The sequence below is a fragment of the Danio rerio genome, chromosome 22 (genome assembly GCF_049306965.1).
Source record: "Danio rerio strain Tuebingen ecotype United States chromosome 22, GRCz12tu, whole genome shotgun sequence".
NCBI lineage: Eukaryota > Metazoa > Chordata > Actinopteri > Cypriniformes > Danionidae > Danio > Danio rerio.
Window position 1 is genome coordinate 19297592 of NC_133197.1, and position 139811 is coordinate 19437402.

Sequence of the window (139811 nt, forward strand, 5' to 3'; positions counted from 1 at the left end):
CCGGAAGGCAGCGCGTCCCGGACTGGCAGAACTCGTGCAGTCACATCCGGGGAAGGGAAAAAGTGCTCTTTTACTGATGTTTTGGTGGCACTGAAAAGTACCGTTGTTATCGGGGCCCCGCCCTCCAGCAGGGAAAGAGCAAGTTTCCTCTTCTCCGGATGGCCTGTCTCAGGGACGCTTCGCGGACCGTTTACCGGACTTAACGGCGCCCTGGGCAGGAGGGGCTGCCTGCTTTCGAGGTGTACGCCGCACCCGCTTGGCCGGAGGCGCAGGCGGGGCAGCACTCGTTGGCAAGCGCCCTCGGCGAGGAACAGCGGAGGTGGATGGCTCGGCGGGCGGAGCGGGCTTACGGCCACGCCGATAGATGACATTGCCCATCGCATCCGACTGCTCTTTCACCGCCTTGAATTCCTGGGTGAATTCACCGACGGTGTCGCCGAACAGGCCAGCCTGGGATATGGGCGAGTCAAGAAAGCGAACTTTGTCAACATCGCGCATATCGGCCAGGTTTAGCCAGAGGTGGCGTTCCTGAACCACAAGTGTGGACATCGTCCTCCCCAGCGCACACGCGGCAGACTTAGTAGTCCGAAGAGCATAGTCGGTCGCGGTGCGCAGCTCATGTAATAAGCTTGGGTTGGACCCGCCCTCGTGCAGCTCGGCCAGCGCCTGCGCTTGGTAGCGCTGGTAGGTGGCCATCGCGTGCAAAGCAGAAGCAGCCTGGCCCGCAGCCTTATAAGCTCTGGCTCCGAGGGAGGCAGACAACCTACAGGCTTTGGACGGGAGGCGGGGCAAACCCCGCCACGTAGAGGCGCCGCGCGGACAAAGATTGACCGCGATAGCGCGCTCCACTGACGGGATCGCCTCATACCCCCTGGCAGCTCTGCCGTCAAGGGCGGTGAGGGCGGAGGTACACGCAGCACGGGCAGAGAAAGGTGCCCTCCAAGACTGCGTGAGCCTACTGTGCACTTCCGGGAAGAAGGGGACGAGAGGCTTCGAAGGCTTCGCCTTCTGGTCCTCTACGTAGCACCCATCTAGTCGGTCCGGCCGCGGAGCTGGGGGATAAACCATCTCCAACCCCACGGCCGAAGCAGCCCGGGAAAGCACGGCTAACATGTCCGTTTCAGGATCCGATTTGACAGCGCTCACCTGCCCGGAGGGGGCGAGCGGGTCCGGATCTTCGTCGGACAGTGAAAGCCCACCCTCCGATGCCGCGGAGGACATCTGATCTCCGGTGTCAGCGAGTGTGAGAGCTACCATCTGGTTAGACAGATCACTCCCACTACTCGAAGCTTGGATGGAGCGCCGTGAGGAGCGAGAGGTCCGCGAGCCCGTGGGCGGCGGATTATTTCCCACTGAAACCCTCAGATCTGCCCGAGCGCCCGCTGCTTTTTTAGAACAGGAGGCAACTGGGGTGGCTCGCTCTCTTGCGAAAGTTAGCCGCGATCTTAGCTGTGCAACGGTCATGGCATCGCAATGACGACATGAACCGCCCGCGAGCACCGCATTTACATGCTGGACCCCCAAACATGCAATGCAGTGATCGTGTCCATCATCCGGAGCCAGGAAACCCCCGCATCCAGAAACGCACAGTCGGAGCGCCATCCTGAAAAGGACGTGCTGCACGACTGTGTTGCTCTTTTAGGAAAGTTTGCAACAATACGCACCTCTCTGGAGGACCGGACCCAAAGAACCGCAGGCAAGGGAGAAACCCAGCTCGACCGTCTGCCACCGCGAAGACCCACTCTGGACCGGGAGACACACTCGTTCGCTCTGAAGTGCTGAACAGCAAGAGGAACCCTCATCGACTCACTCAGAAAGGATCTGAAGCGAAAAGGAAGGCGTTTGCTGGCTTCAGGTGTGCTTATATGCTGAGATAATTGCAGATGCCGCACACCTGCGCAAGCTTACGCTGCCAATTAATTTCATTCATTGGCCCGTTCAATACTCTCCAGACAAGCGGCTTCTGATCCGAATCCTCCCATCGTGGATTTCATCCACTTATGGCACTGAAGTTCCCCAACCGAAGGGGAACCACCGTTATACAATAACTTGCCTAATTAACCAAACCTGCCTAATTAACCTAGTTGAGCCTTTAAATGGCACTTTAAGCTGTACAGTCTTGAAAAATATCTAGTAAAATATTATTTACTGTCATCATGACTAAGATAAAATAAATCAGTTATTAGAAATGAGTTATTAAAACTATTATGTTTAGAAATGTGTTGAAAAAAATCTTCTCTCCGTTAAACAGAAATTGGTAAAAAAAAAAAAAAAACCTGGGTGTGTGTTTGCATGGGCTAATAATTCAGGGGGGCTAATAATTCTGATACATAATAATACATAATTCTTATGTATACAATGTGTATTCTCTAATTATAATTGACAGAAACAAGAGATTGCTTTGTAAATATATTTTATAAAGGCCCAACACTTGAACATTTGCAGCTTCACATCTGACTGAAAAGAGGAAATATGCATATCTTGTGTTTCGTACATAATCTGTTTAATAAATAGTGCAAGGAATAACACAAATGATATCTTCATACTATCAGTGTTACTGACACTCCAAGCTGAGAAAAAAAAATATTACTCTCCATTTAATATGATAACTGACAGATGACTGATTAGGAGATCAGCTGCATTATTCATGTTACAATTAACATTTAGCTAATATTAATTAATGCTTTTTTTAAAGTTCATGTTAACTAATATTGTTTGCTAATATTAACAAACTGAATTATTATTTTGTAAAACTCACGTGTAAGGTGCCACTACATGACACAATCTTATCAAGGTCAGTTTTATTTGTTTAGCACCTTAAGACAAGTTAAATGTTGAAGTGCTTCACTGACAAAAATTACAAACAATTTGAGAAACAGGACAGTATAAATTACAATAAAAATTTAATATAAAAAGAATTGTGAGTTACAGTTATGAGTTCTAAAAAGTAAATAAAAAGAAAAATATACTGTTAAAATCTGAAAAATTAAAACCCCTTTTAAAAAAACATTCCCCAAGTTTCATAAACTAATTTCGAGAGGAGCACGTGATATGATTGTGCACCGCTGGCCACTCATCCGTAATCAGTAATAATCCAATCAGAATGATCCTAGCTTAATATAAATAGATCACTTTCTCCTCATCTTCGTTTTGGAAGAATGCTTCCCGCTACAAACGCTCCAGCATTTAAACTACGCTTCAGCATCATTCTACCTTTTGGCATGGAAGAACAAACAATCAACAACAACAACAACAACAACAATTCCTCCAACAAGAACCCCGCTCTCCTCAAAACTCTAGCAGCTGCCTCGCCAGCAATCGAGCCAGAATCCCCGCAAGAAGCCGGCATATCAACTCTTCCATCTTCTACTTCATCTGCCCCTCACTACACAAGCCACAACTTCGTCTAAACTTATGACGCCGGCGATTCAAGCCACCGCAATGAAGCCGAACTTACTGATCACCTAACGTTAGCGGTCCACTTTCGGTAACGTGCATGCTTTAAAGCAGGGGTGTCAAACTCAATTCCTGAAGGGCCGAAACCCTGCACAGTTTAGTTCCAACCCTGCTCCAACACACTCACCTGTAGGTTTCAAACAAGCCTGAAGGATTCGATTAGTTTGATCAAGTGTGTTTAATTGGGGTTGGAACTAAACTGTGCAGAGCTGCGGCCCTTTTGGAACTGAGTTTGACACCTGTGCTTTAAAGGGAAGTCTGGCGAGTACAGCGTGAATAGAATGCTTTAAATGAAGAGCTCACCTCTCAGCCTCCCGCTGGTCAGAAGATCCATAACATTCTGACAGCTGAAATAGTTTGAAGCCAAATGACCAGGCAATCTAATCCATAAACATTAGTCCACAACACCTTCATTCGTCGATATACATCTGTGGAAAGGTGCACTGATATCCAAACCAGCTGCTGGTGAGAGTGGAGCCATACTTTCACGCATAAACATTGGCTGTTTCTCAATTCCAAGAACGCAGAGAACGGACTTGTGTTTTTGTGGAGACCGGTCTTGCCAGGTGTCCTCGGAAGAACGAACTCAGGAGACCGCGAGGGCAGAGAACGCGTCCTTTGAGAAATGGGATGCTGCGTTCTTCCTGATGGTCATGTGACCTTCACGTGTTTTAAATGGTAAATTATTTAAACATTACAGCATTTATACAACGATTTATTGTTTTTCCCCTTTTCAAAATATATACTTTGCATAAAACATTATAAATATATGTTGCACAATATAAATAAAACAGATTTTAATACGAATTCCAGCAAACAAACAACCCTTAATGTGTTTATTTCTTTATTAAGATGTCCATGGTAATGTTTACTTTCACCGTTTCATTTAGGGAAACTCCTGAAGTAAATAATTCATATCTATGAACTTTATTAATAATAATAGATAAAATGCTGCGCTTCCCACCTCCAGTCGCAATGACTTCTGGGACTTCCAGAGCGAGTTTGGTGCTCAAGTCTGCATCGGTGTGTCCTCGATATCAAGAACACATCCGGGAAGTTTCATGCGTCCTCCGTACTTGCGGTCTTGAGTATTGGAACTGAACTTAGGCAGCTGATGATGACGTTTCACGAGAACACGAGGACCCAAGACCGCTGAAGAACACATATTGAGAAACAGCCATAGTAGAGATCTGATCTACAAAATGGCCACCAGCCTTTGCACTCCAAGGAGCCAATAGCTTAAAGGGGAAGTATCACCATCCTATGAGTTCTCCAAAACTGGAGATGGTCCCGCCTTCTCTCCCGACAAATTCATGAATGGACTGCGTGCAGAGACTTTGATTCCGGCCAAATAAGCTTAAGATTTCCAATCATGTTGAGATTACAGACATGTTACTTATCATGGATGGAGTAAAGCCATGATAAACATTACATTTACACAGTTCCTATTAAGTGGCTACATCGTTTTTCAAGTTTGATGTTGGCAGTTGATATATTTACATTTTAATAATAATTATATATACATACATTAAAAATAATAATAATAAATAAATAAATAAAATTATAAAATGAGTATTAACCAGCTAGTGATAGACAACCTACTCATCAAGCAGTAACTCTTTTGTATCACGCCAATTGTGACTCTCATATCAATACACCTGAACATCAGTCAGTTTATAATGGCAGTAAGAAAACAATTTCCTGCACGACTGCAACAAACAAGAGGAGGACAATTCTGGCCATTGAGTAGCCTTTCATACTTTGTGTTAAATACATTCGAGTTTATAAAACTTCTATATCAGTAAGGGGTTTAAACTCCACTCCATCATCATCTCACCAGCTCTCCAAGAGGTACTTCCAGGACTTCCAGCATAGAAACGCCCCATACGCTCAGTTCTCCTTCTAATTACCACCCTGCAGGAGGACAAATGCCCATTTCTACAACCCTTGCACATTGTGACATTAAGTATTAGAACATGCATTAACAAAGGCGCTTCTATTCACAATGATCCATACACTTATGAAGACTCCTACCACGAATATCAGCCAATACAATTAATCATGTCTGCTGTACATGTGCCATGTTGCAAAGATTTCATTTCTAATTCTCTCTTGTTTTCCATTTTAGAGTTCAAGACTGCCGGCTCCTGAAACTGCCCTCATTCAACCCATAACACTCTTCATCCATTCCTAATGCATTTACACTCTTCGCAAAGATACTTTCCGCCCATACAGCCCACACCCTTGATGCCATATTCACACTAGACTTTGGTTCAGAGATGTTCTAAGTTAACATTAAAGTTCATCTCACATCCCATCACAGCATAGCTGAATAGCTAATCTAATTTTGCAGGATGAAGAACTCTCTTTCTTTATTATGCAAACAGATCAATTACACAAGGACATTCTAGGACATTAGCCATTTTGAGCCAACCCCCCAACCCCAATTTACTCTTCATATTACTATTGACAATATTTATCACTCATTAACGCTCCATTGCTGACTATCATTTGTACTTCTGCTATAGCAGAGTCACTCCGCCGAGCCTCATTCTCCCTCTGCACCCCCCCCCCCTTCTTCCCATTTATAGATGACACAAACCGCCCTGTCACATGATTCTGATTTAGAGATGCTTATAGCAGTTCTTTGTTCCACAGGTTTCCCCCAGATCAACTCCCAGTCACTCTTACACAGGGTGTCTGTGGTGTATCAGAAGGTGTTGGGGGCTGATAAGTCAATATAGAGGAGTTTGAGGGCCTTTAAAGTATTAGAAAGTCTTAGATTCCTTTACAAGGTAATACATTTATTGTTGTACAAGGTATCATTGTATGCTAAAGTTTGCTTGTATTTAAGCCTTGAATATCAGGATACTAGGTAGTTATGTAATCAGTAAAATTCTACTAAGGTTTGACAGCTTGCCGCTTGTTTACTGCAACACTATCAGTCTGCAGCTATATAGGTGACAACCTGTCGAATCGGCTAGATTTTAATATACATGTTTTCTGTATTGAATGTTTAGTTGGATTCATTGATTACTTTTTAATATTTAGTAAATATTCCGTAAGATAAATCTCGCCAGCATTTTTGATTGAAAGTGGTGATAAGGTCTTTAAATGTGTGGAAAAGTATTAAAGGTGTTGAATTACTTCTCTTATTCCTGTATACTATGTTTCAGAATATGAGCAGCCATCACAGAAGTACAAAGGGCAGCAACAAATCCAGATCCTAGGAAGGTGGTCACCTGGTGGTCACCTTTTATATCGGCTAGAATAAAATCAGGTTTTAATTTTTTTTTTTTTATTATTAACCCCTTTAAGCTATATATATATATATATATATATATATATATATATATATATATATATATATATATATATACATATATATATATTTGATAGCCTACAGAACAAACCATCATTATACAATAACTTGCCCAATAAATTACCTAATTCTGCCTAGTCAACCTAGTTGAGCCTTTAAATTACTGTCATCATGAAAATGTGCTTAATGCAATATAAACTGTGTATAATTGGAAACTGTATAATTTGCAAATGTTTAAAACAATATTTGAGTTTTTTGAAGAATTTTAATGTGCATCTGTGGGTGGACATATACTGTAGCTAATTATGAGTGACCGTAACCCTTGTTTCCCGAAAAAGGAACGGAGACATGTGTCTAGAGATAAACACTATGGAAGTTTGATAGATGACCAGTCACTCTGAAGAGCTGCGGTCACACTGGACTTTTCTCCCTATAGACTTTCATTCATATGCACGCGAATGCATCAGACCAGAAACGCAGCCCCATGCAAAACATTTCGCAGTTCGCTGGGTTGCAAAGTCTAAGTTGGTGAACTCTGACCTGCGAAATCGCATCATTTGACTGCGTGAGACTAATCGAGGATCAAAACATGACCTCTCTGTACAGAAATTTAAAATATGGATCAATGGCTTGCTTTTTTCACAGTTTGATCAACGTATATACTTTTTTTCTCTTTTTTTTATTAGAGTATACAAAAGATACACAATTTGACATCATACAACGAAAATGAAACAACAACAAAAATAACAAAGACAACAACATTACAGTCAGATACTGGCAGGTGGGTGTGTTTGTGTGCATGTGTTTGTGTGCATGTGTGTGTGTGCACGCGCGCATGTGCATTTAAAGGTAACTAAGTAAAGAGGTCAGATAGGGCTGTGCAATTCATCAAAAATCCGGTTTCGATTTAGGCTTCTTACGTTTATGAAAAACCATTAATCGAGATAAACAATTATTGCATCATATAACGACCCCTTTCCAGTTGTACACATTTGTTGCTCTGCAAAGCTCAGCTTCACACGAAAATTACTAAAAGCTTGTACTGTAATGTAATGTTTGCAGCATGAGATGCACATCGGTCATTAATGTACATTCAAATGATTAATATTTTTAAAATCGCCAACGAGACCGCATGCTTGTGTGCACAAAGCATGCGGAAAGCATGCGGACAGCATACGGTCACATTCACACACTGAGACGAGCAAAGCACACACACATCTAAAGTCATCTTAATGTGAGCGCTTTAATAGTCAAATAGGTGTCAAAATGCAGTGTTTAGTAATTACTGATATTAACCCTCATTTGTGTAGGAAACAAACGAGTTAAGAATCAAAAGACATGTGAAAGAGAAACCATTAAAGTGACAGTGCGTAATATTCCTGCTGTGGCCTGTTTTCATCACTATTAATAAAAAAACAAAAGGAGAAAATCCCTCACTGCTCTTGACTGAAGGACTTTTGTAGCGTAAGTGTTTTTTTTTTTTAACAATTAAGATGCTTCAAGCACAGTTTGTTTCATATTTTTATTTTATTGTATTTATTTCTCTTTCCTGTACGGGGCGGAAAATAACTGAATATGCACTTAAGGTCAGAATTATTAGCCCTCCAAAATTATTAGCAGCCTTTTTCCCCACATTTTCTGTTCAATGGAGAAAAGATTTTTTTTCAACCCATTTCTGAACATAATAATAACTAATTTCTAAAAACCATGCAACGATGACAGTACATAATATTTGACTAGATATTTTTTCAAAATACAAGCATTCAGATTAGTGCAACTGAAAGGCTTAATTAGGGTAATTAGGCAAGTCATTGTATAACAGTAGTTTCTTCTGCAATCAAAATAGCTATTGCTTAAGGGGGCTAATAATATTGACTTTAAAATAGGTTTAAAAATATTTAAAACTGCTTTTATTCTAGCTAAAATAAAACAAATAAGACTTTCTCCGCAAGAAAATTTTTATAGGAAATACTGTTAAAATCCCTTGATTACCTTTTTTTTGATTACCCTTTATTTGATTACAATTATGACCAAAACAATCGTAATTATGATTTTTCCCAAAATCGAGCAGCCCTAAGGTCAGAGTACATACAAAAGGGACAATAACAGTCAATAAATGAAGCAAGTAACAGATTTAAAAATTAAGAAGAAAAAAAAATACAGAGAGAAAGAAAGAAACCAGTCAGTGGTAAGGAGTCGCAAAAATGCAAGTGATATAATGATAGTAATAATGACAGTAAAAAGAAAGAAAGGACGACAGTAACAAGGACTACTACTACTACAACACATCCATTACTTCTTATACCACTATATCCACGGCATCTACTACTACAGAAATTACTACATCAACCCCAACTACAACTGCTACTACTACTATGACGACGACTACTACTACTACTACTACTACTACAGCAATGTGAATAATGACAATGGTAGACATACTTGTAATAATGATAATGAGGAGATAACAGAAAGACAAGTCAGAATAGTTACAATAATAATAATGGTAACAGAAGTAGAAGTAATAATATTAATAGTGATAATAGTGAGGAGGTGAGGGGAGGTTGGGAAATCAGGAAGAAGACAAATAATAATAATAATAATAATAATAATAATAATAATAATAATAAGTAGTAGAAAAGGAAATAGAAGAGGAAAGAGAAGAAAAAGAAAAGGGAGGGGAATAAAGAGTAGAAGAAGAAAAGGAAAGGAAAAAAGTAAGTGGGAAAATAAAGTGCAGCAGACAAAATAATGAGAATATTAAGAAAAAAAACATTACTATAATAATGATAATATACGCATAATAAAAACACAAAGTAAAGAATAATATTGGAAAAAAGAATTTAAGTAAAAATATGATGAATTATTAATAATAATAATAATTATTATTATTATATCATTCATTGACCCGTTATCTTACTCTTCAGAGTTCCCATGAAGGGGAACCCGAGTTTGGTCAGAAAGCCCATTCTTACTCTTAATATTTATAGTTATAATAAATAAATAAAAATAGTACATTGTATTTTGTAACTTGACAAAAAAAAAGGTTGTGGTGTGAATCACATTTATTTTTCATACACTATTTTGCCCACTCCATTTTATGAAGGCCCAACCACTTGAACATTTCCAGCCTATCTGTTGACTGGAAAGAGAAAAAAAGCATACCTTACAGTATGTTTTGTAGATAACCTATTAATTAGATGGACAAGGAATAACACAAACAATGTCTTTATACTACATGTTACTGACAAAACAAGCTGTAAAAAAAAAAGTCACAAAAAGACTCGCTAGTGTCTCCTCCCATCTTTAGTGTATATTTATAAAGCGTTTTGTCATTGTAAGCTCACTGATAGTCTTCATCATGACCATCATCATCATCTCTCTGCTCCTGCTGGTTTCTCTGGTGCCAAACCTGACCTTCACTGGTGAGACTGACTATACAACACGATTTACAGATTTATAAATAAGAGCATTATAAAATTGACATGTGCTGAGTAATTTGACACAATTTCTTTCAGCTCATGTGGGCATAGTAGATGGCCAGGAGGCAAAACCTCACTCCAGACCTTACATGGTTTCTGTTCAACAGTTCGATCAAAATATTTGTGCCGGATTCCTCATTTCCGACCGGTTTGTCTTGACGGCTGCACAGTGCTGGCACCAGTAAGAGTTTTGTTTCTTGTGAACAGCAATGTTTATTGACAAAGCATTTTAACCAAAGACTTTTGAATGACTTAATACATATTTCCAATGCACTCTTTCATCAGGAATCAGGATTTGACTGTTGTGGTCGGTGCCCATGATTTGAGAAAACGTCAACATTCCAAGAACTTTATAGTGAAGAACCACATTACGCATCCAAACTTCAATTCTAAAACGTTTGAGAATGACATCATGCTTTTAAAGGTACCCTCCTGTATAACCTTTGTTCAAAATAATGAACTGATGAGGAAACGGTGGCACAAATTTCAAAATTCATGTTTTAACATCTGAAATTCTTTTAATTCACCCTGTCCTTCGGGGCTAAAACAGCACTAAAATCAGTTTAATCTCAATTTGTTCATTGCTAATAAATGTGTTTTTAAATTACAGCTAAAGGAAAAAGTCCCACTGAACAACAAGATAAGACCAATATCATTACCAAAGAATGGAGAAAGTTTTAAAGCAGATACTCTCTGTAGTGTTGCTGGTTGGGGAAGACTGTGGACTAAAGGCCCAGTGAGTGACCTTCTATTGGAGGCAAAGACAGCTATAGTGAATGATGCAGAGTGTAAACTCAGATGGGGATCTCATTATGTGCCCTCAATGATGATCTGTGCTTTTGGTCATGGTGGATCCTGCAATGTACGTATAAAAAAGTTAATAAAAATGTATCAAAATGTATGAACATGTTTTACTAGTGACATGTTTATCTGTGTTGCTTAACAGGGTGATGGAGGAGGTCCTTTGGTTTGTAATAACACTGCTGTTGGGGTCACAATTTTCAGAGACCATTATCTCTGTAATTCACGTTTGCTTCCTAATGTGTATACTAAGATTTCAGTATATCTTCCATGGATCCGCAGCATAATTGGAAATGTCTAGCGACTCCATGAAAATAAAAACGGATGAAATGTTTTTCTTGAATTCTTCTGTAAATTCTTTAATAAATGTATGGCAAGCATCCATCAGTTGAACTGTCCTCTTTGTCACAACCATTTATTATAACAATTTAGATTGGGGTGCATGTTTAAAGTCAGTCCACACCAGTTTACAGTACTTGATCATAATATCGACAACTTCTTAAAATTAGCATTATCTGAACATAGTCTACATAAAAGGGGGATCTTCAAAACTACTGCTTAAACATTTATCAGACTACTGAAAAAAATAATGAAATTGTGAAACTCTTAGATATGCACATTTCACCATAACTGGAGATTTTCCTAAAAATGTTCCAGTTTTTAAGCCTGCTCAAAACAACACAAAAAGCCCAGCTTAACTACAGTGTTGCTACTTAACATGTTATAGCTGCATTTTTTAACATTCAGGAAACTTTGTTACCTATCATTTCCAGAAAGCAAAATACTGTACTGAGATCTTCATAACACCTTCAATTTCATACAGCTAACATTTAAATGGACTGAAAGAAACAAGACATAGGCATGCTCACAACAAGTACAATAACTACAGCGATAACCATCAAAATATCATCATTCTAAATGCAGATTAGTAAGAGTGAGTCTACGCTCTACGGTATGGTATTTGGTAAAACAACTATGTTAAATCCATATCATTTACCAAAGGATAGCAAAAATGTTAACACAGAAACACAATTTTAGTTATACTTTTGTTTAACCCTCATATCTTGTTCACACCCCGCCCCTTACTTCAGTGTTCCCTGTCAAAATTGACTGGTCTGTTTTAACTGCTCTTAAATTAACACAAAAACAATTTTTTCATCCCTAAATTTTTATTCAACATTCTTTAGCTGTGAACAATGCCTTAAAGTAGTGTTTAAAATTAATTTATAGAATCCGACATAAAATAACTGCAGCAAAAAAAAACAGCCGTTGAAAATGTAATACAAAATGAACATTATATGAAAGAAATCAAAATACTTTGTTTTGTTAATAATAGACAGCTCGCTAAAATAACTATCACAGGGTCTGACCAAAGAACCTGACATTTTAATCCATCTGGGCTGCGTTTCCCGATAACGATTGATCTTAGCACTTAAGAGCGTTTTCTACGAGTCATTTTGCGAACGTTCGTTATTGTTTCACGTGCGTTTCCCAAAAATGCACTTAACACAATTGCACGTAGCCCAGCTTTAAGTGCAACTTAGGAGTCGCTATCCGTTTGTTAAGTGCTGAAATGTCACGCTATAGAATGGCTCGTTATTGTTGCACATGTTATAGCAATCCATATAATTCTTCTTCTACTTGTGTGAATGTATATTCAACTCGAATAACATAAAAAAAATATATTTTTGAGCCAGTTTAAAAACATAAATTAACTGGAAATGTCGTACTGTAAAAACACTGTCTTGCTCCAATCTCGCATAAAACTAATTCTAACAGTCCTTGCCGGAAACGACATCAGCATCATTTTCGATATTTATATGAAACCTTAATTAAGTAGAATTATTTATCAATTTCTTTATCAAAAATTGCTTATCTCACATCAAAATAAATAAATAAGTAAATAAATAAATAAATAAATAAGCTCTTACATTTATTTTTGAAAAGTTTAGCCTAATTATCCCCACCTGATGTGCATTTGCTAATAGGACAAAAATATAGCCTACTACCCTCGAAATGTCCATATACAACAGTGTAATTTTTTTTTTCATTCTAACATTTATTATGCTATTTTTTTTTTTCATTATTATTTGTATATTGAATTGTGTAATGTGTAGAAAATATAAATGAATAGAGATATACGTACAAATAAAATGAATAATGACTTTGAAGAGAAGTAAATTGTAGGTGCAATTTGCCGGTTGTCCAGCAGGTGCCCTCATAACCCTGTCTCCTTACGATGCACTTAAGGCTTTACGATTACTCCAGAGCACTCGTAGATCCACTAAGATTTTCAAGTGCTACTTAAGTTACGATGCTTTTGGGAAACAGACCGTAATATTAAGATCAGTCGTACGATCATTTCTACGAACTTCTTAGGCTTACAATGCTTTTGGGAAACGCAGCCCTGAATGATTGACCAACCAGCAAAGCACAGACAAAAGGGTATACTTTCCTGTGCATTGAGTGCTCAAATTTTTTTATTTAGTCCTTCAATTGGACTATATTAGTATAGGGAATAGTGACTGAGGGTATAGATGGTGAGCATGGGCAAAGAACTAGCACTGGTTATACTTTGGTCATTTTTGAGTGAGATGATAACGGTAAAGATGAAAATCGTGCAAATTAGCTACTTAACTGACAAAACGTAAAAATAGTTATTTCCTTGTGAGATCAGGCTGGAGGATTCGCACAAAAGCGCGGAAAAGAGATGTGTACCTGTAAAAGACATTGTTTAGTCTGAAATATGCGAGTGAGTGAGTTCTGGTGAACTCACAATTCAATAAAAGAGGTGATCATTACTAACATTGTTTCAGAGTAGGTCTGTCTAGTATATGGGCGTGCCAAGATAGTGCACTTTGTCAGCGTGGCACATATCTATCAGGGTAAGCCAAGGGTGACATTTCCGAAAAACTGTCTGGCCATTGTCTTCCCCAGGACATAGGCAGCCGACTTGAAGGTCATGAGAGCATCATCAACCACCGTACAGAGCTTACGATTAAGCCTGGTAAAAAAAAACAAACTGCCCTTGTGCAGCACAGCCCTGTGGTGTTGTTTTGTAGAACAGAAGCGGCATGTTCTGCAGCGGTGTGGGCTCTGGCCTTGAAGGGAGATCTCAGCTTACCCCTCCAGGTGGCGGCACCAACCACCAGAGGAAAGATTCGTACCCACTGGCCACCTCACCATCAAGGGAGGTGAAGGTCTGACAGCTTGCTCTCTGATGTCGCGATGGGCATCTGATCTCTGGTGTCATCAAGTGAAGGTGTGGTATCCCGGGAGATGAACCGACACAACCAATCGAAGCTTGGATAGGGCATGCTGTGGAACAGCGGAGGGTCTGCGGGCCTGGAGGCGATGAATAAACCTCCACTTTGTTCCTAAGATCTGCCCACATGCTAACATCTTTCACGGGGAGCAACGGAGATGGCTTGAAAGCCGCAATCTCAGCTGCACAATAGCCATGCTCTCAGAGTAAAAGCATGAGCTTTCCACAGGAACCGCATCAACATGCTGTACCCCCAGACCTGTGATGCAGTACCCGTGCTCATCATCCTGAGATAACAACCACTGCATCCAGATACACACAGTCGGAACAGCATCTTGAAAAAGACACATTTCTTAACCTTGTTGCTCTCTTAGGATCTGCTATTTTAGTGAAAATTGGTCTTTTAGCTACCAGGGAGACGTCCAGGGGATGAGAAAGGAGCCCAGTTCGACTGCCGCTGTACGCGTCGTTGAACGCACTGGCAGGAATTCAGTCTCTAGTGTGAGGCTCTGAATGCTCGCTTCACAAGCTCCAGCTGACATACTCTATTAATGATTAATCACTGGCACCTGCAGAGCCGAGCTCTGCCAATTAATTTAGCATTCATTGACCCATTTTCTTACTCTTCAGAGTTCTCATGAAGGGGAACCCGAGTTTGGTCACAAAGCCCATTCTTTCACTTAATATCTATAATTATAAGAAAATAAAAATAGTAAATTGTATTTTGTAAGTTAACAAAAAAAAAAAAAGGTTGTGGTGTAAATCCCATTTATTTTTCAGACACTATTTTGGCCACTCCATTTTATGAAGACCCAACAACTTTTCCAGTCCATCCGCTGACTGTGTGGAAAGAAAAAATAAACATATCTTACAGTATGTTTTGTACATAACCTGTTTAATAGATGGTGAAAGGAATAACACAAACAATATCTTAATACTATCAGTGTTACTGACACAACAAGCTGTGAAAAAAGTCAAACAGGAGTCACTCCGGTCAGATTTTATTGTCCCCTCCCAGCTTTAATGTATATTTAAACAGTGTTTTGTCATTGTAAGTTCACTGATAGTCGTCATCATGACCATTATCATCATTTCTCTGCTCCTGCTGGTTTCTCTGGTGCCACACCTGACCTTCACTGGTGAGACTGACTATACAACACGATTTACAGATTTAAAAATAAGAGCATTTTAAAATTGACAAGTGTTGAGTACTTTGACCAACAACACCATTTCTTTCAGCTCATGTGAGTATAGTAGATGGCCAGGAGGCAAAACCTCACTCCAGACCTTACATGGTTTCTGTTCAACTGTTCGGTCAAAATATCTGTGCCGGATTCCTCATTTCGGACCGGTTTGTCTTGACGGCTGCACAGTGCTGGCACCAGTAAGAGTTTTGTTTCTTGTACATTTTTGACGAAAGACTCTTGAATGACATATTACACATTTCCAATACACTTTTTCAACAGCAATCGAAAGGCTTTGACGGTTGTGGTCGGTGCCCATGATTTGAGAAAATGTCAACATTCCAAGCACTTTAAAGTGATGTGCCACATTACGCATCCAGAGTTTAATTCTAAAACTTTTGAGAATGACATCATGCTTTTAAAGGTACAAACCTGTATAACCTTTGTTCAAAATAATATCTGATGAGGAAACTGTGATACAAATTTTTAAATTTGTGTTTTAACTTCTGAGTTTTTTTTTATTCACCCTGGCCTTTGGGGCTAAAACAGCAGTATAATCAGTTTAATCTAATCTTTTTTATTGCTAATAAATGTGTTTTTAAATTACAGCTAAAGAGAAAAGTCCCACTGAACAACAAGATAAGACCAATATCATTACCAAAGAATGGAGAACGTTTTAAAGCAGATACTCTCTGTAGTGTTGCTGGTTGGGGAAGACTGTGGACTGATGGCCCAGTGAGTGACCTTCTATTGGAGGCAAAGACAGCTATAGTGAATGATGCAGAGTGTAAACTCAGATGGGGATATCATTATGTGCCCTCGATGATGATCTGTGCTTTTGGTCATGGTGGATCCTGCAATGTACGTATACAAAAAAAGTTTATGAAAATGTATCATAATGTATGAACATGTTTCACTAGTGACATGATGATCTGTGTTGCTTAACAGGGTGACGGAGGAGGTCCTTTGGTTTGTGGAAACACTGCTGTTGGAATCACAATTTTTAGAGACCGTTATCTCTGTAATTCACGTTTGCTTCCTAATGTGTATACCAAGATTTCTGCATATGTTCCATGGATCCGCAGCATAATTGGAAATGTCTAGCGAAAATAAAAACAAATGAAATGTTTTTCTTGAATTCTTCTATGAATTCTTCAATAAAAGTATCATATGGCAAGCATCAATCAGTTGAACTGTCCTCTTTGTCACAACCATTTATGATAACAATTTAGATTGGGGTGCATGTTTAAAGTCAGTTCACACCAGTTCACAGTACTTGATCGTAATATCGACAACTGCTTAAATTAGCATTATCTGAGCATAGTCTACATAAGGGGGGACAGGGGGGGGTCTTCAAAACTACTGCTTAAACATTTATCAGACTACTGAAAAAAATTATGAAAATTGTGAAACTCTTAGATATGCACATTTCACCATAGAGATGAACTACTAGAGATATCCCTAGAAATGTTCCAGTTTTTAAGCCTGCTCAAACAACACAAAAAGCCAGCTTAACTACAGTGTTGCTACTTTTTACCAGAGTAAACATGTTATAGCTGCATTTTTTAACGTTCAGGAAACTTTGTTACCTATCATTTCCAGAAAGCAAAATACTGTACTGAGATTGTGATAACACCTTTAATTTCATGCAGCTAACACTTAAATGGACTGAAAGAAACAAAACATAGGCATGCTCACAACAAGTATGATAACTACAGTGATAACAATCATGATATAGCATTTTAAATCATTCTAAATTCAGATTAGCAAGATTGAGTCTACACTCTACAGAATGGTATTTGGTAAAACATCTATGGTAAATCCATATCATTAACCAAAGTATAGCAAAAATGTTTACTAGACCTTTGTTTAACCCTCATGTCTTGTTCACATCCCGCCCCTTACTTCAGTGTTCCCGGTCAAAATTGACTGGTCTGTTTTAACTGCTCTTAAATTAACACAAAAACAATTTTTTCATCCCCAAATTTTTATTCAACATTCTTTAGCAGTGAACAATGCCTTAAAGTAGTGTTTAAAATTAATTTATAGAATCCGACATAAAATAATTGCAGCTAAAAAAAAAATAGGCATTGAAAATGTATTACAAAATGAACAATATATGAAAGAAATCAAAATACTTTGTTTTGTTACTAATAGACAGCTCGCTAAAATAACTATCACAGGGTCTGACCAAAGAACCTGACATTTTAATCCATTTGAATGATTGACCAACCAGCAAAGCACAAACAAAAGGGTATACTTTCCTGTGCATTGAGTGCTCAAATTTTTTTATTCAGTCCTTTAATTGGACTATATTAGTATAGTGATGTAGGGAATAGTGATTGAGGGTATAGATGGTGAGCATGGGCAAAGAACTAGCACTGGTTATACTTTGGTCATTTTTGAGTGAGATGATAACGGTAAAGATGAAAATCGTACAAATTAGCCACTTAACTGACAAAACGTAAAAATAGTTATTTCCTTGTGAGATCAGGCTGGAGGATTCGCACAAAAGCGCGGAAAAGAGATGTGTACCTGTAAAAGACATTGTTTAGTCTGAAATATGTGAGTGAGTGAGATCTGGTGAACTCACAATTCAATAAAAGAGGTGATCATTACTTTTAAATGTTCAAGTGCATAGTGGGGAGGATATCATAAGGCCTTGAGGCAAACAGATGTTAAACCCAATATGTATTAGTGTTTTAAGTTGTAAATGGGTCAGTTTTGACACGAACAAGAGAGGAAGGTTAAAGTAATCAAATAAATAAATATCGATCTACTCAGTTTCATAGGTGTGCACAAGTGCCCAGTTATTAATGAGTTGATGTATCCTCCTAAAAATACTTGTAGGTTACATCATGAACAAGATGATAGTTGTAAGGCTCTTAATCAGACAGTAACAAACAATCATGCAAAAATTTAAAGGTAAGACAACACCAGTAGCTTGGTCACTAGGCCTGTCATGTTATCTATTGTTTGTTGTACGATATAGTGCACCAAAATATATTGCAAGAAAAGATATTATAGTCATTTTGAGACCATTTTATTCCACTCATTCCACAATGCCAGAATGAGAATATATATATATATATATATATATATATATATATATATATATATATATATATATATATATATATATATATATATAACATACATAACAACAACACATAATATTTAATTCCTAAGAATATTTAATTCAATTATAGTCATTTTAACAATATAATAATTAAGTGTTGGCATCAGAATGGGAAAACGCATATCCTAAATAAATAAATAATAATACAAATGCAAAAATAATAACAAAAATGCAACGTAAAAAGTAACAGAGGCTGCAATATCTGCTACCAGATCTATTTTTAGTTGTCAGGCACCATCATGAAAATATACTATAGTAATTTATAGTAAATACTATAGTGTTTTTTTAACATACTGACACCTCCGATAGAGATGTTGCACAATCAGCTAAAATGTTGCTAGTACTGTTTTTTATGTATGGGCGATATACATTGCATCACCAAAAATGATTAAGGTCATGTCCGTGTGATGAGCAATAAGTTGATATATTGATTATTGTGACAGACCTATTGGTCACATACTTCAAATGGATTTACATACTTCAACTTCGGGTTTGCCTATATTGCATTATTGCATGTAAGAGTAATGCACAACGTCATCAGTGCTAGCAAAATATGATGTTGGAACACAAGGTTAATCAGAATTGTGCAAGAGAGAGATGGCATTTTGCATTGGCCTATTTTGAAGTGTACTAAATTGCATGGAGATATGTCCATGAAGAAGTAGAAGAACTGTCCTCTTTGACAACCATGACAGTATATCATCTACTGTACGTACATTTCTAAAGTCATCTTAATTCAGTTCATTTGTTAATCTTCAAGTCTCAAGGTATTACTCGTACTGTATAAAGAATCTAAAATTGGTACAATTCCCTAAACTATCCACCAGAGGGAAGTATTGTTTGTTCTTCACATATCACTGGTTAGTCAAATGAGTTGTGTGTTGTCAGTTTAGGCCTATCTGCATCGCCAGGCATAATTGACTGTAACAATAACTAAACTCTATAAGTAAAAAATAAATAAATAAATAAATAAATAAATGTTTAGATCGGTTACTTTTCACATCAAACTTACATTAACAGATTAAAACAAGAAAAATAGTTTCTAATTGAGACTAGATGCATAGATTGTATTATAATGTTTTATTAATAAAATATTGAAACAATCCTGAAATGTATACAAATAGAAATCCATGTGGTATTTAAAGACTAGACTTATACTTTAATGTATTTGTACTAACATAATTTTATTATTCAACCTAAACTTTATTCAGTTTTTCATACAACACATTAATATAAGCAAAAATAGTAAACATAATTTTAGGTTAATAATAATAAACTACACACGGTAAACTTAAAATTTGTGTAATTTTTAAATGCAATGTACAGTAGGTCTGTCACAAAAATCAATATATCGACATATCGCACAAAATGTGGACATGACCTCAATCAATTTGGTTGATGCGAATCTAAAATTGGTACAATTTCCTAAACTATCCACTAGAGGGAAGCATTGTTTGTTCTTCACATATTACTGGTTAGTCAATTGAGTTGTGTGTTTTTACAGTGTAGGCCTATCTGCATCACCAGGCTTGAGTGACTGTTACAAGAACTAAACTCTATAAGTAAAAATAAATAAATAAATAAATAAATGTTTAGATTGGTTTAGGCGATTATTGTATCCCCTGTACATAAAAAACAAATACATAAAAAGGAATATCTTTAAAATGTTAGCTGATTGTGCAACATCTCTATCTCTACTGGATGTGTCAGTGTCCGAATGGTTTAAAAAACATAGTCTACTCTTTACTCTGGATTACTTGGTATATTTTTAATGTGTGTGCCTGACAACTGAAAATAAATCTGGTAGCAGATTTTGCAGCCTCTGTTACTTTTTACCTTTTTGTTAACATTTATTAATATTTATTTAAGATTTTTAAGAAAATATTCTCAAGAATAAATTGTGTTGTTTGTAAGTTAGTTCTTGTATTGCGATGATATTATATTGTCATTCTGGCATTATGTAATGAGTGGCATGAAATGAATGTCTTAAAGTAATATTGTTTACCGCAATAAATTTTGGTGCAATGTATCGTACAACCAAAATATATATATATATATATATATATATATATATATATATATATATATATATATATATATATATATATATATATATATATCTAAGGTCTAATGCAATGTTACATTTATGTTTACTTATAATAAACATTTAGTCAACGCTGTGTGTTATTTCATATAGAATTACTTGGATGACAACAACATGCAACTCACAATCTCTTCATTTTCAAAATTAACCATTAAAAATAATAATACTCAAGTCCTACCTTTTTGAAGCTGCTTATTGTATCAAAAAACTTTCAAAACAGCCTCCAGATCTCAACATTCTATATCTTGATAAATATTAAGAGACGAAATGTGTGTTTTTTGCGGCTGACATAAATCTTCAAGCAATGTAAAAAGGAGCTATGATTTTGCCTCTGAAAATCGTATGTGATTTTACGTGAAGACGCAAGGATCGGCGCATTTCGCCTACTAGTGGGAGGTGTCAGGTTGCTTTTACATGGGTTGTGCGTCAACCTCCATCTCTCCCTCGTGAAGCAAATACGGAAGTAACTGAAATTGCAATTCCTCGAAATTCCGCTAGTCCTGGCTCTATAAGAAACAAATTTTCTTTTGAGCCCACTGTTAAAGAGCCCATATTATGGGTTTTTGAAAATTCCTCTCCATGTAGTGTGTAACACAGCTCTAAGTAAAGTGAAGTATCCATCTAAGGCTTAAATCTGTTAGTGTACAGTGTTTAAAACGGTTGATTCATCTATAAAAGAGTCGACTCATAGTGCTTCAAACGAGTCGCCTTGATACCGAGTCATTAGGTGTTTCGCCATGACATACGAACGAAACCAAGTTATTCACGTGCACGCGCAAACCCGGGAGATTTCAAACCTGAGGCCCCGCCCTCTGACGCAGAAACGCAGACACATACACACACACCCACAAACACATGCACACAAACATGCCGGTCGATTGATTGTCGGTCACACTGCAGATGGATATTATCGACTCTCTACCCAAAGATGAAACCTCAGCATAATAACCAAGCAGTTGGAAACTTCTGCAAACTACATGCTACAAAGAATACTTCATTGGCGTTTGTTAAAGGAAGGATCAGTAAAGAGTAACTTACTGATGGACGTCAGGATGGGTTTCTTCCGCCATTTCTCAAGTGTAAGTACGTGTGATTAAAGTTGTTGCCTCGTTTACTCTAGCTTGCAAATGTATGTAGTTGTGATTTGTTACTTGTAACCGCGTGTACTGTATCAGGATAACTGGCTATATTCTCTTATCGCGTGCAAAGCCACGTTAAAAACGCGACGCGTGCTGCTTTGTTTACGGAGCTCCGTGGTAGAGGTCTGCATTTCCGCCGCGGGACACGACCAGATTTCTGCGGCGCGGGAATAAATTTCCGAATAAATCGCGGGAGCGGTCGGTAACGGGTTTAATTTGGGATGGGAGCGGGCTGTCTAGCAATATCACGGATATTGCTATGCGAATGAGAGAGAGAGAGAGAGAGAGAGAGAGCTTTGCCTGTGTGTGTGCTTGGTACTTGTGTGTGTGCTTATACAGCAAGCTTGGCTGTCTGGACTGTTTAGCTGGGTGATTTTCGGTTATGTTCTCCCCCCGCTCTTTAGCGGGATCGGGCGCGGCGGGCAGAAAACGGGGCGGGTCGGGCACCGGGACAACAAATTCTTAATATAAGCGGGAGCGGTCGGGTTCAGGCTAAAAACTGGCAGGTGCGGGCGGAAGCGGGAGCGTTGTCGTCCGGAGGTGTGTGTGTGTGTTTGTGTGTGTGTGTGTGCGCGCGCAAGGACGAGGGCAATATGTGTGTTTGTGTGCATTTCACTCTCTGACTGAAGGCAGTCGACCAATCGCAACAGACTGTCATCGGTCCAATCAGCGCAGATTAGCTTCGCGCTAAGGAGGGGTTTGGGAACAAATGAATCACTGGACGATTCATATGGGAGTCACTGAAATAATTAGGTAAAAATGAATGCAGATTATAAGACCATAAAAGTGTTTTTTGACCTTGCATGCATATTACACTGTTGTTGGAGACCCTTGCAACCAAGATATGACCCTATTTCATGTATAATATGGGCTGTTTAAAATGGCCAACTTTACAGCAGAAATAAAGGTGTTTACAGCCTGGTACAAAGAACGATTTTGGCTAATAAAGCTAATATTACCCTTCATGACAACTGTGAAGGGTGTGATTTTTTTTATAACTCATCTGTTTCCTTTATATTAGGTTATATCCAGTTTGCATAATCAAGGGCGTGGCTTTACACAGTCAGTTGCCTTTTAGAATATTTTTTTACATTTATCAGATGATATGGCATGCTGTGTGCACTTAATTGTGCTCACGAACCATTCCTATGTCCTCCATTTTCCAGGTGAGGGAAATTAGATACTTAAATACCATCTCTATAAAAGTATTTGTTTTATTTAAGATCATTTATAATTTTCTTAAGACTTGTAATGCACTCCAGAATCAAACAGATTTATTAGCTGTAGGCTCTGGAACAGTCATCTGAAATGTTGTCATACAGTGTTATGCCTGGATTTTATCAATAGCCTTGCATTTACTAACACAGATAATATTTGAAGTGTTTGGAAGTAATTCGGGGTTTCCTCCTGTAGAAAAACATCATAAGAACTATAGCCGCGTTTCCACTATCGCGCCTAAAGCGAGCGAGCCAGTGCAAGCCAAGGCCAGTGGCGTTTCCACTGTCACTTCCGGGGCTTAATCGGGCCAAAGCGGGGCTTTCTTGGGGCCAGCGGCCGGCCTTTTTCGGCCCGCCAAATACCTTGGGCCATAGAGGGCCAGCTGGGGCTTCGGGGCGGAGTGAAAGGAGAGGCGGGCAGTTTTCTGATCGCACATGAGTACATGCGCCAAACAAATAAATAAATAAGGCAAAGAAAACATCTAGCCTTATAGTCTGTGGTCTTTTTGCGTATGATTACCCTTATGTTTCCCTTTTAAATGTAAGGCTGCTGCATAAAATAATAAAGTAGTTTTAATTTATAGTGACGTTCTTTGCTGCGTCCTCCTTTATGTTTCAATAGCGCATAATAATCATCACACCATATTAAAAACACAGCAGACAATAAGGTTTTCGAGAGTTTTTGTCAAGTTTAAAAGGTGTGTTTGTCCGCGTTTAAATGCCTGTATTTGTGTGTGAGACCGGGCAAGAGCGCTCCCTTCACAGCTCTGTTATGCCGCAAGTGGGCAGATATTGAGATAATACACAATATAAATACAACAGAAAGACATAAAACTTATCAAATTACGTGCCCACTTTCGTAGACTTTAAACAATATAGTGTCATTTCTTGATAAAAAAGCCTAAGCTATATTGAAATATAATTTAAAGAATTACAAATATCGGATATATATAAAATCACATTAAATATATAAACCAATATAAAATAAACTAAATCTAGCTATAACAATGTAGGTAGCCTATATAATGCATAAATCAAACTGTTTTAAAGCCACATATAGCCTAACTTTCATTTTACAAAGACCTATCTGAAAAAAAAGATTTTAGATATTTTCTAAAAACAATAAACACCGGAGAAGGTTTGACATATTATTTATAAAGTATTTGGATACGATGATATTAATCAAATCGCGCAAACAGAGCAATATTTGGGTGAGTGAATGCAGAATCTAGCCTATACCTTTTATTCTGTCACTCAGTCCTGCGCAGCACTCGCTGCTTTAAACGCGTTGGGGGAAAGCCCACACACAAAATGTGTTCTATATTCTCAAACAACTGTTTGTTTTTATATGATGTGGTTAAATGTATAAATTAAACTTTAATTGAAGAGCTTCAGTAAATAGCTGCTTGCGCAACAAATATGGCTATATTTTATTAGGCTACTCGCTCTTCTTGTGCCGGAAACACTTAATAAGACGTGCTATATCGAGTTATAAAGGAGAATTTCTGTGGCTTTATACTATGGACGGATGCGCTCTCTGTGATGGGTCCGTTAGTGGCGAGAGCAATGCACAATGCCAACAGTCGGTCGGCGAGTAAACAAATGTAATGAATGGAAATACACAGGTCTGTGCGTATAGACATTCCATGTACTGCTGTACAGTAACGTGTCATTTGTTTGTTTCGGTTGTCTTCATTTTAATGGTTTCGTTTCGTGATGATTCTGGTGTGCTTTATCTGCCTCATTCCCGCTGGAGTGGGCGGGTTGTGTGACGTTTAATTGGGGGACGTTCTGTGGGCGGTGTTTGCGTGACCCGCTGTGAGCATTTAGCCTGACAGTGGAAACGCGACATGATTTCCGCCTCATTTCTCAACCTCCCGGGCTATTGGCCCGCCCCGGCCCGATTAAAGCCCTGGCTCGCACTGGCCCGATAATGGAAATGCGGCTAATGTTTAGTGGCTCATTATGTATTACAACAGCGTTTTTAAAAGTCTAAGCACTTTATTTATATAGTATACAGCCAAGCACATGTGGTCAGAACACAAACTAGTCGCAGGTAATGAAGTATTAGGGTTTCTTCCATAGAAAATGCTAGCAGCTGTCTGTAGCTCTGCTCAGGCTCCGACTCTTTGCCCTTGTTTGGTATCCCCCTGTTGGGGGGGATATCGACGGTTGGCCACGACTGCTGGTAGCTTCTTTTGGGTTCTTCAGAAACCTATGGGTGACGTCACGGATACAACGATAATACAACGAATTATAATTACTTCTAAATGGCTTACAGTAAGATTATGTATTACATACATTTACAAATATGAAAACGAGGGAGGTTTTGCTATAATGTTAGTTAGTTTCAGTTAGTTTTGTATGTACACAATACAGTTTCAGTTAGTTCAAGTTTTTTTAAAAACTCGTTTTTATTTTTATTTTAGTTAACGACAATTATTTAAATGTTTAGTTTTTGTTTTTTCTTTTGTTTTCGTTAACTATAATAACCTTGGAATACAGATTTAATCAAAAATACAACATTTGCAAAAGGACTTCTATACTTACCGTATGTCTTTAGACTGTGGAGGAAACCCACACAAACAGGAGAAAATGCAAACTCCACACAAATCTCGAATCAGCATACTCTTGCTGTAAGGCAACAATGTTAACCACTGAGCCACCATACTTTAATAAACGTACAGTTGAAGTCAAGCTGCTTTCACACCTAGACTCTTGTTTCAGAACCTGTCTGGTTTACCCAGTTAGGCATATGTGAAACCACCAATCGCGCTTGGATCCACGCCAAAACAATTGCTCTGAGATCGCTTGAATGAGGTGGTCTTGGCTCGATTAAAATAAACTCTGGAGCGGATCGATTGTAGTGAGAAAGCGATACGATCTGAGCCCGGTTATATCACAGTGTTTTATATGGCTATATGAAGAGAGAATTATGAGTAGGGAGGGAGCTTATTTAACAGACATCGGAAGTCTCCCGGAAGTTTCAGGAGTCTCCCACGAATGCAGCAGACTCCAGAATGCCAGCAAACGAGTGATAATCTCCCGGAAATCACGCGTCTCCCTCCCGGTTCTCAAATACGTCGCGCACCATTCTCACCCCTCCCCACCGCATCCCTCCTCGCTCTTTAGACACATCGTGCGCACTTTGTCAAACCACCAACCCCCCTGACAGCTGAGCGGGACTCTGCAAAATAAACCGTGAAACAATGTGAGGACTGACTTGTTTTAGCTCTTTTGGTCCGTTTAGAAACTTTGCAGTGTGGAAGCCAACAGCACCAAGAGCAAAGAGCACAGTAAAATGTTCGTCTGATGTACACTAAATAATTCGGGCAGAAATAGTAGGCCATCCTAGTACTTCTACTTCAACTTTTTAGAATACTGTAAATTTGGACATACAACTCAGTACACATACTGTTTATATACTACTGTAAATTGTAAGGGAGAATTTAATATTCAGATGCAGCACACCAAGCTGTATTACGGAACATTCATAAGCCTTCAAATATTGAGTACTTATTGAAATCTTGAGCATTTTTTTGTTCACCAGCCTAACTGTAGTTCTAACAGGTTCACATGGTTTGACATGGATTGAAAACATCTGTTGTGAAGTTGTGAAACTTGTCTGCTTTTGCAACACAACAACAAATTTCTATAGCATATTTAACACATTTACTAAAATGCTTTACACGCCCAGTGCTAAGAATACACCCTTTTCAATAAACCAGGGCTGTACAAACTCGGTCCTGGAGGGCCGGTGTCCTGGAGAGATTGGCTGTTTCTCAATATGTGTTCTTCAGCATTCTTGCATCCTTGTGTTCTTGTGTAACGTCATCATAACTGTCAAAGTTCAATTACAAAACTCAAGAATGGAGGATGCGTGGATGCAGACTTGAGTGCAAAAATTTCCCAAGAAGTCTTAGATGTCATTGCATCTGAATAAAGGTGTTGAGAAGCGCTGCAAGTGCAGCTTTCTATACCTGCTTATTATTTAAGTTCAGATATATAAGTTATTCCTCTCAGGAGTTTCCCTAAATGAGACGGTCAAAGTAAACAAAAATATGAAGATCTTAATAAAGGCATAAACATATTAAGGGTGTTTATTTGCTGAGATTCATATTAAAATGTGTTTTATTTGTATTGTGGAAAGTATATTTGTAAGTATTTGTAAGTATATTTGTAAGGAAAACAGTAAATCGTTGTATGAATGCTGAAATGTTTAAATAATTTTCCATTAAAAATATGGGAAGGTCATGTGATCACCGGGAGGAACACAACATTTCATTTCTCATAGCGTTCTGTGTTCTCGCAGTCTCGCCAGTTCGTTTTTCTGAGGTACCCTGGCAAGACCGGTCTTCACAAGGACGCAAGTCCGTTCTCTGCATTCTTGGAATTGATAAACAGTCTTTAGCTAGAACCCTAATCAAACACATCTACACTAGATAATCAAGCACTTGCTTCATATACTAGAAACAGGTGTGTTGAAGCAAATTGGAGCTAAACTTAGGACACTGGATCCAGTTTGGACACCCCTGCCTTAAACAGATGTGATCTACAGACCAAGTCACACCCTAAAATGGGAAATTAAAGGAAACGGGCACACAGGTTCGCTACCATAATGAGCACGGAGACATAAAATATATACAATTTACAGAAAACTTTAACAAAATATCATTTATTAATTCACAGCATGTTCAGAGCACTTCATATAAAAGCACAATCAGCTCTGCTAGGCAGTTGGGTGCAGGCTAGCTCCAACAAGAGAAGCACATGCACAGACCTACACATATACACACTTCCTGTGAAATATGTGATGAGCACTGAGGAATCACACTTTATATCAAACACCTCCTCCAGCGAAACAGCTAGTCATCTGACCCAAGGGCCCTGCAGTCTGCAATAATACACAAGCCATGTAACATTCAGCCTCAATAGCAGGTTACAAAGTTCAAGTAGTTCAGATTTTAGTTGTGAGAGAGTTTGTAAGTGTTAAAAGAATGACACAAAAATAACTGTATTAGGAAATGTTATTCACATACATTCTCACAAAACAAAACAAAAAAACTCTGTTGCAAGCATACAGTTCAAAGTGCCATGCATTAAGAGTACAATAAAAAAGGTGTTCTTTAAAAGTTTTCCGATAGTCCACGATCACAATCCAAAACAATAATAATACACAAACTTGAATGCAGTCCACAATGCAGAGAAGTTAGGAAGCTGTTAGTAGACCTCTTGTGTTAATGAGTCATGCTACACATTGTATTGTTTCCTGCTTCCTGTCAGATGACAGGTCTTCATACTGTTATACTAAAACGTTAAGAGAAATAAAATAGACTGACATGAAAAACCGTGTGGACTTCATGGGATTAATATGGGCTGTTCACTAATGTGGGCTACTACATAAAACCCGTACTGAGCCCACACTGAATCTTTTAGATTTGGTGTGGGCTAGTCTTAGCTCACTGAGCCCACAAAAAAAGCCAGCATGGGCCCTGCAGTTTTGGTGGGGTGAAATGCCACATTATGATTTTGACAATATAATTTTAGGAGGAGCACATATTCTATTCAATTCAATTGAATTCAGCTTTATTTGTATAGCGCTTTTACAATGTAGATTGTGTCAAAGCAGCTTCACATAAATGGTCATAGTAACTGGAACAGTGTAGTTCAGTTTTTAGTGTTTAAGTTCAGCTCAGTTCAGTGTGATTTAAAATCATTACTGAGAGTTCAAACACTGAAGAGCAAATTCATCGATGCGTAGCTCAACCAATCCTGAACCATGCATGTTTATAAGGAAAACAAAACCAGGCCAAGACATTAACCCTGAGGAACCCCTAATAACTAATATGTAACTAACTAATATGTGTAAGCAAAAGTTCTGGTCACGCTTCATTTTGAGGTTCTGTTCGTTTAATTTCAGTTACATTGCATCTACATTCATTCATTCATTTTCTTTTCGACTTAGTCCCTTTTTTTTATCGGGGGTCGCCACAACGGAATGAACCACCAACTTATCCAGCACATTTTTTTACACAGCGGATGCCGTTCCTGTCACAACCCATCTCTGAAAAACATCCACACACACTCATTCACACACACATACTGTACACTACGGACAATTTAGCCCACCCAATTCAGCTGTACCGCATGTCTTTGGACTGTGGGGGAAACCGGAACCCCCGGAGGAAACCCACACGAATGCAGGGAGAACATGCGAACTACAAACAGAAATGCCAAGACTTGACCCAGCGACCTTCTTGCTGTGAGGCGACAGCACTACCTACTGCGCCACTGCGTCGCCGTATTGCATCTACATGCCAACTAATTCTCTTTAGATTATGTGGGATTCTGTACAAAGCAGATTTCACAACTCAACCTGCACTTAGAGGGATACAAAGTTAGCATTAGCTCTACTATAAAAGATCTGCGGGGTGTCATATTAGACAGCAATTTCACTTTTGAAAATCATATCTCCCATGTCACAAAATCTGCCTTCTTTCATCTGAGAAATATCGCCAAGTTTTGAAGTATGCAATCCATCTCAGATGCAGAAACACTAATTCATGCTTTTATGACTTCTAGGCTGGATTAATGTAATGCTGTGTTTGCTGGCTGCCCAACATTCTCTATTAACAAACTTCAGCTAGTACAAAATGCAGCTGCCAGAGTTCTTACCAGGTCTAGAAAATATGATCATATCACCCCAATTGTATCCTCCTTACACTGGCTGCCTGTTAAGTTTCGTATTGAATTTAAAATATTACTTCTCACCTATAAAGCTCTAAATAATCTAGCTCCTGTTTATCTAACCAACCTTCTGTCTCGCTACAATCCAACTCGCTCTTAAAGATCTCAAAATTCAGGGCTTCTGGTAGTACCTAGAATAGCAAAGTCAAGTTAAGGAGGTTGCACCTTCTCATTTATGGCTCCTACACTCTGGAATAGCCTTCCTGATAATGTCCGAGGCTCAGACACACTCTCTTAGTTCAAAACTAGATTAAAGATGTATCTTTTTAGTAAAGCATACACTCAATGCATCACATAGTATTATGATGCATGAATGTGCTCCATGCAGGTTTTTGCATCTCATTTATATACACTAAGAACAGCAGCAATGCTAATTCTTCTCTTTATTCTCTATTTTCACTTGGGAATACTCATCCCGAGGCCCCCAGAGATTATGCAGTGCCACTGAAGTGATCCAAGGCCTGTGAAGAGATGATACCAAGGTTTCCACATTCCCGGACCAGGCCGTATCCTGAACAGCTACTGTGAAATTTTCCTTCCTGTCTATATACTGTAATTGTATCTATTTTGTTTGAAAATTTCATTGATCTGTTGATTTGTTACTTGCTTTATTTTTCATAAACTACATTCTATCAACTCTTAATTGAAGGCTCAACCGCTTGACTATTTCTAGCCTGATTCTGACACTAACACAATAGTCTAATTCTCATGCATAGGTGTTTTGTACTGTGTGATTTGAGCTGTTTAATAAATGACGCATGGAATATATTTATACAATCAGTGTTTCTGACACCAAAAAAGTTGAGAAAAAACAACGTAAAGGAAGCTCAACTTCTCCACCCTTTTTGATATATATACAGTGTTGTCATTGAGAGCCCACTGATAGTCTTTATCATGGCCATCATCATCTCTCTGCTCCTGCTGGTTTCTCTGGTGCCACACCTGACCTTCAGTGGTGAGATTTTACTCATTGATTGTGTTTACATATACATCAGTAACTACTAACCTTAATTTGAATAAGACAATAATATGATTAAGTTATTTACATATGTTCCCATTTTATTTGATGTTATAGTACATAGTTCAAGTAACATCATTACATCAACATTAAACCCTAGTTGCCGTTTTAAACAGTTTGTGTTCCTCATGGTACCATATGTGATTTTGGGCATTTCATTTCTTAATTTTGCGACAAGTTCTAACTGCAGTTAATTTCTCTAATCATGCAAACAGGCAACGGTAGATTCAAATTCTCAAGCAACATCCACCATTTAATTCCTTAACTTTTCAATCAGGCTCCCCAAAACAAAACCGGAAGTTCTAGATGAGAGTAATCACCGCTTCCCCCTTGCACCAAAGTTGTGCTATCTTGCTTGAAGCCATTCTCAATTTTTTTGTCATTAACGTCTCCTGTGTGTTATCCTGCCCCAAAACGAAGTGAAAAGTACTACAAAACTGTAGCCAGTCACCAGGCTATCGGAAGTGTCTGAGTTTCATGTCATTTCAGATGTTAAATTTTAAATTTTTGACCTCAAATGCAGCTTTGCAGTTTCACTTTCATTCAGTAACATTTCATTTATGCCCCGTGATAAACTGCGGTATTGGATGTGAGTATGAAGTAAGCACTGGTGGAAGAGTGTTGTTTTAATGGAATTTGATACCACACGCTGAATAGAAAGAAAAAAAAAACTTCCACATTTCACAATGCAGGTGTCTGTGGTCCTTGCGGTAGATGCAGAGAATAGTGTCAAACAGCCAGGTGCGTATGGAATATCCTGTCGCCAAATGGGATTAAAAGTCCAACAAAACAGTACAAGAGATTAAGGTGTTTACATGTCTGTACTGCACGTCAATAGTACAACTAAAACAGGAATACTCCACGTCTTAATTCGATTTCTGTTTAGTTTGATTATGATTTAAGTTGAAGTACGGTAATCAAAAATTGCTGTTTACATGGTAGATTCTTAATCAGAGTATTGTCTTAATCATATTAAAATCGGAATGTTGATGTCCATGTAAACATGCTCAATATTTTATTTGTATGTGGTTACTAAGTTGACTGATAAAACTATTTTGTTCCTAGCTCATGTGGGCATAGTGAACGGCACAGAAGCAAAACCTCATTCCAGACCTTACATGGTTTCTCTTCAGAAGGGCTTTCAACATGTCTGTGGTGGATTCCTCATTTCTGAAAAGTTTGTCTTGACCGCTGCACATTGCCGAATGGGGTATGACTTTAATTTAGTCTGAACTGCAATGCATAACATCAAAAATCATCATGTCAAAGAATCATATATAAAATAGATGATGTATTGATTTTAACACTTATAAAAATATTTGTGTTTTAGAAATGAGATATTAACTGCTGTGGTTGGTGCACACAACTTAAGAAATAGGTCGGAAAAGTTGGTCCGTATGAAAGTCAAGTCTTACCACTTGCATCCAGACTTCACTGTTAAACCTTGGCGTAATGATGTTATGCTTTTAAAGGTAATCCACTCTTGTCAAACAATTCATTAATCTTTTTTTCTTGTCAAATTAAAGGTATAGTTTTCTCTAAAATGAAAAGTTACTCACCTTCTAGTGGTTCCTTCTGTTGGACACAAATAAAGATAGTTTGAAACTTCAGCTATCTTCAAAATAACCATTGACTTCCTGAGTAGGAAAAGCAAATACTATGGAAGTCAATGGTTAGTTTCCAGCATTTTTCTAAATATCATCTTTTGTGTTCTACAAAAGAAAGAGCTAGTAAATTAGTTTTTTGGTTGAACAATCGCTTTCAGTAAGAGTCAATCTGTATTTTAATGACAGGTTTATTTTTGTATTACAGCTAGTGAAAAAAGTCCAACTAAACAAGAACGTCAAGATCATTTCCATGTCGAAGCAAGAAAGAGACATCAAGCCAGATTCAGCTTGTGCAGTCGCTGGATGGGGAAAACTGAGCTTTAAAGGGAAAGTGAGCACACAGCTCATGGAAGCAGGTGTGAAGATCATGAACAACACAGAATGTGAAAATAAATGGAAGAAAATATACTTACCTTCACAGATGATCTGCGTCTATGGCCATGGAGGAAGCTGCGGTGTACGTAAAATTGATTTCTAATTTGAGACAACATAGAGAGAAGCAGTACTTAATTTATGTGTCGATTTGCTTCTTTACAGGGGGATTCAGGAGGTCCTTTGGTTTGTGAAGACACTGCAGTTGGTGTCACATCCTTTGGTGATGCAAGAGTCTGCAATAGTCGTAAACGACCTGAGGTTTATATGAAGATTTCAGAGTTTCTTCCATGGATCGATTCCATAATTGGAAACAAAGGGCGTAATTTGCTTTGAAAAAGTATAAGCTTTTGTTTTTGAGCTCTTAAATGTTGAATAAAGCAATCTTTTATCAAGCATCGATATGCCAGGTCTGCACTTTTTTCCAGCTCTACAAAATACTTGTATACAAAAAAAGAATCAAGTAACCAAAATGACTCCCTCCACAATAATACAAACGCCAAATCAATTCTTAATAACAACAACCACATGTTCATTAGCATGTAAACATTACAATTTATATTGTGTTTCCTTAAAAAAAAATGGTCCTAAAATATTTGACACTTTACTTGCTTCAATGTTTCTTCCTTCTGTTAAACACAAACAAAACATTTTATGAAATGCTGAAAACCAAACAACTGACTTCCTTAGGAGTTGAAAAGGTTTGTCAAAATCTAGACAAAAAATAAGTGTGCAAAATTCTGATCTTGTGCATTCGGAAAGTGTTTAAAGTGACAGCCCCTTATCGATTAAAAACTTAAGTCAGTGACGTTTATGATCAACAAAGATAGGTTTTAGTTTTTCTCAAATCTTGAATCTGTTTACAAAGTGTCTTATATATCTGAAGTGCAATGCAGTATATGCACACAGACTTTTAATTTCAGTCAGCCAGCCACAAGGCTTCTGGTCAATAATCCCATACAAAATCCCCACATAAAACCTGATTTCTTAAAAAATAAAAATAAAATACTGCCTGGCTGAGATATAATAGAAAGTGGGCATCAGACCAAAGAAGAAGCACTGCATTAATTTATATTTTTCTAAGTAATGTCTTTAAAATATGGAAATTAATTTTACCCCAGTATTTTCAATGGAATTTTGTATGCTAGCCTGCTGCTAATGGCTGCACCTGTGTTTAAACGATCTTTTGTCTATTTTTAAGTTATAACAACCAAACGAATGCTTATATATATATATATATATATATATATATATATATATATATATATATATATATATATATATATATATGATTATATTTGAATTACATTACAACATTGATGCTGTAGGAACCTGATTGAAATTGAAAATAATTACAAAAAGCTTTCACCGGACGTTCATCATTGGCAGAAAAACGCAAGCTGTGCATATAGTCCATTATAGTTCCTGGTTTCGTGATTACATATTATTTACATAAACATCATTCGGAAGTTTACCACCTCTGCAATTTTCTAAACCCACCACCAGAGGTCAACATCTTTCTAAACCAGGCTGCTTGATTCCATAAAATTCTATCTGAGTGGGTTTTGAAAACTATTGTTTAATGATACATGGATCAACTAAACAAACAAATTAACGTAAATATATATATATATATATATATATATATATATATATATATATATATATATATATATATATATATATATTTTTTTTTTTTTTTTTTTTTTTTTTTTTGTACAGAACAGCAATATAGGAATAACTTAATTTTGCCAGATGTCAGACAGAAGCTTATAATTTATACATGTAATATGAGAGGAATTACTGAATGATAAGCTGCTAAATTATAGAACAATAATGCATAATCAAGGTGGTGATGCGATCACAATACAAAGCAGAGCTAAGCAAACAAACAACAACAACTAAATTAATATTGAAACTTAGCAACAAACCAGGTAATTTCCAAGTTTTCACCCCATTTACATTTATGTTCCCATTTATAATATATATATATATTTTCATGTCTGTTTTACAACAAACATGCAGATACCTTTTACTATTTAGGATGCTCCATACAAAGACAATCATATATGGAGGTCTACAGCGTCTAAAAGATCGACAACGCTTGCTAAAAAAATTAACCATATGAAAATGGGACAGCAAGGATCGAGAATAAAAGTAACACCTTTACCACAAGAAGAACAAGAAAAAAATCACATTGTCTCCACCCACTTTTACAATATATTTCTACAGTTTTACAAGCAACAGCTCACTGAAAGTCTTCATCATGACCATCATCATCATATCTCTGCTCCTGCTGGTTTCTCTGGTGCCACACCTGACCTTCACTGGTGAGCTTGCCTATACAACAGATTATTTTCTAGACAATATGTCTTTAGCATGCACTGAAAAACAGCATTAACACTATCTCCCTGTCTCTTTTTCTTAGCACATGTGAGAATAGTGAACGGCAATAGAGCAAAACCTCACTCCAGACCTTACATGGTTTCTATTCAGAAAAACAGTAACCATATCTGTGGTGGGTTTCTCATTACTGAACAGTTTGTGTTGACTGCTGCACATTGCTGGGAAAAGTAAGGCTTTTGGTTCATTAATATTTATGTACTGTCTGGTTGGAGGTGTTTTTTTTTTTTTAATGAAATAACTACTTTATCATAGTACTAAAATTTTGTTTCATCAGAAATGAAAAGCTGACAGTTGTGGTTGGTGCACATGATCTGAAAAAGAATGAAACGGGTTCTGTCCGCATCAATGTGATGTCCTACCACACACCTAAGCAGTATAAAAATACAACTCTCAAGAATGACATCATGCTTTTGAAGGTAAATGTATTATACACAAAATATAGAAACACTCTCATTTTTATGAGCTACTTTAATGTATGCATATTCATTCATTCATTTTCGCTTTATTTATCCGGGGTTGCCACTGTATGCATATTTCTTTCAAATATTGTTCACACATTTGTCTGAAATGTGAGAGTGAGCACTTCTCCTTTGCAGAGATAATTAATCCACCAAACAGGTGTCACAGGCGTATAAAGATTAGACAGGATGATTATTGCACATATGACTTAGGCTGGCCACAATAAAAGGCCACTCTAAAATGAACATCTTTAATGTATTGGGGAGCTCAGATGAGAGTTCAAAAAACCAATATTTATCTGGTGTAACCACCATTTGCCTCACACAGCATAGAGTTGATCTGGGGTGTGTTTCTCAAACTACTACATAACTCGTGGCTGAACTATCATAGTACGATATATCATCTGAGAATAGAACGATGTGGTGAGGAGTATTTCCCAAAACCCATAGCTTCTCTTTCGCAGATCCATAGTTTGAATCATGTCAGTTATATTGTAAAACGCCCATAACTATGCTCTAAATGGGGTGGACTTCTTTAGAGAAAAACTCCACAATGTTTTGTGGAAATTATTGTTTTACATGCACTTGCAATAAAAAAGTCCAGTATTAGCTTTGATAAAACATGCACCTGTTTTCAATATTAATTGAAATATATGTAAACGACACATGTAGGCCCTATATATATGTTTTCTTTACGAATATTCCAAATAAAATCACTTAGCTAACACATATTATAATCTCATAAATAAATCATATAAATTGTTAATGGTTGTAGGCCTAATTTACAGTAGGCTACTTATTAAGAAATGAAAAAAAAACTACTTAATAATAATAATAATATTTTTATTATTATTCAGATATTGTTCATTTATTTATTATTTTTTAAGCCTACTTTTACAATTTGACACATTCAAAGTGTCAGAAATGTTCTAACCAAAGGGCCCATGTCATATACAGCAGTGTTCCTCAACCACCAGGGCCGTGGATAAATTAGTACAGAGCCGCACAAAAAATCATTCATTATTTTTCTTTTATTTATTATCTGATTCTGAACAAATTTTTTTAAAGTCTTTTATTTAGAAAAATGACCATATCCTCTGAAAAAAAATTTTTTAAGTCTTTTATTTAGAAAAATGACCATATCCTCTCCGTTACATGTCGGTCACCTGAGCATCCAAATTTAACCTACAAACAGCAAAATGAATAACAAACATCTTTGGAAAGTTTTTTTGCTAAGGGCAAAAGGCCCAGTGAAGGATTGCCAAGGAACGGATCCGCAACTCATTTGTCAACAATCAGGTGAATCCACCATGGTTGTGCAAGAAGACCAACTTAGATCGCAAATGACGGCGGCCTTTTATGGGTTGCGCATATCGCGTCTTTTCTAGAGTTTACGCAAATTCGTTGTTTCCAATGGAGCTTTGCAGCTTGCGCAGAATTCTCTGAAAATTTTCTGAGTTTGAAGATTTACATGCTTTAATAAAAGAAAATGTACTATTTGGTTTATTTTTGAAAGATGAAACACACGATTTAGCAATTAACTCAATTATTATTTTTGAGAAGGTCTTTTTACATAAGAATAGGTTCTTAATAATTTTCTCCGAATTGTATGTATTTTACAAGGAACTATGTATGTCTTTATCTATCGCTTAAGCAAATGAAGAAAAAGAATGATGTAATGCTCTGTGATTTAATAGAACACCTTGTGTTTTATGTATCTTTTTATTACAATTTGTTTATGATGCTTGTCTGTTGTCTGATTAAGGACATTACTTTGTTCAATGAAGTTAATAATTAAAAAAAAAAAAAACAATGAATTCCGCGAGCGATAAATATCTTGGACAAACACAGAACACCCTAACAATACTGTGCTTTGTCATTTTTTCAGGGAATAAAACTTTATTTATTTAAACATTCCAAGTTTAAATGTTAGAATGTTCTAAATGAAAATGGGAATAGGGGATATATCGGGGAATAGAACACAACCAGGAACTATGCTTCTAACTACAGCTCTAGAGGTGTAGTTGCAAGCGTACAAGTTTGAAACGTAGTTTGAGACTGTTTATTGGAATGATGGAATTGGGAAACGCCAAGTAAAACGACATATGTTTGTAACGAAGGAACTTGCGACTTTAGTTAGCTAACAATGGTTTTTTGGAAACACACCCCTGGCTGTTTATTGTGACCTTTTTGTTTTCAGTTTCTCTTTAGCCCTGAGTTTGCCTCTAGTTGTTCTGCTACATGCGTGTATTGGTGGACGGAGCTAAACTGTCAGTGATGTAGAATCAGATGTTGATCTGCAGAGTTTAGACACATTTTTGTTAAAAAAGCATATTCTACAACCTTTCATCTTGATCGGATTGTCTTCACTAAAGTTTTTTGACTAAAGTTTGGAGTTCTGAAACGTGCAGATAATACAATCCTATTTGTGAAATGATAAAAGTAATTTAGATTAGTCAGTTTGTGACCCCTTTAATTATAATTTTTTTTTATTTTTTATTACAGCTAGAGCAAAAAGTCAAACTAAGCAAAAATATTAGTTTGATATCAATACCACAGAAAAAAGACAAAAAAGTGATCAATGCAGGCACTAGCTGTAGTGTTGCTGGCTGGGGAACAAAGAAGACTGATGGTCCAACCAGTAATTATCTACTGGAGGCAAAAGTGGAAATAATGGAAAACAAAAAGTGCCAAAAACTATGGAACAAACATGGTCCAAATTCAGATGTACAATACTCAGTCTCAAAGATGATGTGTACACATGGTCTTGGTGGATCCTGCAAAGTACGTATAAAAAATATGACTCAGGGTTTATGTTAATGCATTTATTTATTTCACTACTGACATATTGATCTGTTTCTTAACAGGGGGATTCAGGAGGTCCTTTGGTATGTGGAAACACTGCTGTTGGTGTCACATCTTTTGGAAATCCTGATGCCTGTAATTCACCTTCGCTTCCTAATGTGTATACTAAGATTTCAGCATATCTTGACTGGATTAAGAAAATAATTCGAAAGTTTAAGTAGATTAAATTTAAAAAGACAGACACGTTTTTACTTTAATTCTCACCTAAACATACATTCCCAGCACACATTTTTTGTTTTTAAAAGATGTTGAATAGATGTCTAATCATAGTCATCTTGGCAAGAACAAGGATTAATTTGGACTGTCAGTGAACATCTAATAGATGTCTAAGAATAGGCCAAAACTAGACTGTACACTGCAAAAAATAATATACCAAAATTAAGTGAGTTTTTCCTAAATCAAGCAAAATAATCTGCCAATGGGGTAAACAATATTTTTCTGCTTACCCCATTGGCAGATTATTTTGCCAATTTAGATTGATTTAGGGAAAAACTCACTTCATTTTGGGATATTATTTCTTATGAAAAAAGACAATATGTTTTGCTTGTCAAAAAATTGCTTCTTGATTTAAGAATTTGTAGATATTTGGACTAGAAACAAGTAAAAAAATCTAAGTAAGAAAAGCATTTTTTTTGCAGTGTAGTCATCAGATAAACAGAAAAGAAAGACTACACATATAAAGTCTATTTGACAACTAGTCTTGAGCTATTCTTAGATGTCCATTATATTTTCACCGACCCAAGTTTAGCCATGTTTAAGCCAAGCTGTTTACATTTAGATGACTATTAGACACTTAACAGCAAAATTGTTTGCTGCAGTTGCATTCGACCAAAGTGATCAGTGCACGATGTCAAAGTACTGAAAACAATACTTAAGCTTTTTGATTAGTTTCTTTCACCTTTTTTCCTATGCTTTCCTTTGTTGTAGCCAATCGTTTATTTTCATTTGTTTCATTGATTATGTTTATCTGTGTCTTAAGTTCATCAGATGTCTTGCAAATGTTTAGTATTTTCTTTGTAAATGTAAAAAGTCTGTTTTGTGCTTTTGATTAAATCACAGCTTCTGCATTTATATTGATACATATTCTCTTTCTTGTCTCACCTCTTGTAACAAACAAATAGCAGGCATTAACATAATATTCCAATCAGTTATTCAGCTTGTGTCGTGGTTATGCCTCAAAACATTATTATTTTTTTTTTTTTGTATTTAATTGCTTGTGTATTGAAATCACGTTTTCTTAAATCTGTCACGCTTTGGACAAAACTGCTACATCTTAAAAAGCACTCTTTTAAGCAAAATTAATTCCTGTTGCTCCTGATAATGCATAAAAAAAAAAAAACGTACTAAATCAAAACTTGCTTTTAGAGGACTACTTTAAAAATATCCTTCAGATTTTTAATAATATCTGTTTTTTTTAATGATTAGGGCTGCAAAATATATCGTTTTATCATCAATATTGCAATGTGCATATTTGCAATAGAGACATCGCAAAGATATGCAATGTTGAGTCTAAATTACAGTTGAGCTAGAACATTGTATTTAATTACTGTATTTACATGGAATTTATGTCAAATATATAAATATATATATATAAAAGAGAAGAGAGTAGTGCTGTAGTGAGGAGAGTGGTGTTGTAACAAAGAGTGGTGTTGCAACTAGAGGAGTGGTGGTAACAGGAAGAGAAGTGAAGGAAGGCCTGACACACAAGGCTATCCGAATTCCTCAAAGACACAGTGGATTCACAGTGCTTTTTCCAAGGCTTCTGAAACCACAGGTTCAAGACTACCACCTCCAGAAATCTGCTTGTCTCAGATTTCCAGGAACTCTACGTTCAATGATAAAGACGATGGCGTGTCCCTGGCATCAGAACCACCACCTGCAGAAATCTCCAGTTCTGACTGTTCTAGAATCTACAGATTTCTTCTTCTCCAACCCAAGAGTACTAAATCTGCTCGTTTCAAGCTTCAAGGCCTGCAACAAGATCCAACTTCTTCCAACCACTGCATTAACGGCAAAAACAACCACCATCCCCAGAAATCTCCAGTTCTGCGTGTTCCAGAGTCTACAGATTTCTTCTTCTCAGAGCTCAAGAGAGCTAAATCTGCTCGTTCCATACTTCCAAACCTGCAAGAAGATCCAACTTCTTTCAACCACCGTATCAACGGCAGAAACAACAACCACCCCAGAAATCTCCAGTTCTGCGTGTTCCAGAGTCTACAGATTTCTTCTTCTCAGAGCTCAAGAGAGCTAAATCTGCTCGTTCCATACTTCCAAACCTGCAAGAAGATCCAACTTCTTTCAACCACCGTATCAACGGCAGAAACAACAACCACCCCAGAAATCTCCAGTTCTGCATGTTTCAGAGTCTACAGATTTCTTCTTCTCAAAGATCCAACTTCCTTCAACCACCGCATCGACAGCAGAAATGTAAATATACCACTTTAATCCTCTAACCCACAACCCTCTAAGTAAGACCTTGGCATAGTGTGTTTTAGTATCAAATATTCTAATTAATTAGATGTTTATAACTGATTTTCATTATTAACAAAAACCTCCTCAGTTCATTGTTATTTTAGAATAAGGCTTACCTTACCTTAGCCTATGCACTTCATTTGTTGTACATTTAGTAATTGTAGTTACCCTTGTTTACTCTTTTGTTAATAAATACACATGTATTACAATTGTGTTTTCCTTGTGTTGATAAAACAGTAAAAGGCTCTACAAGTCAGATTATCTCATCCTACAAATTTGGCCAGATAATAAAATCCTCATTTGTATATTTTAAGTAACAATATTTCATTAGTATTTTTCTTTTTTCTTTTTTTTTTCTTTTTTTTTGACAGCAGAAGCTGTCTGGTGCCCCGTTTAAAAGAAGTTATTTATCTGTTATTTCTACATTAACTGGTGCCCTCGTGCGAGGCTAAAATATCAATATTACTATTAATATCAAAATATTGATGTTAATATTTGAAAAATCCAATTATCTCTACATTAATTGGTGCCCTCGTGCAAGGCCAAAAATACCAATATACATACCAAAATATTAATGCTAACATATGTTATAAATCCAAAGATTTGGGTAGGCTCTGGGCCAGATCCAACTGACTAGACAGTTGAACCCCTCAGCTATCTTTCAATAGGATCTGGCCATGCTTCTAAGAAATGTTGCGTCATTTTTCAGTAGTGAAACCATTTTATTGAGAAAACAAGTGGGCAACACTGATTACAAGTTTCCGTACGCAAGTTTGTGGGTATGTGTGTGCGTGTTAGGGAGAGATCAAAGGGCAGGCTGTGGTTCGTTAAAAAATTAAATGACTTTAAAAATGAAGAGTAATTTAATCTAGTTTGTCATTGCTTGATCAATGACTTTGAGGTTTTGCTGCAGAAGCCCGCAAAGTAACAAGCTTTAGTTAAGTTTGGCCTTATTGGAATCACATTATGAATTAGTGGCTAATAATAAGCAGCTGTGTGGGAAATATTGAAGCCTGTGCAAACGTGCTACATTTTTATCATTTATCAGAATACAAAAGCGGAAGTATTAACAGGAACAGTATCTTTTCATCACTGCGTTACTCAAGCTGCAAGAAATGATATAAAGCTGAATGTCTCCACCTCCACCTGTGTCATTATATAGAGCGTTTTATCATTGCGAGCTCACTGATTGTCTTCAACATGACCCTCATCACCTTCTTTCTGCTCTTGCTGGTTTCTCTGCTGCCACACCTGACCTTCATGGGTGAGACTGACTATACAACACACGATTTTCACATTTGCGATTAATATTTAATGTGTTAATTCTCTCTTTCCCAGCTCATGTGGGTATAGTAAACGGCAGTGTAGCAAAACCTCACTCCAGACCTTACATGGTTTCTGTTCAGCTGGATGGTCAACATATCTGCGGTGGATTCCTCATTACTGAAGAGTTTGTCTTGACTGCTGCACATTGCTGGAATGGGTAAGAGTCTGTTTAGTTGGAACTTTGCTACATGAGTGGTATGGTATGATATAAATGAGCATAATGGCTTTCTATCACAACAGAGAAGAAAATCTGACGGTTGTGGTTGGTGCTCACGACTTAAGACAAAGTATGGCTTCAGATCGCATAGAAGTGGAGTCTTACATCCGCCATCCAAGCTATAACTCAAAATTTATTTGGAATGACATCATGGTTTTTAAGGTATCAACCTGTTATTGTACTTGTAGTATTATATATTTTTGACTTTATTAAAGTCCCTCCAGGATTTTGCGGAATTTTTTTAAATTTTGAATCTTTACATGACTGATTTTGCTACAGCTTTTTTTATTTATGGCAATATTAGCACCCTTATTTTGTGTTGATTTGCTGTAAAAATTATATATAATTTTATATAAAAATATTTTCACACACACACACACACATATATATATATATATATATATATATATATATATATATATATATATATGTGTGTAACATATATATGTAACACATATATAAGTTTTGTAGCTTTAATTTAAAGGATACTGTATGTTTAGAAAAGATCTTGTAGCAGTATAAAAACTGTGTGTGCAGAAAAGCTCAAAGATCAAAATCCACTGAATCATTGCACAGGTAGTCTCTCATAAATATGTGAGGCCTGGAAGGGACATGATGGTGGGGAAAAAAATAAGTGAAGAAAAAAAATGGAGTGAAAGGAAAACTTTTTTTTACGTTTTTGTGTTCCATCGCAAATATGTTTATGATATTTGTGTTACATATTAGTCAATTGATTAAAAAAAATTATTAATCTAATAACTAATTAATCGGATCTTTTTTTAAAAATTAATCGCTATTAATCGCGATTAATCGCATTTAAAATACTGAAACTTGTAATTTTGCCTGTTATTTAAATAAAATTTATGTAAACGCAAGAAAAAAATATTTAAATTCAAAATATTATTGTTTAATAGAATTTTTGTTTAACTTGTAACACAGATTTCTTCATGTAAACAACATACCCACAATAAACCATCAAGATCCTGGCTTGACAGCCATATTTTTTACAGAAATTAAAACACAGGCATGTTAATGACGTTTAAATTTCAAAACAACCAATGCCAATAAAGAAAACATTGATTTCCATGTTGGATTCTAAGTGGACTGCAAAAAAATGCCAAAATACAGGAATTGCAGATATGGAAAATGAAAAATTATAATAATAAACTATAGGATACAAACTGTTGCACTCATTGTAAAGTTTTATTGCTGTGAGTTGAGAACATTAATTATAGAGTAGAAACAATTTTGCTTAATCCTCCTTTACATTCATCCAGTTGCTAAGACTAGGAGTATCCCGCAAATGCACAGACTCCCAAATGCCCGCAAATGAATGATAATTTCTTGCAAACCAATCGTTAAATACATTGCACACCCCTCTCGCGCCTACTCAGATACGTCGCTCACTCCACCCCTGACACCCCTCAACGAGCCTGACACAGAAACACACACAGACAGACACACAACGCGCTGCATATGTTTTGGCCCCAACGGCCTTCCATACTGGAGCAACTCCCCTCGGATTCAACACGCATGATCACGTTCATCAAATTTGCTAAGCGTCCTAAACTAAGCGTCCTAAAGTATTACTGTATTTCACAAGGATTCTGACACAACGCGAAGCATATGCTTTCGTTGCGTTTAATGAGGAAACACGCTAAACTTAGAGGGCTCATGCTGAAAGGCAGAGTAATGCCCTGTCTTTGACAGCTCGCGACTTCACCAGACGTTCTGAGTACATTTACATAAGACACCAATACTCCGATTTTAATATGATTAAGATAATACTCATATTAAAATTCAACCGTGTAGCCTTAAAAGGAACCTTACCTTAAAGGAACACCGAGTCACGAAATGCGAAGGATTTTCTTTCTGTTCGCCATGCGGTATCAACTTACAACAGATGTCGAAAGTTAAAAATGAAACACCCGAAATTGCATGAAACTCTGGATAACTTGTGATGCAACTAATTGTTTTATACTGGAACTTGCCTTCATAAAATTCTTCCTTGGTCTTATCCACATTTATTGCATGTTTAAGACACGTACAGGAAGTAAAAAAAACCTGAACTGTGTTAATTGCGTTAATTTTTTTAACACGTTAATTATTTAAAATTAATCACATGCGTTAACGCGTTAATTTTGACAGCGCTAGTTATTTCGTAAAGATGTTTTGTGTTATCTTGCAAAGATGTTTTGCGTTATTTCGTAAAGATGTTTCGCGTTACCTTGTAAAGATGTTTTGTGTTATCTCGTAAAGATATTTTGCGTTATCTCGCAAAGATGTTTGCGTTATCTTGAAAAGATATTTTGTATTATCTCGCAAAGATGTTTTGCGATATCTCGTAATGATATTTTGCATTATCTCGCAAAGATGTTTTGCGTTATCTCGTTAAGATAATTTGCGTTATCTCGCAAAGATGTTTGCGTTATCTCAAAGATAATTTGCATTAACTCGCAAAGATGTTTGCGTTATCTTGTAAAGATATTTTGCATTATCTCGCAAATATGTTTTGCGTTATCTCGTAATGATATTTTGCGTTATCTCACAAAGATGGTTTACGTTATCTCGAAAAGATGTTTTGCGTTATCTTGTTAAAATGTTTTGCGTTATCTCATAAAGATGTTTTGTGTTATCTCGTAAAGATGTTTTGCGTTATCTCGTAAAGATGTTTTGCATTATTTCGTAAAGATGTTTTGCGTTATCTCATAAAGATGCTTAGCGTTATCTCGCAAAGATTTTTTACATTATCTCCCAACACTTTCTGTTCACTTCATACATGTCAACCCTCCCAATTTTTCCCCTCCCAGGATGGACATGTTTACATATTATTAAGTGTATTTGTTTGTTTAAACATACACCCAAATCCCATAGTGTCCTGCGATTTCGCTCATGTTTAAATGGTGTGTACAGAAGCTGATCTGGGATCAGTTTATCATACGGAGCGTGTCTCTCAGTCAGCGCTTTACATGCATTCGCTGATTCAGAGGTTGCATAGGAAGGGCGATGATCGACGCACAGCTTTAATGTAAAGATAGAGAATGCAGACATTTTAGATTAATTTCAGCATGCTTTCGATTAAAAATAAATCCGAATAATGGAAAATAATTAATCATAGAATGATAGTGGGATAAAATGGTAAAATACAGAGAATTTCAGCTAAAACAGGAAGATTAACATGAATGAAATGAACAGGAAATGTTTGTGGAAAAACAGTTTTGCAAAATAATGCAAAATATCTTTGGGACCACAAATTTTTTTTTTTTTTTTATGTTTTCCTATCACTCTGTTTTTTCTTTTCTCCCGCCTATTTTTTCCCCCCATCATTACATCCCTTCCGGGTCTCCGTACATGAAGTTTACATGATAAAAAAATAAAAAAATAAATAAAAAATACAATAAATAAATAAATAAATAAAAGTATTATTGTTGTTTTTACATTGAAGTTAAAATGATAATTTTTTCTTCTGGAGAAATTTAAAATTAAACTTACTTGTTTTATTTTGGCTAGAAACCACTGTAAATTCAATATTATTATCCCCTTAAGCAATATTTATTGTTTGATTATCTACAGAACAAACCATCATTAAACAATGACTTGTCTAATAATCCTAACTTGGCCAATTAACCTAGTTAAGCCTATAAATGTCACTTTAAGCTGCATACTACAGTAGTTTCTTAATAATGTCAAATATTATGTGATGTCAACATACTCCTATTTATCATGCGCTGTCTTCTTCTGGTTTTATGCTGAGTTACAGACCACTTTTTAGGGATATACCGCCACCTCATGAAGTGTAAAGTCACGACTTAGTAAGGGTTGTTTGCATCCACATGGCTTTGTTTTGGGTGAATTTGTGTTATGATTACATCATAGAAAGCATATATATAGATATATATATATATATATATATATATATATAGCATATAGAATTTGCAGGAAATCCGCAACATTTTAGAAAAAATGCAAGATCTGCAAAAATTTTGCAGCGCTTGCTAGATTTTGAGATAAATTCAGCGATCGCAAAATTGTGAAATACTGGAGGGACTAATATTAATAAATAAAGCATGTTTATGTACAGTGATTGTGTTCTTGACTTACAGCTAAAGGAAAGAGTCACACAAAACAGTTCCGTTGGATGGATCTCAATATCAAAGAAAAATGAACATGTCGATGCAAATACTCTCTGTAGTGTTGCTGGTTGGGGATTACTGACTAATGGCACACTGAGCGATTGTCTAATGGAGGCAAATGTGTATATAATAAGTAACACGGAATGTAAAAGTAAATGGGGACGGCACTTCTCAGTGTCGCAGATGATGTGCACACGTGGACATGGTGGATCCTGCAGAGTACGTACAAGAGATAATTGAATGTTTTCTTTGTTTATGAACTGATAGAGCACTTTAGTTACGTCTTGATCTTTGCTTCTTTACAGTATGATTCAGGAGGTCCTTTGGTTTGTGGAGATACTGCTGTTGGCATCACATCTTTTGGTGACCCTCATCTCTGTAATTCACCAAAACATCCTAATGTGTATACGAATATTTCAGCATACCGTCCATGGATTGACAGCGTAATTAAAAATGGGAAATTAGATAACATCTTTAATTATTACAGAGCTTTCTAGAATACTTCTGATTGATCAGCCATGACAGTCCAAGGTATGTTATTCCGAGATAACATCCATTGAATAACATAGGCTCATCTGGGTACTTTCAATCATCTTGACCATCAGTGAATACATTCATATCAATATTTATATGCTTGCCTGTCGTGCTGCTGACTGAATAAAAGTGTATGCTCCATTCAGCCATTTTTGTTTCTCTCAGTTTTGCCTTTAATCTGAGATTTAATAAAGTATTATGGTTCAGAACAAAGTTTTGTGTAACTTTTTTTTGTTTTGTGGCAAGTATCTGTGCAATAAATGGCATAGATTAGGCGGTTGAGGCAGTTGTTTTCGCAGAGTAAAACCTTCAACAGTGCTTCTTTGCTGATAAGCCAGTGGGCTTTATTCTGTTATAACAACCACCTGGATGTACTTTATCTCTTACATATTGTGTCATTAAAGTATCACATGCTAAACTCATATCCAAGTTTCTTTATTGTGATATACAGCAATGGTACAACAATTAAGAGGGAGGGATGTTGGGGGCGTTGGGGGTTGCAGTGGGTGTTCTGTGTTTGTCTAAGATAATCTACCGAACTGTGTATATTTCATACAAAGTACGAAGCTGATCTGTTAGTTCCTGTAACCTGACTCGTGGTGGACTCACAGGATTCATTCAACTGGGTGTGTCTGGAAGGCGTGAGCATGTCATGCCTGTTGAGCACAAGCCGCGAACCTCCTTTGGAAATAACGAACTTGCGCAAACTCTAGAAAAGCAATATGCGAACAGCCCCTTAAAAGCCACTGTCATTTGAGATTTCCAGCAGTTGATCTTCTTGCAGAGACATGCTGTATTCACCTGATTTGTTGACAAAGTGGTTGCGGATCTATTGCTTAGCAGTTTGCAGAACCTTCACTGGACCTTTTCCTCTTTGCAATAATAAAAAAAAAAACTTTCCAAAGACATCTGTTTCTTACTCATTATTGGATTCGTATTCATTTCTTACTCATTTTGCTGCTTGTGGGTTGAATTTTGGTGCTCAAGTGACTGAGATGTAACCAAGAGAATACGGTCATTTTTCAAAATATAAGATTTTTCAAAATTAAAAAGTTTGTTCAGACTCAGATTATAAATAAAACAGTAATGATTAATGATTTCTTGAACAGCCAGAAACCAATTGATCCGTAGACTGGTACTGGTTAACAGCCCAGTGGTTGAGTACCACTGATACACAGTTGAAGTCAAAATTATTAGCCCTCCTGAATTATTAGCCCTCCTTATATATTTCCCCCAATTTCTGTTTGACAGACTTTTGACTTTTGTTACTTGGTAGGCATGGTGTATGTTAGAAAGTAGCAATTAATGATCTAACATTAGTTCAATTTCAATTAAATTCAGCTTTATTTGTATAGCGCTTTTACAATGTAGATTGTGTCAAAGCAGCTTCACATAAATGGTCATAGTAACTGGATCAGGGTAGTTCAGTTTTTAGTGTTTAAGTTCAGTTTAGTTTAGCTCAGTTCAGTGGGGTTTGAAGTCATTATTGAGAGTTCAAACACTGAAGAGCAAATTCATCGATAAGTAGCTTTTCAGATCCTGAACCATGCAAGCCAATTAAGAGCAAAGCCGTATGGGCTTTTCACATACTGCATATTTTACACACTCAAGTTAATTATTTCAAATGTAGATTCCCAAATAAAACTGAGGAAGCGGCACTCTCATGCTTTCTAGACATGACATTTGATTGGCCCCGTAAACAGGGACTTAGAGCAGATCCTATTCTTGTTTTTTGGCATGTGTCACTATTTTTACAAATAAACAGCACATTTGAAATCAGAATAATTACATTATTGCCTAAAAAAGTCTCAAAATACATCATGCAGTCCAACAGCTGAAGTTTTTTGGCACTCTCTACAGGTGGTGGTACACACCAGTGAACAGGCTGGAACAGTGCTACTGGAATATCTCACAGCTATCAGCCAACCAGACTCCAGAACTCTTGTATAAATACACACATCACAAAATTGCTCCAGTCACATGCTTGATTCCATTTAGAAACCAATTAAATTAAAGTCTTTGTTGATGCATTGAATAAATACTGTGAGATGCTCAGGGGCGGACTGGGACAAAAATTCAGCCCTGGCACTGCAGCCACATCAGCCCACATTACCACACCGACACAGCCCCACCTACGGACACGCACATTCACTATTTATTTTGGTGTACAGATGGTGAAATAATATGACATTCTTGCCAGATTTTGATTACATCCGGGTAACCTCAGATTGGGTCAGCCCATCTTGAAATTAGGCAGTCGTCGCTGATTGGGCCAAATGCTTAACATTTATTATTATTATTATTTTATTTATTTATTTATTTGTTTTTATTATTTATGTTTTTTATTTATCATCATCATAATATCACATCTAGCAAGAGATAAAAGCTGCCTGCACATAAAAACAATTAAAATAAATAAATAAAAAAAACTGACCGGCCCACATTTAAAAATTGGTCCGGCCCTTCTGGCATTTGCCAGAATTGCCAGATGGCCAGTCCGCCCCTGGAGATGCTATAAATGTACAGCTGTTATTTTAGAACTATCTTTATTGGCAAAACAGAACAAAACCAGCTAGACACAATTGTTCAAAATGAAGCTCACTTTGTACTTATATCTTGTATCGTAGGCCAATGATAAGTCACTTAAGATCAAATGCAGAGGTAACCCAGTCAGAGTCTATAAAATGAAACAGGGTTGCGCTATGAATACATCCCTTACATATTATGTATTTGCTGCAGTTCAAGAAATCCAATTCCACAATTTTCTTTGTATTCTGTTTTACCACCCATGTTATTATAGTGGCTATTAGTCAGTCTTAGGTTGTAAAGCACTTTTTGTAGATCAGATACTTTTGTATTATTCATTATATACCAGTTTATGATACATAACTTTATGATGTGTAACAATGCCTTCCTGCGTGCTTCGTTTTTATCATTAAAGCCATCTGTGGCTTCACTGTGAAACCACTAAGATTTGCAAGATCAAAACTTTAACATCATTGTACTTCTCAAGTCAAGACTTACCGGCAGCTCAATGTCTCTGGCTCCTCCCATCTTTAGAGTATATTTATACAGAATTTTATAATTGGGAGCCCACTGATTGTCTTTATCATGACTATCATCATAATCTCTCTGCTCCTGCTGGTTTCTCTGGTGCCGCACCTGACCTTCACTGGTGAGACTGTCTATACAACAGATTATGCAGATATGCTGAAAATATTTGATTGGCATGTGCTAATTAAGTGGTAATTTAACTCTTTCTCAGCTCGTGTGGGTATAGTGAATGGCAAGGAGGCAAAACCTCACTCTAGACCTTACATGGTTTCTATTCAATTGAATGAAAAACATATCTGTGGTGGATTCCTCATTACTGAAGAGTTTGTCTTGACTGCTGCACATTGCTGGAAAAAGTAAGAGTTTTGTTTAATGTGAACTGAAATTCATAAAGCTTTTCAATGACAGAGCAACTGCAACCATACAGCGTGTTAAATGGTCTAAATACACAATTATAATATGATTTTTCAACAGAAAGGAAGTGCAGACAGTTGTGGTTGGTGCCCATGATTTAAGTAAAACCAGAACTTTAAAACGCTACGGAGTGAAGTCCTACATCCCGCATCCAGACTATAGAACTAATCGGAATAACATTATGATTTTGAAGGTACCAAACTGTAATACCTGTAATTTTGGTTGTTCAAAATGTATTCAACCAGGAACCATTGTACAAACCACTTCATGTTAAAATCTATTTCAAATGAGATCATTTCTGATTGGCCTTTGGTACTTCTGTAATGACCTCAAAATCACCAGTAGTCTTACTATAATTAGTTGTGTTTTTGAATTGCAGATAGAGAAAAAGGTCTAACTGAACAACAAGATTAAACCGATATCATTGCCAAGTGATGGTGAACATATTAAAGCAGGTGCTGACTGTAGTGTTGCCGGCTGGGGAGATTTGTGGATGAAAGGCCCACTGAGTGACCGTCTAATGGAAGCAAACGTGACTACAAAAAGTGACAAATACTGCCAAGATAAATGGGGATCTAAATATGTGGCCAAACATATGATCTGTGTTTATGGGCAAGGTGGATCCTGCAAAGTATGAACTCAAGATAATTCAGAATTGTTTATTTATTAACCAGTTTGTTTCACTGTTGACGTGTTTATCTGTGTTTGTTGACAGGGGGATTCAGGAGGTCCTTTGGTTTGTGGAAACACTGCAGTTGGTGTCACATCCTTTGGTAATGCAAGGGTTTGCAATAGTCCTGAACAACCTGAAGTTTATACAAGGATTTCAGCATATCGCGTATGGATCCAATCCATAATTGCAAAGATAAAATGATTTTGCTTTGAAAAGTGCTTAACAATTGTTTTTTTGAGTTTTGAAATGTTCAATAAACAAAAGCCAAATGCATGATCACTGGAATTCATCCAAGTATCCTAATGTGTATACTAGGATTTCAGAAGATCGCCAGTGGATTTAGTGTAATTAGAAATTTTAGGAAATTTTGTGAAAAATAAAATGGATAAATGCTTTGCTTCAATTCTTTAACAAACATTCTTGCAATAAAATTATCAAATGGCAAACAGCAATCAGTCAAAGTGTTTTTATTCTCCCAGCCAATTGCTTGTTTTAAATATATTGGCAGGTCACTCGTTGGCCCCATAAGTAATATAATAAACTTTCATTCTATGTGTGAGGAAAAATATAGGGCTAAAATATATTTTTTCTTAAATCTTTTGTTACTTTAAAAACAAAACAGCAGAGCAATACCTAGAGGTATATGTCACCAAGATACTCAATTAGGAATGATGTATTGGTAGCACCAAAGACATGTTATCCTTTTGAACACATCTGAATTTTTTTGAAGATGAGAAATTAGCCACTGACAATCATAGATCCCTGATACAAGGGCGTTGGTTTGCCTTTATATATATATATATATATATATATATATATATATATATATATATATATATATATATATATATATATATATATATATTATGCTTATATTTATTATCTTATTCAATTGATGCTCTCTTCACACAATTAATTAAGTTAGATAAATAGCCAGGTGTTTTTCTTGCTCCCGAATACAAATAATTTTTCAAGTATTTGCTCGAATCAAGTATTCGTAAAAACACTCTATTCGTGCCTTCCCAAAGACATCTGTTTCTTACTCATTATTGGATTCGTATTCATTTCTTACTCATTTTGCTGCTTGTGGGATGAATTTTGGTGCTCAAGTGACTGAGATGTAACCAAGAGAATACGGTCATTTTTCAAAATATAAGATTTTTCAAAATTAAAAAGTTTGTTCAGACTCAGATTATAAATAAAACAGTAATGATTAATGATTTCTTGAACAGCCAGAAACCAATTGATCCATAGACTGGTACTGGTTCACAGCCCAGTGGTTGAGTACCACTGATACACAGTTGAAGTCAAAATTATTAGCCCTCCTGAATTATTAGCCCTCCTTATATATTTCCCACAATTTCTGTTTGATAGAAATATTTTTTTTTTTTAAATTTCTAAACAATAGTTTTAATAACTGATTTATTTTATATTTGCCTTGATGACAGACAGTATATAATATTTTACTAGATCTTTTTCAAGACACTAGTATTTAGCTTAAAGTGCTTTTGAAGGCTTAAGTAGGGTAATTAGGTTAGGTGAGTTAGGGTAATTAGGTAAGACATTGTATAATGATGGTTTGTTCTGTAGACCATCAAAAATACATATTAGGGGCTAATAATTTTGACTTTAAAATGGTTTTCAAAATGAAAAAAAAAAATCTACCTAAAATAAAACAAATAAGACTTTCTCCAGAAGATAACATATTAAAGAAAATCATTTGGGAAATATTTGAAAAGGAAAAAAAAAAAAAAAAAAAAAACAGGAGGGCTAATAAATTTGACTTCAACTGTACATAATTACTGCCAGAGTTGGAAAAACAAATACTATGGGAGTAAATGGGTGGTAAAATTTGTCTGGTCACTGAACTCCTTACTGACATCGGTTCAGTATGGTACGGGTCACCTAGATTAGACTTTTGTTACTTGGTAGGCATGGTGTATGTTAGAAAGTAGCAATTAATGATCTAACATTAAATAAAGCTAATAAATTCAGCTTTATTTGTATAGCGCTTTTACAATGTAGATTGTGTCAAAGCAGCTTCACATAAATGGTCATAGTAACTGGATCAGGGTAGTTCAGTTTTTAGTGTTTAAGTTCAGTTTAGTTTAGCTCAGTTCAGTGGGGTTTGAAGTCATTATTGAGAGTTCAAACACTGAAGAGCAAATTCATCGATAAGTAGCTTTTCAGATCCTGAACCATGCAAGCCAATTAAGAGCAAAGCCGTATGAGCTTTTCACATACTGCATATTTTACACACTCAAGTTAATTATTTCAAATGTAGATTCCCAAATAAAACTGAGGAAGCGGCACTCTCATGCTTTCTAGACATGACATTTGATTGGCCCCGTAAACAGGGACTTAGAGCAGATCCTATTCTTGTTTTTTGGCATGTGTCACTATTTTTACAAATAAACAGCACATTTGAAATCAGAATAATTACATTATTGCCTAAAAAAGTCTCAAAATACATCATGCAGTCCAACAGCTGAAGTTTTTTTTTTTTATCAAACTGTGAGTTTAGACCTCTATTTGGTACTCTCTACAGGTGGTGGTACACACCAGTGAACAGGCTGGAACAGTGCTACTGGAATATCTCACAGCTATCAGCCAACCAGACTCCAGAACTCTTGTATAAATACACACATCACAAAATTGCTCCAGTCACATGCTTGATACCATTTAGAAAACAATTAAATGAAAGTTTTTGTTGATGCATTGAATAAATACTGTGAGATGCTATAAATGTACCGCTGTTATTTTAGAACTATCTTTATTGGCAAAACAGAACAAAACCAGCTAGACACAATTGTTCAAAATGAAGCTCACTTTGTACTTATATCTTGTATCGTAGGCCAATGATAAGTCACTTAAGATCAAATGCAGATGTAACCCAGTCAGAGTCTATAAAATGAAACAGGGTTGCGCTATGAATACATCCCTTACATATTATGTATTTGCTGCAGTTCAAGAAATCCAATTCCACAATTTTCTTTGTATTCTGTTTTACCACCCATGTTATTATAGTGGCTATTAGTCAGTTTTAGGTTGTAAAGCACTTTTTGTAGATCAGATACTTTTGTATTATTCATTATATACCAGTTTATGATACATAACTTTATGATGTGTAACAATGCCTTCCTGCGTGCTTCGTTTTTATCATTAAAGCCATCTGTGGCTTCACTGTGAAACCACTAAGATTTGCAAGATCAAAACTTTAACATCATTGTACTTCTCAAGTCAAGACTTACCGGCAGCTCAATGTCTCTGGCTCCTCCCATCTTTAGAGTATATTTATACAGAATTTTATAATTGGGAGCCCACTGATTGCCTTTATCATGACTATCATCATAATCTCTCTGCTCCTGCTTGTTTCTCTGGTGCCGCACCTGACCTTCACTGGTGAGACTGTCTATACAACAGATTATGCAGATATGCTGAAAATATTTGATTGGCATGTGCTAATTAAGTAGTAATTTAACTTTTTCTCAGCTCGTGTGGGTATAGTGAATGGCAAGGAGGCAAAACCTCACTCTAGACCTTACATGGTTTCTATTCAATTGAATGAAAAACATATCTGTGGTGGATTCCTCATTACTGAAGAATTTGTCTTGACTGCTGCACATTGCAGGAAAAAGTAAGAGTTTTGTTTAATGTGAACTGAAATTCATAAAGCTTTTCAATGACAGAGCCAGAGGTGGGACCAAGTCATTGTTTGGCAAGTCACAAGTAAGTCTCAATTCATTGCCCTCAAGTCCCGAGTCAAGTCCCGAGTCAAGACAGGCAAGTCCCGAGTCAAGTCCCAAGTCAAAGGCAACAAGTCTCAAGTCAAGTCCAAAGTCCTATAGTTTGATTTTCGAGTCTTTTCGAGTCTTTTTAACAGAAAAATAAAATTTAAACAGATTATGTACGGCTGTAAGATCTGTATTTATTAAACAAACCTTTTTTTTAATGAAAGAACATTGCTTAGATATATAAAGATACAAATGTAATTTTCTGAAAAATTGCTAAACAGTGCTGCGTCTCGTCTACACAGCCTATTGCACAAGAATGAGTTCCACCAAAAAAAAAGGGTCCATTTTGCTTCACATCACACAGAAATTGCAGGTCTACTGCTGTCTAGTTCATTAAGTTTAGTTGTGCTATGTTATGTCTTCAGTGATCAACTTGTGATTAACTAAAACTACATAAACAACCTCAATGAGGCAGCAGTGCCAACAACTCCTGTATGCTGCAAAGTAAAATTGAGTAAACTTGGTATTTTGTCAATTGAATCTCGTGTGTGCTAAAGAGATGGAGATGCAAATCTGTCTTGCAGCAATGTAAAATGGTAGCACATATTCTAAATGAAGTAGGCTACTTCATACAAACAATAACGTTGTTTTCTTCACATATCGTTGAAGAGCTTTGCTCTCTACCTTGTGTGATGCTCGTGCACCGATTTCCTCTGTGGACAAAACTGCTTGCGAGTTCTCAAATATACGCTGCTCACGCGCAAATTTTCTCGCTCTCAAATATGCACTGCTCACGCACACATTTTCCTGCGCGCTCTCAGAAATTATATATAGAATTTGTGTCTTGTGTTTCCTCTTCCTTTTGTGCTTTTTGATATGATTTATATTGAGGCACTATTTATTAACAATAACCAAAATACTAAAATAGACTTACATATTCAATTTTTTATCTAATAAACCACAACATTTTGGCTGTATGTTTTATGATGAGATATTTCCAGTTTCAAACACTTAAAGACACAGAGAATAGAGGTTGGATGTAAAGAATGCATTTTGTTTTATAAACATTTATTAAACATCCAAAAGGTTCACCATACTAATCAAATAAAAAACATTTAAACAAAAATATAACTAACGCAAGCAGAAATGTAACTGTGATAAAAATAAGGAAAAACTTGATTTGGCATTATAGCCTACTGTACTATTCACTCTTTCAATAAATCTCACTATCAATCCCATTTTTCATGGCAACTAAAATAAAGTGAACACGTCTCTGCTGTCTTCCACATTATGGATGAGATTGTGGAGGACATTTTCCATGTCATCCTCTTCATTTTGAGGAAAAGCTGTTCCACAGGGCCCCTGAACACATCTATTGGCATGGACAGGGTTTTGAACAGTACTATAGTAAAGTACTTTAATTAATCTGTTGGGGTAATATTATAGTTGCTATGGTAACACAAGTGTAATATAAACAAATGACCCAGTGCTGTAGTTTTTTTACAGTATGGGGTATATTATACTACAATTCACCACACTTTACTGTAGTAAAACTACACTCTGTATTTCATTTTATTAGTTCACTATTCTTAAGACTACAGTATGCTGAAGCATTCATTAACAACTTGTAAATAATACTAGGCTTAAACATAGGCAGTATACCTAACTCTCAAAAACACTAGCATTTATTATAGAATTTACCTTAACCTCATAGTTTTTCGTGTATTATACTAAATAGTTTAGCAATATACAAACCATATCAACATTCTGGAATAATCAATTTATCAGGAGGATCTCTGGAGAGCAAAAGCAGGAAAATTATGAAGCGCCAGTGTGGACAAAACTCAAGCAAACGCAGAGAGACTGAATACGCGCGTGAGAGACCAGCAAATCAGATTGAAGTACCTGCCCACTGGTGAAACTAATGTCAGAGCCAATCAGATTTTTCTTTCTTTTCATAAAGAACGGGGTTCGAATCCCACTTAGGCACTTGTAAACAATCATTTTAGAACATTTTGTCATAAATCCCTACTGAAAAAAAAGCTTAAACCAGCCTAGGCTGGTTGGCTGGTTTTAGAGGGGTTTTGGCCATTTCCAGACTGGTTTCCAGCCATTTCCAGCCTGATCTTAGCTGGTCAGGCTGGGAGATGACCAGCTAAAACCAGCTATGTCCAGCTTAAACCAGGCTGGTCAAGCTGGTTTTAGCTGGATTTTGCTGGTCAGTTTCCAGCCTGACCAGCTAAGACCAGGTTGGAAATGGCTGGAAACCAGCCTGGAAATGACCAAAACCCCTCTAAAACCAGCCTGGTCGACCAGCTAAAACCAGCTTACCAGCCTAGGCTGGTTTAAGCTGGATTTTTCTGCAGGGATATTGTTATGTTTAACCATTTATTAGAGCCACAAAGTATCTAAAACTTGTTTTCATGTTTGAATAGCCAATAAATGTGCTAAATAAATTAAAATAGAAATACCCACAGTGAAACAGTTATATAAATTTAAATATTAGTTTAAATACATTCGTAGTGGTTTTAAATATATTTTAATATGTAAAGTAGAGAAGTTCACATTCAACAAACTGAATAAAACAAGTCTTTGTTTTTAGTTTATTTAAAAACAATTACAAATGGAGTAATTCAACTCACAATTAAATGATCTCATTGAGTGATGGAATAACAAAGGTAAAACTTTAATTAAATTATCAGTCAAGTGTTTCCAAATGAAATCTGTTAAAATAAGAGTCCTACAAAACAGGAACAAAGACACTCATGAAACAAAATGTGATTGTCAATTGTATTTTTTATTAGATGGTTGGTTTTAAGTACTTTAAAAATAGTAGATAATCCTTAAATATAGAGGGGGAAATACAGAAAAACAAACAAACAGAAATTCAACAATATAGATGCATTACATTACAATCTCACAATAAAATTTTTTATTAAAAACCATATAGAGGACTAAAATATTGCTAAGAGGCATAACATCAACAATAATAAAAATATCTTTAAGGTTTTAAATACTAAATAAAATTAATAGTAATAATCCAAAATATGAAAAATGTAACACTTTACAATAAGGTTGTATTAATTAATCAAGTTTATGCATGTAGTAATGTGAACAAACAATGCAGTGCAGTTCATTACAGTATTCATTATTTTATGCTTTAATTAATGGAAATAAAATTATTGGTTAATTCTTGTTAACTCACAGTGCATTAACATTAATGTTAACAAGCATAACTTTAAATTGTAATAATGCAATAGTAAATGTTAAACTATAATTAATAAAGGTTTAGAAGTATAGTTCATTATTAGTTCATGTTAGTACATAGTTTAACTAAAGAAACCTTATTGCAAAATGTCACCAGAAAATAACAAAAAACTTTTTTTTTTTTTCAGTTTTAATAGCTTTAAAAATAAATTATATATCTAGTTATTATGGGCAAAACACAAAGATAAAACATAATATGCGCATTGACACAAACGACCAAGTGCAAAAACATAAATTACAGCCATGTTCATTCATAATTATATGATATAAATCAAGAGAGGGTAAATTTGGTTTAAAAAAGCTGAAGTTCATTGACTTATACACAACAGTAAAACAATGCTTTTGCACAACAGTAACACATTGCGAGTAGTAAAGTCTCTTACCTTTGAAAGATGTTGTAAATCCGCTGAATTAAACAAAAGGAGCAGACCGCGGATGTGTTTATTTCACTCTCCGAGTCAGAATGAAAATGGCATCTTCAAATTTCCCGCTGGTGCAAAAACACGGAAGTGCGCCACAAAGCGCTAGTGATCGAAAGTATGCGTGCATGCTCTCTGTCACACACGCACACACACGCAGAGATAGAGCGTTCTGTGTCAACATACTTCTTATCTTTGGGCTTTTTATAGAAAATAGCAAGTCTTTACAAGTCAATAGGCGCAAGTCCAAGTGAAAGTCCGAGTCAATTATGTTCAAGTCCAAGTCGAGTTGCAAGTCTTTTCATATTTTGTCAAGTCAAGTCTGAAGTCATCAAATTCATGACTCGAGTCTGACTCGAGTCCAAGTCACATGACTCGAGTCCACACCTCTGGACAGAGCAACTGCAACCATACAGCGTGTTAAATGGTCTAAATACACAATTATAATGTGATTTTCCAACAGAAAGGAAGAGCAGACAGTTGTGGTTGGTGCCCATGATTTAAGTAAAACCAGAACTTTAAAACGCTACGGAGTGAAGTTCTACATCCCGCATCCAGACTATAGAACTAATCGGAATAACATTATGATTTTGAAGGTACCAAACTGTAACACCTGTAACTTTGGTTGTTCAAATTGTATTCAACCAGGAACCATTGTACAAACCACTTTGTGTTAAAATCTATTTCAAATGAGTTCATTTCTGATCGGCCTTTGGTGCTTCTGTAATGACCTCAAAGTCACCAGTAGTCTTACTATAATTAGTTGTGTTTTTGAATTGCAGATAGATAAAAAGGTCAAACTGAACAACAAGATTAAACCGATATCATTGCCAAGTGATGGTAAACATATTAAAGCAGGTGCTGACTGTAGTGTTGCCGGCTGGGGAGATTTGTGGATGGAAGGCCCACTGAGTGACCGTCTAATGGAAGCAAACGTGACTACAAAAAGTGACAAATACTGCCATGTTAAATGGGGATCTAAATATGTGGCCAAACATATGATCTGTGTTTACGGCCAAGGTGGATCCTGCAAAGTATGTAATTCAGACTTGTTTATTTATTAACCAGTTTGTTTCACTGTTGTCGTGTTTATCTGTGTTTGTTGACAGGGGGATTCAGGAGGTCCTTTGGTTTGTGGAAACACTGCAGTTGGTGTCACATCCTTTGGTGATGCAAGGGTTTGCGATAGTCCTGAACAACCAGAAGTTTATACAAGGATTTCAGCATATCGCGTATGGATCCAATCCATAATTGCAAAGATAAAATGATTTTGCTTTGAAAAGTGCTTAACAATTGTTTTTTTGAGTTTTGAAATGTTTAATAAACAAAAGCCAAAAAGCCAATAGACAAGGGGGGCTTGAGTGGTTAGAAAGACCTAAAGTTTGATTATTAATATATATATATATATATATATATATATATATATATATATATATATATATATATATATATATATATATATATATATATTACAGATTTAGATTATCAGTATTATGCCTATTGTTTTTTTGTTTTGTTTTTTGCTGCCGCCATCCTCACTTATGTGTCACCCAATACACCTTACTCTTGCATGGGGATAAAATCAGCTGCCTCTCAAATCGCATACTTATGCACTATTCTACGTCATTTTATAGTATAAATAGTGTAAGTAGTGCGTTCACACTGAAAATTCTAAAAATATTAAGTGCACTTTAATTACCTGAATGATGCAGTCATTCAGCCAGTAAAATTAAATGTGTAATGATTGACACTTCACACACTAAACGACTGCAGGACACTACATACATGTACTATGCAGTTGAGTGTGTAGGTGCATAGGTACATAGTGCATGAGTGCATAGTGTATAGTGTGCCATTTTAGACATAGCTCATCCACTGCATTTGGCGCTGATTGTATCTAAACGCAGCCACACCCCTTCTTGTGACAGCAGGGAAAGGCACAGCCAATCAAAATGTCCATATTTGTTTTGGGGCGGGAGGACTCGAGGATAGAACCTCATTAAAACCTATTCTGCGTGTCTAGATAATATTGATAGCAATTTTTTTAAGTGAATTATATTGTTGGTAGGGATATTTCAATGGTCGTGGATATTGGTGGGGATGCGTCCCTAAATCTACGCCCCTGCCTTGATCACATTAGATCTGCTCATCAGTAAGGGTCTACAGCTATTTTTTATGCCACCGGCAGCTGAAACCAGATTTCAGAGGATGCCAGATACAAGTGCCCCTAATGAGCTATCATTAATTCCATATAAAAGTTTTGCACTTTTTAAACATAATGTGTATTGTGGCTTTTAGCATTGACCTTAAGTCAAGTGAAAGCAGGCTTGCTTAGTGTAAACTGAAGTTCAGAATCCTTTGACTGACAAAGCAACTGCAGTGCAACCATACAGTGTCTTGAATAGCCAAAATACAAAATTATAATATGATTTTTCAACAGAAGGGTGATGACGGTTGTGGTTGGTGCACATGATTTGAGTAAAAGCAAAACTTTGGAACGCTACAGAGTGAAGTCCTACATCCCGCATCCAGACTATAGACTTCATCGGAATGACATTATGATTTTGAAGGTACCAAACTGTAATACCTCTAATTTTGTTTGTTGAAATGAATTCAATTCAATGTACAAACACTTTGTGTTAAAATTTATTTCAAAGTAGTTCAATTCTGATTGGTCTTTAAGGCTTCTGTATTGACCTCAAAATCATCTATATAATCAGAATACTGTATAGTGTTAATTAGCTGTTTTTGAATTACAGCTAAAGAAAAAAGTCAAACTAAATGACAATGTTAAACCAATATCATTCTCAAGGGATGGAAAACACAATGAAGAAACTGTCTGTAATGTTGCCAGCTGGGGAAATCTGTGGATGAAAGGCCCACCGAGAGGCTGTCTAATGGAAGCAAACGTGACTACAAAAAAACACGCATACTGCCTTGAGAAATGAGGATCTTATTATGTGGCCTCAAAGATGATTTGTGTTCATGGGCAAGGGGGATCCTGCACAGTATGTAATTAAAATGATTCAGACATGTTTTCTTATTAATTAGTTTCACTGCTGAAGTGTTTACCTGTATTTGTTGACAGGCGGATTCAGGAGGTCCTTTGGTTTGTGGAAACACTGCCGTTGGCATCACATCCTTTGGTGATCCAAGCGTTTGTAATAGTCCCAAACATCCTGAAGTTTACACAAAGATTTCAGCATATCGTCCATGGATCCAATCCATTATTCCAAATGTAAAGTGATTTTGCTTTGAATATGTACTGATCATTTGTTTGAGTTCTTAAATGTTTAATAAACAAAAGCCAAATTAATTTGTTAAGCATGATCACAGGAATTCACCCAAGAATTTTAATGTGTATGCTCAGATTTCAGAACAACGTCAGTGGAGAGATAGTGCAATTAGGATTTTTAGGGGATTTCATGAAAAATAAAACGCTTTCCTTCAATTCTTCAACAAACATTCTGGCAATAAAAGTATCAAATGGCAAACACCAATCAGTCAAAGTGTTTTTATTGTACCAGTCAATTGCATGTTTAAAATATATTGGCAGGTCACTCGGTGGCCATATACAGTAAGTAACATACTCAACTTCCAATCTATGTGTGAGGAAAAATGTAGGTCTAGAATATTTCCAGACTCTTATGTCTCAACATTCACTTTGCATAAAGTTGCATTTTTATTCATTTATTTATTTTTTGGCGGAGGGTGTGGGGGTTTGTGCATGTTCAGAGTCAAGTACAGTACAGTTAAAGATTTTGAACACTGATTATTAATGCCCGTGCAGACTAATTTATATTTACACCACTGGTTAGATTTTGTGTTCAAAGTCAACTTATATCTCTTGGAGATTTCCAATATTTTGAGTATGTGGAAATTATGACGAAATATAACACTACATGTTTTATTGTGAACTATTTACATGTCACCAAGATACTCAATTGTGAATGATGTAATGGTAGCACCACAGACTTGTTATCAGCTCTGAACACTTCTATAACTTTTTGAAGATGAGAAATTAGCCTATGACAATTTTAGATCCCATTAGATCTGCTCATCAGTGAGGATCTACAGCTATTTTTATGCTCTTTTATGCCTCCGGCAGCTGCAACTAGCTTTCAGAGGATGATAAATACAAGTGCCTCCTAAGTAACTACCTTTAGTTTCATATAAAAGTTTAGCACTTTTTAAACTTAATATTTATTTTGGCAATATAGCAGGTCTATTTGTCAAATAAACAACTTGCACTGACCTCTCTATCAGCATCTGTGAAATTTTGCAAAGGGAACAGGAAGGAAGCTGAACCTCAATCAAGACACCATTTAAACAGTTACAGCAGCAACAGTTTGTCTTGTGTCTTAAGGGTTTGTCATAACAACTGCACACCATACTGCAAGATCTATAAAGATAGTTTACACAAAAAATAACAATTCTGTCATCATTTACTTATCCTCATATCTCACCATCCCTATATTGCCAAAGAAAAATAAATACTACAAGAGTAAATGGGAGACAAATTATGTTTGGTTACTGACATTCTTCCAAATACCTTCTTTTGTGTTCAGCAGAACAATATAAATGTTGTTGGCATTTCAGTGTGGAGTTTGCACGTTCTCTTCGTGTTTTCGTGGGTTTCTTCCATATGCTCCAGTTTCCCCCACAGTCCAAACACATGCGCTATAGGTGAATTGAATAAACCAAATTGGCTGTAGTGTATGTGGATGTTTTCTAGTACTGGGTTGCCATTAGAAGGGTATCTGATGTGAAAATGTATGCCTGATAAGTTGCCGTTTCATTCCGCTGTGGCGACCCCTAATAAATAATGGGACTAAGGCGAAGAAAAATGAATGAATATTTTTTTAAATTCTTGATACCTTTGGTAAGTGGCCATATAGCATGCAGGGAGGACGTGGCCTTAAACAGAAGTCTTAGCTTATTCCTTCAGGTGATAGTGGCAGCTTGCAGCTGTGGGGGTTTACTCCCTCTTGATTTGTCCCCTAAATATCACCCATCTTGCACTGGAGCTAAGCCAAAGGTGCTGGGCTCCAGCCCAATCAACAAAACAACCCAAGAAAGCACAGCCATCATGCTGAATTCAAGGTCCTGAACCACAGGCACCCCAGAGGGTGAAGGAGTATCCAGGCTCTCCTTCAAGCATGACATCTCTCCCTCCGATGCCCTGATGAACATCTAATTGCATCCCAAGTCATCACTTAGGGCCTACTCACACTATGCTATCCGAACCATGCCCAGGCCCGTTTCCCGGATTGTTTGAGAAGTGTGAATCGGGTTCAGGCACAGTTCACTTGGCCGGCCCTGGCCTGGTTGGAAGAGGTGTGCCTGAGCGCAGTTCACTTGGGCTTTGGCGCGGAACGCTTGTGTGAATGCAAAACAAGCCAAAGTCCTAAACTGAAAGTTAGACGTGACTTTTAAGGGACTGTTTCATATGGATTTATTAATCATTCTTACTGTACAGTGAACGCAAACTGCCGTATTTTATTACAGACGCCAGCCCCTCACAGACCGACAGCTGCGCACCTTCAGCAAACCTCCTAATTACTGCAACACGAGGTCTTTATGATTGTTTATGAGCATCAAAAGTGGCTGTTTGGCGAAAAATTTGAATGCGTGTCACCGCATCCCAAATGATATAACTGAACTGGTTCGAGACAACTGTACATAGTGTGAGTATGACCTTAAGCTCCCCAGGATACCCACGAATAAGATATAACATACCCTCCTCCCTCTTCATCTTTGTAGAACTCCCACAACACCACAAGTTCTACTAACAGGAGATCCCCACAAACCACTTTTACCAGCTTAGGATGTCTGCCTTCCGGAGGATGAACCGCCACCCAGACTCAAAGTCTGGACAGGGCAAGCTATGGAGAAGTGGGAGGTCCATGGAAACTAGTAGGGTTACCTCCTACTTTGATCCTCAGATCTTCTTGAGTGCTCACCACTTTGCTAGAAGCAGAAGCAGTGGCTCGCACATTTGCGAGTCACAATCTCAGCTGTGCAACAGTTATGCCCTCGTAAGGATGTGGACTCCCCACAAGCACCGACTCAACAGTCAGACAACAGTAAATTCTAGCATTATTATTATTTGTAAACAGAGTTTATGAAGCACCTTTGACTGGTTTTTTAATGGGATGAAGAAGAAGGAATGGGATTGTAAAATGACAGATATCCCTAGGCTTTTTCTTTTATTTAAAACATTTTTAAGGGAATATTTAACAAAACCTTTTCTTGTCCAACACAAATTACCTGTCCAATATAGCCACCAAGTAATGTTTTTGAACACATCATATTTGACAATAAGGATAATCATCGATGGCTGCTATGTGATACTTTTATTGGAAGAACTTTCATGGTAAAATTCAAGAATTTATTTTTTTTTTTTCATGAAATCAGTCACAATTTCCAACTATGTTGCGAATCCATGGAAGATATGCTGAAATCTTGGTATACACATTAGGATACAGGCGTGAATTACAGAGATAACGGTCACCGAAAGCTGTGACACCAACAGCAGTGTTTCCACAAACCAAAGGACCTGCTTCGTCACCCTGTTAAAAAACATAGATTAACACTTCAATAGTGAAACAGGTTTCTCCGTTAACATAATTTCTGAATCATTTTTCATACTTACAGTGCAGGATCCACCATGACCATATACACACATCATCTTTGAGTCCTTGTAAACAGATCCCCATCTGCGTTCACACTCTGCATCGCTCACTATACTTGTGTTAGCTTCCATTAGACGGTCACTCACTGGGCCATTATTCCATAGATCCCCCCCAACCAGCCACACTGCAGATAGTATCTGCTTTAACATCTTTTCCATCCTTTGGTAATGATATCAGTCTAATGTTTTTGTTTAGTTTGACTTTCTCTTGTAGCTGTAATTCAAAACACTTTCATTACTAATAAAAAAAAAAACATTGAATGGTTTCTGCTGTAAAAACAAATCTACAATACCTTCAAAAGCATGATGTCATTTTGAAACAATGTGTAGCCTGGATGCTTGATGTAGGATTTCACTTTAAAATGGATCAAACTCTTACTGTCAGCCAAGTTATGGGCACCAACCACAACTTTCAGAGTGTCACCTCTGTTGAAAAAGACAAAATCATTATACATGTGCTTGTTCGTTTCTTGGGGTCAAATGACACACATAAAAGTTCACACTAAAGCACACACTGGTTCCAGCAATGTGCAGCAGTCAAGACAAACTGTTCAGAAATCAGAAATCCACCACAGATATGTTGACATTTCTTCTGAACAGAAACCATGTAAGGTCTGGAGTGAGGTTTTGCCTCCCTGCCGTCCGTTATATGCACATAAGCTGAAAACGAGAGAGAAATAGTTGATACAAACCAATGAAATGTTCCTAACAACTTTGTAAATCGTATGTTGTATAGTCAGTCTTACCAGTGAAGGTCAGGTGTGGCACCAGAGAAACCAGCAGGAGCACAGAGATGATGATGGTCATGATGAAGACTATCAGTGAGCGCTCAATGCTAAAATACTGTTTAAATATACACTAAAGTTGGGTGGAGACATTGAGGATCCCTGTGTGTTTTTTTTTCATCATTGTAGTATGAGGAACATGCTTTATTTTTAAAAATTCTTGAGAAGTGTGTATTTTAGGAGACTGGCTGATTTTGTAGTCACACCAACTGATGACCAATTTTCAGAAGGAACCTCTTGACACAATGAAATGCTAACTAAATAAACATAGTTTTTACAGTACACTACCTGACAAAAGTCTTGTCATCGATCCTAGTTGTAAGAGCAACAAATAATAACTTGACTTCTAGTTGATCACCTGGAAAAGTGGCCGAAGACAGATTTTTCCAATGAATAATCTGTTGAACTGCATCTCCCAGTCATCCAATACCTATTGGAACCCGCATGGACCCAAGATTCTCACAGAAATCAGTCAAGTTTGGTGAAGAAAAAATCATGGTTTCAGTTTGGGAGTATGCGAGAGCTCTGCAGAATGGATGGCAACATCAACAGCCTGAGGTATCAAGACATTTGTCCTACCTATTGCATTAAAAACTACATGAGAGGGCACATTATTCAGCAGAATAGCGCTCCTTTTTATACTTCAGCCTTAACATAACAGTTCCTGAAAGCAAAGAAGGTCAAGGTGCTCCAGGATTGGCCAGCCCAGTCACTAGACATAAACATTTTAGAGCATGTCTGTGGTAAGATGGAGGAGGCATTAAAGATGAATCTAAGGAATCCTGATGAACTCTGGGAGTCCTGCAAGAACGCTTTCTTTGCCATTCCAGATGACTTTATTAATAAGTTATTTGAGTCATTGCAGAGATGTATGGATGCAGTCGTCCAAGCTCATGGGAGTCTAACACAATATTAATTTTGTCTAAGCAACGTCAGACCTTACTGTCCTAATTAAATAATAAAAATCAAGTCGTTATCATATTTTATTTTGGTAAAATAAGCATATTCTAGTGGCCTTTTATATAAGCCACTTCTGATACCAAATGATCAACTAGAAGTCAAGTTATTATTTGTTGTTCCTAAAACGTAGAACTTTTTTCTGGTAGTGTAGTGTGTAGTTGTCATGACAAACTGTTCAGACACAAGGAAGTCATCACATTTGTGTTTGTTACCTGTCCCATGAAAAAAGGGATTTTAAATAAGGTCCAATTTCAACTCTGTTCACTATTCTAAATTTCACAGATGATGAGACTTAAAGAGTGCATGAATAACTTCTAGTTTAAATTCGATTTGAGCAGTTTTTAGATTATAATATGACGATTTAGTTGCAAGAACATGTTTAGTTTATTTTATTTTAATTGCAGTGTCAAAATGTCATAGAAGTACTGGCTGAGGAAATCTGTTACTGGTGTTTTCATCTTTGAACTGGTTTAAGATTGTGTTAAATCTGGAGATACTGGCTAATCACCGAAAATGCTATATTTTGACAATGCTACAGAATTTATAACATTGTTTCAGAGGGTTAAACATTTATACTGATAAGCAGATCTAATGAAATCCATGATCTATGACTTTGGTCTGCTACTTCCTTATTCTGTGTAAGATCAAAAGTGCTATTTCTGTGCTTTTATTATAGTTATTTAAGCTTCATGAATATTTTAGGCATCAACAAGGGAAAAAAAAAATTAAAGTTTTGTGGCAGCTGCAGATTAGAGTTCTACAAATAATAATAAAATAAGATGTGTAAAATAAATGTTTTTCTTGGGTTCTGACCTTCTAACTGCAAGAAAGTGAAACTCTGAAAATCAATTATTCATTAATGGCAGTGGTCATAAAGCAAACTTTATTTTATCCCACAAAATGCAAGCTTAGAGCTTAGTTTAGAGATTGTGGATTAAGAATATTTTGTCCAACAGAAGGAATAGCTATAGTTTGTTGTTTTGCTCCACAGCAAGTTTGCAGCATAGTCCAATAGATTGCAAAATAAAGGGTTAGTTCACCACAAAAAAAAAAAATCATTCATTAATCATTCACCCTTGTGTCATTTCGAATCCATAAGATCTTCGAAACACAAATCAAGATATTGTGAATGAAATCCAAGAGCTCTCTGTTCCCCCATAGCCATCCATGAAATTCCAAAGCCCAGAAAGCTATTAAGAACATTGTCATAATGTATAACCGACTTCAGGCAATTAAAATTACAATTGCAATTGAAACAGATGACTCATGGACTGATTTGACTACGTTCTTAGTTCCTTTCTGGCTATTTTTGAACTCAGTGTTGAATGTAATGAGTAAATTAAATACCTCCTTACTTCAACTAAATGGAGTAAGTTCACAGTATATGGTTATATATTAGTTTTTAACTCAAACGATTTGAGTTATCTTAATTTTTGGGGTTTTACAGTGTTGAAATAGATGGAGCATTGTAAGAGTTATATGCTTTATAACATTATACCCAACTGATTTTCTTGTTCATTGTCATTTTCTGTGGTAAATGTGCAATAGGCAGCCGCCAGAATCACTGATTTAAGTATATATCTTAAAAATTAGAAATATTTTGGTAACACTTAAGTTTAAGTCACAATTCATGCTATTAACAACTGCTTTATTACCTGCCTATCATTTAAAAAAATTACTCTTCTACCTTACTCTTAGTAAACAGCTAATTAGTAGTGGCTCATAATACCATGAATTGTGGCATAAACTAAAGTCTTACCGTATGTTTTGTTAAAAAAATGCATTGATCAACTTGATAAGATTTTACTGAAAGTGTACATGAAAAGAACAACCCAGGTAGCAAAGAATTCTGGCCCAGATTTGGCAGGAAGCTGGCACAGCAGGCATTCTTCCGGCACTGGCATACAGCATGTGGGCCAAACATAGCCCAGGTTTAGCACAGGTGGCACACAAGACCTGGACCAGATATCAAATGTAGTATTTTACCCAAATGTTAAAAATTTATATGTGGGCCACTTAAGTTTGACCCATCTTGACCCACTTTTAAAATACATTTAAATTATTTTTGACTTAAGAAATAATTCTACCAATCAGGTTGCTTCGAAAAAAAGTGTGGCCATAAAGCGAAATGCTTCATGGGTTTGTTAAATTCTTTGCAGTTGTGACACACCAACATATCTGCCTCAGTTTAGGCCCAGTTATGAGTTATAAACTTGGCTGAGACTTGGCCAAGATATGGTCCATGTTTGGCCCTTGTATGGAAGCCAGACTTCGTATGATCATGCAGTGCTGGTGGTCCTCCAGGAACATGGTTAAGAACCACGTTGTTATTTTCCCTAATTTAACTTGATATATTGTGCAAAAATATCAGCAATTGGTACAGACTTTCAGTATTGCGTTATTTGAATTTGTGAAATTTTAGCACAAATGGTCCATTTCCACTTAGTGGTACAGTATTATAAAGATCGATATGGGTCACCTTTATCAGGCTTGCGTATGCTAAATGGCATACATTTAGTCCTTATTTGGATCAAAAACAAACACGCAACATACAGTATAACCCACAGTCAGTGCAAACCTCTCATCTGTATCTTTATTCTTCACCGGCACATAGTTAAACATGGTAGTTTGCTCATCTTTTAGGTTGCTAAAAGAATCATTTGCTCTTTTTTTTCTGGCTTCTCCTTTTTTTTTGTGCTTCACTCTCGCATTTGTCCCCTTCTGAAAGGATCGAATGTCAGAAGCACTTCAATAATCAAGTGCACATTATTAATATGAGCTCAAGAAATTTGTTATTTCAGATATAGATGCACGATGAGCACTCTCGGAAAAGTGAAACTGCTCACGATTTAGACAGCCTTGTAAACAACTATGGTGCACAGGGTGGATTCTGCTTTTCTTCTTGGCTTTGTAGCTCTTCATCAAGACAACGACAAGGTTTGTTTGAGCTCGGGTCACCATGACTCGTTACTATAAGTATTATTGCGGTGTAATGTCTCGGCTATGTATTTAAAAATGGTGCTTCCTTTGTTTTCATTCTCCTGCTTGTGTATCTCTGTAAAACACTAGCGTTCAGCTGCATGTCTCTGCCTTTTGGTACCCTTTTATCGTGCTAAAAAAGTGGTACGGTACAGTTTGCTTTTAGGTACCTTTTGACAGTGGAAATGGCCATATAAGCATACCGAACCGTACTGTACCATACCACTTAATGGAAATGGGTCATAAGCTTGGTGTGAAGTAACATTCAGTCAAGTCTTTTTCTCATCAGCATTTGGTAAATGAAACACAAAGAACGAGAAGGAAGCTAAACCTCATTTGAAACTCATTTAGAAAATTAACAAACACAAATGTGACTTGCTTGTGACACTTTATCATGAGAACTGCTCACAGTTTGCTATTTAGCAAACTGTATTTAGTTTGAATATTAATGTGAGTCAGAGATTCCCTGGTACAAAAGGGTCATCAGTTTGGTGGTGTGACTACTTTTCAAATGACAAATACATTAAAAGCAGACAATCGAACGAGCCCCCAAATACACTTTTTGTCTCAAGAACTCCTAAAAATAAAGTGTGTTGTTCATCCTCCAACATCTGATGAACAAAAATATGGTGAAGCTGAATGACTCTAACTCCACCAGTATTGATATATACAGTATATATACATCTGAAAGAGCTCACTGAATGTCTTCACCATGACCATCATTGTCATTTCTCTGCTTCTGCTGGTTTTTCTGGTGCCACATCTGACCTTCACTAGTGAGACTGACTATAGAACACACAATTTACACATTTCTAAATAATATTTCAATGGCATCTGCTGAATTTTTGCACTATTTCTCTCTTTCTAAGCTCATGTGGGTATAGTGTACGGCAGGGAGGCAAAACCTCACTCCAGACCTTACACGGTTTCTGTTCAGATGAATGGGGAGCATGTGGTGGATTCCTCATTTCTGAAGAGTTTGTCTTGACTGCTGCACATAGAAATAGGTTACGCCCATAGGGAGCATGCAAGCTTTGAAATGATGGCCATATAGTCGTTCAGCTCGTGCCTCCTCTGGGGGAAAACTGAACAGATGATATCTGTGTATCTAGCAAAAGCAATGTTGAATTCAGTTAGCGATAGGGTACGGAGTTAGGTAGTGGCGGGTGATTTTAATTGCAATGGTGAATTCATCACATTCTACCAGGCGCTCTGCCATGGGAGGTGTAATGGGTGATAAAAGTGCAGTCAGGTTGATGTCTGCACTTGATAGAATGAGATGTCTCGCTGAGCTCGAGACTGGGTGTGGTTCCAGGGCTAGAGCTTTTTGTGGCATGGGCAGGAGAGTGGTGGTGGACAGGGTGAAAGGGGGGAGTAAGGTGGAAATGGATGTGGGGAGGGTAGTATGCTGGGATGGGTTGCTGTTGGAAGTGAGTGCTTGGTGACAGGAGGAGGAGGGTAGAAAGGAAACACGATTTACACATTTATAAATAATATTTTAATGACATCTGCTGAGTTTTTGTACTATCTGTCTCTTTCTCAGCTCGTGCGGGTATAGTGAACGGCAGGGAGGCAAAACCTCACTCCAGACCTTACATGGTTTCTGTTCAGATGAATGGGGAGCATATCTGTGGTGGATTCCTCATTTCTGAAGAGTTTGTCTTGACTGCTGCACATTGCTGGCAAAAGTAAGAGTTTTGTTTAGTGTGAACTGTAACGTTGAGTTACCGACCAACATCAATGACTGCTGTCTAATTATACATATTGCCAATTTGTTCTTTCAACAGAGGTGACATTTTGACGTTGTGGTTGCGGCACATAAATTGAGCGAAAGCAAGATTTCAGACCGCTTTAGAGTGAAGTCTTACATCCCGCATCCAGACTTCAAACTGAAACCTGTTCTGAATGACATCATGCTTTTGAAGGTACTGACATTTAGTCGTTCAAAATGATATCTGATCAGGTAGCTTGAACCGCTGTGTTAGATTTGAAGATTACAGTCCTACAGAACATTATTTTCATCTGCTAGTCTATTTCCTACGTCATTTATTAGTGTCTGTAGAATGAAACATTTTTTTTATTCAATTTCTGTAGTTGTCAAAAGTTTAACAACCAGACTATATTTGAATGAATAATAAATGTGATTTTGCATTACAGCTGAAAGTGAAACTAAACAACAATGTTGGAACAATATCATTACCAATGAATGGAGAAGATGTTAAAGCGGATACTCTCTGTAGTGTTGCTGGCTGAGGAAGTGTATGGAAACTTGGTCCAGCAACTGATCGTCTAATGGAAGCAAACACATTTATAGTAACTAATGCAAAGTGTGATTATAGATGGGGATTTAATTATGAGGCCTCACAGATGATCTGTGCACATGGTCATGGTGGTTCCTGCCAGGTACGTATAAAAGATGATTATGGTTTGTTAAAGTATAAATGTATTTCACTAGTAGCATGTTGATCTGTGTTTCTTAACAGGGGGATTCAGGAGGTCCTTTGGTTTGTGGAAACACTGCTGTTGGAATAACATCTTTTGGTAACCCTTTTCGCTGCAATTCATATTTGCTTCCTAATGTCTATACTAAGATTTCAGCATATCTTCCATGGATCCACAGTATTATAGACAATTGTGAGTGATTTATGGAAAATGTATAAAAGGTAGAAATGTTTTTCTTGAGTTCTTCCATGAACCAATAAAAGTATCATATGGCATTCATCAAATCGCACTGTGCTTTTGTGAAATTGTGTTTAAAATCATTCAGCACTGTAGGTCAATTGGTGGCCAGACAAGTCTGATTAAAATGACTTTCAGAGTAAAGTAGTGAAATAAAGAGCTTGGTGAAATCTTCCTGTAAAAATTATATATTAAATATATACTACATTTTTGATAAAAGTAGCCAAGGAGACAATCCTAGTTCCCCCATCCCATTAAACATCCAGACAAAAGTGCTTTATAAAATGTGTTTCATCTACTTTCAATAAGCTCTAATATTATATATCATGTCTTTTAGGTATATTCTGTCTTATCTGTTGTGGAGCCATGTAGACCTAAAAACTGAGAAACAAAGAGAACATTTGCCCTACAATTTACCAGAACATTATTCAGGTCACTTGACCATACCCCTATTTCTGCAGAAGGCGCAATGAGATTGCGCAGCACTGTTAAATTACCTAGTTGGGGACTATTTTCAGGCACTGCATAATATCACTGTGCCTGCTGCAGCCATGGTACAACAAAAGTTCCTTGATTATTATGGCAGAATGAGAATATAGCTCCTAGTCAGCTTAGAAAATAGTACACCATGAAAATCCAGAATAGTCAAGCTTTACATAGGAAAATGATATCAACTTTTTTTTTTTGTGAGATGCTAATGATCTAATGCGATTCTATAATCTATGCTAAGTGTAGTAGGTTGCCCTTTAAATGCATGCGTTGCGGGCTATACCACGTCAAGGCTTTATAGGAGCTGGTGAGCTCTCTGTCTCTGGTTGGCATTTTGTTGTTTAGACCTGTTGATGGGATTCTCTCCCCTAGTTCTCCAGACAGCGGTGGCAGTCGGAAATTAACTTGATTGTGCACAGCCGGTTTTTGTGTATAATGCAACCCAGGCTCATTCTGAAAATGCTGTTTCTGGAGACCGTGAAATACGTCCAAGGAGGTACGTGTTTTTGCAGTTTTTGTTTTCGCGAATCCACGAGAGGTCACTGTGTGTGCTTTTTTGTTTCTCAAATGTCTCTTGCGTGTGTCGTTCGTGCCCGTGCTGTTCTCGCGTAAACCCACCAGAAGCCGCTGTCGACTGACTAAATGACTGAATGATTGACTAGGTGACCGGCCAATCTACTGACCCACCCTCCCTCCTCTTTCCCTAAACCCAACCAATTTCACCATTTGGCCCGCCCACCCTCTTACTTCCCCTGAACCCAACCGATGGTTTACAAAAGCTGTCCAGAAAAAGCCCTCGTCTGATTTTTACTACGTATTTGGATTTTACCACATTCTCACCCTGTTATAAACTTGTTCACTGTTTTTTTTTTTTTGGATTCTGTTTTACCTGATTTCTGGAACTGCTCTTCCTCGGACTTGAACCCGGTTGTTGTCCTTGTCAACTCCTCTCTGCATCTCAAGTCCGCCGACGTACACGACGAGCTAACTGGACAAACTGGTTGCCGCGAGAAAGCCCTCCACACAGAGGTAAATGGTCAGCCGGTAAACACCAAAAGGAACGGCATCATACAGCCCTGTAGGGTTCGCTTAACAAAATGAATTACAGCCATACGTACCTCCGGCTACATAATTCGTGGTCTTCAGAATCGTCCACAGGACTACGTTTTCAGAATGAGCCTGAGTTGGTATAATATAAAGTTCATTCCAAAGAGTCTGCCAGCTGCTGCTTTATTGTAACTTGAGTGGCATCTGGCCTTATTTGGAAGCGGTATTTCCATGTGTTCGTGTATTGGTCTTCAGACGCAAGCACCTCAGAATCCATCATTGGTGGTCAAATCTATGTGTGCTGCCTTTGAATGATTTACACAGGTCCTCAAACCACCTGCTCATGTTGCAGTCGAAAAGCATCTTTAGTCTAGTGTGTTTGTTACTTTCCCTGAAGTGATGTGATTTTTGTATGGAGTGTTATTTCGTTTTCTATTTTTTCCCTTTGTATGTGTTGTTGTTGCTATTGTTGTTATTATTTTGAGAAGTTGGTGTCGTTGTTATGATTGTAGGGATGATGTGACATTACTTGTTTATTGGTATTGCCAAATTAGAACCAAGGGTTTGGTGTGAATTTGATATTTTGAATTGTGTGGTTGGTGGTGTATACAATTTATTATACAGTATTTAGTTTTTATGGGTTTATGATTTTGTACTTAATGTTTATGGATCATATATGGTGGTCCCTATTTGTGTATTAAAATATGCTGGAGTGAGACACATTGAATAACAGCAAAGAATAACAACTTCTAACTAATCTCATTTTTGTTTGGTTTTGTGTGGGATTTATATTTGTATAGGCACCCTGGTGTTTTTGTAGATATTGTTTTGATGTGTTTTTCTTTCTTGTATTTTTCTGTTGTATTTTGTTCTAGTTTGTTGATTGTTCTTAAATCATACTAAACGTTTACTATTTTAGGTTCGTCAGGATTACCTAAATGATTTACATTTTCTGAATGCCAGAATATGGCAAAGCAGTGGCGCAGTAGGTAGTGCTGTCGCCTCACACCAAGAAAGTCGCTGGTTCGAGCCTCAGTTGGCGTTTCTGTGTGGAGGTTGCATGTTCTCCCTGCTTTCGCCTGGGTTTCCTCCTGGTGCTCTGGATTCCCCCACAGTCCAAAGACATGTGGTACAGGTGAATTGGGTAAGCTAAATTGTCTGTAGTGTATGAGTATGTGTGTGGATGTTTCACAGAGTTGGGTTGCGGCTGGAAGGGCATCCGCTGTGTAAAAAGCTTGCTGGATAAGTTGGCCGTTCAATCGGCTTTGGTGACCCCGGATAAATAAAGGGACTAAGCTGACAAGAAAATGAATGAATAAATGAATGAATGCCAGAATAATGAGAGAATTAATTTTTTTATTTTTTTGGAGAATTTTTATTTTATTTTTTGATAGTAAAAATTTTTACATACATTTCCTTGGTATTTTTTTTAGCTTTGCTTTTAAACTGTATAACTTTGGTCAAATGTTTTGGGTATCCTTCCACAAGCTTCTCACAATATTTTGAAGGAATTATGGCCCATTCCTCCTGATAGAATTGGTGTGACTGAGTCAGATTTGTAGCCTGTCTTGCTCGCACAAGCTTTTTAAACGCTGCCCACATAATTTCTATAGGATTTGGGATCAGGGCTTTGTGATGGCCACTCCAAAACATTCATTCTGTCACTCTAAAAGCACATTTTAACTTATTTAGCAGTATGCTTAGGATCATGGTCTGTTTGGAAGAACCATTTTTGGCCTAATTTTAATTTCCTGGCTGATGTCTTAAGATGTTGCTTTAGTATTTCTACATATTCTTTCTTTATGTGTAGGCTTGTAAGTTTCCCCTTTGTCATCCAAATGTAACACTGTTCATTATGGCCAAACAGTTCAATCTTAGTTCAATTAAACCACAGGACATGTCTCCAAAAAATATTCTTTTTCCCAGTGTAATTTATCAAATTGTAATCTGGCTTTTTTGTTGATTTTGGCTTGTTGATTTTTCCATGTTGTCACAAAAGAAAGCAGTGTGTTTGAGGTTTTCCTTAAATACTATTCTACAGTTGTGCCTCCAATTAACTTAAATGTTGACAATTAGCCAATCAGAAACTTACAAAACCTTAACTCCATCATCTGAGCTTTTTCAGAGGCATGATAATCTTATTATATGTAAACTTGACTTTTAGTCAAGAAAGTTATAAAAATTCATAAAAAATATCCCTTTCATTATTCTGTTATTAAGCATAACAGAAACACATTTGATTATCCTAACTTACCTAAAAGAGAAAACGTTAGTTTGGTTATGTGCCTTTTTACACAGTGTATGTAAACTTCTGGTTTCAACTGTATATTTGTATAGACTTTTGCTTATCGTATTAATCTTGTCTTTATTATTATTTGCCTGTGTTTGTATTGTCTTTTTGTGGATGGATGTATTTTGTTCTAGATTAATAATGGCTATACATTGATCCATTATCTACTTGTCAATTTGTAGGGATCATGCTTGAAGATTAAGGCCTTAAAAGGGTACAGAATTGGGAAAGTAACCTTAACTGGGGTTTTTGTCACTAGGAAAATTGTTCAATTGTAGAAATATTTTCATTGTGATGTTGAGCTCAATGTTTTAAAAAGTAAATGTAAGAAATAAAATTGAGATCTTTTTGAACACTGATCTAACTCTGTTCATTAAGTTGGAAACTTACCATTGGGGAGACCATCTTGGGGTTTGATCTTAGGGGCCTGGAGGGCCGTATCCCAGCCCCTTTTACATAAGCTAAGCTAATAGTGCTCACACCAGACCACAATATCAGTTGTGTTTAAAAAATGGTTAGACTCGACTGTTTAACTCTTGGGAAGTTGTAAAATGAGCTCATTTAAGTGGAGTGTTCTTTTCTTTAGGAGTCCTAAACTGCAGTGGCCAAGCAAAACTGAAGAGAGCAGAGTCATACCGTACTGCAAAATGGAAAAAGCAGCATTGGTGGTCTTGGTGACTGAGTCAGATTCATTAAGCTACCAGAAATGACAAGAAATATTAGCCAATAATTACATCAAACATAGAGAACATTAAGAACAAGCATAACACCAATCAAAAGCCACACCTCGGTGTGAAAGAGGAAGTACATGAACTACTTAGGGTAAACTTGCCCACTTTACTTTACACACCAACCATCAAACCAGAGAAGAACATCAGTAATCCGTAGCAACCTTCTAACACCAGCATCATGACCTTCTCTGTGCTTTTGCTAGTTTATTTGCTACCGAATCTGACCCTTCAAGGTAAGTGTGATAAAAAAAAAAATCGATGACCTTTAACCAATTATGTCTTCTACATTTAACGTAAATGTAAAACTTTAATGTTCACTATATTAAGAGACATTTGTCCAAGTCAGATTGATGTTTAACCAACCTAATTTGACTTTTCTCTTAGCATCTGTGAAGTCTGGCATAGTAAACGGGAATGAAGCTAGACCTCATTCAAGACCCTACATGGTTTCTGTTCAATGCAATAGGAAACACATATGCGGTGGCTTCCTTGTGTCTGAGCAGTTTGTCATGACGGCTGCCCACTGCTTTGTAAAGTAAGTAACCATTGTGAGTCAACAAAGCCCTGATGCAAAAGGGTCTTCAATTAGTGTATCTGCTTTCAGATTGACAAATACTATATTAGTGAATTGAGTCTCCTCTAGTCTTGAAATACAGTCATTATTTGACCTTTTAAAGGCATTCTTAAAAATCAAGATTACAAAGAGCATCATCTTCCACAAAGAGTGTTATTTCTATCTCATTAGGATGGATGTTTTTCGATACATGATTAATTTTTTGCTTCTTAAATTTTTCTAAACTGGAACATATCTTGACAGGCCTCTGTATATATCATATATTATTTGTGAGAGACTATTCCCCTTCCCCCCCCTACCCCCACCCCCACCATATACAGTTGAAGTCAGAATTATTAGCCCCACTTTTTCATTTTTTTCTTTTTTAAACATTTGTCAAATTGTTTAACAGAGCAAGGAAATTTTCACAGTATGTCTGATAAAATTTTTTCTTCAGGAGAAAGTCTTATTTGTTTTATTTTGGCTAGAATTAAAGCAGTTTTTAATTTTTTAAAAGCCATTTTAAGGTCAAAATGACTAGTTAAAATTACTGACCCTATATATATATATATATATATATATATATATATATATATATATATATATATATATATATATATATATATATATATATATTGATAGACTACAGAACAAACCATCTTTATACAATAACTTGCATTTTTACTCTAACCTGCCTAGTAACCTAATTAACCTAGTTAAATGTCACTTTAAGCTGTATAGAAGTGTCTTGAAAAATATCTAGTACAATATTATTTAGTGTCATCATGACAAAGATAAAATAAATAAGTTATTAGAAATGAGTTATTAAAACTATTATGTTTAGAAATGTGCTGAAAAAAATCACTTTAAACAAAAATTGGGGGGAAAAAATAAAAAGGGGGACTAATAATTCTAAAACTATATATAAATATGTACACATTGATAAGATTTTTTTTAAAGGGCACCTATGGTGAAAAATCTACTTTGCAAGCTGTTTGGACAGACATGTGTGTATATATAGTGTATAGACTGTCATATTGTGGTGATATAAACACACAGTCCTGTTTTTTTATTTAATAACATAAAAACGGTGGACCAATTGGATCGGTTTTCAGACCGACCGCAACTTCATGTAGGAGAGCGGTCCTCCCGCCCACCAATATTGATTGACAGCCTCGCGTCACGATCATATCCTCAGTTTCTCGTTTCATGTCCGCCATTTTCAGCGTGTGAGTCAAAGCGATATCACTAAAGGAACACCCTTGCTTTATTAATAGATGAAAGGCTCATTGGGCTCAACACAAGATCAATATTCTCCACATTATCGCTCTAATCGGAATTATTGCTTGTACCTTTTGCGTGGCGTAGCGCCGTGCATTTTGGACTTCTGGGCGTGGGTCTCTGTCGGGGTGCAAGTGGCGGAGCTTTGGGTTGGCGGCTTGTTGGCCACGGCGCCGTTGTGTTTGCCCATGTGGAGGCCTGTGTTTGGAGTTCTGGAATGCATGGTGCGACGATTTGGGACACTTTATATTTCTGCCGCGCCACTGAGGGTGTCTGGTGTGCCATGTTGCGGCGCATTCGGTGCCTCAGTCAAAGTTAATTCAGTGTGTGTGGTTATCAGTCTCGGTGTACAAGCTCGGCACTTGTACACCAAGACTATACCAACTATACAAAGACACAAATGATTTTGTACTCTCTGCTTGGTCTGTGTCCGAGTCATACATGTATGGCTGAATGCTGATCCTAGCTTAGCTTAGCTTCTGTCTCTCTGTCTGTCAGCCTTTCTGTTGCAAACACAGAGCGTGGGATCTTTTGGCTCCCTTGTTACGTTGGGCGGTAAGCTAATTTTAAAACTAATTTTCATGTGAAGCAACACGGCCCTAAAACAGCAAACTGTGCATGGGCCTTAAAGTCCATGTGAGCTGCGATCGTTATTCTTTTCATAACGTGATGCAGTACCCTGAGAAATGGAATTTTAAATAAGCAAACAGTGGGTGTGGCTGTTATGGTGTTATTACAAGCCACGCCCATTACCTCAAAATCACGTAATCTGAAAAAATAACTAAAACCAAACAGAAAGTGCATTTTCAGATTTCAATTAAAGATTAAAATGACAAACTATTTTTTAATGACATGCACAGATGAATTATTCACCACAAAATTTTTAATGACTTTAATGCTAACCCTGCTAAAAAAACAGCTTAAACCAGCCTAGGCTGGTTGGCTGATTTTAGATAGTAGACCAGCCTGGTTTTAGAGGGGTTTAGGCCATTTCCAGACTGGTTTCCAGCCATTTCTAGCCTCGTCTAGTTGGTCAGTCTGAGAAATGACCAGCGAAAACCAACTTGACCAGCCTGGTTTAAGCTGGACATAGCTGTTTTGGCTGGGCTCCCAGCCTGACTAGGGTGGTCAATCTGGTTTTAGCTGGTCATTTTCCAGCCAGACCAGCTAAGACCTGGCTGCAAATGGTGAAAACCAGCCTGGAAATGGCCTAAACCCCTCTAAAACTAGGCTGTTTTTTAGCAGGGAAAAACTACTCAGGTGGTCATTTAGACTTTTTAATAACTTTGATAGGATTGAAACCCGTATACTGTAACTATAGTACCCAGTCTTTACCAAATGTGTATGTTTATTTATTTTCCAATGTATTATTGTTTGGAGTATTTATACCTTGAATTACCTTAACAGTCAAATTGATGGCATGGATTTCAGAGTTTCCCACTTATTCATGTGCATTTGAATATGTGCATTTCTGTTGCCTAGCAACTTCCTGCAAACAAACTCAACTTTACTTCAGGCATATCTTTCAAAACAAGTTTGAATGGTCACTGCAGATATTCTATTAGTTATATAATTCTGGTATCAGTGTTGAAGAATCCTTTTCCCCTTGGTATTGAGAACATTTCCTTCGAAGGCAAGTATATGGATGTTAAAGATTCAATGAAACAAATAAAATCAAAACCAACCATATGATTTTGTTAGCTCATATTGCTAGTTTTGTGCTGAACAATTTATCTGTGCATGTTCTTAGAAAATGGCTTGCCCCTGCATTCTTTAATTGAAATCTGAAAATGCACTTCCTTTTTTAGTTAAACTGTCAGATTACATATATCTTATTGGGCATGGTTAACATACTTAACCACGACCCTCCAACTGTCAGTTTTGACAACAATCAGAAATAGTGAAAGGTAGGTGTATGTTGGGTTGAAATAACTCTACTAAAAACCCTTTTCCGATCTTTCTGAATGACTACTGTGCTAGATCCATTCAGCTTGCAACAGAAAAAAACAAGCCACGCCCACTGTCTTCTCATTTATTATTTCATTTCTCTAGAAACTTCAACACAATGTGAAAAAAGTCACAGCTTCCTGTTCATGTGGACTTTAAGAACCTTTATTTTTAAGAGCGCAAGGATTCTGCAAACAATAGTTTGAATCCAAATGATTGTCATCATTTACCATCAAAATATGATTTCTTGCTAGTGGCAAAGAGCTGACGGTTGTGGTTGGAGCTCATGAATACACAGATGGTGCTAGCCGCATGGATGTGAAGTTCTACCACATCCACCCTGGGTTTGAGTCTAAAACTCTGCTAAATGACATCATGCTACTTCAGGTAAATGACTCAGCAAGGTTTTGCATTGTAAACTGAAGTAAAACCATACACTACATTGATCATGTGAAAATGTCCCAATCTCCTTGTGTTTTGGTAGATTGTTTGCTGTAGCAATGTTGTAAGTGACAAAAATGAATTGACATCTAATCTGAGCATTCAAATTGAGACATTCTAGATTAAAATCAAATGTGAATTGGATTTCAAACCATAGAGATGTGGTTACACTTAGGTTTTTGAACTGCACTGAAAAATAATATCGATTTTTTATGCCCCAAATATTTAGGAATAAGTAAACATCATGAAGACGTAGATAACTTAAGATCTAAAAACATTTTTTTTTTGTCTACATCTACATTGTCAAAGGCTTATGTTGAGATTTTCTCAATATTTTGATTTATTTTGAACCTTCAGATTTCAGATTTTCAGTTGCATTTCAGCCAGATATTGCCCACTACTCATAAAGTATATACATCAATGGAAAGCATATTTAATGAGCTTTCAAGTGATCCATAAACCTCAATTTCAGAAAATGGCAATTATGACTGCTGTTGTTGACAACGATTTTAATCATTGAATCACTTCATATAGCTACATAAAAAGGTCAAAAAGAGCAACAAAGTCAACTGGATCCCAATACCAAACGCAGACAAGGACATCAAGGCCAAGACTAAATGCAGTGTTGCAGGATGGGGGAAAAACACCACCCATGGTGAAGTAAGTGCCAAACTTATGGAGGTGAACGTCACTCTTTTTGACAAAAAAGCATGTCAGAAGTACTGGGGACCAACATACTCCACTTCAAAGATGATGTGCACAGGTGGTCATGGAGGATTTTGCCAGGTACAAATATATTCTGGACAAATATAGTGCATTTCCTAGAGAAATCTATTTAATTTGCTATCACTTTGTTCGACTCACAGGGAGATTCCGGAGGACCTCTGGTGTGTGACAAAGTTGCAGTTGGAATTGTTTCATTCAATGAGAAAAACAACTGTGATTCCCCAACAAAACCGAATGTCTACACCCAGATTTCCAAATTTCTGTCATGGATAAAATGCATTGTTGGTGGTGTGAAGGAAGAATTTGAATAATAAACATTTTTTCTAACATAAACATACTTATGTTAGAATACTATATTCTAACACACTCTGTTGTTTGTACGTGTGGATTTCTGTTGATCATTTTATAATCTGAATGATTGATTTGAACATTAAATGCTTTTGAGTGGAAAGTTAGTTTCAACCCTTCTCAGCAAAGCGGGTTTCCTGTGGGGGCTCAGCTCATCAAATGTGGTCAAACACCCTGTGAGAAAAAATAGTTTGCAAGACATCTTAAAAAAAAAAAGATGACGAAGCAAGATTATGAGACGCATTCTATTATTACTGTAAGAAACGCAAAATGTCTATTCTTGCAGCAGAGAAGCAAATCAAGCAATACATATTGCCAGAATAAGAAGTCAACTTAAAGTTATAGTTCACCTAAAAATGATAATGTTCTCACTATTACTCACCCTCAAATGGTTCCAAACCATTATGAGTAAAGAAGTAAAGACACTAAAGAAGATATTCTAAAAAAAAAAAATTTTTTTTTTAAATTTAAAAAAAAGCTGAAAACCTGTAACCAGTTGAGTAATTGACAGAATTTTCAGTTTTAGGAGAACTGTCCCTTTAAAATATAAAAGGATTAAAATATACATAGTTAAGGTTGTGTGCAAACTGTCCTAAGAGATATGAGAATTTGCCTGAAGTATTGAAAGTCTAATCCAAATCACGATAAATTAATCCACTCAGAACACCTGCCTCATCTTGGTCAGACAGCCCCCCACGCTCAAGCTATTGGCTGAGCCGTTGCTATGTGAGGCTGGTCAGAGGACAATGCTTCAACAAACACAGTGGTGTTTATACTTTACAAGAGAAATCGACCTACAAATGTGACGGTTCACTCACTCTGATGATTTCTTGCTCTTTAGAATACTATGCACTGTAAAACACAACAGTCAACTTTATCAAAGGAAATGAGTGTCGTCAACATAAAATCTTCTGAAAGTAATTCTACTCAATTGAAAAGAGTTTTGAACTCAGTGTTGAAGGCCATAAGTTAATTAAATACCTCATTGCTTTACCTGAAAATTAGGAGTTCACAGTACTCATATAGATTAGTTTTTTTTTTTTTTTTTACTCAAATGGTGTGTTGCAATCGGTTTCCTCAAATGGTTTGAGTTGCCTTAACTTATTGGGTTTTACAGTACTCAGTTGGTTTGAGTTGACTTCATTTGTTGGGTTTTACTGTGGTCAGATTGCTTCGTTTACTCAAATGGATTAAGTACACAGTACTCATTATGATTAGTTTTTGAACTTAAATGGTTTGTTGCAATCGATTTCCTCAAATGGTTTGAGTTACCCTAACTTTCTGGATTTACAGTGTGGCAAAATGTGTTTTAATTCAAGTTCTTACACCTCCCACTTGATTACAAATCAATCAGGAAATGCTGATTTGTGGTTTGCTGTGACTGGAGGCTTGCACTTTGAGTAATACAAAGGCGAGCGACACGTTCACATGTTACTAGCAGAGTGAAACACTTCACTATAATCCTGCTCATCACACTTGTGGTCACATATGTTCATGTGACAGGTTTATTAGTTATTTAACCTTTTCATTTTGGTCTTTTGAACTCTTGAGGTATAAAATCTTGTTTTTATTCTCCACAGTTGCAGTTATGGGTGATTTAATCAAATGGGGAAAAAGTAACAAAATAATAATAATCCATGATATCTGTTTAGATCAATGTAAAACATATATGTGGGGGGTTTCTCATATCTCTTAAAGATAATTGGTAATACTATACAATAACATTGCATGAATAATGATGTATTTATACCTAAACTAAACATTACTTTATTATGAACTAATGATGAGTTAATGCATGCGCTAATCATGAACTAGCTTTAACTACAACATTAGTCATGAGTTCATTGTGTGAATGACAGCTACCTCCATTACTTGTTAGTGCATGATTGTTTGTTAATTAATGTATTAATTACCACATTAGATTATGCTTAATTTAACCATCATGAACTCATGATATGGTAATGTATTATTATATCATGATGACTTAACAACATCATCCTTAACTCATTCTTAACTACTCATGAACTCCTTATGCACGTCCACCTAGTGCGTTTATACTGAATAACAATAGAAAAGTGTTCTGCCGACATCAACATGAACAGTTTGAACACAAGAGTTCATGAGGAAGAGTAAATGATAATGTGCCCCTTCAAGTAAAGTCATGACAAAATTATACATTACCAGCTCATGAATTCATGATGGTTACATTTAGCTCAAATTTAAATGTTAATTAATACATTAACTAACAACATGTACTAACTAGTAATTGAGGTAGCTGTTATTCACGCATGAACTCTTGTGACTCATGATGTACTTAAAGTTAGTTCATGATTAGCGCACACCTTAACTCATTATTGATTCATAGTAATGTTTAGTTCACAAACAAATGCATTATTATCCATGTACTGTTATTGTAAAGTGTTACCAGATTATTGGTATAAGGCATTACAATGCAAAAAAAAAAAAAAAAAACTGCAAACTTGCATGATATTTTTTCATCTGTGAAAAAAAATAAAAGTTTGCTTAGCATTTTGCTAATTAATTGACTCATCATTTCGTTTAAAAATTCAAAAGAAGAATTTGGCTTTAATTTCAGCTAATCTTGTTGCCGTGGTTTGAGTCACAGCCCTACTAAAGGGAATAACTTCATAACTGTGCTTTTTTGGATGTTTATTACTAGACTATTGAAAATACTGTATACAGGCCTAGATTACAAATGAAAAAAAGGTCATATGACTTGACATGAGAAAATAATGGTTGCGGAGTGACCTTAATTTTTTGAGTTATTTAAGTTACAGGAAGTAATTTAAATGACATAACTATGAGATATAGACCATTTTGAGGGATGTAAACGATAACAAAGGTACTTACATATTTCCTGTTTTATATCTTTTAATTTTCAAAGCTTTTGAAAAATCTAAAAGTTCCAAATATTGATAAATGATCCAATGGCAGGTGTTTTAACGTAAAGTTATCATTGAATTGGCTAGTGTTACAGTTATGAAATAGTTTGACAACAAGCAGGAAATGTTTATGGGCCAATGACATGACCACACTGAAATGGCCTATAAACTCAAAAAATAAATAAATAAATAAATAAATAAATAAAATTAACCAAGAACCAATCTTTAAAAAATCGGATTTTTTAAAAACTAACGCTTCATCGTAAGATTCCATTTTTCCATTTCCAATCTGAGTTCGAAACAAGCTTCCATATGCAAGTCGTTTCCTCATAAGGAGCCGAGTAGAAAATTACTGCCAAAGAAATTCAATTACATCAAAAATCTGAAGTTTTACAAAGATATGCTGGAGAAAATATTGTACTAAAGGCAAGCTAAACTTCACCACATGCAGCCATGCTTTAACACTGACTGTCAGGATAAGTCACTTGTATGTGGAGTGGCTGAAGACCTCCAATGAGCTGTTGACATGAATTGAACCAGATTTTGGTAAGAACCCAAACAATACAAGCATAAAAATGTAACAAAACCAAAAAAAAAAAAAAAAAAAATCTGTGTGTATGGGATGACACAAGGTGAAAGTACTGAACTACTGAAATTACTCTTGATGGTTCATTGGGTCTCGTCTTTAATTTGTATTTTATATAGGATTCAAGTCAAGTGATAGCTGGGCCAATCTACAGCTTGATTTTCTTTCTCTGAAAGCATTTGAGAGTTTCCTTGGCTGTCTTTTGGATCATTGTCTTGTTGAAATGTCCACCGTGGTGTTGGAATATCTAGCTAATTCCATGCATGTTCAATAAGAAAAGGTCTAGAGAGGGTTTTCTTCAATGCCAAAAATATTAGTAATTTATTAGATACAAATGAATAATTCGATGACAGAGCTCTGGGTTACGTTACCCTAATGCAATACAAAAATTACATTCAAGAGGTTTGCAACTAACATACATTTCAAGACTCCAGCATATATACACAACTGATATTAACAGGTGGAGTTTTGGTTTAATGTCACTTATCAGTCATTCCGCAGTCCTTTGGCTCTTGTACCCCAGACATACTTCCTCTTTCTTCAACCCTTCTCTGCATACCAGAACTGAACAATTACGTGCATCTTAAATATATTTCACAACTTCTACAAGCATCATGACAATTTGTGACATGTCTAGACTTTGTATTAAACAGCAGACTGAAACAAGGGCCCCTGCCCTAAAATTATTCTTATTCTGCTTTTTCCACTTGTCAGAAGTTCCTTATAAAAAGTATGCAGTAAAAAAAAGAGGTAAAAAAAGTGTGTCTGGTCAAGATGTGGTATCACACAATAGAAAAAGGTTGATTAATCTGTTATTAGTCTACACATTACTCTAATAAAAAATAAAGACACAAAAGTAATAAAAATAAATTCCTTTTTTCCAACACTGTAGTGATGGGAAGTTCGGCTCGTTTTACTGACTCGGATCTTTAAGTCTCGTTCATCGAGATGAACGAATATTTTTTTGTAATTTCATTCATTTGGTTCAATTTGCCAAAATATTATTAAAATGTTACAAATTGCTTCCAAACACATCTACAACTAGCCCAAAAGGTTGATCACATGACAAATAAGTCATAAATAGAATACTATAAGGAGCAGAAAATAATTCAGTGTTTACCTGCTTTTTTGTCTATGACGGTATTGTTGTCTCTTTGCTCAGCTCACCTCTTCATGTCTTCAAATGCCAGTGGTTCGTTCACGTTACACTAGGGATGTAACAATATTGTAAATACCGTCATACTGCAATAGTAATTTTTTTCAATATTACTGTAGGCGCATGACTCAAAACTATTTCTGAGAAAAGTTTGCTTAGGCGAATGAAGCGAGGTAGCGGGAACTACAATTCCCATCAGCCTAGGCGTGGCCATCATCCTTTTCTTTCTGTTGTCACTACAGATCCAGTAATGCGGAGATGGAGTGTGTTGCTAGTAGCGGGGAAGAAAAAGAGCTGGAAATTATCTAACCTAAAGCGGGTTTTAAATCGGATGTGTGGAAGCATTTCGGTTTCTTTCTGAAAAGATACGAAAAAGGAGAAAAGGTTACAGACAAAGAAAAAAACAGTATGCAGGCACTGCCAGACTGTGGTGGAGTATAAGTTGGGGAATACGACTAAAAACAGTCATGGGGACTGCAGAACACAGCAGTTAGATTGATGCAGACATTGACTTGTTCCGCAAAGAGACCTCTATCTCACTCATGGCTTGTCCTCTCAAGTGGTGGAAAGACAATGCACAACGTTACCCACTGCTGTCAACCTTGGCTAAATCATATCTCTCTGTCCCAGAAACCTCAGTCCCAAATGAGAGGGTTTTTTTTCTGTTGCAGGGGACATGCCCAGAGATCCCAGCTTTTTCCAGATTATAGTTATATGATAATTTTCCTTAAAAAACACATCTTTATCTAAGTGAGTGAGTGATTAAATGTTGAATGTGATGAGTTTTCAACAATACTAAATTGAAACTTTATTTTTTTATATAGTTTAATAGTTTTTTGTTTAAGTTGAAATTGAAGTTCCTGTTTTGAAACTTACAGATAGATGGCTAATTTGTATGTCATTGATATGTTCAATGCTAAGGTAAATACACTTTTGGCACTTTTTTCAAGTCTTTTCATTAGTTTTGTTTTTCCTGTAAATTATTCAATAAATACCGCACCGTGCCATTCATACCGAGGTATTATTGTAATGTGAAGTTCTGATACCGTTACATCCCTACGTTACACTGATAGTCACATATAATCTTAACCAATGTACACAGTCAGAGCCGATAGGAGCCATGATAATTTGTTCACCTTTCGAGTCTTCTGATTCTCGAGTCATTCGTTCATCACGTGACAGAATGACTCAAGACTGTACATTTTAAAACACTTACATTTTAAAATGCTTAATAATAGCATTACATTTTAATCTAAATTTAAAAGTATAATTTACTTTACATTTTTCTAATAAAAATAATGATTATTTTTAATAATTATTTTTTAAAACTCATCACAATCCCAAGCAAGGACAAACCGCTGAAGCCGAATTCATGGTCGCGGGATGGGGGAAAACTGAAAAACACACAACAGAGAATGATCTTCTAGTGACAGACGTGTTGATTATCAACAAAACCTATGTTTAAAAATCTATGTTAAACTGCCTGACAATATCCTCTGTGCTGGAGGCTACGAGAATGGCACTTGGCAGGTACATCAACAAAACCCATTGATATTTTGTTGAACGTTCAAGAGTCTATCTACCTTTTTCTGTATGCAACCAACGAGGTGAAGTTATTCTCCTTACAGTACATCTATCCGGTTTTAAAAAACAAACTTAGCAGATTTAACAAATTATCGTTAGCATATCACAAATAACCCCAAAATCTGAAAACAAGCCATAATCTGAAGGAAAAAAACACAGTGAACTCAAAAGACCACAAAGTTGGTCATATAAATAAAGCACTGTCAAAATTACCTTTTACTGAGATTTGCAAATAGATAAGGATTATTTTAGCCGTATTATTTTTAGTTCATTTATAGAGCCCCATATGTTGGGTTTTTAAAAATGACCATCCATGCGTGTGTAACACAGCACCAAGTGAATAAAAACATCTAGCTATTAACACTATCAACACTATTTATTCTTTAACGAAATAGTCGACTAAATTAATTGAGTTGGAATCAGATCTTTTGCTTGAACGCATCGACATTGATACGGCACATCACCAAATATGTAGTTCAAGATCAGGTAAATTGTGAACGCGCATTTCCCTTCATACATTAGCTGAGTGCGGGGGATCACAGGACTGATCATGAAGTGAAGATGACGATCACTGACAGATGGAGATTTGGCTGCGGGGAATAAAAGGGTTAAAGTTTATTTTTACAATGATACCAAAATATAGCCAACCATGTGTTGATTTTTGATACAAAACCTAAGCTGGTTACATTTGCTATTAATGCAAGGGGCAGCAGGGACTATCATGTATGGGACTTTGTCAGTAACCGTTACAGCTAAAATGGACCAGTTTCTTCTTCCTTCGGATCATAAGATGTAAGTGTAATTAAAATTGTTGCCTCGTTTTGTGTAGTTTGCAAAATGCCTGTTTAATTGTGTGTTATAAGTTGTAATTGTCCTGCGCAGCTTGTAATCACATATCTATTACAGATCAGTGCTTGTACTGTATCTCTCAGGTTAAACCTTCATGGGGCTTTTCACATAGTCACCAAAACCAAATTGAAAATGCAACGTGTGTTTCTTCCTATACCGATTTACATTGCATTTCTGAACTCGCGATCCTCTGCTGTTTGTCTTTGCTATAGCCACCATCACCTGTTCCTATACACGCGGCACAGTCAATTTTCAAAATAGTTCAGCTTTTTAACACTGTGTGGATTAATACTGATTGTGTGTCCTTGTTATTTCTTGGGGTAAGTGTTAAAGAGGGGTTTGGAAACAAATGTATATTTTTGACCTTGCATGCATATCAGCCAGTTGTTGGAGATCCCCCAAAACCAAATATGACCTTTTATAATGCAAAATAGGGGCTCTTTTAATGGAAGTTCTCCTAACGCGAAGTGCAACCCATAATTTCAAACACAGCCATCGCATGCTGAAAAAAAGGTGGAACCTCTTCAGAACCCAATACTAATGTGACTGTTAATCACTCCTAATCACATTATCATTGCAGGGTGATTCGGGTGGGCAGCTAGTGTGCAGTGAGCAAGCAGTGGGCATTGTCTCTTTCAACATGGGCCGATGCGACTACCCCAATGCTCCAAATATTTACACTCAGATTTCCAAATACACCTACTGGATCAAAAAGATGATCCATGGAGGTGACTGATGCCTGTATTAACATAAGCATTTATGATATGTATTTTTGAAGATACAGATCTCAATATAGATTGTAGTAAATGTGAAAAAAAACAACAATAAAAATAAGCAATGAGTCTGCATTTCCCTCTTTTAAAGTGCCACTTCAGAGAGGGTGAACTGACATGATGATTTTTCTTCTGTAGACCACAACAAACAGCTCATTATTTCTTTAAAAAATTCTAAAGAAGTATTTAGTTTTAATTTCAGCTAATCTTGTTGCGGTGGCTTGAATTAAAAGTCTACTAAAGGGAATGATAACTTCATAGCTGTGCTTTTTTTTGAGTCATGCATGTTCATTATTAGGTTGTTGAAAACATCCAGGCCTTTATTCCAAAGAAAAAAAAAACGTCATATGACTTGACATGAGAAAATAATGATTGCTGGGTGAACCGAAGCCCTCCATAATCTTGTCCCACAGAAAAAAAAAAAAAATAATTAAAAAAAAATTACATATATATATATATATATATATATATATATATATATATATATATATATATATATATATATATATATATGTTTTTGACTGCTTATATAGCTACAGCAAGTCATTTTAATGATGTAAACTGACAACTGTGAGATACAAATGAGGAAATAATAAAGTCAGAATTAAAGATTCATAATAAAATTGTGACAATTACTTGCCACTTTTTCCATTTCTAATCCGTGTTGGAAACAAGCATTTGTATGCAACCCATTCCCTATAACGAGCTGAGTAGAAAATTACTGCCAAAGAAATTCAATTATATTCAAAATCCTAGGTTTTACCAAGATTTGCTGAAGAACATCTTGTACTAAAGGCAAACTTTACTTCACCAAATGGAGCAATGCATCAACACTGACACAGGATGAGTCACTTATGTGGTGTGGCTGAAGACCTATATAAGTGAGTGGTGGTCTTCACCAAGTGCATTTTTTACCAAGATGACTAAAGCGATCAGCCTGCTGCTCTCAGTAACTCTGATAAGCTTGGCACTGACTGGTTAGTAAAATCTAGCTTTACTGATTAAACGATTACAATTTGTGGTTAATTGTCACTGTTTTAGGTGCATTCGGAGCTGATATCATCAATGGCAAAAAGGCTAAGAAGAGCTCTTTGCTGTACATGGCATCAGTGCAGATTAATGGAGAACACAAATGTGGAGGATTTCTGATTGATCCAAGTTACGTGCTCACGGCTGCACACTGCAATAAACAGTAAGAGGCTGCTGTTGAACTGGAATATGTTTGTTGTCTAATGGAACTGTTTGGTCATTTGTGTTTATGCTTGTCTTATGATTATAGAGGCAATATGAGTGTGATCCTGGGAACCCATGACATCAGTCCAAAAGGGACAAATGTGAAACGTTACAGAGTGCAAAATAAGCATATACATCCATCCTACAAATCTGTAAAAACTGGGAAAGACATCATGCTTCTAAAGGTACAATATTTCATAAATAAGTGCAAAGTAAAAAAAAAAAAAAAAAAATTTAAGGTCAAATATTCTGTAGATAATGTATATATATAAGTTGTAAAATATTTGACATATATTGATTTTTATCTATTTTTTCAGTAAATATGTCATATTTTTATAAATTATTAAACATATATTTATTAAAATAAAACATTAGTTGAACATCTTTAGAAAGATAAAAGACATTTAAATTAATGTGAGATATTGGGAAAAACTACATTCTTACAAAACATTTACAGATTTTTTAGTTTCTCTTGAATTTTGCTCTTCTTTAAATTTTTATTTAGTATTTTTATCCTATATAAAATTTGGGTGTACTAATTTTGGACTGTAATCATTAGTTTTTTTTTTTTTTTTAGATTAGCTCCATATTTGGCTTCATTGTTGACTACATTTACATTTAGTCATCTAATAGACATTTGTCCAAAGTGAGGAGGTATTCAGAAGAAGTGCTAATTAATTAAAGTTACCTTTTCATGCTTTGAGAATTTAGTGCTAGGGTAGGATTTTTTTTTTTTTTTTTTGAGAGGGAAAGAGAAAGAAAATGCTTCCTTCACCGGGGCAGGTGTTCTCTGAAGAGAAGAGGTTTCTCATTGTCGTTTAAAAGATACGAGTGTATCCACAGTTCGAGTGGGAATAGAAAGATCATTTCACCAGTAAGAACCATTAAATGAAAAGGTTTTGGAAAGTAACTAACTTGTAGCGTCTCTGCGATGGCACCGCAAGACAGTGCTCACACCCTGACCGTGGGCCCCTAAAGGAGATGTAAACCTTCAGGAGTAGGTGGAGGTAAGAGGGTGCAGTGCCAGTGGCCATCCTCTAAGCAAACATCAGTGGTTTGAATTTGATCTGAGCTTCAACTGGTAACCAATGTAGAGAGATTTGGATGTGGAGAGAAGATTTTTTTTCAACACATTTCTAAACATAATAGTTTTAATAGCTCATTTCTAATAACTGATTTATTTCATCTTTGCCATGATGACAGTAAATAATATTTTACTAGATATTTTTCAAGATACTTCTGTAGAGCTTAAAAGAAGATTAAAAGACTTAACTAGGTTAATTAGGCAGGTTAGGGTAATTAGGCCAGTTATTGTATAACGATGGTTTGTTCTGTAGACAGAAAAGAAAAAATTTAGCTTAAAGGGGCTAATCATTTTTTGTGTGTGTGTGTGTGTGTGTGTGTATATATATATATATATATATATATATATATATATATATATATATATATATATATATATATATATATATATATATATATATATTTACATTTTAATTGTAACCAAAGAATAATGGTATAATCAAATATTATTATTTTGTAACAAATAAGAGTATTTTATTTTTATCTTAATTTAAATGTATAATTTGCAATATTTTTTTTCAATAATGATTATTATATTAATTGTAAACTTTAAATAATTTTTACAATGCTAATCCTGAAGACCTCCCTTTTCCTTTCTGAAATTCTAGCTGTACAAGAAGGTGAAGATAGGCAAAGATGTAAAACTCGTCACAATCCCGAGCAAGGACAAACCGCTGAAACCGAAGTCCAAGTGTCTGGTTGCAGGATGGGGGAAAACTGAAAAAGACAACACTGTGAACGATCTTCTGGTGACAGATGTGTTGACTATCAACAAAACCGTCTGCCAATCAGTGTGGAAAAAAATCAATGTTGAACTGCCTGACAATATTCTCTGTGCTGGAGGCTATGAGACCAAAAGTGGCGCTTGCCAGGTACATCTACAGAATCTATCGATGTTTTGGTGAACGTTCAAGAGTCTGTCCACCTTTTTCTGTATGTAACCAATGAGGTGGAGTTATTCTCCTCACAGTACATTTATTCAATGTTTAAAAACAAACTTATTCAAATTGAATCATTGTTAACAGATCATAAATCACCCAAAAAATCTTAAAGCGAGCCTTATTGTTGTTGTTCTGTATAACATACAAAAAGAAAATAGTCTGAAGGAACAAAACATAGCAAACTCAAAAGACCACAATGTTAGTCTGCTAACAGTTAGTTTGCCTATAGATACAGTATGGATTATTTTTAGCAAAGCCTTACTTTCGGTTCACTTTCGGTGTGTTCCCCACACAGGAAGTGCAACCCATAATTTCAAACAGCCATAACATGCAGAAAATGGTGGATACTCTTCAGAACTCAATACTAATGTGATTGTTAATCACTCTTAAACACATTATCATTGCAGGGGGATTCAGGTGGGCCGCTGGTGTGCAGTGGACAAGCAGTGGGCATCGTCTCTTTCAACATGGGCCGCTGCGACTACCCCAATACTCCAAATATTTACACTCAGATTTCCAAATACACCCACTGGATAAAAAAGGTGATCCGTGGAGGTTCCTGATGCCTGTGTTAACCTCACCTGTATCAAAATAAACTTTTATGGTACCACTTATATGCTACAGATTAAACATTGTAATAAATGTGAGAAAACAACAATAAAAACTCAATGACTTCCTTCTTTTAAAGTGCCACTTCAGAGAGAGTGAAACTGTTCGAGGGGCTGTTTGATTCTCAACCGCAGCTAAAGCACACTGACATCAACCACATCCTAAGTTACAAAACTGTCTTGTCTTTTAAAAATTTATGCATGAGAGAGGGGGAAAAAAAAAGCTTGAGAGGACACTTTACACTTACAAAGTCCTGGAGACACAAGCAATCGATTGGTCAGGGTGTATAAAAAGTCTCTATAGCAAAGAATTCCTTTCATCAAAGAACATTTAGCTTACATATTTAAATCTGTCCCTTACAGACAAAAATGATCTTGATGCATGAAGGAACCCATGTTGAAAATAACAACAGAAAAAAAAGAAAAAAAAGAAGAAATTGCTCCAGAAAGAGCATCTGGTGTGGTGTTGTATTAGTACAAGCTCATATAGGGCCTGATTACTTCACTTCATAACTTCATTCTTTTTTTTTTTTTTTTTTTTTGTATTTGTGAATCCTTGAATTGTGAAAACAGATCCATTTACATTTCAACACTTCAAGGCATCTCTGCTAAACAATTATGATTCCGATCTTCAAATCACACGCTATATGCAAATTTAACTAGATTACGTTGACTAAAGCGCCAGACAAACCACATGTAGTTAATTAATCTTATTATTTACAGAAGCGTGAACTACTGTATATATCTTATTTGCCATTTTAATTATTTTATGTGCAGGCTATAAAAGGGGCGCCTGCAGGATTTTATTCCAAGGTATGCACAAATCCAGCCCCGCCCCCTTCCCGCAATGATAAAGAAACATGGATGCTTACTGTCAAAGGCTACGTTATTTAAGGGCATTCGTTATGACATAATTCATTTTCTTTTTAATTTTACTATTTTGTTGAAATCTAAATGTAATAAAGCACATCAGCACCAAGAGAAAACCAGACGCTTATGTAAAATTATGACATATTAAAAAAATGTGTAAATATATGACAGAAAATTGTGATACAATACAATTAGTGAAGCACTGATTAAATCCTTACTTTCCACTAACCAAAAATCATCCACCCGCACAGTTGAGTAGTTGACGAGCTCAAATAAAAATATAATTTGTTAAATTTTCTTTAAAAAAAAATATTTTTTACATATATATAGCCTCTTTGTTTAAATATTTTTCTTGGTCAACTACCTTCTAAACAAAATAGAAGAATGAATAACATTTCAGGTGAAGTGCTTCAAAACAAATCCGCTATATGCTTTAACAATGCCAAATCACTACCTGGATTGTCTAATAAAATAATAATCTAGCCTACATAAAATTAAAGTGAGATATTCAGTTTCAGAGAAGCCTATATTGAACTGTTAAATCATTAATCAAATAATTTAAATGAGCAGGACAGGGATTTACACAGTAGCCTTTTCGCAACAGCACTGAACATGTTTCCAAATTACCTTGGTTGAATAAACTTGGTTGAAAAGGTGAGAAAACTCAAACTCGTGAGAATGGAGATGTCTGCTTATTTATGCTAGTCTGTTAGATAAAATTGTTTAAAACACAAATTGTTTAAAACACCTTGAATGGTAGCCATTAGGATTAGTTTTTGTCTCATTAGTTTTAGGCTTTTTGGCAAATGTCTCAATGAAGTTTATTTGTTTAAAGAGTATTTACTCATTTTGAGGCTTGTTTTAAACAATAGCTATCTGAATTGTAATTGTTAGGGTGTGGAAAAAAACGCTAGCAAAACTAAAGCCAATAGATTTCTTTAACCATCTCCCACAATGCAAGTTCATACACTTTAAAACACACAAACACACACTTCTATTTGTTGTCATTCTTTCATGCTTTGTCAATATATCGTAGTGTATACAGTTTAATAATCAATTTAAATTATGTAATAATTTTTTTTTTTAAAGCTGCATTAACCCTCTGGGGTCTGAGGGTGTTTTGGGGCTCTGGAGAAGTTTTGACATGCACTGACATTTGTCTTGTTTTCAGTATCTTTAAAACATATTAATGGCTAAAGTGTGATAACACTGTAAACAGCACAAGTTAGGCTACAATAATACTTAAGCAGCATGTTTGTATGTGTTTGTGTTTTTGAGAAAGAAACGTTAATGCGTGGTAGGGGAAAAACTAAAATTTTGAAGCCACTGAAAGAAGGCCGTGAAACACACAGAGAACATTTGTGCACAAGACTTTTGAGAACTGGATATTGTAACTCCTGCAAAGGAGATCGGATTTATATCACACTCAAATATGTTTCAGAGGACGTTTACAGCTGCCCATATCATGATTGGATAGCTATCTGACCTGAAAATATAAATAAATAAAAATACGCATGGAGTAAACAGGTGAAAACAGCCATTGATTTCTACCTTTCAGCTCCAACCCTGATCAAATACAACTGAACCCATTTATTTAGGACCCGAGACAGCACTTGATAATTACAGACATGTGTTTGATTGGAATTGCAACTGAAATCTGCAGGAAGATAGATATCCAAATATAAAGTTGGTGACCCCTGCTTTAAAGGGTTAATTCACTCCAAAATGAAAATTATGTTATTAATTACTTTCCCTCAGTTTGTTCTGATTCCGAACCTGTGAGACCTTCATTGGTCTTCGAAATACAAATTGTAATCTGAGAGCTCTCTTATCCTTCATATATAGCAATGGTGACAATCTGTTTAAAGTTCCTAAAAGTATCAAAACAGACCAAACAGCTTCAGTGGTTTATTCAGAATGTTATTATGCTACAAGAATTCCTTTGCATGCACATGAAACTATTTTTTTCCAATCAGTTTTGTCAGTATAGGGGGGTCATTTACAAGAAATGTGCGTTGACGTATACAATGGATGCATTCAACTGAGTGCGACATGCATGAAAACAGTAGTGCTCTGGTCAATGCGCACCCTATAATGACACTGAGGACAATAATATTCATAATATTCTGATTGAACCACTACATGCTCTTTTTTTCAGGATATTTGTGTATATTGTGACTTGAAGTCTGGATGAGGGAGCTCTCAGAATTCATCAAAAATATTAATTTTCACCCCCAAAGGCAAGCAGGATGTGCTTGACATTGATATTAAAGTCAGCACCAAAAGACAGATTTCACCAATTACAGTATTAACACAACACTCAATGCAAGAAGTTTTTTTAAAAATATATAAAAACACTATTCTTAAATCAATTACTTTGCAACTAACAATAAAAAAATGTATTTTTCATCCAAAGATCGACATCAGAATTATATTGTATTGGCCAAAGTTAAGAAACGTATTTAAAACATCGTCCAGCTCTACTTTAAGTTTGAGCACTTTAAGGTCTAAATTCTCAGAAACTTAAACCCCAATTGTCCTAAAAACCCAGATTAAAAACAATCACGATAAGACTGTATATTGTGGTACATGACATTTTTGATCATATCACATGCTTTGCTTTCTTGCTTAACTATGTAGGGCACAACAAACTAAAAAACGAAGAAAACTGAAATAGTTTCCAGGCACACACATGGTCTGAGCATATTTTCTGGTAATACAAATATATATAAATGACCTCTGCATGACTTTCAAAATGAGTCAAGAGGCGAAAAAAGGGGTTGAGGTCTAACTTCACACGAATGCAGCTTTACTCTGTGGTAAAAATGAATAGTGTTACTAATGAAGCATTTGATGTGGTTAACTGATCATCCAATTGTTTCCGTACGTCATTTTCTTGTAAAGTAGTAGTAGAACCATGCAAATCACACAGAAAAAAAAAAGACATCCCTCAAAATATTTGACGCAATATATTTTTACATTAGACAGAGCAATACAGGAAACTATACAAACCTCTGTTATAGTGCTTTTGTAAAATTACAGATGGGACAATACCAGAACAGAGCATTTCCAGGAAAAGATTTCCCAAATAAATACAAGTGTTGAGTAACAATACACAAAGAAGGCGCTCTTATTATTTGAAATTAGGGTTCATTTTTGACAATTGTATTTCTATCTGGACAACATGTGCAATAACAAGGACATATTTAGGTTTGCACAAGTATAATCTTCATTATTTCCAATAGTTGTTTCTCAAAAGTGAGTGGAATTCAGTCTGTGATGTATATATGAAGTGGAAATCGCTTCTTGATTTGTCCAAGTCTTCTCAATGATTGAAATTTCTTGATAGCATATTACACTAATGCTGAAGATTCATTTTGACAGGTCTTTGACATACTGCAGGCCTTGTTTGGTGTAGTCACCAACTGTGGACGGAGCAACCGATAAAGCGTGGATAGACTTCTGGACCCCTGAGTTGGGGGAAAGAAATGGAGCGATTACATAACTATAGTATATTCATATACTGTGTGTAGTAAAATTAATTACATATAATTGTCACTAAATACAGAGGCATTTACCTGAGTTCCAAGCATCCAATGGGGAGAACTCAATTTTGGGGGTTGCTGGAAGCTAAAATATTATATTAAAGATCATTATAATAGTTTGACTTTGATAAAACATGGTATAATATGAAGAAGTATTTGGTTAGCAAAAAAATAAAATAAAATAAAAATAAAATAAAACACTTATTGCAATTCAAAGGTTAGTTAAGACTTTTTATTTACAAGAAGTGTGAGGCCCTGTTTGATTATACCAGATTGGATTGCTTGTAGTAGAAATGCTCAAGTGGTCAAAAGCATTCGAATGCACACAAAATGACTTGACCTAATTCTTAAATGACAAGACAAGTTGTTGATAAAGATGCAGAGATTAACCAAGCTGTTTGTAAACAAAACTTTAATTCTCAAATTCACTTAAATCAGGGTTTCTGAAGGTTTCACTAAGTTAAATTTAAGACATTTTAAGACATTTTTAAGAGCATTATGAATAAATTTTAAGACTTATACTGGGTGAAATGCTATGAATTTTTTTTTTTTCTAATATCCCAGTTAAAAAAGATTTTCACTCGCCCTATTAAAAAAAGGATAAAAATGTAATATATTTAATAAAACAATAATAATCATTTTGTTTGAATATATAATTTTGTACTTTTCAAATACATCCATTCACAAACCTTATAACCCTAAGAATAAAACAAAACATAGCAGTCAATTACTTCAGTCTACAATAATAATAATTTAATAATAAAAAAAAACTTATAAGAACTCTTAAGCAAATGTTGCTGTAACGAAAATAATTAAATGCTATTTTTAAATATAAAGTTTTATTGAGATGTACTGTTGGTGATTGTATGCATGTCAATGGCCAGATTGGGTAGCTATAAATGAACAAAGGAAAAATAAAAAAAAAGATTTAAGACCAACAACACAACATTTCAGTATATTTTATACTTTTTAAGGTCTACAATTTAGCTTTTGAGATTTAAGACATTTTAAGGCCCCGCAGATATCCTTTTTAATTTTCAAAAGGTGAGGTAGCTATAATACTAAAGCTAACTAGTTGTCTTTTTACACTACTTGGGTCCAAAAAGTTTAAATAAATCCACAAAATGAACATACAGAACAATTTTGTATAACAGTTGATCAAAAACGCGTTTGTCCAGCATCCTTTAACTGCTTTCTTTATATACATCGTATATTAATTCCCAAATAGACAAAATCATTTTGTTTTCATTGTTAACATATTAATTGGGTTTAAGTCGAAAAAGATTTCACTTTTCTTCAATTCAAAGAGATAAATTGACATTTCTTTCTTTTAATTTTATTTTGAGCTGTATTATTTGGTTACTGAGCAGAGATAAATAATAAATTAAAAAAGGTTGTTTTCAATCACATGGTTATGGTGAATGAATGAATGAGAGTTATAGAAGAAAGTTCATTTTTTGGGATTTATACCATTTTTTAAAGAAGATATAAATAGAAAATAACCACATATGCCGAGCGTGATCCTTATATCATGAAGAGGACCAAGTTTTCTACTGAGCTAAAATATTTTTATATTTAAAATACATTACATTCCATGAAAAAAATACCATAGTATATACTAGTGTCCGGAAGCATACAATAAATAATTACTTGAATTAAACTGTCGTAGTAATTATATTGTTGCTGTGGTATGACACAACTGTAGCAATAAACAAATTATTGAATAGGCTTAAGTTTTCTACACTATAACACCATTACCATGCACCACAGATTATAATAATGTTACAGTATTTATTACAGTCTATCAGTGTACTATGCTACAGTATTTTATAGCATCCGTTAACTAAGAGTTAAACACGTTATACACTTTACTATGTGGTTCAAAAACATGTTTATTATAAATTACAAGTTTTTCCCCACGCAGACATGAAAGCATACAAAAGCATGGACGCAGTCTACATACTTGATATATACAGTCTACATACATATGCAAACATTTGTTTGCAGAACAATTGATGTTCTGATAGCGATTCCTATGTAGGAGAATCACTTCCTGCCCTCCATCTGAGTCTAGCGCGTCAACAATGAAAACCATGAAACTGTGATTCATTTGTGTGTAAATGTTTCATCCTTAGTTTATGAAATGCTCTTTTTTTAAAATCTGAAATCGTGAGTTTTGTGTGAAGGTGTTGCGATGCATTTTAATACCATATGTAAACAGTCTTCTGTGCATCAAGACTATTTAATTACCCAAAAGACTTCCCCGCTATCTCTCTTTTTATTCAATAATGTCAGTGCTGCCATCTGCCATATACTGTAGCCTTACACTTCATCAAAAAGTCAAGTTCTACTTTCGTTATCAATCATACACTTAGTTTCATTTCTTTTCATACCTCGAAGCCAAAGTACTTCATCCACTCATCCACAGCAGGTGGTATGGCTGATTTAGCTCGGGCCAAGGCCACAGATCCCTCATTACTACCTCCAAGAAGTCCTGAATCATATGCCACATACAGGGCTCCTCCCGCAATGGTCACTTTTGTTGCAAACCTAAAACATAAAGAAACACAAATACAATGAGGTAAAGTTGGTTTTATATTTGCACATTCCTTTATTTAACTGTTTCTATTGCTTTCCATGCTAATTTGAATATTAGGTCAGAATTAGCATGGAAGTATGACTTCAAAACAACATTAGCACCATCAAATTTACTGTAAACAATGCTGTACTTTGATAATCATTGGCTGCTAAATTAAATCCATATCCATTTTTTAACTAAAAAAAAAAAAAAACAATTAAAATTCATTATTCTCATGTAGGCGGTGCTAAAATGTCCATTTTCCTCTGATTGGTCAACCAAATCTGAGCTTGTGACGTAGCCCCCAAAATAAGAGCCCTCTGAGGACAATACCCAGGCTTTGAATTATTAATATTTAGTTATATGTATATAATTATATAAACTAAGTTTACATATTCTGTCATTTGATCAGTTATCAGGCTTACATTCATTGCCTCTTTAACGCACACGATGTAAATCTCTGACAAGGTGCCTTTATTTAGCCTGTAGCCTATATAACAGTTTAGATTTGTTTTACAGATAATGTTCTATTACTTTAAATGTTCTTATTTATAGTTTATATAAAATCTTAATATATTATAGTTATTGATGTCATTCGTCTTATTCTTCAGTAGATCTGTAAATAATGTATTTTATAAAATGATCGTTTATAAGAACCAAGTTATTAATAAGTGTAATTCTCCAAATAAAAGTCTTGATTAGTCATGTCGTTTTAAAGATTTTCTACAATTTAAGCAGAAATAGGTTAAACAGAACTTAATTTGGCATAGTGCTCTCTGTGGGCATCACGTGCTAAAATGATTATTATTAATAATAACAATAATAATTATATTATTTAAGCCTACAGTAGCTCTGAAACAATCATGGAAACCAGGTGCTGCTCACAGATGTATATCTTTGCTCAGCATCAGGTGTACAGCAGCAATAAGTTTGGCAGTGAACTATAAACATAAATTATTATTAATAATAACATTATTATTATTATTACTGTCAAGGCCTTGCTCGGAAACAATCATGCAAACCAGGTGCTACTCGGAAATGGCTATCTTTGCTCAGCATCAGGTGCACAGCTTGACAGCGTGCACAGCAACAATGTTTGGCAGCGAACTATGACCTTATTTTATTGACAAAAGTCTAATAATACTGCTAATTTACGTTTTTATTTAATTTATGCATACGCAATGAATGTAAGCCTCATAACTGATCAAATGACAGAATATGTAAACTTTGTAATTATATAAATAGTATAGTTATTATTTATATACACACACACACATACATATACATATATATATATATATATATATATATATATATATATATATATATATATAAAATGATTAAAAGTTATTATTAAAATCATGTTTTTTTGTAATCAAAAGAAACACCGAAAAACGGCCGTTTTCTTAACTTTTTTTTTTTTTTTTGGACGCAAGATATCCTAATTCTGCTAGTATGATTTCCCCATTTAAAATTTGCAAAGATAATTATATTATCGAGGAGAATGTCTAAATATAAAACCAACTTTACCTCTATTATTTTGAAGGTTCTGTCTGAAATCATATGCAAGTATGACTCGAAAACAACATTAGCACTATTTATTTGACTGGAAACAACTTTACCTTCATCACAAATACAGCCATTCAAAGTACGTTAAAGCTGAAGGAAAGAGAGCATGTTTACAAGCTTCTCAGGTTATTATGACCCCAAATATATGATGATTACTTAAAATATATATGATTAACTCTAATACAAAACAGGATTTAACATTTTTACTGTCAAAGTTATTGCTGAATTGAGTAATTAGCATGCTAGCTATATTTAAACGACATTATAGGTAAAAATAGCAACTAAAATACGAGGTAATTTAATTTTAATGTAAATACAGATATATATATATAATATAATTATATAAAGTATAATAATGTATAAAGTATAAAAAAAACACTTAAACCCAAACAGACACTTGTGTGCTAACTTAGTTAGCAACCAGCTTCAGATACAAAAACAACACATAAACACTTACTTGACGACAGGGAAAATCTTAGCAGCCATATTTTAAAAGCAAAATTATGCTCTAAAGAACAATATTTCGTATCAAAACACTTCACAGGATGCTTTGTTTTACTATTTTGTCAGCGAGTTTCACCGACAAGGGCATTTGCTCTAGCAAACCGAAATGGTAGCAATAAAGTTCGTTTTGAATCCAGCTGTAGATCTGCACATTCGACAAAACGAACGACGAACATATAAAACGTAATAATTATATGTTTGAGTATTTTTGAACATATGAATATTCTATATATATAAGCATTAAAAGTAGAAGGGTGTTACTTTAAAAGACAATTCGGTTTTATATATTTGGTGAAAGTGCCGCCACGTTTTTCCTGTGGCTCAGATCGATTGACTAATTTTAAAATCACGTTTTTTTAGATTGTATGTGTAATATTAATTAAAAAAGAATCTTTAGCAGAGTCGCCAACGATAATAAAAGTAAGTTTAAAAAAGTAAAAAGTAAGCCTAAGTGAATAATAATTATGTTTTTATCCTTACTTTCGGTTTGTATTTCATAGTCTGTCAGGTCGTTCCGAATTTATAAACCCAACCACAATATTAACGTTATAATGCAAATAAAACAAGAATGACTGATTATTACAACACAATATTAACAGAAGTTACAAAATGCATTAAGTGCTAGCTGCCAAGTTATCTAAAGCCGGATTGTACTTTGGCACTAGCTCCGCCTGTCTGAACTTAGATTTAAAAACCTGTTCTGCCTGTTCTCTTGGTGTCGACTGCTGACTTTACAAAGTTGTGCATTTTGTAAGCTGTGCACAGATTTGCCATATTCCTTCAAATGAAGCTTTATGCCAAATTACTGCTTTGCAGCATATGCGTCGCGTTCATTGCGGTCCGATGGAGTGCTCCATCATTTAATGAGGGTGAGTTTAACAGCCTTTATGTTTATCTACGTGCTGTAAAATGTATTCTATTGTCTGTAAATTGATAAGTGATATGTCTTTACAGCTATTTAGAAAGTAGTCTATGCTACAAAGTGGTGGGAAAGCTTGTGGAAAGATTTGTGGACCCAAAAAACTAATATAGCCTATCTACACTCTCAGAAGGTAGGCCTCCAAAGGCTGTCACTGGGGTGGTACCTTTTCAAAAGGTACAAATTTGTGCTTAAATGTATATATTAATACCTTAAGGGTACACATTACTAAAAAGTACAAAAGTGTTCCTAATATAATATAATCTTTTTAGGTACCAATATGGAGCCTTTAAGTTAGAATCTGTACCTTTTGAAAAGGTACCACCCCAGTGACAGCATGCATACCTTTATTTCTGAGAGTGTAATAAATGTATTTATCTACGTGTTAACATTACGTGTTCACATTATTTCTTAAAGTACTTTTTTTCTCTTAAAATTATTTTAATTCGATCCTCAAACCCCAGGCGACAGGTCTATAAAACAGCAAGCATTTAAAATGTTATAAATCTGCAATACTGTTGGAGTTTGACATCAACATCCACAGAAAACATAGAATTAGGCATAACTTTGGATAAAATATCACGGTTTTGTGGTATTGTAATTGCTGCTCTAAAATAAAATATATTCTTTTTAAATGTTGGGGTTAAAAACAAAAACTTATTTCCCATTTGAACACGATATATTTTATTTTGAGGAACATTTAAAATATTTCGGAGCAGTAGCCGAAACTGTCAGGCTGAATAATTCAAATTAATCATTGACTTCTGCTGTCTTTATTTGTTTTAAAAACACAGATTTCTTTACAATTTAAAACTGCGTCTTTGAATATCTTTTCTGCTGGACATTCTGTAGTCCTAAAAAAAAAAAAAAAAAAAACATAAAAAAACATAAATAAAAAAATAATACACATATCTTTGGAATGGTACAGCAAAAAATGTTTACGGTTTTAAAACCTTGACTTTTCCGAACCGCGGTATACCTTAAAAATGGTTATAGTCCCATAACTACATACAATAAAATTTTTTGTTAGCAAATAAGATAAGATGAATAAGTTTTTCATATTTAAAAAACATATCTGCAGTTGTTATTTATTTGTGTGACTCAATCAGCTAGTTTGTGTAAAGAAGCATAGCATAGAATTTGTCAATGTGAAGAAATGAATATTTTATTGCCACTACAGATTAAATTTTTTGCCATCTTATCACTACGTGCAAGTGAGCAGTCAAGTATGTTAAATAAAGAAACATGACCTGCCCCTAGGGAACTGGCCTATTCATAAAACGTTTAAAATAGAGCTTAATATTGCACTTTATTTCCTGTTAGGGTCATGAAAAATGGATTTTATTCGTTTGGCAACTCGTGATAGATTTGTACAAATCTGTGATATCTTAATTTAATAGCTATCAACATGAACTTCCATGCCTTTTCAGAAAAAAAGTTCTGAAACCACCAAGTATCGGCTCACAGATGTATAAATAGTCAATGTATTTATTAAAATATTAAATCAGCCGTCTGCTATGACACTTATGCAATTCTTACGTAACAAGTAACAGAGTATCTCTGCCCCACAGGTTAGCAGTTATGCCTTTAAAATAATGAATTGCCAGAGAACGTTTGTCAGAATACAAAGAGGCTTTTGAAAAAAGTTTAAAGTAACTTTCCACACAATAAACGTGACCAATTGGAAAAGACCATCCCTAAACACCAATATTGTGATAAAAGAAAGCTGGAATTATCTTTTGCCCTTTAAAGCAGTGAACATTGAACACAGTCTTTGCATTGTTTATGTAACGACTGTCATACAGTGAAATATGTTTTTTTTTTTAGAGTCACTAAAAGGTGCCCGGGTGCTGGTGACTGGTGCCAGTACTGGCATTGGTGAGCAGTTGGCGTACCATTATGCACGTTTAGGAGCTCAAATTGTAATCACCGCGAGGAGAGGAAATGTTTTAGAACAGGTCAGTTGAGTTTCTGCTATCATTCATGCTTTAAGCATATTCGATTGCTTCAATATGTTTAATCTGACTCAGGTTGTGAGCAAGTGCCGGGAAATGGGGGCTCAAAAGGCTTTCTACATCCCTGCGGACATGGCCAACCCCTCTGATGCCGATCTTGTGGTGAAGTATGCCATCGAACAGCTTGGAGGACTGGATTACCTGGTTCTGAACCACATCGGGCCCAGTCCGTACCAAATGTGGGATGGAGATGTTCAGCACACACGATGGCTACTAGAGGTGCAGAATCACATTGAAGATGTTGTTTATTGAAGATTTACTGAAACAACACACAACATTTTATTCTTGTTAGTATTTATTTACATATTCTTTATGCCAGAGTTTCTAAACCATGTTCCAGGAGGACCAACTGCTCTGCCGATTTTCCACCTCTTCTTAATCAAACACTCCTGATTCAGATCATCAGCTCATTAGCAGCGACTGAAGGACTTGTAATGGGTGTAACAGTCAAAAGAGACATCCAAAACATGCAGTGTTGGTGGTCCTCCAGAATTGCGGTTGAGAAACACTATGCCATTTCTAACCTAAAGTTCATATAATTGCAACACATGCATGTTTATAAAATAATGAAAGTAAATGTGGATCAAAAATGCATGCTGCTAAAGTCATCCATGTGAATGTTCGCATTCACAATATACTAAAATAAAAATCACTTTAGCTCTCTAATGCCATTCACACTGCTGTACTTTCAACTAGGACAAGTATCACAAATTTATAGTAGTCTTTTTTATGAACTCGGTGCTATAAAACTAAACTTTGTGTTGTTACAAAAGAGAACATTTCACAGGCTGGAAAAGATACATGTGGTTAAACTCTGTAAAATTTGGCTGGAGAAATCTTTCCCCCCTTATGTAAAATTCCCAATTATAGATTCCTATTAAATTGGCCGGATGTTGCGCACCAAAGAATGTTAAATATGACTGCACTGCAGTAAAGAGGAGTATACTGAAAATTCAAACTCAAGTAAAAGTACCATTGCATGCCAAAAAAGTAGTGCAAGTAGAGTAAAAGTATCTGTTCTAAATACTACTCAGAGTGTGAGTAAAACATAGCTCTTATAAAAGTACACAAGAGTAGGGACTATTATATTGTGATAATTCGTTCACCGGTGATGCAGTGGCGCAGTATTTAGTGCTGTCGCCTCACAGCAAAAAAGTTGCTGGTTTGAGCCTCTGCTGGGTCAGTTGGCGTTTCTGTGTGGAGTTTGCATGTTCTCCCTGCATTCGTGTGGGTTTCCTTTCCACTCCGATTTCCCCAACAGTCCAAAGACATGCGGTACAGGTGAATTGGGTAGGCTAAAATTGTCTGTAGTGTATTAGTGTGAATGAGTGTGTATGGATGTTTCCCAGATATGGGTTGCAGCTGGAAGGGCATCCGCTGCGTAAAACATATGCTGGATAAATTGGCGGTTCATTCCGATGTGGCGACCACCGGTTTAATAAAGGGACTAAGCTGAAAAAAAAATGAATGAATAATTATTTTCCCGTATAATATAAATTAAAATGTGAGACTAATTTAATGTGAACACATTTGCACCTATAATAAGCCAACAGGAAGCAGGTTGAGCACATTTACATCTTTGTAAGTGACCTAAAAATCTCTCAAAAAAGGTGAAAGGGTATCTAGATGTGACGATTTGTTAATTCCTAAGTTATGCACTTTGAACCCTGAGTAACAAGCGACACATGTCCAGCAGTGATTGGAGCACTGATATAAGACAAGCAATTTGTGAATGTGCCTGAAAACGTTCTGTAGTGCATTTAGTTACTGTGTAATGCCATTTCGCAATTACATTGAGCAACATTCTTACTGTAGTTATCCTTAATTTTTATATCAGGGTTGGGCAAAAATACATTGAAATATATTTTAAAATAAAATACCAAATGCCTCGTGTATTACATGTATCAAAATAAACTACAAAATACATCAGCCCCAAATGTATCAAAATAAAATAGGCACATTTGATCAATCCCTTCACCATTAAACTGACTTAGTGAAGCAAACCATGTTTGACAGCAGAAACGTTTCTCTAAGCAAATTTAACTCAGCTTGTCCGCACCTTGTAAACCTCTACTCCTATGAGACAAAAACACAGAGTAAACCTGTTTCTCTTTGAGCAAGAAGGTCGCTGGTTTGTCTCCAGGCTGGGTCAGTTGGCATATTTTTTTAAGAGTCGTTTTGAGGTGTTGCGCTACGCTGTTTAAATAGCAAATGCAGTAGCGCTCATTTGTGTGTCCATAGGCGTTCTGGTCTAAAAAGGGAGGCGTTCTGAGGCGGACCGCTGGCGCGTTGCTATTTTGAGAAACTATAATAGATTTTTCATTAGACCAAAACTAACCCGCTGGCGCAGAGTTGCGCCTCGCTTACGCACTGCTTAATACGCACAAGAGAGCAATAGGCAAATATCTTTACATATGAAAAAATTTAAATAATAAGGATATATATATAGGATATAATAAGAATAGATATAGGATATAAATATAAAGGATTAAAATATTACAAAACATATTATTTTCTAGCCTACATAAATATGAAAAATCACTGCTTTTATGTCTTCTTCATCCTGGGAGGCTTTTTCAGTTCATTCATAACAATTTGCTTTTTTATAATGTTATTATTATTAGCAGTATTATTTATTATATCCATATTTCTATTTGTTTTTATTAAAAACAAGCTTAGATTTGCCCACCTGTCAGGTTTTAGACCATATGGGGCACAGCATGTGTTTTAGGATATAACTCAGGTTTTGAGCACACTTTGTTATTATTGTTCATTTATTAGTTTGCTGGAAATTAGAACTGAATTTAGAAATAGTTTTGAAACGAATATTTTCGCTTAACAAACAAAATTATTTATTTATAGACTAATTAATGTCTGTGCGTAAAGGTTTCCCTATCCAAGAGCGAATTTGAAAGTAGTTCCATTATCTCTCATTCTCACGCAGTAGATGCTCTGTTTAACAGTTTTCTGTTAAAAACTGTTAACCTGTTAACTGTTTGCTAGTGAAATGCTCATTTTCTCCACTTAGACTTACTTTACGTCCTGTAAATAGCGAATGCGCTTATGGCGCGACGCAGCTGGCTCTTAAAGGGAATGGGAGATGAGACTCTAATTGGTTTATTCTCAAAACACACCTAGAACTCATTAAGAAAATAAACTCAACCCTTTTAGACCATGCGCCACGGCGCAAAGCAGTTGCAATTTTTCCCGTCCTTAAATTAGCAAAAACACATTCTGACACGTCCTGAAAGCGTTTGCGCCCTGCAAAAACAAAATTAGTGACTGTAGGTTGAAGAAAATGGTGCAGTAAAAATACTGATGTAGCCAATCTAGGCTCATTCTAAAAATGTAGTCGCATGAACGTTTCTGGAGACCGGGAAATACGTCTCGGCAGGTATGTATTTTTGCAGCTTTTGTTCGCGCTTAAACCCACCAGAAGCCGCTGTTGAAAGACCGTCTGTCTGACTGACTGCACGAAATGCAACGACGTCATACCGCCTCCTAGCGTTAGCTCAAAAAATGAAATGCAGCCATACGTACCTCCGGCTACATATTTCACAATCTCCAGAAACCTCCATGGGACTACGTTTTCAGAATGAGCCTGTGTTGGATATCACCCTAAAATGTACTGAAGTGATGTACTCAAGTTTAATTATGTCATGACTTTACTTAGAGAAGCACATTATAATTAACCCATTCTTAACTGCTCATGGGGCTCTATTTTGACGATCCATGCGCAAAGCGGAAAGCGCAGGGCGCAAATGCATTCAGGACGTGTCAGAATCCACTTTTGGTATTTTAAGGACGAAAAAATCCGCTTTGCGCCATGGCGCATGGTCTAAAAGGGTTGAGTTTATTTTCTTAATGAGTTATAGGTGTGTTTTGAGAATAAACCAATCAGAGTCTCATCTCCCATTCCCTTTAAGAGTCAATTGCGTCGCGCCATAAGCGCATTTGCCATTCACATGACGTAAAGTAAGTGGAAGTGGAAAAACTGAGCATTTCACTAGCAAGAAAACAGTTAAACAGAGCATCTACCGCGCGAGAATGAGATAAGGCATCTCATAATTCACTTTCACTTTTGCTCTTGTGGATAGGGAAACCTTTTATGCACAGACATCAATTAGCCTATAAATAATTAATTTTGTTTGTTTAGCACAAATATTTGTTTCAAAACTATTTCTAACTTAAGTACTAATTTCCAGCAAACGAATAAATGAACAATAATAACGAAGTGTGGTCAAACAACTTATTATTATAAGTTATATAATAACTTATTATTATGAGTTATATCTTAATACACATGCTGTGCCCCATATGGTCTAAAACTTGCAGGTGGGCAAATCTAATCTTGTTTTTAATAAAACAAATATAAATATGCATATAATAAATAATACTGCTAATAATAATAACATTATACAAAAGCAAATTGAATTAACTTAAAAAGCCTCCCGAGATAAAGAAGGTTTCAAGGCAGTGGTTTTTAAATTTAAGTAGGCTAGAAAATAAAATGTTTTGTAATATTTTGATCCTTTATATTTATATCCTATATATATATCCTTATTATTTTAATTATTTTTCATATGTAAAGATATTTGCGTATTGCTCTACATCTTGTGTGTATTAAGCAGTGTGTAAGCGAAGGCGCACTCTGCGTCGGATTTTAGACCGGGTTTGTTCTAGTCTAAAGAACAGACTATTACAGTTTCTCAAAATAGCAACGCACCACAACACGCCTGCTTTTTTTAGACCAGAAGGCATATGGGCGCACATATGAGCGCAAATGCATTTGCTATTTAAACAGCTTGGCGCAAAATGTCAAAACGACTCTTGCGCCTAGCTGAAACTAGCAATTAACAATTGCGTCGTGCCTTGTGCCACATTGCGCCGGGTGTATGATATGGCCCATGAATTACTTATGTACGTCCATCTAGTGAAATTACATTGAACAACAATAGAAAAGTGCAACAAGAACAGCTTAAACACAGGAGTTCATGAGTGGCTAAGGATGAGTTAGTGGTGATGTGGCCCTCCAAGTAAAGTTATAACACAGTTGTACATTAACATGTCATGAGTTCCTCTTGGTCACATTTAGCTTAAACTTAAATGTTAATTAATACATTAAATAACAACATGTGCTAACAAGTAATTAAGGTAGCCGTTTTTCACACATGCACTCACATAAATGTGAATCATGTTGTAGTTAAAGATAGTTCATGATTAGCACACACCTTAACTCATTATTAATTCATAATAAAGAAATGTTTCATTTACATATTACTACATTATTCATGTACTGTTATTGTAATAAGTTGCCTATTCTTTTTCTACCCTCTTACAGGTGAATTTTCTCAGTTACCTCCAGATGGCTCAAAAAGCTTTGCCGACTCTTGAAAAAAGTAAAGGATCGATCGTTGTTGTTTCCTCCTTGCTAGGTAACTAAAATATATAACTTTTTATCAAAATTCTGCGTAAATCATACAATCTATTTAATAACATCTATTTTCCACAGGAAAGATTTGTGGTCCTTTTGCTTTGCCGTATGCTTCAACTAAGTTTGCACTCAACGGTTTCTTTGGAGGGCTTCAGAATGAGCTAGCAATGCAAAAAAGCAACGTGTCTATTACCATATGCATACTCGGCCTGATCGACACAGATAGTGCCATGGAGAAAATCAAGTAAGATCAAACTAGCAACAAGAGCTTTCGATTTTAAGCTAATGAATGCATTAAACCTATAAAAAAGTGCACTCAGAACTGCTGATGAAAAAGATTTTTTAAGTTTAAGTCTTAGGATTGAATTGAAAATATATGAAAATGTGTTGTACAAGCCTCCAAGCTAACAAGTATCAGTATGTAATGTAAAAACTAGACAAAACAAGGATATTAAGTAACACTGAGTGTACCAATTACCATTTTCAAATTGTGCCTTTAAGTTTTGGCAAGAGTTGCAATCACAGTTCTAGTACTAAACACAAGCAAAGTCTAATATGTAGTCATAAATAGCAGTTGACTTGTGTAACTCAGAAATCCCTATCACACATAATAGCTTAAGTGGCCAATAAAAGTCACATTCTTCCTCTTTCTGATGTGTTTGATGCAGAGGTTACATCAACATGACTGCCTACCCTTCACACGAAGCCGCCTTGCAGATTATCCAAGCTGGAGCAACTCGACAGTCTGAGTCCTTTTACCCATGGTACACCTTCTACGCAACTCTCTTCAGGGATTGGTTCCCCTACTTAAGGGATAAAGTGATTCAAAACTCCTACACATACAATCCTTAAATGGATATGGAAGCACTTACTGGAAACTGACAGCTCAATGGGAATCTGTGTATGGAGAACAATATTAGTTTTAGCGCATTTGTGATGACACACCAAGCGCCAGGGATCATGAAGGGGATGGGAGCCCTTCACCCAAGACCAAAACATACTTAAATAACATGTATTTTGTTGAGAATTTATTTTAGACTCTCCAATATATCTCAAATATAATATGAATGGGAGTTAGAATAGACCTACAGACCAGTACATGCTGCTGTGATGCTAAAAAAGTTGTAATCAAGCATATTGCACTTTGCTTAATCGCAATGTTCACATTTTTGTCTGAAACCATCAGCAAACTCAAACTAGTGTATATTCCAGAATCAGATTGTTTTCTTTGTGTTGGCAACTCAACAGGGTTGCCAAGAATTGAGATACAATTTAACCACTTGCCTCGGGTTGTATTTTTATTCTGCGGTTAAATGTTTGGCATAGGCCTCTTGCATAACATATATCCTGAAATGTTTCAGGATTATGAAACTTTTGTTACTCTTTTATCATAAACCTTTTTGAAGTGCACTGAGTGACTGGGTGTTTTTGTGGCAACAGATTGGCAGGATTCAGGAATGGGCTATATGCACACTGACCTTTAATTAGCCAGGCAGCCCAAGGGCATCCTGTGAACTGTCTTTTTGTTAAAAAATTGTCACGTTTAAGATCTGATTTCTTTAAAAATCAGCGATCTTCCCTGCCTGTTAGATATTCGATATGAAGTAGGTCTCAGATCAGACAAGAAGCACTGCATTAAATTCCATTTCCCCCTGCCATGATCTTTAAAATATGACAGTTTGTTTTATCCCAGTATTTTCAATGGAATTTCTGCGCTAGCCTATTGCTACCGATGCCGCTAGTGGTTACAACAGTCTTTCATGTAATTACGCTTGAACAACTAATGTATTTAACTGATTGTATTTGAATTGAATTACAACATGCTGTAAAAAAACTGTGTGAAGTTTAAATACTCACATTAATCTCTTACCGGAAGTTTATCGTTGGCTATAATAAAACTTTAGCTGCATAGAGCCCATCTCAGAAAAATGTATCTATTCACGCTTTAATTAATATCTCGAATGTTTTATTTAGATTCTTAATTTAAATTATTTCACAGCTTTAAGCTTACATCAGTTGTTGTTTTACTGGATAGGCCATGTGGAAGTCAGGAGACACGTCAGATGTGCTGTGATTTTAAAGCATAAGATGATTTTTGATATTATTTCTGACAGCAACTGGCATATTTACCAAAAAATAAAAAAATAAATCTCTAATGTATGCGGTCATGTAAAATAATTTACATATTTTGAATTTTTATATTGGGATAGTTACAGACGATTACTTAAAGCACTTTTGGGATAGTTTCTTTAAAACATGGCAGCCCTTACTCAACGATTTTCCCTTTCACACATCTTCTTGTCCTCTTTCTGACGAGATTATCTTAAAGGATAACAATTTTCCATAAAAAGCTTCTGGCTTGAGTTTATGACTGATAACATTTAACCTTTACAGCTTTCAAAAAAACTGATAATTTGTAGTTTAAAGACATTTATGATGTTAAAGGCGATGGCGCGTCCATTGAAGGCTGCATTAGTTTCCGCGCTTTGTTTAGACGGCGATTAATTACCATAACTTTCATTTAAGTTAAACATTTCCAGAATATTCCCGTGAGAAACCCATCGCCAACAAACCTTATTACCAAATAGGCTACTTTTGATGTGATATCTCAATATGTCCAGACGATGGCAGCAGTCTCTTAATAATAGTCATTAAAGCCCTTAAAAGTGCACGTGCCACTCTCTGTCAAAGTTTGGCCAGTAGGTGGTTTGAATGCATGACCAACACGATTAAGGCTTTTCTCTTCTGACTGAGTCCTTTATTAGAGAGATGCTCGACATTAATTCACAGAAATTACTTGGAGTGGATCATAATAATTCAGAGAAGATCTGAAATGATGCCAGACCGTATCAATTCTCATATACTTGACTAGGTTTAGGAGGAGAAACCAAAGCCAGAACCTCCTCCTACTTAACATGCAGTGCCTTACGCATTACATACACACTATCTCTTTTTGCTCACACTTTCCCCTTCTTTCTCTGACACACATACACACACACATGCCCGCATACACACTCATGATGGGGCCTCCAGGGGGGAAGAAACGGCCGGCTGGCTGGGATAGCAGCCAGTAACACCTGCAACAGATTAGAGCTCCTAATGCTGAGCAATAAATCCCCCACCCGCTCCAACATCACCATCAACATGAACTGCAGACACTATCTATCTATCTATCTATCTATCTATCTATCTATCTATCTATCTATCTATCTATCTATCTATCTATCTATCTATCGATCGATCGATCGATCGATCGATCGATCGATCGATCGATCGGTCTGTCTGTCTGTCTGTCTGTCTCTATCTGTTTATCTGTTTGTCTATATCTATCTATCTATCTATCTATCTATCTATCTATCTATCTATCTATCTATCTATCTATCTATCTATCTATCTATCTATCTATCTATCTATTCTGAAAAGTTGTTCTTATAGACTGGGTTGCACTATATTTCACAGTCTTAACCTTACAGTCGATGGTTCATTCCGCTGTGGCGATCCCTGATAAATCAGAGACAAAGCCAAAAATTTAAATTAAATAAATTAAAGAAACTTTACAGTCTACTTACCTAAAAGGTTATATATGATAACTACATGGGATAAGGTTTGTGCAGAGAAAGCTTTAAATATAACCTATAAATATATTTATCAGTACAATGAATATATTATTATCAGTTATTAGGCCTATATAATCAGTTTATTTATAGACTAAATATTTACAACAGTGCTGTCTGGTTCTCGAATCTGATTGGCTGATAGCTGTGCGATATTCTGCACTCACACTGAAAGCGGCAAAAGTGTCAAAGTAGCCAGAAGTAATTTATTTTTAATGGGAGCTGGTGGCAGTTTTCCAGAAAGGTCTGTATGTGGGAACAGGCCCTTTTTGAAAATAACCGTAAATTTGTTCGTCTATTTTCCAGAAGGAGAAGTTGTAACATTAACAGTAATTTGGCGGAATGCTGCACTGTGTGAACGCAGAAGGAAGATTGCTGGAAAGAGAGCGTGCACGTCTAGAACGTGCTGAAGTGAGACGTCTAATTTAGCCAATCAGTACAGTCAGACGCATTCACGTTCGCGCGGTTTAAAAAATGAAAAGCCTTTGAATATTTTTCCTGACACATTTAGATGTTAGTCAGAAAACGTTTATATGTTCTTTCTCAATGCCAACTTTGTAAATAATTATGCATAAGATGCTTATGATAAGCCGTTGTTTGTTTACCTTCAAGCTCTGCTTCCTTCAGTTGCTTGACGTGTCGAGTGTGCCCGCGAAGGAGTGAGCGCCAACACACACACATATCATGTACATCTCGACATGCGAAAGTGTTTCTCTATATGTGTTCATCAAAGTTGTTCACAATACTTATCCATCCACAAAGTTTGTAATGTAGTCAAATGTTTACAAATACAATTACAGCTGTTTAGAGGTAATTTCTGGTTAATGACTTCAGAATTTACCGGGTATTTTGGAATGGATGTGTAAATGCTCTTTTCCAAAAAAATTCCGTAACGTCCTAGCCTGTGTGATCAGCGCTTTTTTGAATATACTGGTAAAGTCATTCTGTATCACTGCGTGAAAGGGGCTTAAGTCAACTTTATATGAGCTAAGACGGGGTTCGGCTGCAAGCAAACGGAATGTAGAAATCCACCAGTTGAGAGGATTCCAGAGAATACAGTGAACTTTGGTACCTATTGCTGTCGCCAGATTTCCAATTATTTGCAATGTTTTTTTATTGGCACATACATTAAAAACAGGCAAGTTACTGATCTGCATTGATGTTATATATAATTTTTTTTTTCTTTAAGAAAGCAGGAATATCATGCGATAGTACAAAACAGTATTGCTGCTTCAGAATTTTTCAAACATATGGATACATATTGGCTAAGTAGAGCAAAGCTACACCACATGCAACTTAATCTTCCATTGTTAAATGAATTTTATTTAAAAGTGTGCAACATTTTCACGCTAGAAAGTATGTTTTATGGGGGAACTAATTTGCTTATAATGCTGTAACGGCTTATTTAAATGCGAGATCAATCCAAATTTTGATGCTCTCTGGAGCTGTGAAGGCAGACATCGTTGTCGCCACTCTGGCCAGAGCGAACTTTGGAGCTCTAACAGCCTTCGGTGTGAACGCACAGTAGCAGCACTCATCCAGCTTCTTAACCCTTCACCCTTGTGTATTACTCCGCCCCCATAGAGCAACAAGCAGAGGACACTCTACAGTTTGACAAATATTGCTGCTGTTGGAGAACAGAATGTACTTTTGAGGCTTTTTTAGTCGAGAATGTAGTTGTTTAGATTGCAACTATGCAGTTCATTTATAAGGATAGTGTCTATTTTAGATATTTATAATTTCTGAAAGTCCATAATTTCTGCCATTAGCCTGTCTTTGAGCAAAGACAGTTGGTTATGTTCATCCACAAAATGGTGACAGAGACCACATAAATAAAGCTCTAAAAGAAAAACAGCGTAATTTCAAACTAAAGCTGATCAAATCCTTATTAAACAGGTAAATGACATTCTAAGTCGATCTCTTTCTTTTGTATGTTGTAGTGCTGAATTTATACCATAGTAATATTGTGATTTCCTGATTGCAACAGAGAAATACTGGGGAATCTCTGTGGACTGATGACATTTCATGCCGTTCAGCCTTATAATCCTAAAATGTGAGCAAAATGACCTATTTTGTCATCTTTTTAGACATTATGCTGGAGAATCATTCAAATACTAGCTCTAAGGTGACGTTAGTGAATGAGCCAACTGTAGCTGCTGTTCTGACGTCAGCTGCAGATGTGATGGAATGGTGGAAGGAAGTATTCCTCTTACAAAAAAGTTTTGAGACTGTCCATGCTTGATTTTCTTTTTTATACACATGATTATGCCGTTGAACTGTTGTATAAACGCAGTATCACACTTGTATCAGTGCAATGTGGCTGTATATCATTACTGGTATATATATATATATATATATATATATATATATATATATATATATATATATATATATATATATATATATATATATATATATATATATGTGTGTGTGAAAAAGAACTGTGAAATACTACCAATAATTGTTTTCATATGTCAGATCTACTCAAAGAATTATTTGATTAATGATTAATAAATAATCTTGTTCACAAAACAACTTTATGATTTTTTTTTTTACAAAACGGGTTTCAATAGTACTAATTCAACACCATTTAAATGGTAGTTCACCAAAAGCTGATATTAAATCATCATGTATTCTCCCTCCTGTGGATATAAACATTTATTATCTCCTTGAAATAAGATATTTTGAAGAATGGTGGTTTGCAGCAATCACATTTTTCATAATATCTACTTTTGTGTTCCACAGAAGAAAGAAGCTCAAATAGAAATCAAACAAGTGAAGGAGGAATACATGATGACAGAATTGATTTTGGGTTGAACTATCCCTTTAACTGTGACATTATCCAAACATCTGTGAAGCAATAATCTGTTTAACTATCTTTGATTCAAATCTGCATTCTAAAAACACCCCAAATAGCACCTCAGATCAGAATGCAGACACAGTACTAGGGTTGTTTTGTACCCAGATTTCCTGTCCACAGTGAGACAGTACTAGTCAAGCTGTGAGCCGCTGGAGGGGGTGTTTGCAGTTATGTGAAAAGGGTGTGTGAGCCCACCCTTCTGGCCCTATAACCTCTCTCTCTGTGCTTTTCAAAAAGCACACAATGGTTGACACCTGTGTCCTTTCAGAGCGGCCACTGTTATTGTTTATACACTCGGCGGAGGGGAGGAAGAGGCCACAAGAGCTGTGAAGCGGGCCAAAGCCGCAGCCCTTTACCTCCCTCCTACTAATTAGGACGCTTCACCCAAATCCAAACACAGGCTAGGGGTGTATGTGAATGTGTGTGACGGGCCTTTGAATTTCTGCACCAGTTGCAATGAAAGTGCAAGGAATAGTTCATTAAAAGAACACCTGATTTGAGAATGAATTGTTCTCACGGCTAAAAACCTTTAAATGTTGATCCTGTTAGAAAATAAAAATGGGCAGTGTTGATCTTGTTTACCAAATTATGCAGTGTTATTATAATGCCATGTGTTGCGTGATACACAGCAAAAGATGCAAATACAACAGTCAAACTTGTCATCCTAGTATGGAACGTGATTAGTGCTAGAAGTTTCTAAATGTGATGTTAAATTTTATTGTCAGCAAACACAGTTTGACTGTGTCAACAAGCACAATGGCAAATGAAATGATTTTATTTGAGGCTGTGTTTGCATGTTTAACATAATGGTTTGCCTAAAAATCTCTAATTTTATGTTTCTGTAAAATAACAGCCGTTAAATTACAGACATTTTCCGTAAAAGAACAGATGGTAAATTACAGAAATTTATCGGAAATGTAAATTTAGGAAATTTCTGTGATTTAGCATAAGTTATAAATGTTTCTAATTTTAATGGCTGTTATTTTCCTTTTTTTCTGATGAAAAAAAATTAAATAACGGCCATTAAATTACAAACATTTGCCGTAAAATAACACATAAATTACAAAATTCATCGTACATGTCAATTTAAGGAAATTTCTATAATTTAATGTCCGATTGTTAATTTTTGGTAAATGTCTGTAATTTAACGTCCGTTATTTTGCAGTAAATGTCTAACTTAACGGCTGTTATTTTACTTTTTTTCCCGGCACCCCAGCTGAAAAAAAAAAAAAGGATTTTATTTTTTACTCCCATAAGTAGCCTAATTTTTTTTTTTTTTTCTCCCATAAGTAGCCCAGTACTGGCAGGGCTGGGGAGTAATGAAATACACGAAATGGCTTTATCCATTTAAAATACAAAATAAAAGTAACTGATTTTTAGTAACATTTTACACTCAACAAAATATTTTAAAAAAAGTTTTTTTTTGTTTTGTTTTTTAAAGCTACTATAAATCAACACATTTCTCAACTTTTCTTTTGGGACAACTTAATTGTTCAATATACTTAAATTTGCAAAACTTTTAAGTTAATTGAATCAATTTGTGTTTGGACAACCTAAAGGAATTGTGTGTACAGTGTACATTGTAAAAAAAATGCTGGGTTCCACACAATTGATTTTTATTGAGACAACTTCAAGAAAGAATGTTAACTTATTTGTTTTTACAAATTTACGTGAATTGAACATAAAACAATTAAGTTGTCCCCATGACCCCCACCCCCCCCCCCCCCCCCCCCAAAAAAAAGAGGATGTTTGTTGCTCCCTTTAAATAAGTAGTTTTTTTTATTGTTGTCCTCAAATTTGATTGGATTTTTTTGTTTTGTTTTTTATCTACACAAAGCTAGAGCTTTCCTTCCCAATCTTTTTTTTGCCTTAATTGTTCTACGAAAGTTCTATAAACACAGAGACGTCTCAAAAAATATCTGCATACGCATACGTGCATACATGTAGTATACATGCTAGACTAGTATGTGGAGCTTAATTCTTTACAATGTTAACAAGTTTCATGATCACGATTATCACGTGTGTGTGTGTGTGTGTGTGTGTGTGTGTGTGTGTGTGTGTGTGTGTGTATATATATTCTTTTTTTAAATTAGTAGTTTTAACAAGCAGCAAATATTAGTTTTTTTTTGTTTGTTTTTTACCAAAGTTATTAATTAAAATTTTTATGCAATTTCTTCATTTAATATTTAGGTAAACATAGGTATTTTAACCAATATGCAGTATTTTAGGGGATTTTAACCAATAAGCAGTATTTTAGGGGATTTTAACCAATAAGCAGTATTTTAGGGGATATTCCCTAATAAGGCAGTCTGTTTAATTAGCAACTAGTGGTTATCATCCCAACACAAAAATGCCAAAGCCATTTGCAGAATGCAGTACTCTCATAGACTAAAATACAGAGTAAATATTTATTAATCTAAAAAAGTCTGCAGATTTTTCTGAAAATTCTGATACAAACCGGAAAACACAAGCTAGTTCTTGTACTTTGAAATAAATCATCCAGTAACTCTTTTTAAAAAAAAAATTTATTACCATATTTTGAATGACTGAGCGTTAAAACAGAAGTTTTTAACCATATTAGCCAAGAAAATAGTAACTTTTTAATTTCTGTTGGTCTTAGTACATGATGTAACTACAAAATACTCAATCTTTTCATTTATTTTTTAAAAAATTTCTTTAATTTTTGAGTGAGATGCTAACGGTCTAATCCGATTCAATGATTTATGCTAAGCTAAAATTCTCCCTCAGACCCGGAGACTGGCTGAATGGATTAAAAAACTGGTAAAACTCAACTATTTAACTCTAAGTGAAATGTAAAATTATTTCCAAAACATGAAGTGGTCCTTTAAATAACTGCATAATTAATTTGAACCTAAATGAACTATAACAATAAGCAGGCCTGATTATTTGGGTGTTCATTGTACTTCAATGGCTGTGCCCAACAATAAAGCATGTTTGGGTTTATTTATTTTTTTTATTTACTGGTTGAAGCAGGAATCATTTGTGCAGTTGTCTGCTGGCCTGGCTTGTATTTGTGGTGATGTATTGATTAAATAATTAGGGGGCATCTGCTGCAGGTCTGATTGTGTTTGCGGCCATTACTTTGACATGACATGTTTTCGCCCTGTATCTGAGCTTAATGAAGTCCCATGCACAATTACGCATCTTTCTGTACCCCGGCCCTTCTCTTTCCCTCCTGTTTTGGGGGGCTCATGGGTGGTAGGGTGGGGGTCAGATGAATTCTTCTTTCTCTCCCTGTCTCTTTTTCTCTATAAAGGAGAGAAAGCCCAATTAACAAAGGATAAGAAGTGAACCGTAAATACCCTCAACAAGGCCCAGCAAGAACAAGAACTGGCTTTCTCTCTCTATCTCTCTCTCTTTCCCCCCATCTTCTATCCCCTCCACCTTTCACAAAGGGAAGGCTCGGAGCTTACAAAGTGCCAATTAACACTGAATGTTTGGCCCTTGCGCTTCCCTCCCGGAGCCGCTGACAGCAATGGTGTTTGGGTTAATACCGAAGGCCTGCAAAGAATTATAATTCTCCTCCTTCGCTCCCCCCCTCCCCCAACCCTCCCTCTCCTCCCATCCTCAATCCCTTTATTTTGTTTCCAATGGGGTGGTTTTACAGTTCAATGCACGTTCAAAGGGTGATATAAGATGACTTTCCAAAGAATTTCATTTGGAGCGGAGGAGAGGGGCAGGGGTTGCCATTGCAGTGGGGTGGTCGCTTGAAGGACAGTAATCTTAAAAAAAACATTCAGACAAATAACCGAGGCTTCCTTTAGATAGTGGAGTTTGGTGAGCTTTGGGTTTTTCGCCAAGGGGTGAATTGTCTAATATTGACGAATAAATAAAAACAAAAAGTTTGTTGGTGGTTTTTGACCATTTCAGAGGAAGTGAGATGGAAAAAATGCACTTCATGAAGATAAAATGATTCTCTTTAAAACATACTTTTAACAAGTGCCAGGATCATGACTGAACTTCTGTCAAAATAGTGGATTAAAAGTAAACATTGTTGAAAATAATGCACATCTAGTGTTAGTGTTGGAGCTATTGATTTACATTTCACGAACCAATGAAAAGTTTCACCCTAAAGTTCTTTACAAAGGGGATATGAACTGAGAAACACTATAAAACATCTTTTATCAAAACTATATATATATAATTTTTTTTGTATTGAATTTTTGAGCAAGATGCTAATGGTCTAATCTGGTACAATGATTTATGCTAAGCTAAGCTAAAAGTGCCCCTGCTAGAACTTGAGATTGGCTGAATGGATTCAAAAATGGTACAACTCAATTGTTTCCAAAAAAAAAAGTGTTCTTTTAAATAACAACAGCATTAACTGCACTGATTTTAGAAGGTGTTTGAGTTTTTCAAGGATCATTGTACTCTATTGGATTTGCTGAACAAGAAAGTATGTTTTTTTATTATTTATTGCTACAGGAATTATTTGTGCAGTTGCAAAATGGTGATTTGTCTAATATTGACAAAATAAGTGAAAAAAAATGTTTCTTGGTGGTTTTAATAGGTTAAGAGAAAGTTATGAAAAAAATGCACATTTTGTAGATCAAATTATTCTCTTTAAAACATACTGTTAACAAGTGCAGGATCACGACTGACCTGCTGTCAAAACTGTGCATTAAAAGTAAAAATGTTGAAAATAATGTGCATCTACTTCCTAAGACCTGTATACTTAAGTGTATAGTCCAAATCCACTAGTGTCACTTTTGCTTAGCCTACTGATTAAACATGTTTTATAGTGTTATAGCTGTTGATTTACATTTTACGAACCAATGAAAGTTTTACCTAAATGTTCTTTAAAGGGGTTGTGAACTAAGATATACTATAAAAACATCCTTTATCCATAAAATGAATAAAATTCCGATGCTAATGGTCTAATCTGATTTATGGATTTATGCTAAGCTAAGCTAAAAGTGCTCCTGCTAGAACTTGAGATTGGCTAAATGGATTCAAAATGGTAAAACGCAACTGTTTCGCTCTGGCTTATAAAATTATTTCCAAAAAAAAAGAGTTATTTTAAATAACGACAGAATTACCTTGAACCAAGGTGAACTATAACTGTAAGCACTGATTTTAGGAGGTGTTTGAGTTTTTGGTCATTGGGTCATTGTACTCTAATGAATGTGCCTAACAATAAAGCATGTTTTTTTTTTACTGGTTACTACAGGAATCATTTGTGCAGTTGCAAAGGGGTGAATTGTCCACTATTGACAAAATAAATGAAACTAACAAACAAACATTTGTTGGTGGTTTTGATCATTTGAGATAAAGTGGAATGTAAAAAAATCCACATTACAAAGATAATTCGATAATAAGTTTCTTATATACACTCTAAAAATATCCGTAAATTTGCAGGTCTCTGTATTTTATCCTTCATGTTTTTATTTGTTATTTTTACTCATTTATTTATGCTTTTATTATGGGATCTTGACCTTTCTTCCAACAACTTTTAACCTTGAAAAGTTTGACAAAGTAACTTATTAAAAATTGTAATCGTTTAAAGTGATATATTGTCTGGGTTGGTGTTACAATCCAAAAACATTGTAATGGACTTCCAGTACATTTTCTGTTATTTTACAGACTTATTTATCTCTATATTTTTTTATACATTATATTATTTTAAACTACTAAAATGCAAATAAAAGTACCTTTTTTAAACGGTAGAGCTGAATTTTCAACATCAAAAGTCGACAGAGCTGAGATCAAGGTCCCATAATGCAATTCACAACTGTAAATAAATGGAAAACACAAAATATGAAACTGTTATTTACCAGTGTAAAAGTGTTACTTTTCAAAACAAATGAATGAAAGGCAATCCGCTTGTTAAGTTGTGAGGTGTTGGTGACGTATGTAATACTGTTTCCGGGTCCAAGCTGCCACCCATTTGAATTGAGAAACTATTCATTCATGAATTTTTGCTATTCATATCACACATTTAAGGGAATTTTATGTAAAGTCATAATGTACACAACAAACTCTTGTCTTGCTGCATCAAAAATACCAAAATGTTAACAATTTATAAAAAATATTAATCACTTTCTGGCCGTCAGATAGTAGGCATGGACATATATATTGTGATCATGATTTCCGAAAGTATTACATCGCTTTGTAAACGTTTATTAATACCATTTGATGACCCTCCCCATACAATTTGATATATCGCTTGGACCTGGAAGCTGCTTCGCGGAACATCACAATTATCCAGCGGATTAGGGACAAAAGTCTGCATGTGAACTGAACCTTATACACACACAATAATAACAAATAAGTAAAGCAGAAATGCATTCTCGGTTTTACAAACTTACCAAAGACTCCAGAGGGCATTATCATGCTGGTTCTGGCCATTCCATAGATCGTATAATGGTGTCATTGCTGTTTTTTCTTCTTCTTTGCCTGGACCCATAAATCAAAAGGCTAAATAAAAGAGAGGGCAAATGGGGTTAAACCCTTGAACATGCCCACGTCTCCAGTCTGGACATCCCTCACACGGTGGGATCAGCTGATCATCAGCGAAGATCACACAGTATAAAAGGAACCTTTGACCTCAAATTAACCTTGTCTGGATTTAGAATAGATGCGTGGCATTTTGCTGATGACACTGAACTGCAATGATTATCATAACAAAAAATTACTTTATTTAGTGAATATTATTTAAAGCCTAAGTTACTTAAATGGAGCGCTAAAAGAGTCAAGACAGTAGGCAAAAACAAACATTCTGGCTATTCAAAAGATGCTTTAGAACGCATCCAAAATGCACTTTTAAGTGTTCCCTTTGTCACACTTCATCAATTTGTGCCAATAGATTCCAATTGCAATAAATAATTGAAGACTTTAGATGCAAAAATCTCTAAATCCCGTCTGAAATTTTCCTCTAAAATTAGCATTTTTATTAGGCTCCTGTGTGTTTGTCAGTAATACCATTTTTATGGCAAAGAATGAGTGCTTTTCCTGGTCTTTAAAATGAAAAATCTCAACATAAACAAAGGAGGCTCAGAAAAATGTTCAGTTTCGATGGAATTTTCATACAGTTTTTTGCATCTGAACTCATCAATTTTTTAAAGATGTCTTCTCAAAAAGATTATTTTCCCTCATTTTTACTTTTTTGAAAATAATCTTGTTTATATTCATCATTGTATTCTTTATGCTCTTCGCAGACCGGCGGCTTCTGGTGACCTGTCTTTCTTAACAAAATTGTCACATTTAAGATCTGATTTCTTAAAAAATTAGCAATCTTCACTGCCTGTTAGATATACGATATGAAGTGTGTCTCAGATCGGATGGGGGGCAAAGTAGCTGAAGGCGGATTCACCCTGCTTTGACTGAGCTTTTGGAAATTCTAGTTTAAATGATCCTAAAGATCTAAGGGATCTCTTAGGTTTGCATTCAGTGAGCAAATTATGTATTGAGGTCCTAGGCCATATACTGATCTTTAAACAAGTAGTAATACTTTAAAATCTATTCTGAATGTAACTGAGAGCCAGTGTAAAGACAAGTGTGGACAGGTGTGATGTGCTCTGATTTTCTGGTTCTGGTCAGAATCCTGGCAGCAGTGTTCTGGATGAGCTGCAACTGTTTTTTTTTGGGAAGGCCAGTGAGGACTCCTTTACAGTAATCCGCCCTGCTGCTGATAAAAGCATGAACAAAAGCTTGAACTCTATAAAAACCTTTGATTCTTAATATGTAAAAAAAAAAAAAAAAACTATTTAAATTACTTAACTATTTAAATATTGAACCTGACCAAATTCACTGTTAATATTTTTATTTAAGGTCTGTATGCAAATGAGCTAATTTTCCATTATTTCATTGAAATAATTCCTCGCATGCATATTTAAACATGTTAAGAAACTAGCAAAACAGAAAATGTTTGCATGTTTTTTATAGAAATAATCAACTGAGGGAGACATGTTGATAACTCCTGATGTTTAATATTATTACTCTATTAACCTGCAGTGTCTTGCAGTTAGCTTGCAAGCGTCTGCTCAGTAAATAAATGTAAATACGTGCCGGCTTCAAAGAGACAAGATGTGCATTTTCTTCTTCTCTTGCATCTGTTTTTGTGCTGGGTGGAATTTCCCAAGTGTGTGCCGTGTGAAGCGCCGTGTCTGCCTGTCTGGGGCCTAACTGACCTCTTCAGGAAGGTGAGCAGAGAGGAAGACAAAAGGACAGACAGAGAGAAAAAAATGAGAGAAAAGAGAGAGAGAGAGGGAATGGTAGACAAGTGCTCTTTGGTGCCGTGACTCACAAGACAGTATAGAGAGGTGATGTGAAGGTCAGTGGAGAAGAGAGATGACAGCTCACGAAGACTGCCAAGAACATGTCCAGGTTTTGCTGCAAAAATCAAAAGACATATTTAGCATAAAGAAAAAATAAAGGAAAAAACAGATACACACTAAGTACAGTATGGGGATGTTTCTTAACAGAAGTCTCACAGAGGATGTATTAATTTAAGGTGCTTAATTTGTAAAAGATTAACTTCCAAAACAAAACTAGGAAACGTTACCATGAACGACGTCCACCACACGATTTCGGTTTTCCTGGAATATGACGTTACTAAGCGGTTACAGCAAAAAAAACATAGCATTTTTAAATTATTTTGTGCAATATTATAGGTCAATTATGTATAAAAACAAACAAACATGTAGCTACAACCAGGGCTTGACATTAACTTTTTTGATCACCAGCCACTGTGGCTAGTAGATTTCCAACATTACTAGGCACTTACCATTTTCGCTGGCTACACTTTTCTTGTAGGGAAAATATATTTTATAAGCATAAATTTGAATTTGACATGCTAAATTGACTTGAATTAGACGTTGTGTTATGTCCACATGCCTTCTCATTCATTTACCTTCTTGTGTGTATTGTGTATTAGCTTGCTCAGTGTGCATGAGCAAATAGGTTGTGTCGCAATGCAATCAGTTATTATTTCACAGGACTTCTCAGGGCTTAAAATGAAGGATTTACCAAATTTATCTCTGACCACACCAAATAAGAATTTCTTAGCCACAATTTTTAATGTGTCAAAACAAGATAATTATAGCTTTATAGGTGCACTTTTTAATTCAACAAAACTTAAAAAAAAAAAAAAACATTACAATTAAAAAAAAAAGATCTCTTGTCATGTCTCTAAAATATGCACAGTAATCTGTCCAGACTAAAAGTCCCAGATCAGCAGTTGACTACTCATAAACTATGAGTAGTCTCCCATTAAAGCAATGTTATTGTAAAAAAAATATATTTAAAACATATTAACAAAATTATCTGTAAGCAAAAGAAACTGTGTTTGATTTGCACGAATATTGAACCATGCTTATTGTCAAACCCTGCTTTTAGAAAAACTATTTAAAAAGGATTTCCAACCAGCCAAAGTGGCTAGTGGAGGTGTCTGTCTAACCCACCAGAGCTGAAATCTACCCGCATTTGGCTGGTTGGCAGGTGTTAATGTAAAGCCCTGGCTACAAACATAAGTCATATAAAACATCACTATTCAGTTCACTTCCCTGTTATGTGCCAAGCAAAAATGACTCACTCTGTCTAATCTTCAAGAAGAGCCCACAGTTACCTCTTCCATCATGTTTTCTGGCTGACTTGAGATCGCATAGCTTCTGTCTCCCAATATACTGATCCAGGGCAGCAGTTTCATCTTCTCATTTTTTTGATCAGGCTCATTATCCAATTTACTTGTGGTTTAAAATATATTTATGCTTGACTGTCTCTGGCATTTTAAAATACAAATAGTACATATCGAGGCCACTACGCTATTATTTATTTTCGCTGCTCACTGCATGTGAAACAATAATCACCAATCAATGAGAGTGACTGTAGATGTAAGAATGTTGATTGGTCGAGAGTGACTACCTTTAGCTTTGTTCGTTATTTTTCACTCAGATTGCTTTCACACCTGCCTTATTTAGTCCGGTTGGATCGCACTAAAGTTCGTTTTCGATCTTGGTGCGGTTCGTTTGGGCAGGTGTGAATGTAGCAATTTCACTCAAGTGCGCATCAAAAGCGGACTAAAAAGGCATACCGAGACCTCCTCGAAGAGGTGGTCTTAGTATGCTTTCAAACGAACCCTGGAGCAGTTCCTTTGTGGTGAGAATATGATCCAAAATAAAACAGACCCAACCGCAAAAAGTACTTTGCCCTTTTGGACTAATTCAGCTGCCGTAAGCCGATGCACTGTGCATTATGCAATGTGAAGGAAAAATATTTATTGACATTGTTTTACCTACAGAGAGAGAAAACGAGAAAAAAAAATACCTGGTGGATCGTTGGTAATATTTTTGGAAGATGACTATGTCGCAGTTTAGCAAAATTAATTAACGCCTCCTCCTGAAGTGACATACGATTCACCGTTTGTAATGTTTTTAAACATTGTTTTCCAGTCGCAGCTGCGCTTCATTCTCAAAGTGTATAGTATGTCTAAAGTGATGAATATAAACTATATAGTATAATATGAGCAGCCAGCGCAGTTGTGGCTCCATAGTCAAAAGCGACATTTTGTGTCTGCTGGTTTGTTTACTTGCGGGAGTTCCAATGGCATTTTCTCGCACGTAAATTCTGACCGATCGAAAAGCAGTTTAAGAAATATGTTTAACTACATCTGGCCAATGAGTGATGTGGATTTTGTCAGATGACTGCATTTTGGTTCTTTTCAACTAGTTCAGACCAAAGCAATCAGTGTGGTGTGAAAACACACTACCCAAAGAAAATGCTACAATGAATCAGACCAAATGAAGTGATCCACAGATGTGAAAGCACCCTCAGACTCATTCACATTTTCTGTCTCTCACACACACATACACGTAAGTATTCACACGCAAAAGTTAATACTGGATCAGTTAAAATAAATTCCGGAACACAAAACACAAATATCTGACATTTCCTAGAATAGGATCTGGCTCAAATTAAACACTGGATGTATTTATTTAATCAGAATTCAATGAGAAAATGTTATATTGTGAAATATTATTACAGTTTTCAATGAAACTTTTGAGTTTTAATACATTGTGAAATGTAATTTACTTCCATGATGACTTCAGTTTAAATTTGGTTACGGGTTATTTACCTTAAGTCTACCCCAGGTTTAATACAAATTACCCCATTACCAAAGGTAGAAGACCAACCAACGCTTTCTCACAGCAAACTAGAGCCAATTTTTATCATTTGTACGATCCCATTTATATATTTTAGCACAATTTGCTCAATGACGAGCAGGGTTAGTGGTGGGGTTAGTGGGCATGCCTCCTTTTTAAAAATTTGGATACGAATGAAAATGAATACCTACAAATCAGCCACTTTTCTGAAAGTATATAAAATAGTTACCTTTCCGCTTGAGATCGGGCTGAAGCAACACAATGGTTAATTTGTGGTGAATATGCTTAAGCTACAAAAGTGTTAACATCAATATTAGCGCAAAGTTAATTGTGTAGCAAAATCATCGTTAATTGGTGGTTACCATGATTTAGCTACAAAAGCGTTAGTACACTGAAAAAAATTATTCGAAGATGTTTCCTTGGATTTACTCAATTTCTTTACGTTAAGAGGTTGAAAAAAATTTATTTGGGCTGAATTTAAACAAACAAATTAAGTTGAACATTACTAAACTTAATTTGTTTGTTTAAATTCAACACAAACAAATTGTTTGCAACAGTTCTGCATGCAACACTTTTTTCAGTGTATAAGCATTAGCGCATAGTTAACAGTGTAGCAAAACCATGGATAATTTGTGGTTACCATGGTTTAGCTACATAATCTATGGTATAAGAATTAGCACATAGTTAACAACGTAGAAAAACCATGGGTAATTTGTGGTTACCATGGTTTAGCTTTATAAGCGTTAGCATGTTAATTAGCGCATAATAACAGTTTTTCATGATTGCTGACACACTAAATTAAACTTTTCCCACAATAAGCAAAACTGTACACTCAAGGAGCAAAACATAAGGCTAAATCTGCACAACTGTAAGCACATTGTCAGCTTCACACTTTTTGCAAAACATTACACAGTGATTTGCAAATCACTAAACTCACTTGGATGCTAGGGCACTTCAGCTCATTTTGGAAGGGCACTTTCTATCCAAGACTAAAAAGGCCATATGCACTGCACAGGTTGAGGCCGATGTGTGCACGTGCCTGTGTGCACACACTGCTGCAAAACTGTAGACACACCAATCAGCTGGAACCACAATAAAAAAAGCAATACGTATAAACTATTAGTCTTCAATAAACAAGTTAACAATAGTATAGCTATAAATAGTTATCTTCAATAAATATGTTTTACAAAATAAGCCAATGTTGCAATATGGAAGAGGAAGAACAAAAGGGAGTAAAGATTGGCAAACAGGAGACAGGGGATGGAATTTTTGTTTTTTATATTGGAATGTATATATCACCAAAAGGCTGAATAAATAAGCTTTACATTGTTGTATGGTTTGCTAGAATAGGGCAATATTAAGCTATCAGTCTATCACTGTTTGGTGAACACAGAATGTTTATGTACTTTATAGCAATATCTCTCAAACCCTGATGATATCAGTATTAGCCAGTTAAAATGATATAAGTGTTTAAGATTGATTATAGCAGTGTATAAATGAAGCAAACAGATTCATATTGAATGAGGCGTGTGTGTTCTGTACAGTGTTAAAATTGTGTTGTTATAGTGTAGTAAAGTTTTGGATGAAATGTTTTATTTTGCAAAATAACTGATGTGTTTTGCTGTTTGTGTGTGTGGATGTGTGAATTGTGTGTAGTGTTTTGACAAAATGAGCCTTACTTACAAAGTTGTGCTTAAGCAATCAGAAAAACTGTAATAGTGTAGCAAAACCAATGTTAATTGGTGGTTGCCATGGTTTAGCCATGGTTTAGCTACATAAGCGTTAGCATAAGAATTAGCGCATAGTGTTGCAAAACCATAGTTATTTGGTGGTTACCATGGTTTAGCTACAAAAGCGTTAGTATAAGCATTAGCACATAGTCAACAGTGTAGCAAAACCAAGATCAATTGGTGGTTACCTTGGTTTAGCTACATAAGCGTTAGTATAAGCGTTAGCGCACAGTATAGTAAAGCAAAACCATGGTTAATTGGTGGTCCCCATGGTTTAGCTACAAAAACGTTAGTATAGGCATTAGTGCATAGTTAACAGTGTAGCAAAACCATGGTTAATTGGTGGTTACCTTTAACTGCAAAAACTTTTTGACATAAAGCTGCAGTTCATTTTTATTTTTTTAGGAATTTACCATGCAATAACAATATAAGTATAAACGGACGGACGGACGGACGGACGGACGGACGGACGGACAGACAGACAGACAGACAGACAGACAGACAGACAGACAGACAGATAGACAGATAGATAGATAGATAGATAGATAGATAGATAGATAGATAGATAGATAGATGCTTGTTTAAACTACTTAATTAAAATGAGTTGAAACAACACAATTCTTAAGGTTTTTTGGTGACAACTTAATTTTTTTATGTACAATCCATTTAAAACTTCACTAAAAGTAATAACCAGACATCAACGGATTCTAAATATTTTATGTCTGAAATAATTATGCATAGTTTAATCCTTACATGACTCAGAGGCAAACAGAGATGGTCGGGTGCATGGATGGTGGTGTGTCACCTCACACGGCGCACACAGACCAATGGAAATGATTAAAGAAAATATTCAACATCTGGGAGCGATTCCCCCCTCAAGACGAATTTCAAAGTGTATGCAAACGACAGCCTGAAAAGCAATTGCACAGGATCTACCAATTTGGTATCTTATTCACATCTTGTTCCGTGACTTTTGACCGCTTGTATTCATACATTTATGCATGAAGGCGAACTGTGTCACACACATGCACAACATAGACATACACAAGCTCTCGAACCTGTTGTTTTCCTAAAGATGACCCTGACTGCTCTGCATCCACAGCCATTGGCTTTGGAGTTGTACAACCAGCAGCTGCGAACTGATTTATGAATTTTTGATCTTCTCTGATCTTTGAGGGAGTGTAGTTTAACAGCAACAACAAAAACTATGATACTAGTATAATTTGAAAATAAAATAAAATAAATTAACGAATCTATTAATGCTGATTTTTAAAAAAAAAAAAAATTTACCAGTAGCAAAAATTTAAATGTAACCACAATTAAAATGTGAAGGTAAAAGAATTTCAGACAAAATGGTAGTTTAATATGACTTCGGTTTACTAAGGTCTTATTTGTGCATGATCACTTACTACCACATCTGAACACATTTTTGCAAGTATAATTGCTATTTATGGACTTTAAGCTAAAAGATAACTTTACATGTCCAAGTTCTTTTCCTCCTCTGAGCGTGCAAACAGAACAGCACATGTTCTATTTCACACTTAAAAAAAAACAACTTTTAATAAATAAATAAATAAATAAATCAAATACAACCAGTAATAAAAACATTAAATCAAGCATGTCTTATGGTGCAAAAGTAAATTTACATGATTTTGCTTTGACAAGGAATGTATGTAGACTTCTGGAAAGAGGGAGGCATATGACACAATAACCATTTTATTTCAATTGCTGTTTTTTCATAATAGTTGGGAGGCCAAAATCCAAACTTTTTTATAAAAAAAATTTATATAAAAAAAAAAACAGAATTAACAATTAACAAATCTATTAATGCTGATATTTAAAAAAAATCATTTTTATCATTTGCTAAAATTGAACTGTAACCACATATAAAATGTATAGTTAAAGAATGTCTGACAAAAAGGTTTACTGAGGGCTTATTTCTACATAATCACTTACCACCACATCTGAACACATTTTTGCAAGTATAATATTGCCATTTATGCACTTTAAGCTAAAAGATGACTTTACATGTCCATGTTCTTTTCTTTTTCTGAGCGTGCAAACAATGCGTTCTATTTCGCACTTAAAAAAAAAAAACTTAAATAAGTAAGAAAATAACTAATTAAGTAAGTAAATAAATAAATAAAATACAATTAGTAATAAAAACAACATTAAATCAAGCATGTCTTATGGTGCAAAAGTAAATTTACATGATTTTACTTTGACAAGAAATGACTCAAGACTTCTGGAAAGAGGGAGACATATGACACAATAACCATTTTATCTTGATTGTTGTTTTTTCATAATAGTCGTGGAGGCCAAAATAATAATAAAAAAAAATAGTAATTACATATACATCGTTACCATTATGCTAAACTTATAGCAAACTTGACTTCAAGTGACTGATACTTTTCTTTGAAATGTAGCTGCTTATGTCCATGTCTCACCTGAGTATTGCACAGTAAGCCTGACTGGAAAATGTCCACAAAGCTTTATTATATTTTGGGAGTGATTAAATTATTGTTAGGGACATTTTAATAATCTGTTGATATTGGTAGGGACACGTCCCCTCTATGCTAATTCTACACACTTGAGTGTAACCAAATGTTAAATAAAACGTTTGAAGTTAATAAAATGCTTCAATGTCAAATTCACTTCTTAAAGGGACAGTGCACCCCAAAATCAAAAATTCCAAATTTACATTACACAGTTAATTCAATGCATTACTTCCTGTGTCTTTGAAGTTGAGATATTTAAACGCAATATCTAAGTGAAAACTAGTTACTACGCCACATTTTTCACAGCATCTTTGCTAATATATAGAATTTGGTGTGTTATGAAACAGAATAAATCAATCAATCAATCAATCAATCAATCAATCAATCAATCAACTGATGATTTATAACTCTATACATCTCTCACAATATCTCTGTGACACAAAACTTTAGATTTTGTTTAACACAATGGCACAGTTTTTAAATATTTTTACAAAAATTTCAACTAAAGTCACATCATTTATTATCTATGTATTAAGATGCATATAGCCAATTACAATATTCTACAAAACAAGTTATTGACAAGAGAGATGTTCGGTCATTCATTCAATTCATGCATTTTCTTTTCGGCTTAGTCCCTTTATTAATCTGGGGTCGCCACAGTGGAATCAACCGCCAACTTATCTAGCATATGTTTCCAGCCACAACCCAACACTGGGAAACACCCACACACTCTTACATTTACACACATTCACTATGGCCAATTTAGTTTATTCAACTCACCTGCTTATGTCTTTGGACTGTGGACGAAACCGGAGCACCTGGAGAAAACCCACACGAACACGAGGAGAACATGCAAACTCCACACAGAAATGCCAACTGGCCCAGCTGGGGCTCGAACCAGCAACCTTCTTGCTGTAAGGCAATGATGCTAAGAGAGATGTTAAGTGTGGCAAATAAACATCTTTATCTCTATTATATATATGAATTATTATTGTATTTTTGATGCTTATAATCTGACCTGCATCTGGAAGCTCTAAAATAGATAGGCCACCCTGATCTCACAAGCAAATGTAACTATTTTGAGTATTGTCAGAAAAGTGGGTCGTATAAATTTTATATTTTTACTCCACTCGTATGAAAACATACTATTTTTAAAAAGAGGACACTGCAAAAAAAAAAAAAAAAAAAAGTTAAATGTTTCCTACTTAGATTGTCCTGTTTCTAGTCCAAATATCTAAAAATTCCTAAATCAAAAAGCATTTTCTAGACAAGCAAAACATATATTCTCGTTTTAAGAAATAATATGCAAAAATGAAGTGAGTTTTTCCTAAAACAAGCCAAATAATCTGCCACTGGTTTAAACAGAATAATCTTATGCCAGAAGGAGAATCAAGATTATATAATTTTTACCTCAATTGGCAGATTATTTTGCTTGTTTTAAGGAAAAACTTGCTTATTTTTTGACATATGATTGCTTAAAACAATACAAAATTTTTGCTTGTCTAGAAAATTCTTCTTGATTTAACCCTCTACTGCACATGTTTTAATGGAACAGGACAAAAATGATTGCACATGAATTTATTTTATTATTTTTTTCTTTTAAGAACATTTTAATGTTAAAGTTGTTTTTGGTTTGACCCCCACCCTAACCCCAATTTAAATTTTTATTTTTTTGTTGCTTTAAGGCAAAGTTGTGCAACAATAATACAAAATCACAGAGAAAAAAATTCTTCACTTATTTTATATTAAATATCAAGAGTCAGTGATCAGAGAGCAATAATAATTTACATATCATTTTCAAATTATAACAGAATAATTAAGGAAATAGGTAAGAACACATAAAAAAGACAGTGCTCAGCATGACTGAGTCCCCCATTTTGAAAATGAATATTTTAATCCATTTATCAGTGAATATAGGTCATATATTTTGGTGCGTTTGAACAAAACATTTTATTCACCGAGCATCTTTAGAAATAGAAGATAATACATTTAAATTAATGCAAAATTTTGGACAAAATTACAAACTACAAAATTTCATCTAAATGTTGTTGTTATTATTATTATTATTATTATTATTATTATTATTATTATTATTTATTTAATTTTTTTGTTTCTGTTGAATTTTGCTCTTTTACATTTTTTGCTCAATATTTTTCTCTAACATATCAATTTAGGAGAACTATTTTTGGACCATTATATCAAAATATTTTGTTAGATTAGTCCTAGATCTAATATTAATTTAAATGAGAGATTTGTGAGGGGTGTACTCACACATGCTGAGCTGTATATAGTGGTTTGTTACTGGTCTATATATTTGACCCCTATTTTGTGTGCTCCCTGCTGTGTAATCTGATCACTTATAAATGATAGGCGGTGCTACTTTTTGAACTTCTGAACATAATTTTTACACTTCTGCTAATAACATGTTCTCCTCACTGTCACTGCAGTCTATCTCATTGTCTACAGATGATATTTGCCTAACTCTGGGATCCTGCTCTTTACTTCCATAGAACAAGCTTACATTCATTTTCTGTCAAAATATGTTGAAAAAGTAAAATTAAATGAAAAATAATACAATATGTAATAATGATAATATGTGAAAATGGCCACATCTAATGTCAGTAAACACTTCTTGAAAACTACCTCTTGTCGCACAACGTTGCCCTGAGGCAATGAATAGAAAAATTTAATTTCTGAACATGTAAATCTAAAATAAAAAAACTTCATAAAACCTGACAAAAAGCTTCTCTACAACTTCACAAATACACACTTTTTTGTACAGTTTATGTTACTCTAAATGAGGTTAATTAAGCTAATAATCTTAACTTCAGATTAAGAACAGATCAGCCACTCATAAACAATCATAAAGTCCTCTTGCTGCTGGAATTAGGAGGTTTGCTGAGGGTGCGCAGCTGTCATGCAGTGAGGGGTTTGAGTCTTTAATAAACTACGAAAGTTTGCGTTCATTGAGCAGCAAGAATGATTAATAAATCCATATGAAACAGTCCCTTAAAAGTCATGTCTTGCTTTCAGTTTCAGGCTCAGGAGTGTTTTGAACTCACACAAAGCGTACCTTGCCAAAGCCCAAGTGAACTGCGCTCAGAGCCCGATTCAGAGCACTTACACTTCTCAAACAATCCAGGAAACAGGCCTGGGCACGATTCGAATACCCCTTATTAGGCATTGAGAATATTCTACTAAAATAGGAATCAGTTCTTATGAATTAATAATGAATTAATAATTCATAATAACAGTAAGTTATTATGAATTAGCAGCTAAATCGAAAATGAATTTAAAAATGAGGTTAGGAAAACATCAAGTCATGTCCGAATTCAAATTCTGCATTACTTCCTGTTTCAAGAGGTACTTTTTTCTAATCTAATCCCATTTTGAAGGCAGGAAAAATGTGTCTTTTGATACCCCACAATCCAGAAAACAGGCCTGGGCACGATTCGGATAACCCTCATTAGGCATTGAGAATATTCTACTAAAATAGAAATGAGTTCTTATGAATTAATAATGAATTATTAACTCATAATAACAGTAAGTTATTATGAATTAGCAGCTAAATCGAAAATGAATTAAAAAATGAGGTTAGGAAAACATCAAGTCATGTCCGAATTTAAATTCTGCATTACTTCCTGTTTCAAGAGGTACTTTTTTCTAATCTAATCCCATTTTAAAGGCAGGAAAGATGTGTCTTTTGATATCCCACAATCATATGCATTCAACTAATGCCAGTTGAAAAAAAAATGTGTAAATGTACATTTTTAACCACAATTTTTTTACTCTTAGTGGCATTTCTAGAAAGAAGTATTGTAGTAGCAAATATTCTCTTAGTTATCGCCAAAGCTCTCTCTATTTTGCCACATATGATTAAGTTGTTGTGCTGCCTCAAAAGTCTGCTTGAAATCATTTTTTTGTTCACAACCATTTCTTTCAGAGTCACTGCCTGATAGGGTAGCGAAGTGACAAGTCGTTTGCATAAGCTTTCAAATACAGTCCTGATCACCAGCTTGTTTGCGAACATGACATGGCATATCTAACCTCCATCTCCGCAGTGGTGTTGACGGTGGCACAGTAGCAGGATAATCTCTCCACACAGTAGCTACTGTTCCCCTCCATCCATCCATCCACCCCCTCTGAACGCCCCAATCTCCCCCGGCCCCGGTCTCCCCTTCACAGCTTGCCGTGACCCATCTTGCACCTCCCGGACTCCACAACAGACGCTTGGTGTGTGAAGAGGGTCAGGAGTTCAGTGCGCGACTCTGTTCATCCCCCCTCTTTCTCTGGGCTCACAAGGTTTATAATTGTCCGCTGTTGGCATCCAGGGCAGGTTCAAGCGCAGTGCAGAGCTGGAGAAAAGAGAGAGACAGTCACTGGTTAGATGCAACTGATTGATAGCTCCTTTTTTTAGCATCCATTTCTGACCCACAGAAAGGTAGATATTAGTATCTAGACATACTAATGTAGAGTTTAGGTATTGATATGTACCTCTAAGGCACAGGTGTCAAACTCAGGCTATGTCTACATGTACATAGGCGGTGTTGCCAGATTGGAATAGTCAAAGTATCGTAGCAGGACCTCAAAAACATTGTACTTGGAGGAAAATTATTGTACACAAGACAAACAAAGAGTATACAACTATTATAGTGTTTGACACAATGTGAAAATTACCACAATATGTAAAATCGTCGGATACCTGTGTGTTGCCAGATGTTGGGGGATTCATTTTGCGGAACAAATTGGATGCCATCATGGACCGGAACACAGTGCTGGTTGGCTTGAAAGCAGTCACACTCTGAGGTGTGCACGAGCCCATTCAGAGTGTCTGTAATGAGCCGATTCCATGGCTTTGTTTTGATAAGAATAACTTTGGAAAAACTCATTCACATGATGCATTTGAATGGGGAAAAATGAGAACATCAAGGGCAAACTGCACTGTCCTTCTCACCTTGCTTTCAGCATATTTTTTAAAAACATTATTGCTTAAACGATCAACCTCCACCTGAAAACTACTGACTTAAGCATGGCTGCGTGTGATAGAAACTTGTGAGATCCACGTTTATTGAGAAAATATAACGTAAGATGAGATAAAAAACGTGTGTAACTCCATGTTCTCCTCACAGACAGTACACAAAATTTACAGTTAGATCAATAAGTATAGAAGCCCTAAGATTACAATCAAATTCATTTTAAATGACATAAAATTCTGAAATTGTCATACATTATAGGATTTTCTTTATTATTGATTGTACAGAGGTTGAAACTATCATACAAATATGTACATGGGTATTTTTATAAACGGGACTTTCTCTGATTTTTTTTTTTTTAAATCTCTGTCCACAAGAAAATGCAAAAACACACTGAGGCACGTTAACAGTACACTGAACCAACAGGCAGCGATAATGATACTTTTATGCTGGGTTCACAACAAACAAGGAATTTAGGTATTGCATGCAATTGCATTCAAATTAATGCCAATGTGAGAACAGAGGTGAATTACCATCACATGAAATATGCGATGCGTTTGAAGCGAATGTGCAAAATTTGCCTCATTTGCATCTTTCGAGTTTAGCGTGAACCCAGCCATGTTGGCCCGTCAAGGAGAAAACAGCACACGTGATGATGTCATAAGGCGAAAACTCTGGTTGTAGTTACCACATGAACACTCTGTCAGGGGCACTCTCAAGGGGCCACGGCCACCCTTGTGTAAACTCTAGCCACTCCTGTGGCCACCCCAATATGATTTTGCTGTGAATATTATTAATTTAAATGTACCTACGGATAAATTCACAATATTACCATAAATAAATAGCAGCCTCTAAATGATTGTGGAATGATTGGTGCTACTGACGTAGTTGATGCCCTTCCTCCTCCCTGATTGTTATTGACAGCGCACACGCCTTCAATAAACAGTAATGGCGATTTTAATATTTGGGTACATTAATAGAAGAAGCTGTATTAATAATATTGTGGCTCAAAAAGAATTATGGATCAATTACATTATTAGATTTTGTATAGTGAGTTTGTGTGTATAAAGTAATGCCTTTTGTTCAGTTTG

General features: G+C 35.8%; 10 protein-coding genes and 1 non-coding gene across 13 annotated transcripts; 10 read left to right on the forward strand and 1 right to left on the reverse strand.

Moving 5' to 3' along the window:
- Window positions 1-10053: 10053 nt before the first annotated feature.
- LOC110439065 (duodenase-1-like) lies at window positions 10054-11443 on the forward strand. Its single transcript, XM_021473476.3, has 5 exons — window positions 10054-10203; window positions 10297-10441; window positions 10546-10684; window positions 10871-11122; window positions 11207-11443. The coding sequence occupies exons 1-5, from the start codon at window positions 10140-10142 to the stop codon at window positions 11360-11362; spliced, it is 756 nt and encodes a 251-aa protein (XP_021329151.1). The 5' UTR covers window positions 10054-10139; the 3' UTR covers window positions 11363-11443.
- A 1705-nt stretch (window positions 11444-13148) lies between these two features.
- On the forward strand, window positions 13149-16693 carry LOC110439063 (cathepsin G-like). The gene is made up of 5 exons (XM_021473473.3): window positions 13149-15465; window positions 15566-15710; window positions 15793-15934; window positions 16120-16371; window positions 16459-16693. The coding sequence occupies exons 1-5, from the start codon at window positions 15402-15404 to the stop codon at window positions 16612-16614; spliced, it is 759 nt and encodes a 252-aa protein (XP_021329148.2). The 5' UTR covers window positions 13149-15401; the 3' UTR covers window positions 16615-16693.
- A 13154-nt stretch (window positions 16694-29847) lies between these two features.
- si:dkey-78l4.7 lies at window positions 29848-33842 on the forward strand. Its single transcript, XM_003201050.6, has 5 exons — window positions 29848-30811; window positions 31940-32084; window positions 32205-32346; window positions 32687-32938; window positions 33019-33842. The coding sequence occupies exons 1-5, from the start codon at window positions 30751-30753 to the stop codon at window positions 33187-33189; spliced, it is 771 nt and encodes a 256-aa protein (XP_003201098.2). The 5' UTR covers window positions 29848-30750; the 3' UTR covers window positions 33190-33842.
- A 1237-nt stretch (window positions 33843-35079) lies between these two features.
- si:dkey-78l4.8 lies at window positions 35080-39906 on the forward strand. 2 transcript variants are annotated; one of them, XR_012398134.1, is made up of 6 exons: window positions 35080-35183; window positions 35282-35426; window positions 35534-35675; window positions 38223-38501; window positions 38585-38968; window positions 39040-39657. XR_012398134.1 is itself a non-coding variant. In XM_009296360.5 (5 exons), the coding sequence occupies exons 1-5, from the start codon at window positions 35120-35122 to the stop codon at window positions 38741-38743; spliced, it is 789 nt and encodes a 262-aa protein (XP_009294635.2). In that variant the 5' UTR covers window positions 35111-35119; the 3' UTR covers window positions 38744-39906. The 2 variants fall into 2 exon arrangements, 1 of the variants encoding a protein (XP_009294635.2); XM_009296360.5 differs by having other exon boundaries at window positions 35111-35183; window positions 38585-39906.
- A 1520-nt stretch (window positions 39907-41426) lies between these two features.
- Window positions 41427-47477, forward strand: si:dkey-78l4.10. Its single transcript, XM_017353302.4, has 5 exons — window positions 41427-42318; window positions 42393-42537; window positions 42621-42759; window positions 46701-46949; window positions 47036-47477. Exons 1-5 carry the CDS (start codon window positions 42255-42257, stop codon window positions 47225-47227), a joined length of 789 nt encoding a protein of 262 aa, XP_017208791.2. The 5' UTR covers window positions 41427-42254; the 3' UTR covers window positions 47228-47477.
- A 2898-nt stretch (window positions 47478-50375) lies between these two features.
- LOC108181086 (duodenase-1) lies at window positions 50376-51606 on the forward strand. Its single transcript, XR_012397516.1, has 5 exons — window positions 50376-50439; window positions 50530-50674; window positions 50793-50925; window positions 51112-51363; window positions 51448-51606. It is a non-coding gene; the product is annotated as a duodenase-1 (transcript).
- A 3137-nt stretch (window positions 51607-54743) lies between these two features.
- Window positions 54744-65753, forward strand: LOC141380312 (mast cell protease 1A-like). 2 transcript variants are annotated; one of them, XM_073937790.1, is made up of 6 exons: window positions 54744-54807; window positions 54913-55042; window positions 59071-59081; window positions 59297-59421; window positions 59608-59859; window positions 61914-65753. In XM_073937790.1, exons 1-6 carry the CDS (start codon window positions 54744-54746, stop codon window positions 62070-62072), a joined length of 741 nt encoding a protein of 246 aa, XP_073793891.1. In that variant the 3' UTR covers window positions 62073-65753. The 2 variants fall into 2 exon arrangements, with proteins under 2 accessions (XP_073793891.1, XP_073793890.1); XM_073937789.1 differs by lacking the exon at window positions 59071-59081 and having other exon boundaries at window positions 59289-59421.
- A 6617-nt stretch (window positions 65754-72370) lies between these two features.
- si:dkey-78l4.12 lies at window positions 72371-72965 on the forward strand. The gene is given in 2 exon segments (NM_001083067.1): window positions 72371-72646; window positions 72727-72965. Coding segments are annotated over 2 exon segments (435 nt in total). The 3' UTR covers window positions 72886-72965.
- An 18417-nt stretch (window positions 72966-91382) lies between these two features.
- On the forward strand, window positions 91383-94559 carry LOC558805 (mast cell protease 4). The gene is made up of 5 exons (XM_021473483.3): window positions 91383-91603; window positions 91668-91818; window positions 91906-92044; window positions 93551-93814; window positions 94291-94559. Exons 1-5 carry the CDS (start codon window positions 91546-91548, stop codon window positions 94444-94446), a joined length of 768 nt encoding a protein of 255 aa, XP_021329158.1. The 5' UTR covers window positions 91383-91545; the 3' UTR covers window positions 94447-94559.
- Window positions 94560-98387: 3828 nt separating this feature from the next.
- micos13 (mitochondrial contact site and cristae organizing system subunit 13) lies at window positions 98388-103686 on the reverse strand. The gene is given in 4 exon segments (NM_001044873.1): window positions 98388-98831; window positions 98940-98991; window positions 101300-101456; window positions 103511-103686. Coding segments are annotated over 4 exon segments (336 nt in total). The 5' UTR covers window positions 103540-103686; the 3' UTR covers window positions 98388-98733.
- Window positions 103687-104271: 585 nt separating this feature from the next.
- hsd11b1la (hydroxysteroid (11-beta) dehydrogenase 1-like a) lies at window positions 104272-113332 on the forward strand. The gene is given in 6 exon segments (NM_200323.2): window positions 104272-104426; window positions 106304-106434; window positions 106507-106710; window positions 111833-111926; window positions 112004-112169; window positions 112594-113332. Coding segments are annotated over 6 exon segments (864 nt in total). The 5' UTR covers window positions 104272-104341; the 3' UTR covers window positions 112778-113332.
- The last annotated feature ends 26479 nt before the right edge of the window (window positions 113333-139811 follow it).

Excerpts from the sequence above, each read along its gene's own strand:
- LOC558805 (XM_021473483.3), top strand. The coding sequence starts at position 91,546 with ATGACTAAAGCGATCAGCCTGCTGCTCTCAGTAACTCTGATAAGCTTG. Across the intron at positions 91,604-91,667 it reads GATAAGCTTGGCACTGACTG|GTGCATTCGGAGCTGATATC; the intron begins GTTAGTAAAATC and ends TCACTGTTTTAG. Across the intron at positions 93,815-94,290 it reads CCAAAAGTGGCGCTTGCCAG|GGGGATTCAGGTGGGCCGCT; the intron begins GTACATCTACAG and ends TTATCATTGCAG.
- si:dkey-78l4.8 (XM_009296360.5), top strand. The coding sequence starts at position 35,120 with ATGACCATCATCATCATATCTCTGCTCCTGCTGGTTTCTCTGGTGCCA. Across the intron at positions 35,184-35,281 it reads GCCACACCTGACCTTCACTG|CACATGTGAGAATAGTGAAC; the intron begins GTGAGCTTGCCT and ends TCTTTTTCTTAG. Across the intron at positions 38,502-38,584 it reads GTCTTGGTGGATCCTGCAAA|GGGGATTCAGGAGGTCCTTT; the intron begins GTACGTATAAAA and ends GTTTCTTAACAG.
- LOC110439063 (XM_021473473.3), top strand. The coding sequence starts at position 15,402 with ATGACCATTATCATCATTTCTCTGCTCCTGCTGGTTTCTCTGGTGCCA. Across the intron at positions 15,711-15,792 it reads GCTGCACAGTGCTGGCACCA|CAATCGAAAGGCTTTGACGG; the intron begins GTAAGAGTTTTG and ends CTTTTTCAACAG. Across the intron at positions 16,372-16,458 it reads GTCATGGTGGATCCTGCAAT|GGTGACGGAGGAGGTCCTTT; the intron begins GTACGTATACAA and ends GTTGCTTAACAG.
- LOC110439065 (XM_021473476.3), top strand. The coding sequence starts at position 10,140 with ATGACCATCATCATCATCTCTCTGCTCCTGCTGGTTTCTCTGGTGCCA. Across the intron at positions 10,204-10,296 it reads GCCAAACCTGACCTTCACTG|CTCATGTGGGCATAGTAGAT; the intron begins GTGAGACTGACT and ends AATTTCTTTCAG. Across the intron at positions 10,442-10,545 it reads GCTGCACAGTGCTGGCACCA|GAATCAGGATTTGACTGTTG; the intron begins GTAAGAGTTTTG and ends CTCTTTCATCAG.
- si:dkey-78l4.10 (XM_017353302.4), top strand. The coding sequence starts at position 42,255 with ATGACCCTCATCACCTTCTTTCTGCTCTTGCTGGTTTCTCTGCTGCCA. Across the intron at positions 42,319-42,392 it reads GCCACACCTGACCTTCATGG|CTCATGTGGGTATAGTAAAC; the intron begins GTGAGACTGACT and ends TCTCTTTCCCAG. Across the intron at positions 42,538-42,620 it reads GCTGCACATTGCTGGAATGG|AGAAGAAAATCTGACGGTTG; the intron begins GTAAGAGTCTGT and ends CTATCACAACAG.
- LOC141380312 (XM_073937790.1), top strand. The coding sequence starts at position 54,744 with ATGACTATCATCATAATCTCTCTGCTCCTGCTTGTTTCTCTGGTGCCG. Across the intron at positions 59,422-59,607 it reads ATAACATTATGATTTTGAAG|ATAGATAAAAAGGTCAAACT; the intron begins GTACCAAACTGT and ends TTTGAATTGCAG. Across the intron at positions 59,860-61,913 it reads GCCAAGGTGGATCCTGCAAA|GCGGATTCAGGAGGTCCTTT; the intron begins GTATGTAATTCA and ends ATTTGTTGACAG.
- si:dkey-78l4.7 (XM_003201050.6), top strand. The coding sequence starts at position 30,751 with ATGGCCATCATCATCTCTCTGCTCCTGCTGGTTTCTCTGGTGCCACAC. Across the intron at positions 32,085-32,204 it reads GCTGCACATTGCCGAATGGG|AAATGAGATATTAACTGCTG; the intron begins GTATGACTTTAA and ends TTTGTGTTTTAG. Across the intron at positions 32,347-32,686 it reads ATGATGTTATGCTTTTAAAG|CTAGTGAAAAAAGTCCAACT; the intron begins GTAATCCACTCT and ends TTTGTATTACAG.